The sequence below is a fragment of the Rhea pennata genome, chromosome 11, assembly GCF_028389875.1.
Source record: "Rhea pennata isolate bPtePen1 chromosome 11, bPtePen1.pri, whole genome shotgun sequence".
Classification (NCBI taxonomy): domain Eukaryota; kingdom Metazoa; phylum Chordata; class Aves; order Rheiformes; family Rheidae; genus Rhea; species Rhea pennata.
In genome coordinates this window covers 4,700,731-4,822,882 of record NC_084673.1, presented here as the reverse complement: position 1 = coordinate 4,822,882, position 122,152 = coordinate 4,700,731, and the positions used below count along the sequence as shown (strand labels likewise).

The window sequence follows — 122,152 nt, the reverse complement described above, 5'->3', positions numbered from 1 at the left end:
TCCTACTTGCTGTCCAGATGCTACAGCCCAGATGCTGCAGCCCAGATGTTGCGGCCCAGACAAAGCCGCAGGTCTCCAGGAACAGCAGATATTCCTTCATTCCTGAGCGGAGGGGTCGTGTCGAGCAGGACACAGCCTGAGCCGTACCTGCAGAGGAATGGGCAGCCTTTCCTGGATGCAGCTCATGGTCCTGCAGCCACCCCAGCACCATCCTGCAGCTGCACGGGGAGGAGTGGCTGCTCAGGGCCACATTTTCATTGCCACAGCTGGCCCAGCCCTGGGACAAGGCAGCTGAGAGGTGGGTCAGTCCCCCACGGAGGATGGTGCCCTTGTGAGTGGGTGAGCCTGGCCCGCATCTGCCTCCCCTCACGCTGGGTCTGGTGGCACTCATCTCCTCCACAGAGAAGCCAGGGCTGGCTGAGCAAAGCTCGGGATATCTGGGGCGGGTTCCCTGCTTCCAGAACCAGAGCATCCAACTGGTTTGATGGAAGAGTTATTATTAATTTGCATTATTTTTATGAGGAATTATCAAAAAATTGAAATAGGAGATAGTGCAGCTACTAAATAGAAGGTGAGGTGCAAGCCGGGATCTGCCAGCTGGCCTAGGAGAGGGCTGCGAAAGCCCCGACTGCCTCTCTGGGGCCGCCCAAGGCTCAGGCTGCTCGTGGGTTTCCGTTCGAAGACTGGTCCAGCGGCTCCGACTTGCGCCACACCATTTGTGCTCCCAAATACACCGATCTAAGCACCCAGACTCGCGCTTTAGTCCTTCTTTCCGGCACACTGGCAACTTCTGCACGCGCAGACGAGTTGCGCCTGAGCCTCTGCCGATGCGAACGCTCCGCCTGCCGAGCTTGCGTGTTTTATTTTTGTCTGGAGATGCTCAGCGGACACGTGCGGGCTCACGCCCGCTCGTTACGTTTTCGTTTTCTGTATGCTTCGTCTCCGAATGTCTAGCAGCGTACCGCCAGCTTGCGAACCAGAGCTGGTGCCTTGCGGCGCAGCGGAGCCATGAGCTATGCTTTCCCCGGGGATTTACTTCTGCTCCTCGTTGCGGCTCTCTGCACGGCACGGTGAAAGCCGATCACACTGAAGGCGGGTTGGCTTGCTCTTCTCGCAAGGAAGAACTGCGAGCAGCTCGCTTTGAACCTAATTTTGTCAGCCTCGAAAAGATAATTAGCTACTTGCGAAGATTAAAAAGGCAAATGTAAGATTCGACCGAATCAAAAGGAAAATCGGTAGCTTTTACTAGCATGGTTTTACAGAACACTCTTGTGTTTGAATGCAAGAACAGAAATGGAAAAGATAATACTAAAGTGAACTAATTACTTTGTACATGTTCTCTCAACTGGATCCAGATTCAAGCCAAAACGGCTACACGCTCAAAAGCTTGTGAAAATCAGTTATATTGCTAAAGATACAATAAGACCACGAAGTATTTAGTATCCGAAAGCTATAGTTTTATATATACCATTTGCACAAAGCTAGCTGGTACTAGGGAAAGTTCTCCTGCCTGCTGCTCATCACACGGGGCTGCAGCAGCCGGTGGCCGCTTGCCTGGGCAAAGCCTCTCCGAGGTGGGGTGAGAAGATCCTGGATTTTCCGGGGTTGCAACTCGCAGGTCAAACGCCGTTATTTATCGAGACCTTTACTGGCTGTAAGGCTGCGTTTTGGTCTCCATTGCTCCACAGAACAAATTGCAAAAGTGACTCAAAGTCGTGACTCAAATGACTCCACATGACTCAAAGTCATATGGAATTTTCACTGGAGAAAAATAAAGCGGGTTTTGTCACAGAGACATCTGCCAGGCAGAGAGGGGACCTGAAGCTGCACAGCCTGCGCTGGCCCCGGAGGTCCCGGCTGTGGGTGCAGGAGTTCACGTGCTCCCTCGCTCATGAGCTCTGCCTTAGCTCGGTGCATGTGTTTGCATCCCCCGAGCTTGGGTTTCCAGGGCTTTCCTCAAAATTTGCATCTTTTTCCACCAAAGCACCAGCTGCTCTCTCCAGCAGCTCCTTGACCTGTCTGTAAAACCCCCCATTAAAAGCTGGTGTTTGCTGGGAGGTCCTGTAGAAACCGTACTGCTTAACCACGCTGCCGCGTGTTGGGGTTGCCATAGCAGCCCTCGCTTTGAATTCTCCTGATTGCACGGTTGTCTGCCTCAACCTTAGTATTAGTTTAACCTCAGTTTATATATATATCTGTGCTTTTGATGATAATTACTATTTACTCCTAGGGCCTTGTTCTATTTCTTTTTCTCTTGATGGATTCTGGATCCCAGGAAAAATTAAACCGTCTATTTTGGGCTCTCTCCAGAGCCTCAAACCAGTGAATATTTGCAAGCCTGGCTGGCCAGATGTGGGAGAGCAATCTGGGTGAACCGAGCCTTGGGAGCTTTTATGGTCTTTGGAAAGAGTCCGAAGAACCGCTCGCTGAATCACCTGCCCTGCTTCTGGCGATGAGCTGCACCCTCTGACGGAAGCAGCGACGTGGGCAAAGAGGAGAGAAAGGTGAAGAAAACCAGGCGGCAGTGAAGACGTGTCCAGGATGGGCAGCAGAGAACGGAGCAAGTCCTACTGGAACAGCAGCAGAGGAAATCAGGGGTGTCAGGGACAAATGAGCCAGAGGAAAATCAGCAGAAAACTGCTCAGATGGTTTTTAATGCGTGGGCGAGAGCCTGGAAGGTGAGGTTTTTCTTTTCTTTGAAGCCTGTTGGAAATAACTGAGCTGCCTCATGGGTCTTGGTCCTGCTGCGTACTTTCCTGGTGCCACAGCTCTGCCTTGGCTGCGGGAGCAGAGTCAGAGAGTTGTCCCCGACGCGGTCACCCCGTTCTGCACCACGTGCCGGGCTCACCCCTTTCGTCTCTCCTCCACGATAAGGGTCAAGCAGTGAAAACAAAGCAAGCTGCAGCCTTAGAAATCTGTAGACCACGACTCTCCATGATGGGCGATCATCAAAAACCAAACGTGTGAGCCTGCAACCATGTTGCTGTGCCCTAAAAATGACTTTATCCAGCCCAGCATCTGAGCTCCTAGTGCAGCGATGGACACAGCACAGGACTACATAGTAGAGATGGACTCTATTTTTCAACAGTACATCAGTAGCAATAAATATCATAATTTGTTAGCTCCCCATCTGATACATCTAGTCTGTGTTTCAACTCATGTTATCTTTTCTGCTTTTTCCTTTCCATCCATGTAATCTTTTTTGTCGTCGCGCTCCATTTGAAGGATCAGGCATGGCACAGTAAATTCCTGCAGCTCCATTTGTGTCCCCTTTGGGCTGGATGTATTTCTTTAACTGCAGCCAGCAGAAGCAATTCGTTCACTTAATAGTCTCCAGAAAATATAGCTGAGGGAGATCTCTGAACACGACCACAAGGCTGATAAGGATTAATGGAAGAATATAGGAAAAGGCAATTCCCATGTTTGGGTCAACATCTGCTGTTAATGGCACAGGCACTGGGTAAAGGAATAGCAGGTTCTTACACGGTTTATCACGAGAGGACTGCATTTTGCCTTGCTGCGTGCTCGGACAGCCACAAGACCAGCCTGCCCGTCTCACCAGCAGTGACTTCAGTGCCACCGTCACTGAGCCCTGAAAGGGCACTCTGCGGCCTCTATGTCTTTTCTTAAACAAGGTCAACAATATTTGACAAATTCTTCACTGCTAGCAGCAAATGCATTATTAATGGGAAAAAATCTCTTTTCTTCTGCGGCCGTCGATATTTGCCGTGGAAGCTGATGGAGGCGCCAGTGGACATTCGCGAGAGCAGCTCCAGGAACGCAGCGCTCGCGCTGCTGCCGCTGATCGGACGGGGCCCGGTCCTGCGGCGCCCTGGCGAGGACGAAGCGGCTGCTTCGCTGACACCTGCACGCCCATTCTCACCTCCCATCCTTTCCTGCAACTTCATTTCAATTAAAAAGTAAGAAGAAGCCCGGAAATACTTAGGAAGCGCAGACCCCCAGCTGATTTATTGCACTCACTTTATAGGGGAGCAAAAATCTCTTTGGCAGCTGGCAATAAACTATCTACGGGGATGCGGAAAGCAGCAACGTTAAAGAAGATAAAACTGAAGATGCTCCTTAACGGTGCAGCTCCGTGAGAGAGGCGAGCTGCCGAGCGCTTCGCGTACCGCGGCAAGGCGGCGCCAAGCCGCCGAAGAGCCTCGGCGCCGGGCTCGCGCCCCCGCGAAGGCAGCCTGGCTGCAAAGCAAGGGCCGCCAGGAGACGAGGCTGGAGACGGCCCCGAGGAGCCTCCACACGAGGGGCAGAAGCGCTGGTGCGTTGCTCATCCCGTGGTTTTACGGACCGCGGGATCGAAGAGCCGCACAGCTGGCTCCCCGCGGGGACGGGGCCCGCCGGCCGCTTTCCTGCGCGCCTGGAGCGACCTCCCGGCGAGGGGGATCGTCCTGGTGCTCCTGACCGTGACCGGCGTCACGTAGAAATGGTTTCTCCATCCTGGGGGAATTTTCGAGATTTCAGGTTTGTCTCTCCCTCGTCAGAGAAAAATTCAAAAATGGGGAGAACTGGGAATCTCAGCCACTTCATTTTGAACAGAGCTCCATAAACCACACGGCCTAATAGGTAAAAGAAGCTGCGTTAGGCTCTTTCTTTACATCTTAGTTCTAAATTTACAACTTTTCTTGGCTTTAAATAAAATTCTTATAGTTCCTTATATGCCATATTTTTCCTCTTCTTGGTTTAATTTTAGCCGCGTACAGCTAAATGCTAAATATGCATTACTAAGTAATTGAAATGTCAGAGTGCTAGATTAAACTTCTCTACCGGGATGAAATTAAACAGTTTCTGCTCCCCTCCTGGTTTAGAAGAGCGCAGTGCAAATGTTTTATAACAGCAGCAAAGCCAGAATTACAGGCTAGGCTCCCAATTTGTGTGCGTGACTAACACCAGGCAAAACACAAACAGTTCGGAGGTTTGAGCTTTTAAAGGCTGAAGCCAGGAGACAGCGAGGGAGCTGTAACTTATTGCGGCTCCTGCTGTGGCTCCGAGCGTGGGGCCACGTGCACGCAGCCGGGGAGGACACCCGGGCTCGCGGGGCCCCGCTGGCCCGTGCACGGCCCGGACATCCCAGGGTGCTCGACGTGGTGGCAAAGTCCTTGCTGTTGCTCGCGGAGAAGAGCGGTGCACGCTAAAGCTACGCAGTCACCCTTCCCTCTCTCGCTCTGAGCGCTCGAGGAGCTCGCAGCCGCGGCGGCGGCGCCCCGCCAGCCGCCGGGTCGCACCGCCGGGTCGCAGCTCCGGCGCACGCTCACCGCGCCCGGGAAGAGCAATCGGGCCGGAAGAGCGGGGGCGGCGGCGCTGCGCCCTGCCCTCGGCGCAAAGCCGCGCCGGCTCTCGGGTGAGCCGTCGGGGCCAAACGCAAACCGCCGAAGCCGCAGGCGTGAGCCAGCGGCAGGGAGCAGCGGCCGGGGAAGAGCCTCCTGCGAACCCGCCTGCGCCCTCGCCGGCGCCGGGAAGAGCCCCGCCGCGCCGCGGTCAGTCCCGAGGGAATCGCCCTCTTCGGCTCGCTCGGCCCGGCCGGCTGCGTGTCCAGAGGGGGCGAGGGGCGGCTCGGGGCCACTGCTCGGGGCCCCCGCGGACAGGTCTCGCGGCCGGGAGACTGCGCCCACCGGCAGCGCCGCAGCTCGGAGCTGGGCGGGGGCCGGCGTGGCGGGAGGCAGCGGCTGTTTGCAGCTTGCACCCCGCAGCACCGTTAACCTTGGCAGCGGTTTTGCTCCCCCGGGGCCTTTCCTGCATTGCAGAGCAAAGCAAAACCCTGCAGGAGGCTCGGTACCGCTCTCGCGTGACCTCTCGCTCCTCTCCTCCTTAGCATCGCAGCCACGTCGGCGGCACGCTCGAGAGCAACATTTCCCATTTCCTTCCTCGGCTAAACCTGAAGGAGACAATAAATAACAAGGGGAGTCTATTATAAGCAGATATAAAGTACTCGCATCCGTGGCATGTTGCTAAAGTTATCCAGTAAATTGCTCTCAGAATATTTATTGGAGCGAGAATCATTTGGAGAGGTCCGTACTGCAGAACGGCTCGCTTTTCCTGCCAGACTTCCTCTGCACGAGTGTCCTTCCTCCTGCAGTAATTCCCTCTGGCTGGAGCAGATCTGGAAATGCAACAACATTTGATGCAAAAAGAGAATCAAAAAAAAAAAAAAAAAAGGAGATTTTTTCTGGCTTGTCCTCCCGCTGCCCCCCACCATGGGCACTGCTGTTGCAGCCCGCCAGACCCGCGGCCGAGGGCACCGGGACGGACGATGCCGGCTCCGGATGCGTCCCCAGACGGTGGCGCTGGGGCCCTGCGCGCGGCTGCTTGCAGCAGGCAGGTTTAAGATTGTTTTAAAAAAGTCAGCCAAAAGGTGAAATGTCTGTGTCCTACCTTTTTTTTTTTTTTTTCAGCAGCTGTAAACTGATGCGCTGCCGGAGATTCCCCGGAGGAAGGGCATATCAAAGAGGCAATAAATAAACTGGGTTGTAGCAGAAAAAAGAAAGAAAAGAAAAGAAAAAAGAGAAAGTGGGAGAGCGTGGCTGTAGATTAAAAAGTATGAGAAAAGTGTTTTAACTGGATTAATTCTTACAAATTTAACTCTGCTTTCACGGGTATATGTCGCAGAGTAACTTAGATTAACTCCTGTGAGTTTTGCTCAGCCTCCTGAACGCCGCGGAGTACAGGAAATGTTTTGTGCGATGTCTCAGGACACCGACGCGTTGCGCGAAGCCCGGGCCTCGGCGCCGGCCGGCGGCCGTCGGGAAGGGCTCGGTGCCTTGCTCGCCGGGCTGGCGCACGGCTGCCCTTCGCGCTTGCTGCAGTTCGGCTGCAGCACCGCTGCCGGGGCCGAGCCGGGCAGGGAAATCTGCCGCCGCGGGGGAGCGCGAGCCCGGATAACGTCGCGGCATTGAGCAGCCTTTAACAGCCGTCCGGGCCCTGCTTGCTGGCAGCGATCCTGGCTGGGCTCCGTCTGGAGCAGGACGGATTAGAGGCAACTCACCGTAGCAAAAGCATCTCTGTACGGCACAACCGAGACTGGGGTGCGCAAGGAGACCGTGGAGCCTCCGTCATGGAGCTGATCACATTCGTCCATGGCTCGGGAACACAGGAGAGGATCCTCTTGCCTTGCACGTTTTAACCCTTCATTTGCAGAATGAGCATTGAATTCTACCGAGCTCGTAGGAAGCCTTCTCCTTGCTGGGGCAGAACACAGCTCCCGGGGCAGATACGCTCCATGCGTACGGCACGAGGACACAAAGAAACGTGCTGAAGAACAGAAGAAAACACTTTAAGTGATGCCGCCTGTGTGTTTAAAGCCTGCATGTCTGTAAAGGTATCTATGTGAATGAAGAGTGACGCTCTGGAGCTGCAGACGGATGCACGGACAGTGGCTGGGTGCTGTGGCTGCCTCCCAAGCCCACGGGGGCTCACAAAGCCTCTTCCCGGGGCTCCCAAACCCAGGCCCGCGGCCGCACATGCGCAAGCTGCCGCGCTGCTCAGAAGCCGGAGCCAGCTGGGCACAGAGGCAAATACTGACATTTTGGTGAGAAGGGGGCAGAAACTCCTAAACAGCATCTGGGATAAAACTTTATTTAAGCAGACAGAACCTTTACGCTCCCAAGAGATGCTAAATCTGCCAAAGACCAAATGTCAGCCCGTACCCTTTAAAGAACAAGACAAATGACCACGGGAAAGGACACATTACAATAAGTAAGGCTGAAATCAGCAGCAGCGTTTGAAGCGCTTGGGGGAAACGGAGGACGTGTCTGTGGAGCCCTGTCCCCGCAGCTGCCTGGCGCGCTGCGAGGTGCCGGCGCTGCAGCAGCAGCCACTTCTCCAGCTCATGCTGCTGGGAAGGACCTTGAGCCCCAGGAAAAGATTCCTCCTCTTTCTCCAGGACCCTGCGATGTTGGCAATGAGGTTGCTGCTTGGCACAGAGCAGCTGCACCGATGGGATTTTCCCAGCGCGCGGTGGGAGCTGGGTTGTCCCCTCCCCTCCAGCTCCCACGGTCTGTCTGTGCCGGTGCTGGAGCTGAGCGAGGGCAGGGAAGAGCCCACGAGCTCGTGATGGCAGTGCCAACGTCCTCATGCCCGGTCATAACTGAGCTTCATCTAGCCTTTAAGGGGAATATTCAGCTCTGGCTTATTCTTGCATTTATTATTCACCCAGGATGGAGAGACCCGGGGTGCGGCGGCTGTGGCAGTCTGTCCTGCATCCTGCCACCGAGGATAGGGCCAGATTGAGTCCTGTCGGGGCAGCAATTCCTCTCCAAGGCCTTTGGCCTTAATTTCAGGACTTACCTGATTTAAACTGCTGTAATGTGAGCTCAGTTAACGGTCTGGCAGGCCTGTATGGCAGCACCACAGAATTTCCCACAGATGCATGTTGCAGAGCAGTCGGCTCGGGGATGCAGCAGAAAGCGTCGCTCAGTCTGTGTTTCTACACGTCTAACTCAAGCAGGTGCTGGGAAGAGCAGCTTGTTAGGAAAAGCAATGTTTGCCCTTTTGTTGGATGCATCTGGCCCTCGGCACACTGGAATTTGAAATCCACTGCTACCCCAATCACTTGCATTTGATTTACTCCTCAGACAGTCACAATTTCTTTATTTCTGCCTATTGCAGTTCTTTAGCTCTCAAGAGCATATATTGGCTAAACCTAAGGACTCATCCGATTTTTTATGCTGGTTTATACCACCATGAAGCCAGTCAGGGATGTGAAACTATGGGAAAATCTGCTCTGGGACCCACCAATCTGAAGTACTGCAAGACCGAACAGTGCCCGAACTGTCCCCCCCGTCCCTGGGGACTTCGCAGCGCAGCGAAAGCCGCACTGCTGTGTGCTGAGCATGGACAATCCAGTTACAGCACAAAGTGCCTGATCCAAGGAGATGCCAGGGCTCTGGCTTGGGGACTTGCTGCTGCGCAGATGCAGATAACACCCCGCTCTGGGCTTGCAAGGCGCCTATTGAGGGAAAATGCTAATGTGACTTTTGCTGCTTATTTGCTGTGGGCCAGTGCAAGCAGTAAGAAACCACAAACTGTACCAGGCTGGCAAAGATGAGGCGGTTTTGCAGAGTGTCCATCGCCCTTCTGGAGTCAAGGAGGATGGGAACGAAAGGAGGATGGGGCCAGGACTTTCTGTAGACCAACAAACCCTGTACCAGTATCCTCTACCAAGTGTCCTTCACTGGTGCCAGCTCTCACCGAGCAGAGAGACCCAGGGGACACCAACAGCGTGATGTGGGATTATGCCCCCAGTTGAGACACAGCGCCTGTGCATCACGTCTCTGTTAGAAGGAAAGTTAAAAAGAACGAGTAAATCGGAAAATGCCGAAAGCTTTCCCTTTGGGCCAGCGCCGTGCTGAGCCTGCACCACCACCCTGCCCAGGGAGGTATCGTGGAAGGTCTCAATTCCCAACCTGTCCCAGGGTGCCAGGCCATTCCTCAGCTGTCTGCCCTGCTAAAAGTCTACCTGGGCTCCCTTAACTGGCCGGGTGCTAGTGCAGGGCATCGCCTACCCGCTCGGGCCTCTCGAGAGGTGGTTCGGGGCCTCCTGCCTGCATCCCCCTCGGGGGAGACAGTCCCTGCCTGGGTTCGGGACCGTCCTCCGTGTGACGTGGTGCCGGCTCAGCCAGAGCGGAAACGGGAAGCTCCGACCTGGGGGAGATGGCTCAGAATAAAGTATTTCATTTCTTGGTGGGAAATAAGGACGTCAGCACAACGGAAATGTTCCAGCAGAAAACGTTGATTTAGCAGATAGCATGTTATCTCCTGAGAAAGTTTAACTGGAAAATCCTGAGTTGGCTCCTGTTGGCAGTGTGCAATATCCGTGGCTTCCTGGGGCCCGTGTGGAGTGAAATCACTCCGTCTTCTTGCACAGGTGCGGACCAGGAGCTGTTTTACTCTCCCTGCATTGGGCCTTTAAAGATCAAGCAAAAAAAAACCCAAATCAAAAAAATAACGTTATTGAAAAAAAAAAGTCCCGCCCGCCCGGTAACTTGGCAGCCGCTGCTCTGGGTGGGAATGACTCATCCTTATCTTTGGAGCCGCAGCCCTGCGGATTGCAAATGCCCTGCCGCTGGTCCCTGCAAAGGGAAAACTTCGGGCCATGCTGCTCGGAGGCTGCCGCCATCCCCAAGCCCTGAAACATCCAGGAGCAGCCGGAGGCATTGCTGCAGGGCCCCTGCGAGGCCCTCGGATGCCGGTGCCGGAGCCCTCCCGTCCCCACGGATAATCCTGGCTTTGATAAAATTTTCCCACGCGTGGGAAATCAGCTGCTACGCCAATTCCCCGGGAGGAATTGCGACGGGATCGCTGGCGTAGGCAGGGCGCGACGTAACTCCGCAGGCGGCTTTCCTGCAGCGGACGGGTGTCCGCGCTGCGCTGTCCGCGTTTCGGCCGCGCGCTTGCGAAGCAGCTCTGGGCTGATGGGGGGAAACGGAGCAGCGGAGCTCGGTCCGCATCCCGCCGCCGAAGGCCCGGACGTGCTGCCTGCAGGCACGGGGCGACGCAGCGGGACGCGCGCGAGCGTCAGCTCGTTTTGCCGAGACCGAGATATAACGGGGGCCGGAGCACCGTAGTTTGGTGTCGAACTTGAGCAGCAGTTTCAGAGTGCCAGCTTGTATGAGAAAAGCTTTAATCGTCAAAGAAAACGGAGGGATAAGAATACCGCTGAGTGCACGCAATGCACTGGGCACATCTGGTTACACGAGTCACGATTAACCAGAGGCAGAATTTTTTTGAAGGGGTAGGACCTCTGATGCTCTGTTTGTGAAACTTTAGCACACGGGCTAAGTAGCAGGGGAAACGACTACAAAATCACCTAAATACAAGCAGGCATAAGGAATTACATGAATGCGATAAAATGGGAAGCAGCGATTTATTTCCATCTGAAAGGGAATGGTATCCACAACCGAATTCTGAAAGTTACTGAGTACTTATTTTTGTCAGCCAATTTCTCCTTAGGGAATCACGAAGGGAAAACATCCTGAGACAAGAAAAACAGGATCTCAGCAACCTCCTGAAAAGACAAGCTGTGCTCTTAGAGTCAAAAGGGGTGTTTTAAAAAGCACAAAAAGTACCCGTCAAGTGCTCAGATGTTGCTGGATTTCAATGGGCTTCAATGTTCCCTTTGATCCTTTGGGAATCTCCCCCCCCCCCCCATAGTGAGCAGCTTCACAGCAACCTGGAGGCTTCGAAATGCCTAACGCAGCAAGGCCCAGCAGTGGTTTAAACATATTCTCTTATCTAGGCACAAACTGAAGTCGTTTGCAGAACTGGCACCCTAATGACTCAAATAAAATCATGGTTTTGAATATCCATGTTTCTGGATAATTTATTTAAATCGAGAAGTAGTATTTACAGCTCATAACATCGATGAACTCAACCCAGAGGGCTGGAAGCACCTTACGCCCTTGCTTTAGACTCTTACGCTTTTGCTCTGCACAGCTGGAACAGTGAAGCCTCTCTGCAATTGCAACGGTCCCTGCATTAGCTGCTTGTCACAACAGCATTTCCACGGGGTGGAAAAGCAAATGAACCAGAGAAAAAGGAACAGCTTTGGACTGTCAGGTCTGAAAAAGTTAGTCCTGCGAGGAGCTTGCTTTCTGCCGCCCCAGAACGGACAGTTATTTCCCACGAAAACGCAGAGCTTTCATCTCCACCACGTTTGAGCTGAATAAGCTCTGCGGCATCCCAGTCGGATCCACATGTGCTCTTGTCCTGTGCCCCTCTGGGGGAGCCCAGCACCGCCGGCAGTGCCCGAAGCGGCGCGGCTGGCGTCTCTCGCTCTGCACCTCCCAGCGGTGCCGCACGCGTGGTACTGTCCCGTTCGGGTAGTTTTGTAGTATAAATCACAATTAAGGTAGGGTGAGCAGGTTGACGAGATGCACCTGCACTTGAGGAGGAAGATGAGGGTGTTTGTGATAGCACGTCCTTCCTGGGAGCAGTGGACCTCCGGGCCTGAGACCGGTCCTCCAGGAGGTCCGTGTCTCCTGCCGTCGGGGTGGAGAGCCTCGCTGGGCGAGGAGTGTTTTCATCCTGGATCTGGATGACCACAGCAGGTAATCCAGGCCCGTGTAAGCGTATATCAGGGCTCGGTGTTTGATTCAGTACGCGTAAGTGGTGCACAGAGGGGACACGGTTCAGGAATGCAGATGCTGCTGCTCGAGATGACGGAGAAGGAGACTCCTGACCACAGCTACGTGGTGACTTAGCATCAGCCATATATCCCTGTGCTTCCCTCTGGCACAATCCCGCTTGATCGGTTGTAAGCAAGCGCTGTAAAGGAAAGAGAACAGCTTGTGGCTTCCACCAACATCCTCGGTGTCTTGCTGCCACCAGTTTTCCCAGTGTGCAGAGGCTCTTCCAAGCTATCGGTGCTGGTGTCAGCATGTCTAGCACTGAGTTTGGGACCGATGTCCCCGAAGACAAGCACTCCTGTTCCTTTGAATTAATCTTAAATAAGCTGAATTAAAGAGCATCTAGCTGAGCTCTTGCTGAGAAACAACCCTGCAGGGAAAACAAAATCCAGGCAGAAACGTTAGCGACAGCTTTTGAGCAGCCTGGCCCTGGGGGCTGTGTCTTTGTCCTAATTTTACGCTATCAGTTTTGTGCCTTTCCTCGTACCCAGAGGGGCGTTACTGCAAGATATAGAGTTGTGGCTGAGAACAGAGCAATAGTTTTGTCTCGTCTAAGGATGAGGCGCAGCGGGCGGGTGCGAGGGACGCGCGGGCGCCCTGCCGCTCGGGGTCCCTGGGGCACCGAGCGCACAGGAACCTTCCTGGGGAGCTGCCGGGGGCGACGCGGGCTTTTCTCCTGCTTTGCCTTAGCAGTAATTCTTGTTAAATTCTAGCTTACATAGAAAATCCACCGAGTCCAGTACTTTTGGTCCGGTGGTGTCCCTGAGACCGGCTGGGGAAGACCCACGGGCTGCTGCAAGGGCCTCTTGGAGCAGCAGGTGAAAAAATGCAACGTATCGGCATCGACACAGTGTCTGAGCACGCAATCATCTCCCCGAGCATACATGTAGGTGACTTTATTAAAATAAAGAAAAGCTGCAGCTAAATTAAGGAAGTAATAAACTGAGCCTATCTGCACGCTTCCGCTAAAATGCAAGGAGACACTAGCAGGGAGAGAGCAGCCGGTTTGGTACAGAGGCAGCCAGTTATTGCAGAGGTGCGATGGCACGCACGCGCTGCACTGAAACACTGATTTTAATGGCTTTCTGCTTAGCTGCAGGCTACAATTCAATTAAAATTCGGATGCAGTGGACTAAAGTGCCGTTCCTCAGCACCCCTCGGGAGCTGTGTAATGAAAAGAAAGCAGGAGTTAGGCCGCCCGTCTGCAACGCTGAGCATCAGCAGCGCCACGGGCAAGAGAAGAAATCACTGGAAATACCTCCATGCCTTCCTTTTTCCTGCAAGGGCGGTCGATTCACAGCACTGCGCTGGATTTGGCCCTGGGGAGCCGACTCCGGAGTGCTGCATACAGGCTCTGAGCGGCAGCGGACCGTTAGCCAGACTGTCAAGCACAGACTCCGCAGGGGCATCTTCACAGCCCAGGCACCGCGCGTGTTGAGACACATACTTCTGCATGAAAATGTGAAAACATTTTTTTCCCCCCTTCTTTGCTGTTCTACCTGGATTAGATGTTCCCTGAGGCACTGAAAGTGTTCCTAGAGTGCAGCTATCCAGGATGCCTGGAAGAAAAAGCAATATGTGCCCCGTAAAGCTGCCGCAGTTCCCAGCAGTGCTAGATCCAACCATCAAATAAAAATCATTGCCACCGAGCCCAGGCAGCAAAGCGCTGCCGAAGAGGCAATTTGGGCTCGCTCCCACGCCCTGACCGGCGGCGCGGGGACGAGCTTCTCCCGAGCGCCGGCTCTGTCCTCCTCAGGTGGCTGCAGGCATCTCCAGCAGCTTTCCGAGCATTTTTGGAAAATGCTTTTTATAGGGCATAATGGAAATTGTTTTCCATTACATGTTGGGCCAGCTGAAGCGCGGCCTCCCGGAGCCAGCCAGCCTCTATATTCGTTCTACTTCGGATGTTGCATTTCAGTGTTTTGGGTATGGGGTTGCTTTTCTTCATCGACAGCCTTTCCATGCGACGCACAGCCCATGAGCCGAGCGCGATGCGTGCAGGATGCCCAGCGCGGCCGCCCGGTTTCGTCCCCCCCCCCCCCCCGGCGAAGCAAAATAATAAATATAAATTAAAAAAAATGTATTTTATACCTATATACAAAAATCAAAATGTATTATTTATATAACAATATGTTCATATAATAATGCGTTAATATAATAATATATTAAAAAAGTAAATGGGCCCTGAGCATTTACGTCACTCGGAAGTGAAAGGACAGACTCTGAAGCACGGCACAGCGGGGCTGGTTCAGCCACAGGCGTTCAAAGCTTCTTGTGCTGCCCTGGGAGCTGCCCAGAGCTGCTCAGCGGTCTGTGGGGTAGATAAAACTGTTTTCAGAGTCGAGGGGGACAAGAGCTGAAAATGCGTGTAAACAGCAGAAAACCTTCACGTCAGTGGGTAGTCGCTGCAGCCTGGCACAGGAAAAGGTTCATCCGTCACGCAGCTTTTCAGGGATTTTCTGCTGTGTTTTATCTTCGTTCTTCAAGGACAAGCTATTGATGGATACAGAGCTTGTACAACTTTTGCTCACGCACTGTCTACGTGGCAAAGCATTTTATGGGAGACTGACCAGAAATAGTGACACCACGATATTATGACCTGATGGCTACTGCGTGCTTCACTCAACGAAAATCATGCTAGAAAGCTCGTAACGATGGTAAATGTCTCTGGTCAGAACAGAAATCCTGGGAGAGACCTTGCACAGCCATGAATCTCTTTGGTATCTGGTCTGCAAAGCTGCAAGGAGCTCAGGTTATTTCTCTTCTGATGCGAGTTACGTTGTATTTTTGTTTGCTCATTTTACCTTCCTTGTGCCATACTCCGGCTGCCTGGGTGTCTCTCAAATTCCCCACTGTCCTCTCTGGTCTTCACAATTTTTGTGCAAACAACTGAAATATTCCACTATTGCTCAGCTATTAGACTGAATAAATTTTTTGTTTGCCCTCCTAAGTCAATATTGCTTTGCTGGTCAGAAAGATAAGGGCACGCACCTTTAGCACAGTCACGACTCGTAACAGGATTTGTACCTGCGCAGTCTCTGCAGCAAAACGCCCTGTTATGAGACCGGCCGATTTCATTAGATCGTACCGATACCGCGTGCACACTGCAGCGTCTCAGTGGTACAAGCACATTTTATGACCATTTGTTTTATCTCTGAAGAAATAACGTAGCAAATAAACAGTTCGATATTGCTCCTGCGGTCTAGTCCAGACATACCAGACGTGCCTAAATCAGTTATTTTTTTGTGCCTCCAAGGAGAAGAGCATTGGAATTTAATATGTGCTCTATTGCTTTTGGGATGAGGCGCTGCATTGCATCCTGTGGCAACTTCAAACTTAGTTTTGAAGCATTTGTCGTGGAAATACAAAGCGGACAGCTCGGAATGGGTCCCACAACTAGGTTTAGGAGGAGCACAGTATGTACCAAGCTTTGCTACTGGGTCAGCTCAGCTGATCAATGGAAAACTTCCAAATCACTGGCAGTTACTAAGTTTGCTCCACTTGGAGCCATTGAGCTGTTCTTGCTTGGAGATAGATTTGGTAATGTGTTTCTTGACAGGAATCAATAATTTATTTTATATTCATTGTGATCGTTAACTGGAAGTGAACCAAAAGATTGCTTGGCTATAAGAACCATCGATTGCCCCGGAAAGCACACTTATCCACTGACATCTCGGAGGGCAGGAATATACTGTTACTTGTTTGTACAGCTTTCGTGACGTTCAGCTCTTCCGCCAGGGCATAGCTAGGCTGTGTCGCGTCCAGCTTCAGGCAGGTCTTGCACCTTCCGCATGAGCAGCGCTGCAGAAATCGGCAGAAGAGAGCAAAATCGGGTTCTTAATAGCTCTGATATTAAAGTCGTGTATGCCAGAAGTCTCTGCCTTGGTTCGATGTTGTAGTGCTAAATGATACTTTGATAAATGATAACTTCAGCGTCTTCTGCCGGTGCCCGCTCCTCGCCCACCCTCGCGTGCGGGAGGAGGACGGAGGACAACACTGCGCCGCTTCAGCCTGCCTCGTTCCTGGCAAGAGGAGGGACGCTGAGCTCCGCGTTTCCTCCTCATGATACCTCTGCCACCCGTTTTGTGGTTCAAAAGCAAGATAATTTTCCAGAAGTTTGAGAAAAATGATTTTTATTGTTTGTTAATTCCTCTCATGCTACCAAAGCTGACCTGCAGTCCTATGTGAGGATTAATACCCTTTGCCGGGGGGAGCAAAAGCAAAAGCCCGCAGTGATAAGCTGTCTGGCCTGGAGAATATGCAGTCTACAGAGATGAAAACAGTTTTGTGGAGGCACTAGAAATTTTTCTGCAAAAAATGTTGTAGTTACTGCTCAAACTAGAAGAGTAATGAGGCCTTGCAGAAGACATTGATTAGCCTGGTGTTTTTGTTGACTGTTTGAATTTGCATATGGTAAATGAGAATGTAATTATTTAATGAATCGTAAAGCATCCCCACGCTAGCACATCAAAGCTCACTGCCTTGCAAGTTTTGCTGTACAGACATTTCAGAAAAAAAAGAGCCATTCGTGGGAGTGATATTAAAAGACGTATTGTAGACCATTGTAGAAACATGTATAGTTGAAGCCAAGTACTGTATTTTGCTCTTTTCCTTTGACATCTGTTGGAATCATTGCCTTACACTTACTTCGCTTACTGCCTAACAGTGAAAAAGAAATACATTTGGCTGTTTTTTCTCTAAGATGGTAAAAGCCGGATAAAAAGCAAAACACTGGAAAAGAGAAGATGCAGATACAAAATTGGCTTTAAAAAAATCAGATAACCAAGATTTCAGACTTCCTGCAAATCCTACTCAAACTGTAAATTCCCTCCTTCTCCTGACTATCTCAAAACAAGCACACAAAACTGAGAAATAATGTAGCTAAATAGTACAACTCAAAAATTAAGCAACCCTACTACTCCTCATAAACATGTACCTCGAAGAGAGCAAGCAAGGAAAATTTTTGTGGGAGAAATTGCTGTATAATTTACAGATGAAAGCTGCTATGGAAGAGCCCCTGCACTACGGGACAAGCGGCTGCCCTGAGTCCTGGTGCCGAGTCCTTCAACACGACCCGCGAGGCTCCACAGCGGCCGGGAAAGCTCCGCACTGCCACGGCGCAAAGCCGCTCCTCGGCCGTTGGAGAGATGCTAATATTTCGATAGCGCAAAGGAATCTATTTTAAAAATAGCTACTACTCCCCATCCAAAATTCTGCTCTACCAAGATTAGCTGGAGTTAAAAAAAAAAAAAGATAAACTGTAGAACGCCTTTTGCAGCAAATGAGCAAATCTCAATATTGCATGTTTTGCTTCAGTGAAACCTTCAGAGGTAAGGGAAGACTCCAGGCTGTGACTCGCAGGCTGCAGTCAGTAAGGGCTTGTTCCTTGCTCGTGCTTTTATGCCAGAGGAAGCTTTCCAAACAGTTTGGTCAATGTAAGACGAGGAAGTCCTTACTGCAAATGTAAATGTTGAAATCGGGCGAGAATTTGGAAGGCTGAGTATATAAAACATTTTGAGTACCCACTGTGGTAACTTATATTCTGGGCAGTAAAAGGAAAGATTGACTGTCTGATCCTAACTTTATTAACTTATACAAAGCCTGGATAATACAACAAATAAGATTTACTGGTACTTTTTAAAAACTAACTCATTTAGCAATCCTTACCACTTGTGAGCTAAAAAAAAAAAAATCATTAAAATGTCTATGTTATCTTTCCCTGAGTCCTCCATGTTCTCATACTAGAGTTTTGTAGCGCTGGACAATATGAACATTTAAGTGGCACATTTAGGTCAGATCCTGTCTTTTTAACTGCTATGTTAAATTTTGCAATCACTCCAAATTCCTGAGACACTTAAACCTCAGACTGCGCTGATGTGCTCCCTTTCAGCTGAATGTTATTAAGTGACTCTTCCTGCAGTAATCTCCTCCGATTTTCCCAGCCTCCCTTCCACTTCTTTCATATTTCATTTATCTTTCCAGGCGCTGAAGGTTTTGATCAATTGTGCGCTGAATCTTTTTGCTTTTTTCACACATGATGAATTTTAATGCTCAGTGGCCACGACAATTCCCCCTTCCTGCATATTTTAATAGTTTGACTGCGTCTCTCCAGCGAAATGCTTCATTTACGCTGGAAATGTTTCTCGGAGAATAGCGGTGATGTTCACGCTGGGTCGTTGCACGTCCCGTTACGCTTTTGCCTGGCAGCGACAGGCGGAGCGGCGGAGCAGCGATTCTCTGTTGCCCCAGCAAATGTCCTTCCCCCGGTGCGAGGCTGCGCAGGCAGCAAAGAGAGACGCAACGTTCAAAAGTGGTATGAACAAAAACCACTCAGTAAGCTGGAGTTTTGCACTCGTTTTGCATTTGTGGTTGTGACTGTGGATGGTGAAAATCGGCTTGCACACACAAAGTTTACCTATATTGGGCACCTTCCGCACCAAACTTTAACGTATTTGCAGTTCGCGTGTCCTCCTCTGCGGGTCCCGGAGGAGCTCGCTGCAAGGGCCGGCGAAGGCGCAAACGGCCGCGGCTGGAGTTCCTGGGAAGTGACTGGGAGTCCTGGATGCCTCCGGGAACGAATGCAAAGAGGAGGGCAAAGCGGGAGAGCAGTGGGAGAGCAGCATTTTCCCAACTCTTCTGGAAAAATTGAACCTCCCGCTAGGGATTCTTTGGTTCAGTAACTTTCCCCTGAAATGTCTCATTCACACTGTGAGAAAACAGCAGGAGCAGGACTCGGATGTACTCTGCTCCACAGAAGAGCTTATACGGGGCTCCGCCAGCTTTGGTGAACGTGATTCACTGCCGTCAAACCCCGCTCAGCGGTGGGGGTAATAGTTGCAGAGCGATAGCAGACGACGAAAAGTCAAAGGTTTAAAATGGACTTACCAGGTAATAAGCCCCCACGGTTTACCTGTTGACCAAAACGCATCTCCTTTCCAAGGGATGTTAATCCTGCCCAGCTGCTGTTCTGGCGTGAACGTGCAGATGTGTTTGGCCCAGAACGTCTTCAGGACAGAGGGAGCGTTAAGGGCCTGATCCTGGAAGTAACTGCTTTCCAAACTGTACCCTGCGAAGGCTGCGAGGAGAGAGGCAAGGCAGAAACAGCGCCCACGGGGCGCCGGCTTCGGAGCTCGAAGCGGATCCACGCGCCTGTATCCGCAGCGCTGCGCCTGGGGCGCTTGGGGAACGGGCCGTGGGTCGCAGGGTTCTCGCAGGCGGGGACTGCACGTCCAAACAGCTGCAGAAGTGCTGCTCTACCTGCAGTATTCCTAACTCCAGCTGTGCGGTACTCCCCCCGGGACTGTTCGCAAGCTCAAACAAGTCCGCCAGAAAATATGTGCAGAATCGCGGACAGGGAGCACACCTCGGCATAGGTAATTTAAGCTTAACAGAGCTTAATTCCTCTTTTACCAAAGTTCTGTGTTCACCTGTATAACAAATTCTGCATAAGTTACGGGAAATGTTCGCGATTAATTTCCCGTAGTCCAAGTGATGGGCATGAATTCTTTTTTCTTTTTAGAGAGAATCAAGTAGTAAAGCTTTTAAATGGGAGATAATGCTGCTTAATTGGTATTATTCTCTTTGTATGATCTGCAATACCAACAGAAAATGAGTGTGAGGTGAATATGAACACGCTCCGAACTGGCAGAAAGCTTTGTTCATTCTCTATACTGCTGTTAGGTGCTGAAAAATATACACGGCTACAGCAAATTCTGTCCAGCATAGAGATCAAATGTCAGATTTGGAGGCATAAATACTTAGAATGTCGTTCTGAAAGGAACTACACTTTACGTAGGCTTTAATGGGAAATGCGCGTAGTTACGGATTTGTGGTAAAGTTATGCAAAAAAAGCGTACCTCATAAATTGCTTTACATCAGTGATTTCGTGTACTTGCCTTGAGCCATGTTTTTGCAATGCCCGGTGGAGATTTTAGAGCAAAGTCAAGGCGCTTTCCTTGCAGTAAAATACCTAACAGAGAGCTCAAAGCTTTGCAGAGAAATGGATAGCTGTTTTTAGACAAATTGTATTAACGACAGCATAACACCAGAGCAATCCCAGGGCGCAGATCTTCCGTAAGGCTGCCGTTCACAAGAAGGGTAAATCCTGGGTAGCGACACATAGCTCAGCCCCGCAGAGCTTTGCCCTGTTGGTCTGAAATCTCTTCGGAGCTCCCACGGCAGATCTGGGGGTTTGGTGCTGAGAGGCCCCAGGTACCTCTGAGAAAAGCTGCCCAGTTTTCAGGGTAGAAGCGCTGGAAGATCACGGGAGCGCTAATAGCATGCAATTAGTTTGCTGAGTCCTTAGGAGACACGTGGGTATATTGAAATGGGAAATGAGATGGAAACAGGGCTGTAAAAAAACACCTTCTGCCATGGAAGCGAGCAATAAGAGTCATAAAAGTTTGGTGTGGTTAGAAGTGCGGGATCGGGTTGAAACTTGGACAAAATCCCATGTTACATGTGCTGCAGAGACATTACCCTGCTTTGTGAGTGAAAAGAGCTGAAAGAGCATTATATCTGAAAGGCATGTGTTTTATAGCCACAGTTTAAATAAATAGCAGATTTGATTTCCTTTCGAATGAAAATAAATAAGTAAAAAGGTGAAGAACTAACTATTACCACCAGCCGTCCATAAAATCGTCCGAGTGAGCACATTCCAAGATTGCAATCGTCCCGCCTAGAATCATTTGGGACTATCCAGCATGTCCCTATGTCCACATCTCTTCTCAATGGAGACAGACCCAGAGCTCTGAAAGGTGGATAGAGTTTGGCATCGGCTCACGCAAGAGACCACTTTTGAGGACGGAAGGAGGAAATGCCTCGAAAAGTGCTTTACTCTGCAAATGAGACAGTGAATTTCTTGTCAGCCTGAGGGCAGTGATGAGTTGGCTCCCTGGGCTTGATCTTGCTTCGGTTGGTGTTAATGACGTGAAGGGAACACAGGTGAACCTGAAACTATCCCAAGCAAAAACTGTTGGAATTACTTAACTAGAATCTCTTTCTCTCCAGGATAGATGATAGTCTGCCTTTGACTAGCCACTTCTGAAAATCTCAAGGTGCAAATGGTATCACATGTGCAATGCTATCATATCTGCACACATATTGAATGCTCTGATATGGTTCCACATTTTTGCTTAACCTTTCCTTGACGGTAAAATCTGGCATCTTTCAGGACAAGGCGTTTGCCAAGCCAAAGTCACAGAGCTGCTAGGAGAGGTGGCTGCAGTCTTGCCCGGAAGGCTCCCCATGGCTTTCTAATTAGTTTTGCACCATGTTCTGCCCAGAACTGCATTGCTGAAATTCCTCTGTCCTCATTAGGGCTGAAGGGGTTTAACTAAGGCATCATTTGGCCTGAGATTACCTACAGTCAAAAACTTGCTGAGTGTGGGGGTTCAGTAATTAAGGCGTGTTTACGGGAAACAATGCAGGCAGAACAGCAGAAGAACAACGGTTCCCAAATAAGAGCTGCAGCCACACGGGAGAAGGAAGAGGAACGCGAAGAAACTTTTCTGTTACTGCACTGCGGTGCTACAGGAGCGGGCGACGCAGCTCTGATCGCTCCGGTCCCGAATGGCGTAGCCGAGACACCAGCAGCTGGAAAGGAAAGTTGAACGGGATTGTCTTTCCACTTGGAAATAATGCTGATCTCAGATTAAGCCTACTTTGAATGCTAGCAGATTTTGGATTTTTTTGTACAACTGCCATTCGCATTAATTAAGTTTCACAACTTAACTTGCAGATGCAAACGATTCTCCTTCTAAAAAAATATTTAGACTCTCGGAGCGAATTTAGCGACGCGGAACGGAGCGACGTGCTCTGCGCCGGCTGGTCGACGGGCTCCCCGCTTGCGCGACCCCCTCCTGCTCCCCGCGGCCCCTCGCAAGGGGCTTCAAACAGCCCCACGGCCGCGCTGGGGAGCGGGGGGCGGAGCTAGCAGGCGGACGCCCCACCCCCTTGACCACGCCCCTTCGCGTTGGCCCCGCCCCCATCGCCCCGCCCGGCGCTGTCCCGGCGGCGCCTGCGCGCGCGCGCGGGCGGTGACGTGCGGCGGGAGGCGGGGCCAGGCGGGCGGGCGCGGGGAGCGGGGCCGCGCTCCCGGTGCGCGCGCGGCGCTTCGGGGACGCTGCGGAGCGGGGCCCGCGGCCGGGGCCGGGCGGGCGGCCGCGGCCCGCAGGTGAGAGGGGGCGCGGGGAGACGCTGCCGGCTCTGCCCCCGCCGGGGTCCCGGAGGCACCAGGGGCCTGTGTCCTGCGGGGCCTGTGTGCCCGGGGCGGCCGGCGGCGGCGGCAGCGCTGGGGCGCGGAGCGGCGCCGCGCCGGCGGGTGCGGAGGGGTCGCTCCCCGCGGGGGGGAAGGGGCTGCCCTGAGGGCGAGGGTACGGGAGCGCTGTGTGCCTGCTCCCGAGGGGGGTCGGGGTGCCGGAGCCCGCGGGGAAAGGGGCCCGTTTGGGGGGGGGGGGAGCCCTCTTTGCAGTGGGGTGGGCCCGTTTGGGGGGGGGGGGAGGGAAGAGTGCCCCGTTTGCAAGGTGGGGGGAGGGAAAACTGCCCCGTTTGCAATGGGGGTTGCTGCTTTTGCAGGAAGGGGGCGAGGGAAAAGTGCCCCGTTTGCAATGGGGGTTCGTCCTTTTGCAAGCGGGGGGCGAGGGAAAAGTGGCCCGTTTGCAGTTGGGGGCGGCCAGTTTGCAAGAGGGGGGTGAGGGAAGGGTGCCTCGTTTGCAGGGGGAAAGGTACCGTGTTTGCAAGGGCAGAGGGACAAGGTGAGGGTACCTGGTTTGCAATTGGGGGGTTACCCTGTTTGCAGTGGGGGCTCCTCCGGGTGGGGGTCCTGGGCAGCAGTGAGCGGTGGTGCAGCAGGAGCGGGGAACAAAATCTCTGGGGCAGATCCCTCTGGGAGCACCGCTGGTGGCTTGCCGTGGGGAAGGGACTGGTGTGTGCTGTGTCTCCTAAAAAGTGCTAGTACTTCGGCTCTCCTTTTCCAGGCATTATTCTGTGGTTATTGTAATAATTCTCTTGCCGGACGCTTTCTGCTAATCGTTGTTTATTGTTTCATGGCCTTTAAATAGGCTATTTGAGTTTTGGATGCAGGAAGGAATTTGAGGGATTAGCCTTTAGAAATGAGTGTTATTGTAGGCTGTGATTAACTTGTTAGTTTCTTTACCTTATTCGCGTAAAATTTAGGCCGAGCTCTGTTTTCATTAGGTGCTGTTCAGGACTTCTCATCTCCTTGTGAAAAAGTCTGATGTTAACTTGAAGGCTCTCCAGCTCTGGACGCAGAATGTTTGACTAGACTGCCACAGAGGAGTCTTCCCTGTTCTCTCCTTAGTGAGCTGGAAACAGAGATAATGTTAATGAAGAACCTTCAGGGTGCTCTCCCCACTTCTCTGATTTCACGGTAGAGCCTGTTCTGCAGTGCAATCCCATTTAACACTAGACTACGCTGCAGAGTGTTGATAGTAGGAAGTTTGGGTAGTAACTAGAACTAAATGATACCTTGAATGCTGTTCTTATGATCTCTTTGATTCTGTGTTTTTTTTTTTATTGTGCTTCTAAACATTTTCCCTCACTCTGAAGTTCAGAAAATCACAAGGAGCTGCCAGCACAAATTAACATGCTGTTCTGCTTCAAAGAAGCAAGACTGTTTCTAGTGAGTGTTGGCTTGACACCAGGTATCAAAAATGAATTTAAGTGACTTTGCCCCAGCCAGCTCTCTCTTTTTTTTTTAATAATTTTAAATAGTTTCTGCTACTCTGTAATTCACTCAGCTGAAAGTCATCCGAGGCAATGGTTCAGTTTATAGCAGTAATGGTGACTTGAAGAATTCTGCTGCTTGCGGTCTCACTGACACAACTTTTGGTGATCCCGTGGTGTGAAGTAGGTCAGCAAACTCATCTGGCTAGAAGAAAAGCGAACGTGCGCAGACTTCCTGACCAGTTTGCAGTGCGGTCCCACAAATGATAGGACAGCATGACCCTGGGGAGAAGACTGACTGCTGGGATCATCTAAACCAGCATTGTGAGATGTTGGCTTGCTGCACTACTGGGCTGAATGGGGTGGAGCAAGGAGGGAGCATTTTCAGCTGGTGTCACTGCTGAAGACATTGAGATTGATTGATCAACCCTTCGTTAAACCCTAAGGGAGCTCAGGGGAAGCGAAATGTAGCTACTGAGGAAGGGGCCTTGTGCTGGCACGCGAGCTGGCTAGAAACGCAGGGGGATTGGGCATGCAGAGTAAAAACTTGCTCTTTTTCCCTGGGTACTGGTAACTTTTAAATGTTTTTTTCTTTTGTTTTACAGCAGGCTGAGGAAAATGTATAAAGCATTTAATTCTTGGAGTTTACTTAAAGAAAATGTCAGACTCTTTAGTGTTTCTCCATGTAATATGATCCTTGTATATGGTTCTTTGCCAGTGGGGATCAAGCCCAGGAGGTCTGGATATAATGGCGTAACCTCTGCTGCCTGAACTAAAAGTTCCGCCAGTGTTACCTCAAGGACTGTATATTCTTAGTGTGGTCCAGCTATTTCGAAGGGATAATTAGTCTGCGCTAGAGAGATGTGTTGGTTGAGGCTCCAAGTGAATTTGCAATATGTTCTGCTGGAACTGTTTCTGCTAGTGTTACTATGTCGCCTCCACAAACACCGCAACAGAAGCTGTCAAAACTGCTCCTTTCTTATAGTTGTTTTATTGCTGAAATAGCTGTGATGCTTGGTATGTATGTTTTTTGTTTTTTTTTTTCTTTCTTCTTCCCTTTGCGCTTTTAGGTGGTACTTGTGCTGGCAGAACTTTCTAAGAAATTGCATCAAGGTAAAACTGAACAAGTTGAACAACTGGAAGTGTTTGTTTTGAGAGCTAGTTGTCTCAGGGAAGGTATTCAGTGTTTGACTGTTTCGCTATATCAATAACACAAGACTTTCCTAATGACTCTTAATAGCTTATGAAAGTTGACTTAAATGGCCTTAGGGTAGGTTCTCATGGCCAGGTGCTTTTATCACAAATCTGACAGTGTATATGGGTATCAGTATGAGTGGGAGGAAAAAACTTAACTGGATGGGGTAGCATATGTTCTACTTTCATTCTAAGAGTTCTACTTTAAGGTTTTTGTTTTAATTCACGACCGTACTGCATTATTGAAATACTAGATGGAAATATTTTTACTGTTTTCTTTTAACTATTTGTCATGCAACAAGTTTCCTAAAATTGCCAAACTAGAGCTTTATGAAAAAACTAATCTGGAATAAATACTTAGTATTTTGCTATCCCCACGGAAAGTATTGTTGAAAAACTAGGAAATAAATAAGCAGTATTAAATAATCATCTCAGGGAGAAGAGGCATGCTTTCAGTATGTATTCGGTATTAGAGATCTTTGACTTGCTATTTTCATCTGATTTTTTTTACATATATTTTTCCTTTCCTTACATAAAATTTTCCTTTACATAAAGGAAAACTTGCAATGCACTGTTTTACGTTATGGTAGATGTTTCGGGGTGAAAGCACAGTGGACATTGAAGATAGCGAGTATCCGGCTTAGGAAAGCATTGACAAGTCGACTGGGGCTGTAGGTGCCTTGATGCGAGATACAGGACACTGCAATGTCAGACTTGGTGTTGGTGATAGGAACATTTCAGAAGTGCATTTATTGAAGACAGCTTTTGGATGATGAGGTAGCAGGGGCCTGTTTGGAGGCATGAAGAGCTTGCAAGCTGGGACAGAATTTCAGTTTGATGCCTCTAATTGACTTGCATGTTTCAGAAGACTAATCGGAAGAAAACTCGAAAGCTTTTTTTATGGTCGGTGAAATAGCCTGTTCTGTGGTGAATTTGATATCTTCCCTGCCTACTTTGAGAAGCTATTTTTAAGTGAATCAGGTATATTAAGTTTCTGGACAATGCAGCAACTGCTGATTTGTGGTGTTAATCAATGTTTTTGCTTTAAACACACTGTGAGAAGTGTGTCGCTTTGTTTCCTTTTGTGGAAACAGTACTTTTGTAAATACCAAGGACACTGGTCATGTGATTTCTTGGGGCTTTTGTTTTAAGCTCTTTGTGATTGATGCAGCTGCTGTTGGCACAGTCTGTAGTTGTAAAATCTGAGAGATTTGTTGGGCAGTGCCAATACATTTTCCTTTTTTAAGCTGTTCTGTTTGTTTCTTTTAGTAGGAAATATAAAATGGGAGAATGCTTATGTACAGGTGGAAGTAGATTGTAAACAGAAGTTTTGTTGTCAGAGCATTCTTAAACCTTTTGCTCCGTCCTGAAGCTGCTTAAATCTTGGCGCAGCTGAAGATCTTTCTCTGTTTCTGTATTAGTGTCGATCTTAGCAGGTGTCACGTGCCTACTTGAACTGCCAAATTACAGATTCTGCTGTTCCTTTTTGAGGGACACTGTTTTGAAGGGTGCCTAAACACGTGGTGGTGCACGTGGAAGGATATCAACAGGACAAAGCTGCTCATGTCTTTATATATAGGTGTGGATGGGACCGGAGAGGGAACTGACTGAGCGGTCGAAGTGGTTCAAAGCATGTGTATTAGTGCTGTGCTGGCCCAGTGGTTAAGACTGAGGATGGGAAGATGAGTACCTGTCCCAGCTCTGAGGACTTAGAAGTATTTTAAGAAATATTGCAGTGCATGGTTCATCATGATGTGTTAGTTCCTTTGTGAATTTAAATTCCCATCTTTGTGGATGAGTGAAGGAAGAATTTTGTTCCTTTGTTCTTGGTGAGAAATATAAACCGAGCAGGCTGTTTTTATTCTTCTGTATCGTCCAGAGATTGCAGACCAGGATTTAGTGACCCAACAAATGAGAACCGTGGTATGTTGTAAGCCAGCTTGATTGCACCTCCATCTGGTCAACTGCAGACCATTACAAGGAAGATTAGGTTCCATGTTATAAGAAAAATAAAATACAAGTTTTGAGTTCTGCAAGAGTTAATGGTTAAATGTTAGGGAATAATTCTGTAGATCCTGTAAAACATGGCTATACAGGTGAAATTCAGTCTGGTGCCTTTCTCTTGATTGCTTTCTAGGACCTCTGTGTAAGTGGTCTGTTTTTCTAGTTTCAAGTTGAATGTGCTCCACTTGCATTTCATTTAGCATCGTGGGAACTTTGATTCTTTTGAATAACTGACCTTATCTGATAATGCTAATATGAAGTGTCTAGCAGTATGTTAAGGTGATCTAAAATATCCAGTAATCTTTTTTGCTGTACTTGCCCAAAAATCGAATCTTTAAAATTGGAGCTCTGTTTCTACATTGTTTGTTGATGTAGTGTATTTTCTATGTATTTAAGTAGTTTTATATGAGAAATAAATGCCAAGTTTTCATTTCTTTTGAATTTTGAGAATATTCATACACCTGTTAAGGATTAAAAATTAACTGTATGATTCCCACTTGGAGGGCTAAATCTGATGCTAGAGACTTTGTAGTTTGATGCTACAGCTAATCTGAAACACTTTGGGGTTGCTGGCAGAAAGGGGATGGTCCTGCCTTGTGGCCACTGCAAACTTCTGCAGCTTCCTTTGCAGTGCTAACACTTGTGTGATTGCAGGGCGATTTCTTTCATGCTGCTTATCTCATGGGAAACAAACTCACTCAGTGATGGTTTTTATCAGTTTAAGTTACACCTGGGGCTATACCTTGCTGCTGCTCTCACAAGTAGAGGTGGGAATTGGATGGCTGGAGGTGCCCGGAGAGGAAGCCCAGCAGCTGCTGCTCCTGCCCACGCTGGGGCTGGAGGAATGGAGCGTCAAACTCCACCTTGCAGAGCTCGCCCTTTGCAGCCCTGATGTTTTCAGCTGTCTTTAAAGAGTTGCTCCTGAGATGACTGCTGGCAAGCTTTACACCTGCCTAGGAGCTGAATGACCCATATGAATAGTTTTACTGAAAGCATGAATATGAAATTCCACGCTGAGTTAAGGTGATGGGAAAGCTCGGTATTTTAGCTCAGGGAGGAGCCGAAGCAACGGCCCGCGTCCTGCTCACACGTGCTTTCGGGCCCCTGAAGGAAGCCGAGAGGAAGAAATAGGTGGTTGTTCTGCCTTGTCAGCTTCTGGCTTCGCAGTGCCCAGCTCGTTCAAGTAGGTGCAGTATGTTGTATGATTCTGGGCAAGTTTATTGCTAACCACAGGTTTTGCGTAGAGCGGAGGAAGTAACTAGCATATCTGTTATTTAAAGAAAGCTGTGAGTGGCACTGGAGTCCTGCAGACTTAGAAAGTCCGCAGTATTTTTTTTTTTTCCTTTTTTAAGAAGCTGTTATGAGGAGGGTCAGAATTGTGCAAGGCTTATGTTAGTAGCTCATCTACCCCCCCCCACCCTCCAGATCATCTTTCTGCTCACTACTTGTGAACAACTTTTTAAGTAGTAGCACCTCAATATTACAAAATACGCGTATAGTCATAGGTATCACTGTCACTTACTCATGACTTTCATTGCAGGTTTAAAGGTTTTTAGCAAGAACAGAATTCAACTAAGTCAGTTTTGTTCCCTTGCACATGAGTTAGTAATTGAGCAGTGATGTTATGACTCTTCAAAAATGAAGCTAGACTCTTCTATCCTGTTGTTCGTAAACTTATACAGTGGAAAGAAAAAGGTATTTCTCATATTTCTCTTATGTATAAAATGTGCCCTATGAGGTATATTTTATATAAACTAAAAGCTTGGCAAGCTTCAGCCCTCAAACTATAAATTAGGGCTTAAACACTTGAGCTGCGGAAGAATGGAAGGCTCAGTCTCATCAGATGCAGTTTTGTTGAGCTGCCGGTACGGGAATGGAGAATTGCCGTGCGTTGCTGGCCCTGGGCAGGCATGCAAATCCCACCGGTTTCTCCTGGCTAGTAGTGTTTCTCGCGGAGGACTGATGCTAAGCGCTTAAGCATTCACTGTCTGAAGAAGAACATATCGGGGAAGGACAGAAGCGCTAGTGTGGGCAGTTCAGGTCAGACTTGGTACCAGCTCTTCCTCCTGAGTATGAAACTTGAGTCTTTAATTTCCGGGCCAGCAGTTTTGTTATATAAAGGAGAAGAGTAATGAGATTATTATGATATCAGCTATCTCTGAGTTAGTGGAAAAGTGTTATCTCATCCAATTATCTTAGCAAGGCTGGTGATACCGCTAACTACAAGAGCAAGGAGAGAGTCTGGCCCACATCTCTGCAAGCAGGCTAATCATTTTCAGGAGCAGTTTAGTAGATTTTCTTAATGTAAAGTGGAATAATTGGAGGAATTCTCAGATAGGCTGTAAACAGATCATGATCCAACTCCCCTAGCATCATCTTTTTGCAAGGAGATAGAGGCCTTGAGTTTTTTCCTGCCTTAACTTTGAATTTTCTTCTGTATAATTAATGGCGCAAACTTCTAGAAAGTTTCCTATTTTTGGCGGGTATTAAATTTTAGGGTGTCATACTTACTAACTTCTAATCTTTTCAGAGAAAATCACTCATAGAAAACTATACCATGCAGCTTTTTGTAACGCATGCATCTAACTCATGCTATTCTTTTCCTCTCGATATTTTTTTCCCGTAAAACTGACGGTATCGCTTAAAAGCTGCAGTGGTAGACCCAGATGTCGATGTGATAGTGCTTCACATGTGCAGAGCAAAAGGCAGTTTCTGTTCCTAAATCTTATCTAATGCTTGCTTTAGTCTTTCATCCACCTGTTATTATGGTGTGTGCAGTACAAAACAACTAGCATGGTAGGCAATGTCTTAGTAAACATGTAGACTAACTTAAGCCTGTTATGGTGTCATTTTTTTTGCCTTCAAAACACGTAGCCCTGAGGCCACTTGATGGATTTGCAGGCATCCCTTGCCTTCCCGTAAGGACTTGCGAGCCGTGTTAGCGTTGCTTCCCACGTGGCTGTTCCCCGCAAGCGGAGCTCTGCGTGCCGCGTTGTGTCTTCTCTGAAAGCTCGGTGGAGTTGGACAGGGCTGAACAAACCCTGTAGATGGCTCGTGCCTTCCTCTAAAAGGTCTTTCCTTGGAAGAGGACACACATGCGGAGAGCCCAGTTTCTCTTGCCCTGTTGGCAGGGGTGTGGTGACCATCTCTGGCTATCTTTCCTGGTTTGTGGAAGGAGTAAATGTTCCAGTATGGGAACTATATCTCGCTGGCAGCTGAGGCTATTATGTGAGCTCTTCTGCAGAAGGACGACCGAAATAAGCAGAGGTGGTTTAAACAGGCTAAATAATCGGTCTTTATCAGTTGATCCTGAGTAAATAGGTTAGAAAGTACTTAGTGGCTGCCGGGTTGGTAGCCTGTTGCTGAGAGTGCTGATGAACTCTTGCCCTGCCACGGCTGCTCCTAGAGGAGGAGAGCCAAATCTAGGGTATCGGCTGAGGCTACACTTAACAGGCAGAAATGTGACCTCTCTGCTATAAATGACCCTGCAGTTATGGGTGGAGTGAGAGAATCCCGGTTCATATTCCGTGCGGAGAATGGACATATTTTTTCGGTGAGGCTGTAGCAACTGGTGAAGGAAGAAGTTTAGACACGGCTTGTTGGGATGGAGAGGAGGTGGCTGTAGCGCAAAGCAGTGCTGCCAGGCTGGCGAGCGCTGAGCAGCCAAGAGCCCCCTGCTCCCCGCGTGCATGCGGAACAGTCCATGCGGAGGCTATAAATGCCCCCAGTTAGGAGCTCAGATTGTTTGTTCATTAGTAAAAGTAATGGTAGGAAGGAGTTGGCCTGGAAAATGAGAGAGTGCGAGAGAAGAGGTTGCATGGCAACACTTTACACTCCAGAACGTGGACTCAAGAATAAATAATGATGGAAAAAGAAGTGGGAGGAGGAAAAAATAAGTGGGCTGGAGGGAAAAACACTATCTTTGTGTTCACTTTATCGTTTCAGTCCCATCCCAGATGTGCCTGACAAGGCGGACATTGTTCTCGTTTTTCATTACTGACGGCCTTTCATAAGGACCTCCACTGTAGTGTTGCGTGCGTCGCTGGAGTAGCGTCGATGCAGGTTGTGCAAAATGTTCAGATAGGGGATGGCGGGAAGCCTGCATCTTATACTCAGTTTTAGGGGGCTCCTTGCCATCAGATACTATTTTAGAATCTCAAAACTTCATGATTTTCTTCCCTGAAATGGCTCTTGTACATGATTCATCAGGAAGACTCTTGCATCATCCCTGCCACATCAATTATTAATACTTCTTTAATTCTTGAACACAAGTCTTTGATGGCTGCCCATACACATATGCATGTGCGTATATAAAAGAAAAATAATTTGGTGCCTCTTAAGGAGGAATATCAAGAGGAAGCAAGTTTCTTGAAATAAGACTGCAATAGCCTCTCTAGTCTTCAGATAACTCCATCGTTTTGTTTAAGTTTGGATGCTCTCTAGTGACTAATGCTTCATTTTTTTTAAACCATTTTTTATTAGTTAATGTGGAGCTTCCTGCAGGATTTTGTTGTCAATAGAATTGCTTTATTGTTTTTGCTGGAAGAATGATTACGCTTCAGGTTGGCAAGTGCTTTTATTGGAAAGCTGTTGCTCTATGTTTTCTTTCATTTAACTGTAGAAGCAACCCTTACTGGTGCTATGTGGATACGTGAATACAAGTTGCCAAGTTATGTATGAGTTACGTTGCAGTTTTGCTGTTTTCTGAGAGAAAGCGCAGAGGAAGTGAAAGCTGGCAGCGTTGTTACCAGTGTTTCCTCACTCTGCTTTGGGTTAGAGTGAATTAAAAAAAAAAAAAGGAGTGGGGGGACCACCCTGCTAGTTACTCTTTGTGTTTTTGAGTAACTTCTTCTTTTCCCAATTGGGAATATCTACTCGATATAAATATGAAAAGCAGTGTCTCCTCCCTACTCTCTTCTCCAATCGTTCGTTCTCTGCAGTAAGATAACTTAGAGCAAGGTAAGAAATCTTGCACTGTAGCTTTGGCCTGTGCCAAGCCAGTTGTCACCTGTATTCTTCCTGCAAGCTCTTCCAGGGAGCTTCCAGCTGCGGTGGTAACGGTGGGGTGAATTTATGAAAAGACTGGTTTAGTGCGGTGATGCAAGGTATTACCTCCGTGAAAAGCACTGCACTTCATATGCATTCAATGGTTTATGTAAAATGGTGGCTCTAAGGGAAATACTGTGTCTGAGAGATGTAAAGAGACAGAGATTGATGAGTTTAAAAGCAAAAGTTAACTCTTTCTCCCATGCTATTGTTGAATTGAAGTTGATTTTTATTTGCAGCTATGATCTTGAAGAAATATGTTATAAATACTCAGTATACATGGAAGAGAGCAGGGCAGGACAGATTTGTAGTGAGCTAAATGAACTTTCCCTTCAGGCAAAAAGGTGGGGGGGGAGATCCAATTTTCCACTCACGTTGGAGATAGAGCTCAAAGAGCTGCAGAAAGTAATAGTTAACTTTTCTGGGAATGCTGTACTTCAAAGTTCTTTTAAATAAAAAAATTAGTGAAAAATAATGTGCAAGCATGTGTGACTTCTTTTTTTCTCTCTCTCTCTTCCTGAACCTTGTTCTAGATGTCAAAATTAACCTGGACTACTTTGGAATGGCGAAACATAGCCCTGGGATCCTGCCATGAGCAGTAAGAAAGTTGAGATGCTTTGTGTATGCAGCTAATAATAAAAAAGAAAAAAAGGGTAAGGCCCAGTGAAACTGCTTCTATTCAATTAACATAGCTAGGCAACATATTCAGTAGTTTACTGGATGTACTTGTAGCTTTTCATGTAGTAATGAGGCAGTACAGTAAATCTGTTATATGGAAAAATTGCAAATTTTTGAGTTGATGTAAACTAGAAATCATGAAAAATTTTAATTTGAGAGCTGCAATTTATTAGCAGTTTTAGGGATTCTGCAGAGCTCTCAGCAGAGTGTTGCTTGAAGGTGCTCACAGGTGTTTTTGGAAGAGGAAATGAGAAATACACTTGTTCAGGTGTTTATCTCAGCGAGTGTCAGCTGCTCACGTGCAGAGGGCCGGACTCTCTGGTGTGGGAGATGGTAGTGGGGAACCTGGTAGCTGGCAGGATGCTGGAGGTGGGCAGGCTGTTATGGGGGGGCATTATGATAATAACCGTAATTATACGCTGTCAGAGTATAGCATTCCCTATTAGTCATGCTACTTGCACTGTTCCTGAGGCAACTGCTGCTGGGCAGGTAACTTGGCCAAATCTATCTTTAGTCTGACCTTTTACATCTGACTTCTCTGCGGTGCTTTCCTTACATGAAGCTTAGCATTTAACAGATGTTTTAATAGTTTGTGTATCCATGAAAGCAAGCACCTTAAAAGATGTTTTTGAGTGTTCAGCTTTTAATTCAGATATTTGTGTTACCAGTAGTGTGAAACTTTCAATTTTTATAGTTTTGTGAATAAATGTTTACATATGTGTGTTCTATGTATGCTTTATGTAGTCTTTTCTGGATATTGCAATAGGAATCCTTAAATGGATTCATTGCAAATTATTCTGCCTGTTGTTTTTTTTATTATTATTTTTTTTTTTACCAATGCAAAATAGATGACTTACGAGAGACTGTAGGTGAGTAGTAAAAGTGTAAACTTCAGCTCAGCTTGGTGCTGTTGATGCTATTTGTCAGCCTTCTCTGAGACAGAAATTAGGAGGCTTTTGTGTGGTAATAATATCACACAATCTAATAAATCAGATATAATCAATTGGAAATGAACAACACTTGGAAACTCCTGTATCTAAATGCTTCACAGCGGTTTAAACGCTTAACTTGCAAATGTTGATGAGAAGTATTTCATTTTCTTTTGTAGAGCTCTGACCATATCTCGTTTAAATCTTTCACGGGAGGAATATTTTACATGGGACTTTCAAATATATTAACCAGCTTTTGAAGCATTAGACAAAGTGTTGAATATTTTGAAAAATCTCAAATCTTTCAATGAATAGTCTAATTATTCAAATGGTAGTTGTGGCTCAAAACTATGTAGCCTTTATCAGAAGGCTTTATCAGAGCAACTGAGTAAAGACACAGGAAGCTGTTTAGCTTTTTGTACATGCACAGATTGGGGATACAACACAATACTGTTATAAATTTATTTTCACCTCTTTGATGTTTATTCAACGTTGCTGGAAAAGACATATTTAAGTATAGAATATAGACATAAAGTTAGACATATCTATTGCATTGTAAATAGCTAATTTAGAAATTCCAGTGTGGCTAAAGTCACACTTTGATCATGGATAGGCTGACCAGAGCCCAAGTTGTGCTGCTCTGAGGTCGAGGGTTTGTTCTGTTTAAATTGTCCTTTGTAACCAACTTTACGTTTAGAAGTTGAACCTATGAACTTCACCATTCAGACATTTGTTCGTTGCCCAGGACCTAGTCGTTTCTTGTGGAGTTGTGAACAAATGTACATAGTGACAGTAAATAATTCTTCAAGTGCAGTATAGTTCAGAGGAATTTTAAGGATAAAAGTGGTTCTCAGCACAGTTAGGATGTGGTTTAGCTCGGTTGGTTAGAGCATGGTACTGCTGGTACCAAGGTTGCGAGTTCAATCCCTGTATGGGCTACGCTGAGGGTTGGACTAGATGATCTCCAGAGGTCCCTTCCAACCTTACCGTTCTATGATATCTAGAATGATGTTTTGTATCTACCAGTGGTATTGGGTACGAAGTGTGGGTGGTGGGGCCAGAAGACCTGGGCTGCTGTCGTACTTATGTTCAATGTCCTTGTGCTCAGGAGATTCTTAATATTCATTTCTAGGGCAGGTAGCAGTAGAAATCCAAACCTCATCTCCAGTATTAAACCTGCAGTATTAGAAAAAGTCTATATTGGCATTAATAAGTGAAGTTGCCAGCACATGAAGCAAGTCCATCTTGTTCACCTCTCATGATGTTTGTTTGGCTTATGATAAGCCAGGGAACGGTGTGTGCAGTGCTGCCTTGCCTTATGGCTTAGTGTTTCCAAATGAGTTCAGTTCCGTGTTTCTTTCTTTTTTTTTGTTTTAAGGTATGCTCAAAATAATTGTTAAAAACCAAAAGACTAACGCCTTTAAACTGATCTGTCACCTGGTCTTCCCTTAGCTTAAAATTTTGCCTGTTGACAGCACTCTCGAAATAGCAAGCTTCCTGACAGTGGCTGGTGTTTGCAATCATGCTGACTAACTCTGTCTAAAAGCATTTTTTTCCTAGGCTTTTATTAGCATACATAGGTTTTTCTTTTTCTTTTTTCCTGCAAGGATGTGGTTTAGATGGAGCCTGCAGGTAAAGGACGTGGTTGAATAAAGTAACGACTGGGAATGCTCTGAGTTTAGTGCAGAGTGATTGCAAGGTGGCTTGTTGCCTGGCTGCTTGAACGGTAGCTCGAGGAAATGTGAAGGACTTAATTTCTCGGTGAAGCAGGTGCCCCTGGTACGCTGGTGTGTAATACAGCAGAGGTGTAAGCAGTCCATCCAGTTTAAGAGTTAGCGACTTCATACTTTCAGGACCCTTGAGAGGTAATTAGTAGAAACCTTCCTTTAGTCATAACCACAGTGACAGAAGCCCACGTTGCCAGCTGCCTCCTGACCCCATCTTAGGGCGGGTTTCAGAAGCTCCTGGTCATGGTGAGATGTCACCTGCAGCCACCTCCGTTTCTCTCTTGTGTGGTCCCAGTCTGGGACTGCTGCCAGGGGAGCTGGGCTAAGTACGACTCAGCCTAGCGGGAGAAAAGCTGCTCCCCTGGGGTTGGATTGCTCTACGCTGTATTTGCTGGCACTCCTGATTTGGGGAGCGTGATGTAGTGTGGCACTGCGTGTTCCTGCTGCCCCAGGTACCGTTTAAAATGGCAGATGTTTTACTTAAATGTGATCTATAAGGAATATATTAATGTTCCCAGATTCTTCAGTGAACTATCTTCTCCTGCTGCTTTAGGAGTGAAAAACTATATTAGTAAGAAACTGCTTGTTTTTTGTAAGTACTGTATTACCTAGGATTTTTAAGTTTATCAAAACATGAATCTTGATTTATTTTGAGTTCATGAAATTGAATATTTTTTTAATGAACTTATCTTTCAAGTGCATTAACAAAGGACATTAGTTAATTGCCATGTATGACAGGTAACTAGCATGATAAAATCCCTTTGAATACAACTTCTTCCCTTAACACAACTACGCATTTCTGTTAGGTTAATGTTTTTTCTGCTACCTGCATTAGTGATTATCAGGTGATATTTGATACCTGTTAATACTGCTTCCATATAGTGTAACTCTGATGTGCATTATGAAAAATAGGAAGATGCAGAAACGTGCAGAAAGTTCTCCCTGGAAACTGCAATTAGGCTATTCTATGTACTACTTTATGCTTAAAAAGGCATTTTTTGTCTTGCACTTTTCTCTCTGTTTAGAGAGATTCTCTGTAGCGACTAAAGCCGTGCTATGTTTAAGGGTGTAGTTCAATAATCAGCTGCTGCTGAAAGGGACAGTGCGGCTTTCTTCCCCTGCTCCGTGCACAGTTGCTAAGTGCGTGCCTAGGAACATGTGGCTGACACCAGGTGAGCTGGATCAGCTTGCTCTTCTGGTGGAAAACTGATTTGTCAAGTGGGTTCGTTCTCCCTTGGACAGGAGTTTTTCTGTTGATCTGGGCAGCTGGGTGGTTTGTCAGATCCAGCACAAGGCAGGCAAGTGGTAGTGGCTGTCTGCTGTAGGTCAGGCTAAATCACGGCTTCTTCAGGCTTTGTAATTTCTGAACAAAATTATAAATTCTAATTTCTGCACAAAAAAAAATGTGTCCTAGCATTTTACCAGCACATGCAAATGATTTTTATATATTTTCTGAATACTGCAAGTAGTTTAACTTGCCAGTGAAATGCTAATCCATTTCCCGTGATCTTAACCACACCACTTCTAAACTTTATGCCTAAATTCATACTGGAGGTAATTACAACAAATATATTGGTTATATGGGAAATGAATCATTATTCATAAGCATATGCTTTTGCTTTTGTATGAAAGTGATGGCAAAATGCATGATTCCTGCGTGGGTCTGCAAGGAACACTTAAAAATCCTGCAACAGCAAAAAGAGCAGCAACTACAGCAAAGAACCTAAACCAAAAAGACTTAAACTTTCAGAGCAGCGAAGCATTAGAACCTGCCCCCCCAGGTTCTAACGGGGGGGAGCCAAGTCAGTGCTGGTGGTCAGATATTTCCTTTCTGAGGACATTGTGGGTAGTTGTAAGCAGAGGTGTGAGATTTTCATATTTATGTTGGGCATACAGAATTAATGGTGAGAAAGGAAAAGTTGATGGCAGCTCTGTCATTCAAGTGAAAATTAAAAAAATTTGTTCATTCTCATTTTTTTTTAAACAGCATTTGAACCATCTGAATTTCTTTGGTAGTAAAAACATGTAAATATTCCCCACATACTTACTGGATTCTGTATTTTATTGGAAGAAAATTCTTCACCAGCCAGTTGTAGAACTTACATTAAGTTACCTTGTGCACTCTTGTGTTTAATTCTTTAATTTTCTCCTATGTACAATAAAACAGTAAAGGTAACATTCTTCATGATTTTCTACTGCAAGCCAGCCATGCAGCTCAAGAGAGGCTAAATATCTTTAGTCCCTTCAGAAGTGTGTGTGTTTTCTTTTATTAAAAAAAACCAAAAAACTCAAAAACTTAAGAATAAAAACTCAACTTTTACCTGCCGCGGTAACCGGCTCAGCAGTCTTTCATGAGCAGAATAATGTGAGTAGACAGCTTGTAAGCTTTTTAGCTGAAATCTCATTTCCCAAGGAAACATTCAGGTGAGGGCAGGAGATATGCAGGTATCAGGCATTTCATTTTTAAAGTCATTCCAGTGTTTTTTTTTTGTTTTTGTTTTTTTTTTGTTTTGTTTGAAACTGGTGAGACAGGCTGAGGAAGTTATTACCGTAGTTCAGTGGTGACTTGTGTAAATAGCTTGGTCTACTGCAGTGTTAAACTGTCCCTGGAAGAAGGTGGGGCTGACTTGTCAAGGGTTTATTTCTAGTTTTGTTGGGTGAAATTTATGGTGCTGGGCAATAGCCCGCTTGCCTGTTTCTCTCAAAATAAATTTAACAAATTTGTAACAAAGTAGACTTGGAATAACCTGATTAGGGAAGTTATGCAAAGTGAAAGGATTTAAAAGAAAAAACCTAAAAAACTAAAAAACATTTGTTTGCTGAGAAAAATCGATCTAGTTTTATTCCCAACCTTTGAGCAAGCTGGAGTGAGTGTTCCTGATGATAGTACAGAGAAGCAATCCTATTGAAGACCCTGTCAAACTAACACTGATTTGACCTGGGCAGGGGCCATGTGGACAGGCGATGTGGAACTCTATATAGACACTATACATCTCTAGTGTGCTCTGGTCCATGACCAGGCCAGATTCATTTATTTCTTGAAATGTACTTAATCTCACGGAAACTTTAAGAGTTCTACAAAGTCCAAAGGAATTGTCTTTTGATCATCTCGTACAGTTGTGTAGTGCATTTGCCTCATCAGATGCATCCGTGGAATACCCATAGGACTGTAAATACCCATAGGACAGCTAATGAGAGTGCCATAGCCATTCTAATTGCATTAACCCTGCTGCACGCGAAACGGCGTTTGACAGGTGAGCTTTTCTGAGTACATCTCTAGGAAAGCAGTTCATGCAAATAGGGTGCTTTTTGAATGTGCCAGTCTTATGAAAGATGGATAAAGCATATCCTATTTACTGAGCAGGCTTCTTTAGTAGAGGACAAGCTGAAGTTTATTACGAACGAGATGTCCTGAGATGCTGCAACACGAGTAGTTAAAACTGCTTTACCCTGCCAGCAGCTCAGACATCAGTAGGAAGGGAACAGAAAGTTTAGCTGCTGCTAAAGGATTCTGTTTGATGCTGTCTCAGTTATGGCACTTCTAAAAGTGTTGCAAAGAACACAGTGAATTTATAATTCATGTTTACAAATACTGTGTGTGAATTTTTTTCCACTAACTGTGTCTCATCTGCTTTAACAAGATCAAATTTTAGACAGAATCCTAAATTAGCAGTGCTTGTGGCTTATTCTCTGAAATTAGAATTTAATTTGTAATTCACAGAGTTTTGGTTTGGGCGTGGTGAAGGGAAATAGTGGCAAACAATTTGCAGAAGTTCTTGGTTTTTAATATATAAACTGGCCAAACATTTTGAATTCTATATAAATTTATTGTTTTGTGAACATATGTAGAAATACTCATTTACTGTTGTGTGTTTATTGTTCATTTATGTTTAAAAATGCAAAATATATAAAAGACCAGAGATTTAAGTATGACTTCAGGTGTATTGCATGGCTTATGTTTTGCAATGCTTGCATAGAATGACAGTAGCAAGTTGAAATACTGCTGTATCTTAAGTACGTGTACCTTCAAGTGCAGATGAATATGTGAGTTCACAAACTTGAAGGTAGACTGTAGTCTTTTATTTTTATTAGTGACTAAGATATACTCTTAGACTGAAAACATCAAGCATGGCTATAGCTTTTTGATCAAGTGTTATGAGATCTTAAAAATGGAGCTCATTAAAATTTAGACCTTTTTTCCTCTGTACAAATTAGTGTAATTACTTATCACACAAACAATGTGAGCTGTTTCTCTCCCTCACCCTTAAAAGGTGGCTTTTAAAATAATGAGTCACAGCTCCCATTTCAGTAAATTGTTCATGGAATAGGCAGGCTCAGGAACAACTGGGTTAAACCAAGAGATTATTTGAAAAATCTAGGGCATGTGCTCTCTCTGTTCACTTGATTAGTTTTCATAATTCATCCTTGTTTGCACAGTGGGAAGGAGCAGTAGTCATGTAGTAGAAATAAGAAACATTTCTCTTTTGTTCCTTTATCTCTGTACTTTTACTGTTGAAAGTTAGTGAAATGGGGGGGGAAAGCCATACTGTGCATGAATATTTAGAGAAATCTTGTTTTTCTAAAATACATGGCATTTGAGAGGCAGAATGCTCCTTTTGGATGTCTGTCTGTGATTCTCTGCTTTAATTCTTTTTTTTTGTTTGACTACAGGTGAATGAAGAGCAGAGGAGATATTTCCGCTTATCAGAGATGATGTGGAGAGATACTTTGTGAGTAATGTAAATGTGTGCTCTTTTTTTTCTTTTTTAAGGAAGCTCAGAATGCTTTGTGAGAATTAAGAAAGTGAGAATTTATTCTCTTTTTTTAATTTGGAGTAACTATGTTATTTGCCTAAAATTTTCATTTGGTTCTGGAAAGCCGTGAATGTGGAGCCCTGCATGGAAAGACTAGACAGAGCTGAACTCTGAAATAAAGAGCTGGAGGACAGCAATGGAGTCTGGGTGGCTTCATGAACGATTAACCATGCTGCCTAAATTTTCCACTGTGATCAGCCTACCAAAGGCTTTTGCTATTGACTGTAAACGCTGTTGCAGACATCAGTGGAAACTCTCGTGCTGGGTCCATGGGTCACCTTTAGTACGATTAACTAGGTGCTTACAGAACTGCTTCTATCAAGCCTAGCGGCCACTACCTATTTTACGTGACAGATTTTCTGCCAGTGTAATTAAGCACTTGTTAATACTTCTCCTTGCCTAATTTTAGTTGTTGGAAACATCAGACTTGCAAAGGTGGGAATAGTGGTGGTCTGTAGAAACTGGAAAGTTTCCTGTAAGTTTTCGGCATGTGTCCGTGTGCTGGAACACGATGATATTCTGATGTTATGTGGCTAAACTATGCTTCCAGAAATATGACAGGAAGTGAAGAGCCTCACAGACAGCGTGTAGGTATACCGAAGCACCTAAAGCATTTACTTTTGTATAAACAAAGTCATTTTTTATGATTGCAGTAAGTTGCTGTGATGCCTTATTTGTCCAAGGCACTCCGTGAGTATGCTGCTTTAGTAGTGCTGTAGACTCATCTGACAGCTCTTTCTTCTGAGGTGGTTACGTGCCAGGGTTTCCTCTGTGGACCCTTAGCAGTCGTTTTGCTAAATTTCTTGTAGTATTAGAGAACTGAAGAGCCTGTTAAAATTACTTGAGAATTTTCCATGGCAGTTTTGTGCTTAGTTTTTATTTCTTTGCTTTAAGTATAATAGTACTGTGGTCTTGAATGCTTTCATTTAAGCCATGAGATGAGATAGTCTGGAGGTACTGATTTATTCTAATGGTAGCTATCTAGGAGAATGATACCTTTGTGGACAACTTCATTGCTTTTCTTGGCACCGAAGAGTTGGAGTCTCTGTTAGAAGAGCTGCAGTTACTTGGGGCACCTCCATTTAATTCTTTTTTGTAGTTACAGGAATATTAATGTTACACCATGAGAAGATTTTAATTGATAAATCTCCTTTTATTATAACAAACTAGTAATAGCTTAAACTCTTAGACTAGGATTTGTTTGGGTTCTTACAATGTATTTACTTTTCTTCGTTACCTAGATCTAACAAAAAGGTTTTAAAACTGTTTTTGTACTTCTATTATCATGGAGCCTTTTGCATATTTTCGTAGATAGGATTTTGTAATTTTTAGTTTAGTAACTACTTAAAAAAAAAGTGATTGATAGTTAAGTTTCTCATTCTGGGATGAGATTCAGTGTATGCAAAGAGTGGGTGCAAATTCAGTCAAATCTACCTCAAGACAACATCGGCTTCCAGTTGTCTTTCCCTTGGCTTCTTCCAGGCTCTGCTTGCCAGCTTGGGAAGGCTGGCCAAGGCTGGTTTTTTTCTTTTTCCTTTGTTTTGTTTTTATTACAGTGTCCTGTCTGGGTGCACTCAGTGGATGATGCTGTTTTAAAAACCATCTGTGTTTAAATTCCCCAGGCTTACCAACAGGTATTTCTGCTGTTACTAATGAGAGTGAAGGGATATGGCCAAAGCCTTGACCTGAAACAGAATCTTTTGCTTTGACTTGCTGTTGTGTTCGTGTTGGACAAAGGAGACTTCATTCATAACTCAATCTTTTCTCATTAAAAAAAAAAAAAAAAATCTTTACCCAGCTTTTGATGTAGCTTTATGGAAGATTAAAGGTGAATGAAAGAAGCAGAACTTGTGTGGCAGTCTGCTCTGTAGAGGCCTGGATAAAATCTGTTTGAAGCATTTTAGATGTGCACAGTTTTATTTAATTACCACCTGGATATCACTATACAGAGCTTGGAAAACTTTGCAGTCGACAAATAGATTCACAATTTCTTTTAATAAGACATCTTTGATACCAGATTAATAAAATTACGATTTGATTTGTTTATTAGAAATGTAATTTAGGTATAAATATTTTAAGTATCAGTCTACATGCATTAAATGAAATGTTTTCCTAGTGAAACCACATTCACTGATGCATGTCTTCTTCTTTGAATGTATTTGCAGATGTTGAATGCATTTTACTATGGTAATTTTCAGAACTGGCTCTGTGAAAGAAATATACACAGCAATTGTTTTGGGAGGCAGCTAGAGTTTATTCATGCAGACGTTGCTGTTAAGGACTTTTAGCTCCAGAGCAGTCAGCTTTTCAGTCTTGAACATATGGCTGGGTCAGGTTGTGCTCTGATATTTGAGAAAGAGCGGATAAAGCTTACAGCCAATGACACCCACCATGAACCGTGTTTCTGGATTTGCCTACGTTAAAACTCCTCTGTGTCAGCATTAGTAGCTGCAAGAACAGGTAATATCCAACTAGTTTGATTAATTGTTGCAGGGTTATAATAAGGGTGAGATATAATGGGATATCTTGTGAATGAAGACAGTTTAGTCCTTGTTACAGGGCGGAGGGTTTTTTTCTAGTTCTGCATGATCATAACCTTGGCTTTAACCTCTGTGCTGCAGTATCTCTTTCTGTGAACGGTACTTACCTATTTCTACAAAGTTTGTGGGATGTATAAAGGAAATTGCTGTTGATCTGTTTTCTGTTGTTATTGTGAATATTGCTGTGCAGTTTTGAATGTACAGAATTTCTGATGAAAAGTGGAAAAATGTTTTTCCTTTGAATACTCGAGCAGCAAGCTTTCAAGAGTTTAAAATATATACTGCAACTTCAGTGCAGTAAGTTTCTTTGTTAGTAAAGCACAAGCATACAATAGAAGTTTTTTTAATTTAATAGTATTAATTTCTACGCTCACAAATTAAAAGAAATTATTAGTTCATAAGTATACTTGATAACATTGTGGAAATAAAATACTTTTGACCAAAATGCAAAGCTGCACGTTTCTTCCCTATTCTGATTGTGCTCCGTGAGTGACAGGCTGAATGAGGGTGCCTTGTTCTACTTGACATCTGCCCTTGTCTGGGTAAGTCTAATTTGTACAATAGCAGTAAGTACTTGTGCTGTGCCCTCAGTAATCAGTAGATTAGGGGTGTATGTGACAAGTTGGACACTGAAGGGACATGCTGTATCTAAGCTATTCAGTTTCCTAGTGAATGGACTAATATGCTCTGCTGGCCTTTCCAGATCTTAGCAACAACATCAAGCTTTACGCTCTTAAAATAACTGGTGGGTGGCAGTTGTTTTATTACCATTTTTTTTTTCTGCTAGGGAAGAGAAAGTGATTTCCAAAGGTCATTAGTTCTGTTGTCTTAATGGAGATAATAGAGGCTTTTATCTTTGACTTTTGTCATATTTGTTGGATTGCTTCTGTGTGTTTTTTTTTTTTTTTAATCAAAGTCTAATCAGACTTTGTCAAGGAATCCATTTCATCAGCATGAATGTATTAAATATAAGTGATGATGAATGAGCTTTAACTAGAGGTTACTCCTATTGGCCAAAGACTTTGTGAAGGAGGAAGAGTGCAGGTGAGAAGTGCAAACCCTTCACAGAGCACTGAAGGTATAATGATTTTGTAAGACTTAAACGTTTTAGGAACAATTTTTCTCAAATTAATTATTTTTTTTAGACCAGCTAAAAACCTTGGTAATCATTCATTTTTCTGCAAATATTTGAGATAAAACTCAGTTCAGTGTGCAAATCAAGGCATGAAATATTTAATCAGCTGACTCTAAAATTTGTAACAGTATTTAAAACAATACTTTGGTACATACATCACAATATTGCAAAAATTCTGCTATTTCCTACTACAGTTTCAGTGCTGTGAGTTGAGCCTCCTTGTGCAGTGTCCTGAGCTGGAATCATGGACAGCAGCCTGTAGTGACAGGTTGGTTAGTGGTCTCTGCCTCATTCCTGTAAAAGTGCGATGCTGTGTCTGAACAAGCTCTTTCATCCATGGCAATTTTCAGGTAAAAGTTACATTTGCTGGTGATAAAATGAGGGTATTGAAGAATGGGAGGGAAGAGGGCAACCTGCCACCTGCAAGGCTCGTTAGGTGAACGTAGGCTAGCCAGTTGCCAACCTGCTCATTTTCAACTTACCTGTCCAAAACATTACTTACTAACCAAAACATTAAAAACCATCAGAAAAGGTGGATGTGGAAAGAGGTGCCACTTCCCCTGCAGGATGGAGACACACGTGTGTGTGGTGTCTGTTGAGGTGGTGGAATGAAGCAGTGGAGAAGAGCTGCGACTTTGATCTCAGTGAGGCTGTCGGCTACAAAGCTGGTGACATCTTCAATGCGGGAAGATTAGCTGCTTTGTTTCAGATCATCTTTAGAAAAGAAATGAAGACGGTTCTAATTTTAAACTTCAATTTCAAAAATCTTTGTATAAAATGCCACTCTGTGTTTGTCTTGAACAGTGACTTTGGTATTTCCAGACTTGCTGCTCTTGGAGTTCAAATTATGAAGCCCATGGCTGTCACCCATTGACTTGAGAGTCAAGATCCATAAGGGCACAGATGTCCGTGTAATCGGACAATAAAACAATCCAGTCTTAGCATGATTGCATGATTGTGCTAGAACAAATGCAAATACTATCCTGAGGTTGAAATTGCCAAATAGTTCTGAGATTAAAAGTTTGGTTGTGGTACAAACTGTATAAAGTTCATTCTTTTTCCATAGAACAGCTATGGAGATTTAATTTGCTCTGTCTGCAGCGTCTTAAGGTTGGTGTAGCTCCTCTGAAATAGTTTGTGTTTGGACTTGGTGCAGGCATCCTGGGTCACTGCAGGATGTTTTAAGATGGTGAGAGTAAGGCAGTAGATCTTCTGGAGATTTATAGTATGCACATTGCTGAGGTTTTTCATTGGACACATTGCTTGTGTCCTTCGTGTTAGCTTGTATTTATCACAAGCCAGATGTTCAAGATGCTTTAACAGCGCTCTGTCTGCTGCACATGCTAGCTTTGCAGTAGGATGGTTTACATATAACCAGAATTACTTGTACTGGTTTTAAATATGGTTTTGTATTATGGAGTTCAGCGTAGTGGATCCTGTTCTATTAAACAGTCTCACTTCCTTTTTTAGTATTTGTGGCTTTCCTGAAATTATACTGTTTGTAAATGATATTTCAGGAAGTCTGAACTGATCTAGTATATGCTTAACGCTGAAATTTAATGAATTCTTAAGTGCAATATAAAGTGTGTTAGTTTTTCAGGAACAGAAGATTCTTTAATTTTTAAGCTTTGGGTAATTTCACACCTGTGTTTTTAATAATGGTCTCCTGATTTTGCTACAAGGAGTCAAAACTAAATAGCTTTGGAAAAAATACCTTGATTTTTAAATGTAGCAAGTAACATTTGTTTTAGTGTCTTTTCAGTTAAAGAGAAATCTATGGGAAATACGTTTTTGTTTTTTCGTCATGCCTTATTTAACACTTGCTCATAAGCAACCCTGATACAACATATGCTGCAGTTGCATGCTTGCTTCTGGATCAGAACAACCTGGAGCGAAGTAGCCTGAGCCTTTGTGCTGCTCTCGTGCTAGCAGAGTGCTTAGCAATCAGCTTACACCTCTTGTCTTGTTTAGTTGTGGGGGCTGTCCAGCAGAAGTAAATGTTTCAGCTGTGCACACAGACTTAGAGATGCGAAGTGCTACCTTGATAGTAGGTGCTTACTTGCACTTGTTCTGCTCTATCTGTGGTTTGTCAACCTTCAGCTCCTGCTTCTGACTGCAAAAGCTCACAGGTATTTGTCTTCCTGGAGGAAGAAATCTTGGGTTTAAAATTCAGAAATAAAACTTTAAAAGGATTGTTGAAGAAATTTATGAACTTCTTAAATAGTTTTTTTTTAAAAAAACTTCATCCCAATGAAGTGCAATGAAGTGAAGAATCCCTGATTCTGTGGCAAGCATGGACCTTTTATTCTTTTGAATTTATTCTAGACTTCTGTGTTCCTGCTTTTTGTTTCCTTTAAAAAAAGGCTAACTGAAGGATACAGCTCAGTATCTACTTTGCAAAAACTCTGTTTGGGTAATACATTGCTTGAGTACTCACCTGGCCAGCATTGGCAGTGTGCAAATGTAAAACAAGACATCTTTCAAACTGCTTATAAGCCAAGAGTGCGAAATGAGAGAGCAAGGATCGATGGGGATCTATAGGAAATCAAACCAAGTGACTTAGAAGAAGTAGTTCCAATGTATCAGCCCTCTGACAGATGTCAGGTCGTGCATCGCTGGCTCGGTGCTGGTTGTTCTGAAGGAGAAATCATCGTGGCCTTTTATAAAAGCACCTTCGTCCGTAAGAGGTCACATGAGAGAAACTGTAGAGGTGCTTGTTGGACAGTTTGCCAAAGATTGATCTAATTAAGGGGAATAAATGTAGCAACTGCAGCAAAGCTGAGCCCCGAAGGACCTTGGAAAGCAGCCTTTTGTGCTTGATGTGGCGAGAGACGCAGGAGTGCTGGCTGGATGCATGGAAATACATTAACGTGGCTGAAGTGACGAGCCAGGAGGACGTTCAGCAGAGTTTCAGAGGATAAAGAAATACGGAATTTGTCTGAAACCAAAATAATTTAATTCTCTGCAAGGTGGATTTTTACTCGAGTAGGTAACAAGGGGCAAAACTGTTCTGAAGACATAAAACATTTTTTCCATAATTATTTTTATGTTTGACACTAACTCTTTATGTGCAGGTAACATTCTTTTCCCAGTTGATTTGATGAAATAAACTGGTAAAAATTATTTGCCAATGTAACTGTACTAGTTTAAGGCTTTTGCTAATATGAATGTGTGAAGTGTTTAAAGAAACAGCACACTTATTTCCTATACCTCCACCCCCTTCCCAAATCAAAAAGATGACACAAAACTCTTCTCCCCTCCTCCCCAACAAACCTCCCATCAGACAAAATTACATGTCTTGTGATACAGCCGTGCGGCAAGATGAAAAGCTGAAATGCAGATCTGTCCAAAGACCCAAGGTAATACGTGGGTCTAAAAGAACAAATGAAAAGGCTGTTTTGCATATAAATATTGTTGTATTTACTAAAAGCCTTATGTTATTAATATGTCTGTGGACCTAGTTCAACTCTGAATTTCATTTTTATTTGTAGAAGCTTTGCCAAAGAAAACTACTACTCAAATTCATTGATGTTACAGAGTGTGTTCTTGTCCAGAATGTTTTGTGGTGCAAAAGTGACTTCTGATGCTGATTTTTCTTTGGAAAGTAATTTCCTCAGTGCACAACACAGTTTTTTTAAGAAAATTTTTTAATGCAGAATCAAGAGGTGGAAGCAGTAAATGTTTGAAGTAGCAGCTGCTGTGCTGTATGCGTGTAATATGTTCGAAGTGCTTCGTAGGCAGGGAAAAGTTCTCTCTCTACTGTCAGCCTAAGTGTATTCTGAGTAAATATACCTGGACTGAAAGTCATATCACTTCATTAGATACCCTTATTTTAAGACACTCTAACTGCCTAGTTCTAATTTTGAACTTCTGAGGAAGGATAAGTGCTTCTGAGCTGCTACGTGCCCTGCATTGCATGTTTTGGCTCGAGTCAGATAAGCTATTTTAATTGTTAGTTCATAAGCAATTATTTTTGGCCTTGTTTTCCTACCATTTTGAAACTCTGATTTCTAGTCCTTTGATCTTTATTGGATACAGAAATTAAGCTTAATATTCTTTAATAGCAGGTGAGAGATTTAATAACAACTCAGGTGGTCTTTTTATTGCAGAACAGAGCCTTATATGCAAAAGGCACGTTTTTAAACAAATACTTTAAATCTCAGGGATTTAAAAGGTGCAGAATTCTGTCTGTATCATGATCTATACTTGATACGGTTTTAGTTGTCCAGAAAGTTCTTTTTCTGGTTTATTAAAAAAAAAAAAATCCAAACTCACTTTTTTTTAAAAAATGTCATTTGAAGATCATCTGTACTTGTTTCATTTTTTTGCTTAGTGCAGGATTATAATATCACAAAAAAGGCTAGTTTGGAAAGGCCTTCTGGAGAGAAAAGCAGGGTTTTAGATTAAGTCATCCCAGGCCCTTTCGGGCTGAACGTTGAATATTTCCAGTGAGGGAGTTGCTACCACTCTACCACTTCCCTGAACAACCTATTCCAATGTTTAATTCTTCTCATCGTGCAGAGGTCTTTCGTTCATGTTTTTTTCATTATATCCAGATGGAATTTCATTTGAAGCAACTTGAGCCTGTTGCCTTTTTATCCCATCACTGTGCATCCTTGTGAAGGAACTACGTTCATCGTCTCTATAATGACGTTTCGTATATTGGAAAATTGTGGTTATATCCCCCTGAGCCTTCTCCAGGGTGAACCACGATGAGAAAATAGAGAACAGTTCCATTCTCTCATTTTGTTTGCTATTTGCTTTAAAGATTAGTCCTTATGTTTCAGCTCATACTTACGAAGTTGAGGAGCAGCAAAGCTTTGGTTCTGGCATTGAAACTGAGTACTATAATTATTTTATTTCCTAAATGTTCTCCTTGAGTTCCTAATGCACAAATGATTGCAAGACACACAACGCTAATCAGAAATTAGCATCCTAGATTAGAGCCCATCTTTGCAAGCAAAAGAAGACTAATTGAAGTTTATGGTAGTCAAGGGAATAGCAGAAATACAGGCATCACAGCTGAATGGTAGACAGAAAATTTGTGTAAAGATGGCTTGTAGGCAGTAAGTTTGTAGAAGACTTAGGGGGGGGAAATGTCCTAGAAATGTAATTTATCATGAGATAAAAGCTTTTCATCAAGATTGGTGCTTTTATTGTACTGTCAGTATTTTTCATCCTTTTTAACTTGACTTTTCAGTTGATGGAATTTCTTTCTGAGTCAGTTTTCTTTATGCTGCTGCTCTTGATAGTCTTGACTTAATTTTTTTGTTTAGAAAGCTCGAAAGGTAGTACTGAAATGAACAGCATGCAGATACTGTTGTGCTTCAACAAATTTTAGAGGGCATCTCTGGTCTGCTTCATGGCTTCCTGGGAATTACTTTCTTTTTTTTCCTTTCCTTTCCTTTTTTTTTTTGAAGGCACGTTTTCCTATCAGAACAGCAGATGGACTTCACAAATCTTTAGCAGTTGCTGTCTGCAACTTCATGCGTTTTACCATGCTAAGCATGCTTTAGGACAGCTACTCTTGTCTAAAATTACATATTGCATTTTATCTCCTTTGGTCAACAGGGGAGTTACTAACCTCGACGGCATGGATCATTCTGTGCTCCGAGGGGAGATGTCAGCAGTGCTTCATGACAGGTATGTTGCAAGGGGCTGCATTCATGACGGTGTGTCCATATTCAGGCTTTTTTTTTTTTTTTTTTTTTCCCTAGGATGACAGCATGAAGACTTTTTTTTCCCATTTGGAAAGCAGAAAAAAATCTGGAAAAGCAAAGTAGCAAGTGGCTTGAGAAAGGAAAGGACCTAGTATATGATCCCTAAACTAAATTTGTTTCTTGAACAGTGGAGTATGTAATTTGCAGACAAACCCGGAAAAAAACAAGTCACATTCTTACTAATCCAGGCTTTCTGTGGATTTTTCTGATCTAGTTGATCTAGCTGCCTTTGCATCTGCCTTCGGATATCAAAGGCCAATTTTATAACAAGTAGGCAGTAACACTTAATTATCAAACTTTTCAGAATATGCTAAAAACATTGATTCCTGATATGACTGGGGAGGGATTTCTGTCTTAAAATATACAGAATACAGCTATTTCTGTCTTTCTCATTACACTGTATCTGTCATTTCTGCTATTTATTTTTTAAAACAGATTCAGGGTGAGGGTTGAGATGCTTACCTTATCTTGGAAGGAAACCTAGTAGCCTTATATCCATGTCTTCCTAACTTGAAATGAAGTTCTTAATAAAGGATCAATTATGCCTAAGCATCCGAAACAGTCTTACAGCTTCCTGAAAATCAGGCTACGTTCTTATCTTTCACTATACTTTCTGTTCCTTTTCTGTTAATGGTTGTGTGGTCTGATCTGTTCAGCTTAAGATGTTAGGACTATTGGTTTCATTCTCTCAAAGAAACCAGAAAAATCAATGTTTGTTTCTAGGGCAGTGTCTTTCTATTAAAAATGAGTTGTATTCAATATCTTGATTATTTTTTGTGCTTTTTGTAGTTGAAGTAGGAATTTCAGGTTTAATGAAATGCAAAGTAAAACAAAAGTTTAGGCGTCTTTGCTGAGTTTCTCATGAAGTAGTTGCTTGCGTGAACCATTCTGACATAGGTCCTTCACATTACTTAAGTACTGATACATCTGTGCACTGCAGACTGGATGCTGATTGCACGTTCCTATGTGTAAAATCTTCTTGCACTAAGGACAACTGTTTTGATTTGGTTTTTTGTCCGAGGAAGTGACAGATCTGTTTCTCTGCCCACTATATCAAGTAATAAACCACTGCAGCGTGAATGTGTCTTCAGTAGTGTTGCTAGGAATCTTGTTTTGCTTTGTACATGGTTGAAAATATGAGATGAAATGGCATTTTGACTAATGCTCTTCTGTTAATATTGTTTAAGACTTCTTTGTTGTTCATTTGGATTATTTATTAAGGGAATTTAAAGCTTTTATCTAGGGGAACACATTGAAAGGACTGATCTGAGCATGTTTCTTGAGAATAAATGCTCAATTATTTCTATTCTGAAGCTTGTATTGACGTTAAGCAACCTTATACTGCTTTGAGTTTTCATCTCCTGACAGGGCAATTCTAAGAGTTATAGTTTCACTGACTTGTGTATTATTGTCTCAGTCTAAACAGATAATTTGGGGGACAACAGTGTGAAGTATTGAAGCTATGTTTTGACAGTAGCTAAATCTGTCTTGAAGAATGACCAATCTCATCAGTGTTCTGCTCTCTGCTTCAATGGTTTACTTGGGCTAGGATTAGAAACTAGAGGTTTTTCTGCTTTATTTATTTATTTTTAAACATGCACACAAGTGCCTTTTGTCTTAACGGATACATTTGCGGTGACCTGATTACTTGAGCGTATTCAGTCTCAAGTTTCATTTTTTCATCCTTACGTATGAGTGCTCATGTACTGCTACAATCAGTGAGTATCTGTAGCCTTTTAGCACTATTTGATCAGTCACATTTCTGCTTAAAATAGAGAATGGCTATTTCATAAATGGTGCTGTAAAACCTGAAGAATAAACTATAAAAGCTTTCCATAGAGAGTAATGATGAATAAGTTCTGTCCATCTTCAAGTTTCCAGGTTCTAGTAATCTGAATTATGTTTTTCTCCATCCTATTTCCTTCTAGTTATGCTCTAATGCTTGATTTTATTTACTAGTCATGCCTCTTTTTTCCCTCATAGCAGTGACGTTACTTGTATTTTCTCTCCTTGCAATTAGTTCTGTGCACTTACTTGCTTTGTTCTTAGCAGGTACACCTTAGTGTTTTAGAGCAAGTTTGTTTTCCTTTGAAATGGGAATGCTGGTGTTTTATTTGAAACATTTCAAATATATTCATGTAAGAACTAAATTTAGAAATAAAGAACTGGAAAAAAAAATCCAGTGGATTTTTTGAGGTGATGAAAAGTTTGTGTTTATTGGATATTTGTGTTGTTCACATCCAGTTTCAGTACAGTACATATGTGTTTGTACTTGTTTAGGGGGAAATGATTTCTTAACTTCAGTTGAAGAATTAACCTCTACAGTCAGAAGTTTTCTTCCCCAAAGAACACTGTGAGCTGTCCAAATTAATTTTTTAGCCAAACTGTTCAGGTTTAATAAAGTAAAAACAGCTTCTCTGCTGACTATCTAGGTAAAATTTTCTTTTGTTGATAGAGTATTTAATTAAAAGCATTGATGTTTTGGATAATTTGCTATTGTATAGCTAGAAGTTGCTTGGTGACTAAATTGATAGCATAACATAGGGTGCACTTTTTTACACTTTTGCATGAGGAAGGAAACAGTGGTTCACATAGAAACACCCTCCTCCGTATTCAAAAGCTGTTTTTTTTGTTTTGTTTTTGATTTGAATCAGGTCTGATAGTCTTCAGTCATTTGGGTGGATGTGTTCATTTTAATTGCTCTCTTGATGGCAAGTGATGGGAGGTGGGTGGAGAACAGGCGTAACTGTTTCCTGGCTCCCTTTGGTGTTTGTTCGAATGCATGAGGCTAAAAACAGAAGTTTTTTCCAAAGCAACTTAATGCTCTATGATAAGAAAATGTTTGAGAATCCTAAATCTAGAATAGTTACTCAACAATATGTATGACATTCTCCCTTAGACCTATTTTTTTTTTGCGCATAAGTTGTTTATCCATTGCCACCTTATATTTAAGCTGTGCATATCACATTTGGGTATGGACTGGCATAAATTTTTTAAAATTTGTAAGTTGAAACTTTTAAGTAGCTGATGCTGTTTCAAAAATGAATTGTTTTAATATGCAATTTAAGCTGCTTTTGCTAGCAGGTGATCATCTAAAAGACATCCAAAATAAAAATCATCATCATGAAAGGCAAAATGCTGTCCTTAAGTCCTTCTTGTAGTCTAAGAATGCCATCTGTTGATGCATAAACATGTTTTTTCGTGTTCCTTCCTCCCAGAAAATACTTCTTGGTGCTTTCAACTACAATTAATATCCCAAAACATTAGTCAAGCATAAAAGTTAAATTGTTACTGATTCATAAAGAAGGGGAGTGGTGGTGGAGGAAAAACAACTTTTCTATTGATGTCTGATGTGTTTTGTTTCATTTTGCCTTTTTAAAATTAAAATCACTTCTTTTAACCAGCAAAAAGTTTTTTTTGTGGGTGCTAAATACTTTATTGGTACTTTCGGTATTAAAAAAAAAAAAAAAAACCTTAAGAGCTTCCTTGGAGTTCGCACCTTACTTGAAGAAAAAAAACAACCAAAACCTTCAACCTGAATATCAAAAACCTCCGCCTTGCATTGTGAAAAATACGCTTCTAAAATCTATTTTTTAATGTTAAAATTCATCCATACGTGTATGTTCACATTTGCACCCTGGTAATATTTTTTTGATGACTCCATTGTCTTTGGACCTCTGGGAAGTGTCTGTCATTCAGGTTGCACTTCACTTGGATGCAGTATCATGCATATTTTAAAGAATAATTACACAGTGGTGGAGACTTTGCTGGAAAAACAAGACTCCCAGTCTTGTTGGGGAGACAAGTAGGTTTTTGCATCTTAAAGTAACTGATTTGTTTTAATGAGCTGCAATTCAAACTTTACCAACAGTTAAGCGTACTTTGCAAAAATGAGAAGTGTTAGTTTATTTGCATTAGTGTCATGTGCTGGACAGAGAAAATCAAAACAACTATTTGTTTTTTCATGATATTCAGAGGTATTATAGAATTATCCTGCAGGATCAATGAAGGCTGTTGAGGAAACCAGCTGCGGTGGGTTTTTTGGACAGTGTGTTCTGCTATTGCCTGGTGATTACTGAGTCCATAAATATTTTGAAAGTGAGATGCGCGCTGAAATCCAGATATCAGTATGATATTTGTTTCTGCACGTAATAGTAAATTTAGCAGCTGAAAATAACAGTACACTATTAAAATGCAAAAGTATGTTATCAGCAAGACCTTTCAGATAGTGGTGCTTCTACCACTGTTCTGCCTCATCTTACGTGTATATTTATGGCTGACCTATCTGTGACATTCCTGAAATATGAGTGTTTTGCTAATCTCCTTTCATCTTCCCAGGCTATGTTATCACTTCCAAATCTATCGCTTTGAATATCAAAAGTTTTCAATGTGCAACTGCGCTGTTCCGAATTCTAGACTGCTAGTGTCATTTTTCTGCCTCAGCTCACCTGAAACATAGCTGGTGGCCAGGTCAGTGGAGATGTGCCTGCAGAACATCTGGAAGGAAACTTCTTTTGAAGTAAATATCTTGCATTTCCATGTGTTCTCAATTTAATTCTGTTCTCTCAGAGAGCGTGAAGGTCGTGTATCAACAAGTCAGCGATTTCTCAGTACCCCAGCTGGACGAGGATAGCAAAGCCCTATTTGCGGTTGCTGAAAACGTAGCTCGACGTGACTTGGGTGAGTCAGAGCAATGTGGGAGTAAAGCAGAACACGAGAGCTGAAGCAGAGGAGTTTGCAGGCTTTGTAAAGCTGGTCTCGCCTGGCTACAGCAGCATTGTGGGTGCTGCCTGGGTTCCTCTTTGCTCACACTGAGGCTTTCTCCCCTCTTTCTCCCTCTCCCCTGTATTTAGAAAGTAAATGTGGCTGTGTTCGGTTTTGTTTTCGGGTAACAATTGGAGCTGAGCCTGTGCAGTGCAATATATAATAATCTTCCTAGGATTTTGCTCCCAGGCTTTACCATGGTGTGTTAGCAGGGCTTCACTTCCTGTCACTGTGAACTGGAAATCCTTCTCGTTGCTGCTGGTTAGTGGGATGTGACAAAGACTTTGACTGATGAGGAATAATTGTGGGAGGCACCTTGGTTTGATCTGGAGTTAGACTGGCCATCTCCGCTCTGCGGGGCTTGGGAGTAACGAAGAGTGCTGTTTGAGAACAGGGATGGCCTTGTTTTCCGGACAGTCAAAGTATTTACAGTGCAGAACTTGAGGGCGAAGGGAGGGGAAAGGAAGCTAAATAAACTGAATCACATTACTGAAGTCTGCAGGTATAAAGAATTTATTATGTGCATTTGACAGCTGAGAGGCCAGTCTAGACTCGGTAATTGTCCTGCCGTTTCCAAAGGGGATACGTGTCCTTTGGAGTCTGTGTTCTTTCATCGGATTACATCAGTGACACGAAAGCTTCGTCATACTGTGGCTTCTGCGTTTGCTCTGTCGTGTTGGTGAAAGATAATCATAAAAAGAGTGCTTATCTGCAAATACTGGAATCCAGTTATTTTACGTAGAAGCCCTCAGTGGGATGATTGTGAATCCCATATAACTTCTTAGCTGTTATTGAACATAATTATTTAACAGAAGGAAGTTTTTTCCCTGTAGTATATCAATATTTTGAATTGGGTGCTATTCAGAAATCTCAAAAAGCTCATTCCAGGATTCAGCAGAACTTTTATCACCAAAGAAAGTGATTCTCCTCAGCAGTTGCTTTTTGTGCTGCAGGGTGTTGTTGGTAGTTTCTTTATGTTTCTGCTTCGGTTAGAGAATGAGCCAGGAAAAGGTATGTTTATGCATGTTGTGTGTTGATTTGGAATATGAGCCAGGACACAAGTTTTCAGAAACTTGATCAGAAGCCCTGAAGAAAGAATGGACTTCAGTAATAGTGTTTATGTAAAACTCCCGTGGCCCTGTAACTGTTGCTTCCCCCTGTATAGTTTTCATACTTGCTGGGCAGTTTTTAATTCAGTGTTTGCAAAGACTCTAGCAGCAAATGTTTGTTCTGTCTCTGACCCAACAACTGGCTTTTGCTTTATGTTCAGTATTGACCCTATTGAATAAATACCTGGCTTATTGCCCTTCCTAGCCTGACAGCTGTAACCTGTGCTGTTGGATTTGGAGTAGTGGCTCAGCTGAGACTTCCCGGGTGCCCCAAAATTAATTTTACCTTCCTTTCATGTATCCTGTGTATTTTACTCAAAGACCTCAAAGGTTTAGGCTTTCAAGGGTTTTAGTGTCATGAAAGTACTGAGTTCATTTGAGATTTCCCTTGACTCGGCAGACACCAGCAGTGCTTTCAGCGAGAGGTTTGAAATAAGGAGCAAAGAGGTGCTTTGCTAAACTACAAAATTGCTTCTCTTCAATAGCAGTTATAAACAGCTTGAAATACACAGGCAGGAACAATCCAGGAATGACTGATGTCAGACTCTGACTTTTTTTTTTTTTTTTAATTTTTAGCTTGATTATTGTAACACTTCATTATCTAGGATGACACTGTTACATTTTTTCATACAATACTTTGTTCAGGTGGCTGCCGTAACATGATGTGTGGCCTGAGTTACTGTCTAGGTTCTTCTGAAGGTTTGTTGTGCAACCTTGGTGTTGTATTAGTAATTTCTCTGCTGGTTCTTGAAAAGGATCATAGAATCATGGAATCACAGAATGGGTAAGGTTGGAAGGGACCTCTGGAGATCATCTAGTCCAACCTCCCTGCTCAGCAGGGTCACCTAGAGCATGTTCGACAGGGTCGCATCGAGGCAGGCCTTGAAGATCTCCAGAGAAGGAGACTCCACAACCTCTGTGGACAACCTCTTCCAGTGCTCCGTCACTCTCACAGGGAAGAAATTCCCTCTCACAGTCAGGGGGAACTTCCTGTGGTTCAGTTTCTGCCCATTGCCTCTTGTCCTGTCAAACGGGACAACTGATGCAGGTAAAAAGCTGCTGTTCCAGCATGACTTCTGGTGATGTTTGATTAAAGTAATGTTTTGTGCTTCTCATCATGTGTGTATACCCTTCTGTATATTGTGATCATTCTGCCTTGTGTGGGCAAAACAGTGATTACAGTATCTCCAGAAACCAAAGTGCTGAACTTAAGAAGTAGTGAAAAACCTTAATTGTAAGAACATATTAGAGCAAAGTTTTGCTTAACATAAGCTTTGCTTAGTTTAGAGATTTGGAAAAGGATTATAAAATAAAGCATATACTGTGAAGAGCTGAATATAAATATATGTATCTGACAATATACAAAGGCTTATTGGAAAGTGTGATGAGCAAAAGTGGGTGCTTATAGACATTCTCATATTTCAGTTGTGTCCAGTGTTGATTCTGATACCTGTCCAGAAGTATCTGAGCATGGTTTTGGACTTGCCTAATACCTATACCAACACAGATTCTCTAATTACATTTTAAACTCACGTGAATAAACTTGTCTAGTTTAAACTTACAATGGAAAACTATGGCCAGCAGTAATTGGTTTTCGAGGCAAAGAGTGACTAAAACTGGAGAATTTCTAGATATGTGTTTTGTGAGAAATGGGAGCATCAGAGCAGAAAAACTGTTGGAGTTGGTTATCTGCATGCTTTTATCAATGTGATTTCATACTTCTAAAGATGCTCTACTGCTTCTGTGTGAAAATTTGGATGTGCAACTGTGAAATCTAGAAACAATTTTACATTGAAAGCTTGGTTTCTGCAGAAACTTGGAAACGATTAAAGTTCTTGAAATGGAGTCCTGGCTTAACTTCATTGTGTGCTTAACAGCACAGATCATTTTGCATAGTTCCAGATGCAATGCGCAACAGAGAAATGTGTTTATACCTTGCAGTGCAGTGTATTTGTCCTGCTGTAGTATTAAGAGTGCTTTGGTGGGAGATAAGGTGAAGAAGTTTAATTGCTGGACTTGTACACTAACTCTGCTGGATGTATCTGTTAGTCCAAAACATTTGTGTATTTACATGTTTTATAGGGGATCTGCAATCTGTCTGGCCTCGTACCGAGTCTCTGACTATGACCAAGAGTGAGTGTTTAGGGAAGAGCATGAGAACAGGACAAGCAGGTGATGAGACTTCCACGGTATCATGTCCCAGCCTGTGGCTGCTTATGCTCGGACCTTCCAGACTAGTGATGAATGTTGTTCTGTTTTATAGCTCTGGTGGATTTTTTTTTTTATTACTTTGTACAGCTGCTTCTTTGAACCCTTGTGTATTGTAATAGGAAACTGGTACTGGAGAGCTGATAGCTTAATAGCCAAAGCACATGCTCTGTGAAGAAGCATCTCCTCTGCTGCTTGCCTTTTTTTTTTTTTTCTTCCCAACAAATTTTGGCTAGCCTCATTTGATACTCTGTGTTTATTGTGTTGGTGGCGTGGTGAATAATTACTCCTTGTTCACCTTTGTCATGCTTTTTGTGACATTATGGACCATTGATGTATTTATTCTCTGTTATCTCTTCTGCGTTGTTAAGTCCAGTCAACAAGTTGTTCCTGATACAGAAATATGCTTGCTTATCCTTTTCACCCTTCCCTGCCTTCTGCAAGTCACTTGTACGGCCGCTGAGATGGGGCAAGGAGCAGAAGAGCTCATCCCTCATACCGGGTAATGCCAGGGAACGTGTTCCTTGTGACGGGCGGTGGCCCAGGCTCTTTGGGTACAAGCTGGTACAAGCTAATGTGATACAAATCTTCCAACATGAGGAAAAACCAATCAGCTCCCCCCCACCACAACCTTCCCTCCCCCCAAAAAAACACCTTCAAACACCCTCAGTCACATTTTGCATCTGTGCCCTATTTGAAGTGAATTGTCCATGTATGGTGGGGTTTTTTTCCATTTAAAATGGAAATTGGTGAAAAGAGAGTATTTGTCTTGTAGAGCAATTCTTCTGTATGCCAGAAGGTGGCATAACTGATTTTCCTAAAACTGATTTGAGTGCAAGAAGTACACAGGATACCACTAAGCTTATTTTTAAAAACATTTTGATCTGAGGGAAATCTGATCAGTTTAATGCTTTAAATTTAAAGCAGTTATTTAAAGATGCACACATTCTGTTGGTTTTCAAAATGCGAAAACTAGTGGAATTCATGTTGGTTTTTATGGCTAAAATTTTTGAAGTTGGAAGCAGTTTAATTGGATGACGGGGTGGAAAGAAAGACCTTTCTATCATGTGTATAATGAAATCTTTTCCTGAGCTGTTTTACAGAATCTTTTTTTCCATGAACAAATTGTTTAGACATTTTGCCTTTACTAATCTGCAAAATGAGACCAGCTTCAGCCTGCTTTAAGATCTTCATGTTGGCTGGTTCTGTGCAAAAATAAACCATTATTATGGTATAAATTAAAGCTTTATGCCATAGTAACTCCACCTACATGCAGATTTATAAATGTACGTATATCAGTTTTTTGAAGCATTAAGTAGGTGTGCACAAAAAAGACAAATAAGCACTGAAATGAAAATCTGATACTATTGTGGCAAACTGGAAACTCAATCTCTGTAGAGTTTGGCTATTCATCAAAAGAAGTTGATGTAATAACGGTAATAGGGCATTAGATACCATCTCACCAACACTTTCGTAAGAAGCTGTAGAAGCCTGTTGCTGGAGTAGATACAGGGTGGATAAAAAAAAGTGTATCTGAAAAGGAAGATTTGTTTCCATTTCAAGGCAGGGTGTATTGATAGAGTTGCTGAGGAGAGGGGCTCAAAACTGGGAAAGGAGAGGCTGAGCAGTGGTTGCTCAGGAAGGTCTGAGACACGGACTGGGTCTTTACTTAGGAGGTAGATATGACATTCGGGATTTTCAGCCACTGCATAACCAACAACAAATCTGTCTGCTGTCAGCTTGAAGTAGTTCAGTTGTTGTGCTTGGTTTTTGGGAAGTCTCATGTGGCGTGATGTGTCTATTTGAGCGTTTCCCTTCAAGATGTCCAGGAACCAGCTATCAGTAGTGTAGAAGAAAGCAGTGAAAATGATTGGAGAGCTAAAAACTTTTTAAGATGAAAAAGGAAAACAATTAGGGTTATTTAGTTTGAAGAGGGACAGACTGTAGGAAGAAATAATGCTAAAAATGTTCCCAATATTTCTTGCCCAATTCACTACAGATTTTTAAATTATTTAAAAGCCAAGTGTTCAGTTTCAGAGTGGTGGGATTGGAGTTGACTCCAGAGCTTTAGGTTGAGATCCTTGTGCATGGGTGAAACACAGCATTTTTTTGGGGGGAGGTGGCTATACATATTGATTTTTGCTGTAAAACCTGATTTCACTGAATAGTTAAATGAAGTGGTGTGGGGACAAACAAAACTTGAAGTATTTAAATACGTGAGACTTTTTCTCTTTCCTTCAGCTCCCTCTGGCAGACAAGCAGCTGAATTACAACTGTTTTGAGTCTGAGTTGCTTTAAGCTACGTATCAGAAAAAGGCTTGTCCCAGCTTGGTTATGATAGTTTGGTATACTGTATGTTCAGATCAGAAGAGAATTTCAGCTGCAGAATGCAGATGACTGCAGCTACAGAAGGTGCAGAAGTACAAATATTTCTTGTTTAGTAGTGGCCCACCTCTGTAGAGTCCTTTTGCATGTCATAGCTATGTGATGCCATGTCACCCTAGGAACCTCTGCACCATATTTGTTTAATAATTTCTCTTTCTTTCCTCTCCCCTCTAACGCAGTCTTTCCTGAGCCTGCTGAGCATCACTAGAGTAGCACAGATGAGAGATGTGACCGTTTCGCCTAAAAATCTGTTTGCAGAATTGTTGGGCCCTTTCTTACAGGACTTATCTCCTGTGCCAGCAGGTAGAAGGGGAAAGCTGTCATCTGGCTTTTGTAGCCCTCGACCCACCATGGTGCAGCTCTCCTCCTCAGGCTGTGGCAGAGACTTCAAGGTGTGCTTCGGCAGGACAGTTCATCAGGATGAAACGCTATCGTCTTATGGACGACACCATCTACGAAGGTGTAGAAAACTTTGCCTAGCCTGTGCCGTAGTGCTGGCAAAATGCCTCATCAGTGGGAACAGTATAAACTACTACATGGAAATTTTGGAAAGCACTGAACTTCAGTCTTTCATGTTTTAAAACACTGAAGTTCGTTGTGGCAGTCCTTAGTGAACGTCAATGTGATTTAAAATATTTCTAAAATTTTTATTCCGTGATGGTTTATAATCAGAAGAGTCAAAGCTCTTTGAACACTTAATAATTTTGTGACTCTGAAAGTCAGATTGTCATTCTGCTGTGGGTCTTTCTAAAAACAGCCTTGTGCTAGGACTTTTCTTGCTACATGCAGTTTTCTTCATGCAAAGCAGCATGCCCTGAACTGATCTTAAATTATCAGGATAGTTACTGTTGTCACTATGTAGGGATGTATAACTGCAGACTTGTTCCAGTCTGCTAAGCAAATATCCTAAAACTGTCACTTTAAATCTGCCTTTGGAAGTCAATTCCTGGCTTTCACATTTGTCTACTGTAAAATACTTAACCTTAATCTTTAGAAATTTTGCACAGGAAACAGTTTTCTCTAAGTCTATTATCTAAATAGATACTAGTGGAGAGTGCAGTTTATAATTTTTATGCGGGACTGCTGACATTTGATGAATTAGAAATAGACTGTAATAGTATATTTCAGACAAATTGAACTGCTTATCTGAAGCAGTCTTTTTTGTGATCATTCTTACTTTTTCTTATTTCCTGGAAAAATCTTTTGAATAGGTAGTGTCCAATTCTGCGGAAGCCAAATGTTGCTATTAAAGCTGCTCCCTGCATTTAAGACTGCAGATTGTTCCAGATAGGACTGAGGTGTGAATCTTCCTTGAGCTGCAGACCACACTTTTTCTGTGACTTTGCTCCTGGCTCTCCCCAAGTGGGGGGAGGAAGAAAAAAAAAAAAAACTGAAAACTAAACGCACTTTCAATTTGTCACTGCTGCTGTTGGGAATACAAAAGCAGCAACACAAGTGTGAACTAGGTTGCTCTGTTTTGCTTTCCTTCTGGAAATGGGTGGTGGAGAGGTTATCTCCGGGGTAATTTGTCGAGGAAGGGAGAATCCTGATCAAATATACTGGTGAGGCCCCCCAGGCCTGTGCTGGCTTTCAGGTAGGAGTCTTTGGACTGCACCTACCTTCCTCAAACAGGAGGAGCTGATTTGTGATCGCCTCTGGCTTCTAGGCAAAGAAATTGAAGAGAGGCAGTTTAAAGCCTGGGGTTTTAGTACAATATCCCTTTGTCTCATGTGGCCCATTCAGCTGTTTCAGCTTCAGTACTAATTTTACCAGTTACTTACTGCATTTAGTTGGAATGATCTGAAGGCTTAATCTGTTTTCTAGTGTACAGAACCTATAGCTTTTTTGTACTGGTGAATATGGGAAATGCTAGTATCAGTGATGAATTGGAAACCCAGCTTTTTGCTGCGTAAGTCTTTCCTAGACCCTTACGGGAGAAGACAAGCTGAACTTTAACAATGAGTTGCCAGTTCAATAAAATCTATATCTAATCTATCCCTAAGACTTGCTGATGGTAAATAATTAAATTGATGGAATCTCTTAATATTGTTTCTTCTGTGGCTTCTTAAAGTGTTGCAGCAAGCAGCAGTGAAACAACTATGCAGTGTGTTACAGTAACTTCAAGTCTCTTAGAAGTGTCCCCACTATTTATGGGCCTACAAATTGCATGTCAGGATTTCCGACAAGCCAGACTTGAGCACCAGCATCTTCCTCAAACTTTTCAATCTCTGTGACCCTTGGTCTTGCCTGAGGGGCTTTGGCCTTCAAATAATGCTGTCAGCCCGCCCTCCTTGGAAGTGATGTAGATTGTGGGTTAGCAGATGGGATCCGTCAGTGACAGCATAGTGGGGATTCCTGTGTTCACAAAAAGTTCATCTTTGTCTTTAAAAGAAGTGAATTATTGTTCTTGCTGTGCGTGTCTGTGGTGGCTTAATGCACTTCATTCTTGCCTTTCTTCCCCCTGCCTGCCCTTCTGAGCAGGGGATGCTTTGCGTGCACATGCAGCAGCAAAAACTCGCTCTGATGGGTAAAGACAATAACAAGGCTTAGGGAACGGTAACTAGGAGATTTCATGTAAATAATGCAAAAAACCTTAGAAACTGCTATTTTGAGAATATTTTCAAAATATTTTAATACACACATTAGATTAGTATTGTCATTTGCAATTTGTATTAGTGGGAAATGCTAAAGCTGTTTATGACTGGAGCTCGCTCTGTCTTCCGTTCAGTTATGAAACAGCTTGATACGTTTGCGTCGTGTGAGTCTGATGTGTGAATGTGTTTAGGCGTGCTTTACTAAGTGGAGTTGTGCAGACCACGGATGATGACAGCTGTGGAGAAGATGTTTATAGATTTTTTTTTTTTTTTTTTTTTTGGTAGTTCACAGATTGATCTAAGAAAAGTAACTGTTGTTTTATACCAACCATTTTCCATAGGATCAATGTGGATGCTGTGACTGTGCATTCAGATTTCTGTGTAATTTTATTAAATGTGAGCACGTAATGACCTGGGGAAGAGAAGCACCTCACTTTGAGTCAACCAGCATTAATTCGAAGGCTTTTCTTCTTAACTGTACATTGTCAGTAGAGTACACAGGCTTAACTCAGAAGTTCAAAATGTTCATTAACTTGCTTTGCTTTTAAAGAACTGGTTTTACCTCCTGCCATTTCTGTAGGTGGTAGTTTGCCCAAGCAGATCTGAGGGTTTGATTTTGCCAGTGTAATAACTCGTAGCCTGTAGTTAACAGTGCATCTCAACTCTTGGAAGTAATCTCCTGCTGGAGATCTTACTTCAAGGTTCGAGAGCAAAGCCCTCTTCAGGATGCACAAGGAGAAAATGCAGGGCGTCCACCAGTGGATGAAACTAAAAAGTGCTTTAATGAAATACATAGTTAGGAACATGTTTGACATTTTGGCGCTGTGCATAGTTATAAAATACACCTGAAAGAGTGTGTGGTTATTTGTTAGTGCAAACACTATACAGATTAGTGGTTCTTCTCATTTAAGTGACTTTTTTTTCCCTCCAAGTTTCTAGGAAACTGGCGTTCCATTTACCTTTTTATGTTCACTTGTTTGTAAATATTATCTCTGTGACCTGATAGGAAATAAATTTGTTTACCTTTTAGTGTTGCTGATCAGTTTCAGAAACTTCATAGGCTTTTAAGATATTTTCCTTGCTAATGGGTGATGATTGCAAGGACCAGGGTTGTGGGTTTTTGAGGAGTGTGTAATATATGCAGCTGAGCTCCTCCTTGCGTGGTCGTGGAGAAACTCCTTACTCAATGTGATGACTTTTCAATCAGCAGCTGCTGAAACCTGTTTGGTTTGTTGAGGAATTTATGTTTTGGTTGTATGAAAATCCTGTGAGACCTCAAATCTGTCTTTCTAAGTGGGGTGTTAAGGAGGGAAGGGGAAATGGCTTAGTCAGTTTTATACATTTGTTATGTATATTCTGTATGTTTATATGTAGTCTGAGTGTATATGGTGTGTCTATGCATACAGTGTGCATTGACATGTATGAAGCAGTGTTTTTCTCTGAAATGATGCATGCTAAAATGTTACTGCAGCAAGTTCCTGTTTTATGTAGGAAAAAATGCTGAGTGGGCGGATGGCAAACTGCAGTATTTTTTTGTAAAGCATGTGGTGCATGCCTTGAATGGAAGCCTCACTGCTTCACTTAGTATTTAAAGACTTGGTGGGTTTTTTTTCCCCCTATTTTAGAAATAGCCCTACCTAAATTGCCACAGAGACAGGAACTTGTACTGTTCGTAGGATGTTACCAGCGCGAGGGGCTCACCACAAACCTAGTGCTTTTCTATCGGTGACTATTCCTCATTCTTTCACGAGCAGTCAACTCAATTTAAAGGTATTAATTAGGTTTGAAAATAACTATTTTTAAGCATCTGTTCCATTTATGAAACTGTGTGTGCACCTTGATGTCTGCCGTGCTGCTGCTTCAAAAAGATGCTGCAATATATATCTGGTGTCTGAGGGTTTCCCCCCTACTTGTAATAATTCTTTGAGACAACATAGTAGATAGTAAGAACATAGTAGATAGTAAGTGAAAGCACATGCATTAATTCTGCCTTCAGCTATATTAATGCTTATTTCTTTGTTTAGAAAATCTAATTGAAAGACTTTTTTTTTTAAAGGTAGATCTCCTCGGCTTCTGGAAAAGTTGTAGTTTCGGGAAGAGCGTTGCCAGATGCACGTTGCTGCTTTCCGTGTTTTAATCCTTGGGAAATGTTACAGCGTTGCTGTAAGGAGATCTTTTCAGGCAGGGATTTGCTTTACCTTCGTATGAGTTTTGCTATTAATATTTTCAGGATGAATGGTCGAAGAAATTGTAGTAATTAGCTGGCTGGCGTACAGGGCCGTGCAGGAGACTCCATCTTTTAATTGTTCTCTTCCAGCGATCAGGGTAGACGCGGTTAAATGGATTGAAAAGCCGGCGGTAAAGGCATGAGAAGCGTCGGTGTGGAGAGGAACAGAGCACTGAATAAGGAAGCCAATTAAACACACCGTAAATTTTTTAGGAGGCCTGCAGAGAAGAGTTGCACATCCTTGCTGGCTTTCTTTCAGTTTCTAAGCCTGTGCCTTGAGAATCATCTTTAAGACGCTGCTTTTCAAATGACTCTTGCATTTGGACTCCATGTCTTCAGCAATGTTTTATCAGTTTTTTGGGGGGGCTTCTGTTTCATTTTCTTCTACATTAAAATAAGTAGTAGTATATATCAGTTCAGCACGTTGGTACTTGCAAGTTGCACAAAAAAACAGGAAAATTTCTTCCATGTTTAACTGAGCTTCTGCCTTCAGTTTGGAGCAAGTATTTTATTAGAGCTAATATCATGCAACAAGTCTTTCAAAATGGAAAGATGGCTTAAGATCCACCAATTTTTAGAATGCAGATGTTGAGAGGAATTCTACCTAGTGCTTTCAGCACCACAGAGACTTAGTAAATGAATAAAAGTAGGGAGTTAAAACACTTGTTAAGAGCAGCAAATTTCATAGCCATTGTGATCAGTTGACTGAGCAAACATTTTTGCCTTTTAGATGTTTAGAGATTGAAAATCCAGTGGCATGTCTAGAAGATAACTTACTGTGCTTAATTTTCTATAAGATTCGCGTGGTGTTCCAAGGCTAAGGATAGTATTTTCCTACTAGCATCTTCTTGCGTTGCCACTGTGTTCAAATGCATCTTTCTCCCTGTGACTTGCTCTTTGAAAAATCCTTGAAGGGAAGTTTTACGGGAAATTTAGAGATGATTCAAAAGTTATTTGTTGGAAATACAGGTGACAGAGCACAATATGCTGAAGTTTGTGAGAGAAGAATTCAAGTTTTATAGCACAGTATTTTTTATTTTTATTTATTTCTTTTACAAAAGGCAGCAAAAGCATGCAGGTTGGCAAGCAGTATGTGCAAAGACGTGGTAGGAGCCTGAAGCATTAAATTGCACAAGGGGGGGGGGAAGAGGATGCTGCAAGAAAAAAAAAAAGCATCACAAGGGAAACGGTTCTAACTGCATTTCTTCTGTGAAAAGCAAGGCAAGTTGCAGAAGGAGGGGTTGCGGTGGCCTGCGAGCAGCCCGCTCGCCTGGGTGGCAGCCTGCTCGGCGCAGCTTTGGCGGCGCGAGCGTGGGAGCAAGCACCGCGAAATGCAGCGCTTCCCCTTTCCCGTCTCCGGTATTCGGCGCAGGAGCCGTGGCGGCGAGGCAGGTAGCGAGTAAAACACGATTGTAAGCGAGCTATCAGGGTTAGATGCTTGTAATCCTGAAAATGAGCTTGTATGAGGAAGATACAAAAGATAACCACCTTCAGCAGTGCAGTGGCCCCAGCAGATTATTTCCTGTAATCTGCGCGGTTACTGTGGGTCTTCAAACTCCTGAGTGCTGGAGAAAAGCAGGTTTCCAGTTTGGCGCTGGAAACGCGCGTGTTTGTAGCACTTGCCTGGAAAAGCCGTTTCCTGTGCACGCAGGGCTCTGCCCGTGTCTGCACTGCTGCTGTTGGCCTTTGCCGGCGGTTACGCTGGGCACTAAGGGCAAAGCGCTGAAATGCCGGGTAAGAAACTCCAGTGTACTGGGCAGGCGTAATACCGGCCCGGAGATCACGTGGGTCCTTTCCCCCCTGTTATTAAATGTGTCACTAAACAGTTGTCTTAAAGTCTTCATTAAAAGAACACAATAATATACTGAGATTTTTCTTTGTTCTTTCAAGAGGACTTTATGTAAAGCATATAATATTTTTGGCAATCTTTTCTTTGGGAATGTGCAACCACTTCGTGACTGTCAAGAAGAAGCAGTTGTACTTGGTTTCTTACCTAGGTGCAGATAGGTGATTCATTCCTCACATGGTTCCTTCTTTTGCAAGTCAAAATCATACGGTTATTTTTAGAGTACCTGGCAGTGCTGCTTCCCCCAGCTCCACAGTTTTGATTGACTGCCCGCTCCGGTAGCGTGCTCAGCATCAGGACAAGACCGAGTTGGGTAGTGCTTGGAATTCGTACGCTTTAAAAATGTTAAGCTTGCTGTTGTAAAGCTCTTGCCATTAAGCTCTGGCATAATAAGCATGCTGTTGTGCTACTTTTTAATTGCACTGTAAAGGTTTTGATTAGCTTGGTTGTAAATTAAGTGGAGAAAATAACCAAGGGCAGCAGCAGCGAGAGGAGAGTAGGTGTCCGAGCGCTGATGTTGCCCTTTTTGCTGAATGATCTCACTGGGGTCAGAGTGACAAGTAACTTCCACTTGCTGGGTGTACGTTGGTTGACTTAAATACCAAGTCACTGGCTGGGAGCGCCAGGATTGCTTAATTTTGTGCATTTTTCTTTTCTGTGTAGAAGACAGATCTAGAGGATATTGCAAGAGTTGCTTTCCGAAAAGTAGTGCGTCGATTGTCCTTGGCATCTTCCTTTGATAGTAGCGTTGCTGCAGTTAACGTCTCTAATCAGGTCCTTGGGCTTGGCAGAGCAGGCACAGACAGGCTCTTTAAAACACTTACTAGTTGGTTGCACTGGCCGGGCACCTCACGTGAGGGAGTAGCGGCACAAACTCATTACATTTTAACATGCTTGCTGAAAATGTAGGAACAAAATTGGGTACACTGATTCAAAAATTTGGGATTTTTTTTTCTTTGTGGTTTTAATACTTCCTATCTAGCTTCTCTTTCAACTTAACTTTTAGGCCTTCAATGCACATAAAGCATGAGCGTGTTGGTGTAATATATGAGACTGTGCACTGTAAATTTACCATATGTGCAGGCTGCAAGCTTTCCTGTTAGCCTATAAATGCATACACGCTTTTAGCAAAAGTAAGAATCTTTGTTTATGCTAAACGTGCGTGCTTGCTATTTGCAGGACTAGTGTTTCTTCGTGTTTATACCATGTGAAGGTTTTGTTGCCCTGCACAGCAAATATCTGTGTAATGTTCCTTGAGTAGTTGTTTCTATGAAATTTATTGCCAGTATTAATACAGTGAATACATAATGTAAACTCAGAGTGCTGGGAGAGGGCTTTTCAGCTGCTTGTCAGATAGGTGCATCTGGTTTTGAATTAGTCCTGAGGCAAAATCATCCTGGATTATTTTAGTTCATTACCTAGGGTTATGGTAACAGCTTTAAACCCCCCAAACTACTCTTGGGGAAGCACTTTCAGTAATCATCAGCTGCAGAAACAGCAATAGTTGCCTAGTGATTTCATCCCCAAAATAAACTTGATAATGTGGGTTTCACCTCTATTTGGATAAACCTATCAGAGTGCTAGTAAATGCTGTTAAAAATGCTTAAAAAATATTTATAGAAATTCTGCTCCTGGTTCTGTTCTTTACTGCTCAGCACCGTGTGACAGGGTGTTGGCTTTATTGCAGTAGGGTTAAACTATCCTGATGAAAAACTGTCATGAGACTATTTTGAAATCTGTAGAATAAATGCTGTAAATAGTGTTTTGTTCTACCGATGGAATATGTTAACAGTGCGCTTTTCAGTAAGGCAGTTTGTCAATATATCTGAAGCTCTACCTTTTTTTTTCTTTTTTTTTCTTTTTCTTTTCTTTTTTTTTTTTTTTCCTAGAAACCTAACTGCTAATGCATGATACCTTGTTAAATTCTCCGTTTCGGTTTTAATAGTGTGTCTTCGAAACTGCCCCCTGTGATCAGCCCCAGGAGGTCACGGAGCGGCGCGGAGTGGCAGCGTGGTCCCTGACGGACACCTGCGTGACCGGCTGCTTCAGGCAATTTGGGAGCTGCCGAGGGGAAGGGGGGGGGCTGCTCGGAATTAGATTGTTGATAGCGTCCCTGCGAGGACCGCTATTAACAGCGTGCTGCTCGCCGCTTCTCTGCTGCAGAAGCCAGAGTGATATTTGTGTTCCCATAGCATGTTGTAAAATGCATGAGATTTTGCTCATCCTCCCTGGAAATGAGAATAGGAAAATGAGAGCATCCTGAACGAGAAGCTGTTAGAAGAGCATGCAGAAACCTGCAGCGATTTACGCTTTATTTTATCTTCCTAGCTATGGATTAGAAGGACTGATTTTCTCTTTTTTCCCTTGCAATGGGCTTTTTCCATAATGGCATTCTTGTATTGTTTGGTCAGAGCTTGCACAGGAGGAAAACAGGCTGCTGAATTTAGTCACTGATCTCTATTAGCCGTGGCCTAAGGCTATGCTGAGATTTATATCCCATTTGTATTGTTGCAGCTCAAAAGAAGAATGTTCAGAGGATGACAAGTGTATTCTGAGTAGGTATGTTGCTTCATTTTCCTATGAAACCTTTTTTTTTTTTCCTGCTTCTATTGGTCAGAAATCAGGTTAATAGGAAGAGAATATAGTACAGTGCTGCAGTGTCCCTGCGAAGGTAGAACAATAGCATCAGAAAGAGTTCTTTAAAAATTAGCTGCTTTTACTAAATAAAGCTGCATTGTGCTGGTGTGCACAGTGCAGTCTTTTTTTTTTTTTTTCCCCCGAACGTGTACTGCAGTCAGCGCTTCCCTAACGAGGTGGCACTATTGTTGAGTGAGAACGATAGAATCATCCGACTGCTTTAGGGGACAGCAGGATTTAAAAGGCGATGCCTTGCAGCCCTGTTTTACAGATCGGAAGCATCAGTTTACGGGCATTGGCAGAATCGTTTCCTCGTTCTTAGCAGCAGCCACTGCTGGGTCGGTAGTGTGTGGAATGGAAGTCCGAGTTGGTAGTCTGTTATGGAAACGCTGTTTACTGTTATTGTAGTACCGTGGTGACAACATGCCATTGAAATGGAAAACGAGCTCTCCTGCTATCTGGAAATTCCCAGTTCCTGTGCTTAAAACATCCAGGTCATCGCCACTTTCTCCAGCATACATGTAAGTGAGAGAAATGAGGATAATAAGGTGGGATTTCTTTCGTGAGACTACCCTGTGGCAAAATACCCTGTTGTATATTGAATGACATTGGCACTCAGTATTTTACCTTGTTTTTCTATGTGGACCCTCAGACTTTATCCTGGATGTTTCATGCTGGATGTTGTGTCGAGTCTTTCCCTCTTTGTTGGAACGTAGAGAAATTGTGCAGATTAAGCCTTGCTCATATAAGTATCTTAAATGTTCATTTGCAAACTTCGTGTTGATGTGAATTTGTAGAGCTGATCTTGAACTGACAAGTTGAAGCTTTGAGGCAGGCTTTATTTGCAGTGTATATGCTACCTTTCCCTCCTCCTGCAACTGAGCATGGAATCACCTGCTGTATTGTAGTGCACTTTTGTTTCTCTGAGTTGTTGTATTTAAAAAAATAGAAAACAAACCCTTGTTTTGGTCCAGATCTATTCTTTAAAGTCCTAGCCTTAATACAGATAAGCCTTATTTTAAAAAGTTACAGTAAAAGCTTAGAACATAAATGTAAATCATTAATATCTGAAAAGATATATATATAGCTAATACAGGTTGTCCATATCAAGAAGCTTAATATAAATGAGTATTTTGGTGCATGTGAAATCAGTATGCCTTTGTTCGTCTTGCCAAATCTTGGTAAAGCTTATATTTACCTTTTGGTGCTGTGAGCTTTGTGTTAGCGTATACAGGTGGCTTTTTCTTTCCGAAATAGAAGCAGAAGTAGATTTCTCGGCTTGCATCTGCCTTTGTTTAAGGAAGCAGCTCTATCAAAACGAGGAAGAGTGACTTTAAAAAACACATGTAATATCGTAGATGACTTCTGGAAAATTATTATAAAGGCTACTGCTTTCCGATAGTATTCCAGCATAATAGCTATGATATTTGTGCTTTTAAGCTTATATTGCCTTTTTGTAGATAGGCTTTTGCTTCCTCTGCTGTAGGTACATGCCCTCAGAAATACGCATCGCACGTTTTCCCAGGTTCTGTGTGTATTTTTTAGTGCGTTTAGAGAATTGTGGGGTTAATCGGTAGGGCTGAAACAATGCAAGAGGCAGAGCAGAAGCGTCACTGCTGTTCCCAGTGAGAAAGGCTAGCGTTCAGGAGCTGACCTGGCTGCCTGCGCTCCCATTTTAGTCTTAATTTCCATGAAAGTTCTTCAGGTTTTTCTTTGGAAGCATCAAGCGTGCTTAAGGCTGTTAGAAAATTGGCTATTTCCAATAAATTGCTAATTGCTATGGGTTTATGAAAATACGACTAAATGCAGAAGAAATGTCGTGGAAAAGAGTTGTGGGGATCTGAAAGCTATTTTAGGGAAATACTGACTTGAGTGTTACCTGGTTTTGTTTTGTTTTTTAAACTATAGGATTTATAAAATGCAAGGAATAGATTAGTCTGATATATCTGCTGCTGAAACTGAGCATTTCTTTCATGTATTGCCTTTAAATAGCTAATCTCTCCTCTGTCTGCTCCAGCATTTATTATGGGGATCATATGGCTGATTATCTCAATGTGTTAAAAGTATGTGGGCATGTTTAGTAATCACGCATAACTATATGATGCTGTGCTTATCTGGAGCATGAGAACTTATGTGATCAGCAGTTTTAATAATCTTTTCATAATGATACAATGCATCCCAAGGCTTACAGAGGTGTATTTCTTCACTGATGCCTAAGTCCTGACATTAGCAGGACTTTTAAATGTAACATTAAAATTATTCATACCTCATATTACAAATAATGAGAAACGTTACAGGATGGCACCTATTTGCTTAGATGATACATATGAACGGATAAAAACAGCCTTGTGATTTAAGGAAAATAGGAGATGGATTTCTTTCCATTGCAAAGATTACACTAAATTTGCTAAATGTTTTACGTGATATGCAGAGGCTTTTAACATCAGTATTTGCAAGTTTACTTTTGTTAGTGTTGAGAAAAGACTTATGTTTCAAGCAAGGCTGAAGAGTGACATGTGAAATGGAACATCCAGTGATGTAAAATATATAACCATAAGACTCCTGCATTTACAGATCAATATATCTATACTTAATATTTTTGGATCTAGAATATATAAATGTATCACTGAACCCTTAATCCTTTCAACACTTGGCATCTAAATCTTATTACAAAATAAGTTTATAGTGCAATTTGAAATGTAAACTATATTGGTAGCATTAGGGTGGTTTTAGAGTAATCTTTTGTCTGTGTGAAGTGAAATTGCAAACTTTTCAAGTTTTTCTCGTAAAGTTGACCTTAACTTTAAATACTTCCTTCTACTTACTGTTTATAAGCAACTTCCGTAGGGGTTAAACTGATTGTCAGGTGCCCTTGATTTTATTAGTGGTTGTTTGGTTTGTGTGCCTGATACCTGAACTCTGCCATAGTTTCGCCGCACTGCAAAGCGCAGGCTTGCGGTCATGAGCCTGGTCGGCCTCTTGGATGAGGCAGGCGTCTACGTACAAACTACCGCCATAAAACGGGGAATTGACCTGTAAGCCTTGTAGCTGGATCAGTTTACCTGCAACTGCTGATTTAGAAGTTTGATTAGTTCCAAAGGTGCGGACGAAGGGACGACAAAGAGCTCGTTTAGGAGTCTTCTGCTGGATGAGTTTCGTGCCCAGGTAGCGTGTGAAGGAAAGCACCTGTTCAAGCTGAGCTGAAGAGCTTGTAGGGAAATGGATGGTTCTGTTAGGGGGCAGTCTGCTGTTTTTCACTGCTTCTGGTACTGCTTCCCTGGCAATGGAAAGGGGAAGCAGTGAATAGCTGCTTCTCCGTGGGTGCTGCTGGTCCCCACCAGTTACAGGTACAGTTACAGATCACAGATATTTTCAGAATATCCTTAATTGCAAGAAGTAACTTCCCATTAAGCGGAGGGTGAAACGTCCCTAGCAGGGAAGTGCAGACATCCCCTGACTTCTGGTGGAACCGGTCCGGAACATCTTGAGCTTCTCCACCAGTTGGGTGAGAGATCCGGGGGTGGTGTCTGGGGAAGAGCAGGCAGCGTTATAGTGGGAGTGCTGGCGTGCGAACAGACGTAGGTATAACACAGCCTGACTGTAGCCCTTGCACAGCTTGCAGATGTGTATGGACGTGCACGTCTTTATCAAGTTATTTTGCATTTTCTTTCATAGCACGTATGTTGTTGAAGTTTTGGATATAGATTCCTTGTGTAGAAATGAGTGCAACAGATATTAAGCAAGTGCATACTCTGCTAGTGAAATTATATATTCATATCTGCTGTTGTGTTGACTATTTGAGGCAGACCTAAGTCACTTAATATTAGTGTGGTCAGGTGAGCAGTTCAGCAAGTGAATCAGATGAGAGGATGGAGTGAGTAATAGCGCGCTGGAAACGTGGCGTTCCTTGGAGTTGTAGGTGTGCATCGATGAACTGTACAGAATTTCATTATCTAAACACAGTTTAAAGTGTGTGAGAATGTGTCCTAATTATTGAATGATCACAGACCATGTCATCTAATACATTATGAACAAAAAGCAGAATTCTCTTCTTCCCAGTAGCAGTATGTCCTTAATACTGTTTTCCAGAGTTGTTTATATCTTCCATTAACATGATTGAAGATCTAGCTGTATGTGGAAGCTCTGGAGATTAGAGTACTATCATGCACTCCAAAAAAAAGAATTCAATAATGCAAAAGTAGTGTTTTTGCACTAAATAGAAGGGAGGATAACGAACTTCTCTAGTTCTGATTTCACGTGAGAATGATTTAGCTGTTTTCTGAAAAGCTAAATATTAGGTGTTTTCGATTTGTAATGCAAAATAACTGGTTACAACCTTAGTGCCTTCCAGCTTTTTATGTTGAACAGCATTTTAACACTTTGAATGGAAACTATACTTTGAACAGATTTTCAGAAATAACTGACTAAAGTTAGGAGAAAGAAAGAATGTTGATAGAAATATTACTGTCAGAGTGTTCACAACAAAGTATGTTTATTCTAAGTTTTTAAATTTGTCTGATAGCCAGTGCTGTTCTCTAATGGAAGCCAGTTACTATATAGAAAAGTTGAAGAAATTCTTAATACTCAGGAGTCATCAGTGTTGGTTTTAGCTGCTTATGTAGGTTAAAGCTTCTGTGTCTTCTTGCAAATCTCTAGTTTGCTATACAAAATTGTATACTTAAAAGGGAAAAGATGTTTCTGCAGTAATGAATAATTCATCAGAGACCATTTGTATTGGGCAGTTTTCTTTCTTGAGACCACCCTACATGTCTCAACCATTTTTGTTGGCCATATTTAGAAAATAAACTGTTTTGCTGGGCTTTTGAGCATTTTGACAGACTGTTCCTTACTCACACCAAAGCAAAGACTCACCTGTCTTTGGCAAGATTTCTGTTCTAAGCAAGTGCTTCCTAGATATTTCAGATTTCAGCAAACTGGAAGTAAACATGCAGGTTTCCCAAAATATTTTTAAAAATAATCAGAAAATGCATGCGTGCACCTGATTTGGGGGAGGAGAGGGGGAATGCGAGGGAGTTATTTCCTGAAAACAGAAAGCAACTTTTAGTCCCAGCCTTTTTCTTTACAGACTTCTCATTTGTGCTCGTTAATCTTACTTTTGCTGCTGTTTTAAAATATGAGGTATTTCAGTAGAATATTTGAAGTTAGAGATGTGAAATTTTGTTGTAGTGTTAAATTGGTAAATACAGAAGAGAAACTGGTTGTCATGATGGTTCCCAGTTTCAGTGCCTTTGCTGGTGATGCTGTGGTTCTCAGTCACCTCCCGCTCTTTATGCAAAATGATGTTGCAATATCGACATTATGTTGTGACATGCTAGAGTGTCTTTATTGGACTATCTTGAATATGTTGCTCAGCCCATTTTGCTAGAACATCAGATCTGCCAGTTCATCACTTTTGCCATTATTTTCCTGTTATTGAGGGGAAAACATTGTTGCGCAGTGACTGCTGCCACTTTCTACTTGCCAGCCTTAACTGCGATGCAGTCGTTCCCCTTGAAGTTTGGGGGTAATCATGGATTTTTGTAGTAGGTAGTTGGTGGATATTGGGATTTGAAAATAAATCCCATGTTCTAAATGATAATAGTGGGAATAGCAGTGTAAATGTGTAGAAATGACATTAAAATGGAGATGCACATTCATATTATTGCTGTACTGTTTTGTCTAGAAATGACTTAGAAAATCCTTGCAACACCTAAGTTGCAAAAATGTGTTTTTCATGGCATTGACAAATGGCCCACACTTGTTTTCTGACGTGCTGAGATATAAACCCTTTATGAGCTGAGGGGAAAAATATTTTACAAATTGAAGTAATAAAAAAAGCAGGAGATTGTAATAAAGGAAGGATAAAACAAGCATGATAAATGATAAAGCAAAAGGAATGATGGAACAGACATTGGTAGCAGAGGGAGCACGGGTTAAATAACAAACTAATGTCAGAATATTTTTGTCTTTTTTTTTTTTTTTTGATAACTTTTAAGCTATCAAGACTGTTCTGGGTAGCATATGGACAGAAAACTGTTCGGGGGCAGAGGGGATTTGGAAAGGAGTTCCTAGGTCCGATACAGCAATACAAGGGAACATATGACCACATCTTGTCCATCTGCGGTGGCATGTGTGCATTCAAATACATTAATTTGCTTTCATTCTAAGGAATCATTCTGCCAGTTAAAAAATTTCTATGTACGTATATATATAAACTAAATTTAAAGATGTGTCAAATCTGCATTCACAAGGAGACTACGAATTTTTCTTTTTTTTAAAAAAAATGTTTTATACTGCCTGGGAGGTATTCAACTGCCTAGCTCCAATTATGACTTGTGTTTGAACATGTAAGACTAAATCTAAAGGGCAGAAGATTAGGCTGCACTGACTATGTACATCCTAAAAGTGGAGCTTCTGAGTAATGGTTGTATTTTACTTTTTGGAACTTCAGGGCAATGGAAGTGGTTCTGCTTCTGTGGAAAAGCTACAGAGCATGTGTGCTTGTGCTGCTTTTTCTGTCCTTAATGATAGAAATCATAGCCCAATGACAACTTTGGCAAAGTGTCATTAGAGAACTATTTCTCATTTCCAGTCATTAACCAATTTGAGTCTGCAAATTTGAGCTAGAAATGGCTAAATGGATGTAAACTCTTTGTCAAATAGATAAATGCGGATGTTATATTAAGGCTTGCAGAGAGACTAAATAACTGTTAGGAACAAAAGCTTTATAGCAGTGATGGAGCCAACTTCTGCTTTGTTTCAATGAAAAACAAATTTGATTTTACCAAGGGGCTGTAATTATGCAGCAAACAGTTTGAAGCAACTGATGGAGTTTGATTTGTTTTTAAGCAGGAATTTTTTCTGTGCGCGTGTCCTTGGAAATGACACCTGAACAGTCTGGCTGTGCTGGGTATGAGGGAATGTTGTTGATATTGCTCAGTCCTGTTCTGCAGGCTTTGTGGGACCTAATTTTGCATTGACTTTGGTGCCATCATAACCTTAAAAGGGGTGAAGGGACATGGAGAATATCCTTATTGCTCTCTGCTGGCATTTGGAAGAGTCATCACTTATTTAGTCGCCCAAGTCCTTCTACTAGCCTTTCTCGTTCGTGTGTACATCATGGGCTTGCGTGCTTGGGTAGAGACTTTACACCAAGATTTTGGGTGGCAGTGCAAACAGACTTCACTATAGTCTGGAGGAAAAACATAAATTCAGAACAGATGATTTTTTGCACTGGTCTCCCAAACTCAGTTTCTAGAATAACTTGCCTTGAGCCTGATTAATTCTGTGTCCAAGTCACTGAAGCCCATGTCTGAGCTTGTCCTCGTTCCCTGGAGGCTTCAGCACCTTCAGCGATTGTGGTTACAGGGCTTCTCCTTGAATTCTGATTTAGAGGGACTCAGTATTGGGTTACCAAAAAAAAGCTTAAATATTCTGCCATTATATTCTGATACGTAAACAAATTCAGGTGTAAAAAGTGTGATACTCAAATACAGGCTCTTAAATTTGCACCGCAGTAGCTAATGACAGCGTTAATCCATTGGAGGTAATGATTTATTAACTGTGGGTTGTGGCGACCCTTTTCAAGTAAACAGCACAAAAATGCGGTTTACTTGCTCTTCTGCATGAGAGGAAAAAAGGGGTAAGAAATGCGTATCAGTAATGTGACAAATGCAAAGTATTTCCAGGTAAATGTCACATCTCTGTAGTTCGTCTATTAAAAAGCATCCTTTAAACGGCAGTGAAACAGTGACATGGAGCAGATTGTGTGTGACTAGTGCTCATCAGAGAAGCCTTATGAGTAGGAATTGGAGTGTTTTAAGTACGGCAGGTCATTGAGTAGTGCTTTCCATGCTGCTGTTCTGTCCGTCCTGATTTCAGATGTGCAGCAGCAGCAGCAGCAGCAAAGGGTGCGGGGTATGAACGCGAATGCGCTGTGCTGGCACCCATATGGCCCCGAGTCAGCAGCAGGAGCTCCGGGAGCCTCCTTGCTAAGCGTTTGGGTTGATCTGTTAGTTTTTGTTCCGGCAGCTTGATCTCTTTACCTTTTGTCTCTGTTTTCTTTTCTAGCTGAAGCCTTGCATATATTTGAAAAATGTGAACTTAAAATTCCTGTGCAAACTTCTACTGTATTTTTATAATAAGTAATTGTGAGCAAATGATAGAAGTGGTTACTTTTACTGATACCACAGAAGAATGAAGTTGCAGAAACTCCTATTGAAAAGTAGTAATAAAAAGATCAGAAGTTGTTATGGGGGAGGACAAGAGTAAGAGTAACTCTAGTGGGATAAAGAATTTCCTGAAAAATTGTGGGTAGAAGATGCAGAATGGAAGAAATGTGAAATGCTGTGATTATGCAACTTGTTCATCTGCAGTATAATAATATTTGTCTGTCTTAATAGCAGCATGATGAGATATTCCTTTATACAGCACTGCCATATCAATTAAACTTATTGAGCTCTTAGGTGGTCACGTAATTTATTGGGGAATTCCTAGATTCATTACTCAGAAAGCTGGAACATCTGTTCACAATGGGAAGACAGTAAGATAGTTAATACCTAAATTATTTTTTGGCAGACTATGCATACTAAGAATATATTTTGGCAGACTAAGCATGCAAAATAAAGAATTAATAGATATTCTAATAATAGCTGAAGCTTCCATTGTATTTCAATTGGCCTTTTCATTAATGGTTTCATCAGCAAAACATACACACAGCGGCACGCACTATAGCCCTGTAGTATACCAGATTTTTTTGATAGATCATGAAATAATGAAGATTTATCCTGTGATAAGAACATTATAATATGAAATTGAAATCCAGTTCTTTGTTTGCTGATGAATACTAGAGCACTGGCATGTGCCCAGAATAGTTTCTGAAGATGCAGTTTACCGGTGACCAGAACACTTGCAGTCATGGGTTACTGGATAGTAATTTGACACAGAAAATAAGTTTATAATCCTTTCAGAAGCAAGCCATTGAGCTTCACCAAAATAAGAATGCTCTGTCTGGGCAGTATTGCTTTTGGTAGGCTTTTACTGAGTTATGTAGAAGTCGTGGTTTTAAAATAAACCAGGGAACGTGTGCTCTGGAATATCAGTAGATGTAGACTGATGCTGTCTTTGCCTTCCAGGATGGTGCACTGCACTCTGACCATTGCACACAGATCACTGATTTGCTGATACAAATGAGCAAGTTCACAGTGATGACTTCCACAGTTGCCTTGTTTACATCGCATCAGAGTGAGCTTAATTTCTTACTAAGGAAACATCAGAGAATAACTGTTTTAGCTCATTCCCATCCCTGAGCGCTGGGCAGAATGGCAGGTCTGCACCTGAATATTGCAGTCAAAAGTAGAAGAGTGTTCACAGATCTGTGCTGATCGCAAGTCACTGGCTTTGATCTATTTTAACAGGTTAGTATTGGCCAAATGCTTTAGAAAGCAGTTTGGCTATTGCCTCGGTGAATCAGGTTGTAGTTCAAGCCAGTTCGGAAATATTTGTCCGTGTTGACTGGAAACTTCTGTTGCTTAAGCTCAACCTCAAAGATGATACAAAATTCCGGTTGTAGCTGAGATGAAGGGAACCCTCTGGCAGCCGAGCTGCAGGTGCAGACCGAGTAAGGTTCAAATTCTTGCTCCGACTACAGACTCTCATATCCTGTCCTGGCCGTCGGGTTGCTGCCTGGGCCGAGCCTGGTATTTCTGCTCTCCTTCTGAGATCGGTCCTTGCAGCCTACGTAAATCACTGCAGATACTCCAGAGAGATTGTATACGGAATTGGGAGCGGTGATGGAGAGCAGACCTCCGAATGCTTTTGTCTGGGTATTGTCGAATTTCTTTAGTGTGTTCCAGAAATGCTCAGCTCCCGAATGCTTGTGTGATTACTCGTGCGCCTGTAGGCGCTAGCAATTAAACTCAAGCTCGTTCTGAAGACCCGTTGCGCTGATTTTCACCTTCCAGTCATCTTTTCATTAGCAGAAGCTTCTTGTTCTTGTAGTTTTCTCTCCACGTTTTGTCCTGTGTTGTGATTAGATTTAGAGAATTATGTACCTGACTGACTAGCATTTTAAAAGCCACTGAACTTTATCTCTCTCAAAAAAATGAGGTCAATGTAGAATGATATTACTGAATTGTTCTTATTTAAACCTCATCTTCTCCACAACAGTGGTACTTAGCCATGACACTGCAGTGTGGTTTTCTTCAACCCCAACTCTAAATAAATAAAATAAAATAAAGCACATGACTCCACCCTCCACTATTTTAATAATTTTTGTAGTTCAATGTTTGGCTTACAGTCATCTTTCTAGTTCTAAAATTCTAGCTCTAAAGATAATTGCACAAACTGTCTATAAGAGGCTGTTCAGGTAACTTCTAGTGGATAAGATTAAAAAGGATGTATGTAAAGAGAAGATAAATGAAGAGAATCTAGTTGTACCTACAATTATTATGGAAAACTGCAGGTCAAGTGTATATGTTGAAAGCGGTATTAATATCCATATTTATAGCAACTTTGTGTGATTTATCACTGCATGCTACTGTAGTTGTCTCCACCAACTTTTTTTCACCCTGATTAAAAATGCTACCGCTGCACTTCTTGTTTAATGACTTCTATTGATCAGAACAATAGAATTAATTAGAAAATGAATTAGCTTTCTTCTTGGGTAGTATGCTTAATCGTGATATACTGTACTTACAATAGAGTACAAATCAATATATTTACATTCATTATTATCTAATTAGTTATAGTGCTTGGCAGACCTATGTTAATGAATATAAATAATGCAGTTGCTCGCAGTGCCTGAACGAGGCAGATGTACTCGCTGGGTGCGCGGGGAATTCGCCTGGGTGTAAGCTCGCCCGAGCCTTTCGGCTGGACGTAAGTGGCAGAGCCGTTTCTGAATATTCGCTTTGCAGCCCCCAAAATGGAAGTTGTGCTTTACACAATTTGATATCTCTTTAGAGGGCAGCTTTTAAATGCATCTTGTCATGTGCTATATAGCACTTGTTTTCATTTCTGCCGCTATCAGTGCCACATGTAAGTGCTGTTGCATTTCCGTTGCCTTGCAAAGATGAGTAGCTTCTGCTGCGATGTGGAGATAAATGCTGGAACTGGTACAATGCCGGTGGCAAACTGGGAGTATCTGGGCGCGTTGGGAGTGCTCTTTCCTCCTGTCTGTCCGTCGCAGCGCTGGGGGTCAGCAGATCGGTGCACAGTTTCCAGGTCTTGCTGCTGACTCGCATTGTAACTTTTGCCAAAATAAATTCCTAAATGTCGCATTCCACGCACTGGCAGCGGGTGCTGCTCCTTCCGAAACCATTAAACCAGGTGTGGGTGAAAAATGCAGCGTATATCCAAAGAAAAATGTCAATGGGAGAGGATTTAAAAAAAAAATTGCATGTGAGTTTTATTTAAACTTCCAATAACCTTCCGGAAAATAAAACAACGTCATGATTTCAGAGACAAAAATCCCCAAATGTTGAATGAGATGCAGTTGAAGTATAACAGTTGATGTGATTAGTACAGTGCATCTTTACAGTAACTTTTGTCTCTAATATGGACTAGGTCTCTCTGTTGGCAGGAGGCTGTTAGAAGCATTTGTGTATTACAAGCATTAAAGGCCTCAATGGTTGTTTAAATACAAGGCAAAGGCTAGTATTATAACAACAACATTGGTTGTCTTTAAAATTATTCTCACAGAGTCAAATGCAGCCAAGTTAGCATTTGAGATTAGAACTGCAATGTTCGTATTTCTGCTGGATTTTTATAGCATTCAGGTGTGCATTTTTAATGTCTAATTAGCATGAACAAGCTGTATTATATTCCTGTACATATCTAACAGCAATTGTAGAGGAGAAGCGATGAAAGTGTCTTCTGCAGAGCAGCGTCAAGGCAATCTCGTAGAGAGGCTTGTGAGCAGCTCAGCTTGTGTGCATGAGAGAGATTTTAGGCAACTGCCTGTTATGTATTGCAAATCAGGTAGAGGAGATAATTGCTTGTAGCTACATCTAAGCTCTGTTAAATGCATGGTTTTGTAAGTATCACAAGGGTTTTAAAATATATTGTATTCTCTCTATTGTGTATGCTGTAGTAACGAGGTATCACATGGTAGAGGCCCCTTTAGGACAAAGCTTGGAAAGTTTTAGGCAATTTCTGTTCAGAGATGCGTATAAAATACGCTGTGTGCTCTGTATTGGCAAACACTAGCAGAGATGGTGCCAAATCCACTACCAGGGAAGAGCCAAGTAGTTCACTGCATTTTGCCAGGATGTGCAAGTTGCAAAGCGCATGCTCTTTCCAGCATTTACTGGTCTGCTGCTGGTAGGATGTTAGATGAAAGGCGATAAACATCTGAGTGGAACGTATTTTGGGTAGGTTGCTTCTCCTCGTTTTTCCAGTATTTCAGCATACTTCGTGGTAGCAGCATGGTGTTCGACCGGGTCTGGGTGGAGAAGTGCTTTTGATGGTAGTGGCTGCTGGGTTGTTGGACCTCCTAGAAGGGAACTGTGTAACGGTGAATAAAATACTGCCGCTTCCAAGCGAGGTGTCCGGAAAAGTGGTCTTGTTGCTGCTCCTGTTATTGGAATAAATGCATCACGATCAAGGTCTTTGCCTTCGTTAGCAAAGCATGCTAGAAAGTATGCTAGCTGTTGAGAAGTGGAAATAGCATGTGGCAACCACGGTAAAAAGCCCATTCCAAACTGGCAAGAAATTTGTTAGCTTTTTATTTTTATTTTTTTCCTCTAGTGATTGAAGAGTGCATCGTCTGTTTTCTTCTGAGTTTAAAGAGTCTTGTAAAAGCCCCTTCACGTAACGGCTATCTGATCTGACGTGTTTGGAAGATCTTTCAAGAGCACAAGCAGTCAAATTAATGCTAGTCGAATCTGCAGCTCTTTCCCGCCCACGCTCAGAAGTCTCCCGACGTTATGTTGTGTTTCTTCTTAGAAAGACATGTAAACAAATTTAAAGACTGAATGTCCTTTGAAATCACAGTAGGTTTTTCTTGATGTGATTATGTTCGAACTAACAAAGAGCTAGAGCAAAATGAACAAAAAATCTTCTGGGTCGCGAGCTAGCAACTGCTCTGCTGCTGCGTTACATTGAATGATGCATTTATTGTATGCCAAGGATAGCTTGGAGAACGCTTTTCTGAGTATGATATACTATGCAAAAACTTTATTTAAATCACACTCTGGATTTGTTTTATAAATTGGAAATCGCTCTGTTGTTAAAATGACTGACCTATTGCATCCTACAGTACATCCACATTTAATGTAATTTTTTGGCTGTATGAATATTGGGTTACTACATTACAAGTCAGAGCTATTTAGCTGTACCCTTGTTCCTACAATCTGTTATGTCTGTGTGCATAAAATCTCGTTGTTTCAAACCCATGTAAGCTGTTGAATGGTGAATTTGTTTTGAGTATGTTTTCGTAGCTAACCTTAAATGACCATGGATTTGAACAAGGCACATCAGTGCTATCAGAAAAATTCATAAGTTTCAGAAACTGCTGTAAGTAGTCAACATACCACCTCCCCCGCCCCCCCCCCCCCAAAAAAAAAAAGAGAGAGAGAGAGAAAGGGAAGGGGGAATTTTTTTCACCTGCAAATTTCCATTTTGTCCTTACATAGTGATTCCATCAAATCTTGGGAGGAAGGAGAGGGAAACAAAATTTGAGCACATTCTTGTTGCTTATTTAAAGTAATTTCTGAAACTAGTTTGGAGGCCAATGTTTTACTTGCATGCAAGAATTTGGAGAGCTATTTCCATTTGAGATTTGCGGCACTTGTGTCAAATTGCCATGAATCTTTTTGGAAATGTGGAGTCTTTACTAATAATGAAAATGCACTCATCTGTGAGTTAACAACATATGTTTGCTAATTAATATTGTATATATGCACATCTATAGAGAGCATGCATTATGTTGGTGTGCATGCCAATAGGTAGTATAATAAATCATGGAAATTATGGGAACTAGTTATTAATATTTCTAGAGAGTAGGTTTGTTTATATTTTGCAATAATTACAGGTTAGGGTAGGTAGAATTTTATGCATATCTTTATGTAAATCTACATTACATCTCAAAATTAAAGTGGTAGGTCACTAACAGTGTGGTAGTTTTTTAAGAGCTACCTAAAAATAGCTCTTCCTATCTAGATTGGACAGTAATTATTTGGAATCAAAACCACATGAACTGACTCTTCACACTAATATTAAGTGAAAATTATATGAAGTGTTGCCTGCAATAGTCAAGTACTGAATTTCATATACTAGAAGAGTTCTTCTAGTTATGTGTTTCTAAGTAGTTTAAACTTACTCTGTAAGACTCCACTAGATATATTTTCTATTGTTATTTTCGTACTTGAGCAACCTGATAAAGCCCATAAAAATAAAATTGCTAAACTTTAAAATTACCTTTAATGTTTTAATCTTCTAGCTTTCCATGGCCATCTGGTGTGGTGAGATACTTGATTTTGAATGCTGAATACCTGAAAACATCCCAAATACTCAAAGTACAAATAGAAATGAAGTGTCCAAGTTTCTTAATCTTGGGAGGAAAAAAAAAAAAAGCTAAAAATTAAAATTCGAAGTTAACCTGCTTAGATACTCTAACACTTCCCTTTCTTAGGTTAGATGATGGGCACCAATAAGGATCGGTTGTGTTGCCTGTAGCCTCTATGGTGTTGCCTTTTACCCAAGGAGACTGTGGTTTTAATACACGAAGGCAGTGATTGACAATGAATTTGCTCTTGACGCTTCTGTGTTCTAATCTTCTTAGATCTCTGGTGGAAGAGGAGGATCCTCATATGAAAGTGTCTCTGGGGAGCAGCGATATGGGCGTCTCTGCCCATCTACAGTCTTCGAAGACAGGGACTACGAGGTTTTTCACCAGCAATACTCACAGTTCTGTGGTATTACAGGTAATTGCATACTCTTGTGTCGGTAACGACCGGTACGGAGAATTTGGAAGGCTCTGTAAGAAAAACCTCTGCTCTGCAAACTTTTCAGACGTTTCCTTGTCACAGCACCTGCTTCTGACTGCTGCGCGGCAGCACAGGAGCCTGTTTTGTCTGAAGATAGAAAGATGCTTTTCTTTTCCTGAATTGTATCAATATGTGTTTACTTTATCTTTCTTTTTTTAAGTCATTGTAGTATATTCTATGGAATTACCTGTGAAATGGCCTGTAGTCTGGCAATTAGCCAGGGAAACAGGATAGCTATTTTTAGCTATTAAATTAATGACTTTCACTTTCTTGCAGTTATTGTATATTAAAATTACTGTTACATTGCAGATAGCAGATGACTAATTAGTCAGTCACATATGAGTATCCCTCTTTCTCAAAATACTGTCTCCGCTGTCAATAAACCTAAGTTTTGCCCGTGTGCATTTCTTCTTTAATCTTCAAAAGTTATATATTTAAAACAAAACAAAAAAACCAAACAACAATAGAACTTCTGACCATGTAGCAAAGGTGCTATAGAGCCTACAAAAGAGGAAAAAAAAGGAAATGAAAGGTGGTTGGTTGTGCTCTAAAATATGACAAAGACGTATCCATATATTCAAAACTCTTATCAGCTAATTCCATGAAACTTTATTTTTCCTAGCATTCTTATGTGTTCTATAGATTAGCAGTTCTGCTGTCTGTACTTATACTTAAAAATAAATAAATAAATGGTAAGGTCATCTTACTGTGAATATGTAATTGCATAAAGCATTTGGCATGCTTACAGTTCAACTTACTAATGAGATTTTTTTTTAAGGTTGGGTACTTCTGTAAAGCCTGAGGTATTCTGAAGTCTGTTAGATGAGTTACTAGGTCTATGATGTTCTCTTTCTTTCTATGAAGATTGAGTATAACATCTGTTTTACATCCATGCTTGGTGACTATCCTAACTACCAAAAATAAGCTTGGAGAAATCAAGATGGTTATAGCTCTGACTTTTTAGAAGTCCAGCGGTTCCATATAGCTACTTCTCTTGGAAACAGCCATGAGCCTTCCTGCATCAGGGGCGTTACACATTTGTGTTGTGCAGGAAGCCTGTGCAGAGCACTGAAACTGCTCACTTCCGCCTGCGATACCTTTCTGATCGGAAGGTTGCATTGGCGCGGTGTCTTAAAACCAGCATCCTGGTTCCCTGTTGTACTGTTCGGCCGCAAGCAAACTATGGAATTATGCGGGGCTGCTGTATGGTAGTGCTTTTTTCTAACAGGTAACAACATTATCCTCTCAAACTTTAAGAATCTAAATATAAAAACATTTTATCTTCTCATTTCTGCTGGAGACCTTACACATCATGCAGAACCAGGCTTAAAACTTGGACAGTTTTTGCTACTTTCCTGTGCAGACTTCTTCTGGAGGGCAAGCTTAGGCGTGCATTGAGTACGGTGTAATTCCCTGGAGAATTGCTATCTGTGCAGGAAGAGAAGTGGGGAGAACAAAACCATAAAACACCAGATGCAGGATTGTGCTGTGCTCAATTTGCAGGTTATCAGAATGAGATTCTATCCTCAGTTTTCTAGCAGCAAAGATATTTGCTTTTATTGTAAGGACATAACAGCAAATAAGGCTATTGGGAAGCCCAGCCCAAGTGCTGAGATGTTATTTCTCCCTCATCCTAGTGTTTTCTTCACAATTTGAGCCAAAGGAACTGGAAGTTTGTGTTTGTAAAAACTACAGGGTTGTTCAAGTCCTTGAAATAAGTCACTTTTTTAAGAGCTGAGGATAAGGGATTTGCTTCTCCAAATGCCTCAGTTTGTGAATTGCAAAATATCTGATTCTGTTGTGCATCAGAAATGAGCTGTTCTGGATGAGGTTGAAGGGAAGTCTCCATGTTTCTTTGCAGTCGAAGACTGCTGCTCGTAGTGGAGTCCTGCTTCCCCTGTTTATTGCCGTTGTCTTGCAAGACTGATACCATAATTACAGTCCGTTTCCTTATGGCCTGTAGAGAGAGTCCTGGCTTCAGTGCAACACTGTCATGAGTTATGCTGCTGATTTGACATTGGTGTGAAAGCTTGACAATAAATATCACAAAAGATGCACTAGAACATAATCCTCTATTGGCTTCTGGTATTTATTAGAGCTCATAATTCACCTCTTCATTTGTACTCTGTTCTTTACTGTTGGACAAATTTGGATGGCCTTTCCTACTTACCTTTGTAGTTTTTAAAATACAGCCTTTCTTTAAGGTACTTTAAATTTTTAAATCCTAGGAGCTGATGCCAAGACTTCCTCAACTGTTAAATCTATATAAAGGCGATATTTGCATGTTTGTTAGTACTGGGAAAAAAATGAGGTGATATGCCAGTCTGAAGGAAATTGCTTTATATTTGAGCTTCTGTTCTGCAGTGCATGAAGAAGGCTGGTATTGCACTCATCTGCCACTATCCCCAACCAGGTGAACATCTGGAGGAAGATCTTTCTTTAGCATAGCATTGCAGATGACTTTCTTTTATTGCGGTTAGCACTGTATTTCAATAAAGTAAGTACTTCAGAGAAGGAAGCGGAGCAGATACACTGTTGTAAAAACATATTTTGGAGCTTGTCTTGTTAACTTTGGTAGCAAATAGTATGATCATATAACCAGGTGAGCACTTCCCTTGCAAGCCTCAGCATTTTGCAGCCTCTTAGGTTGCAGAGCACTTGAATGGTATGAAAGAGAAATATATCTAGAATGAATGTGTGTCCAGAATGGGTCGGTCACAAAGCAATGATGTGTGTTCCTACCTAAAATGACTTATGGAGTATAAGCTGTTGAAACAAACTCTTTCTTGAAAAGAAGGTATGTGATGAGTGAGGCTGCTTATTTAGGCACAATATGCTTTGCATTCTTCAGTCATTTATGGAAAACAAATGGTAATTATTCAGTGGAAAACTTAAGTGGAATAATTATTATTAGATATTATGGTATGTAAGCTGACAGCTTATTCCTGTGTGACTTTTTGGAACTATAGTGTGCATGTGAGTAAGTCAATAAATTTCACTTTTCGCTTAAGGGAAACAAGAGACTTCTGCTCGCCCCTCAAATCGAACAGATGCTTCACCTTGTGCTCTTCTTGCAGGGTTTTGACCAGCTGCGAGTGGAAGGTTTGCTGTGTGATGTGACACTAGTTCCTGGCGATGGTGATGAAGTGTTTCCAGTTCACAGAGCAATGATGGCTTCTGCAAGTGATTACTTCAAGGCCATGTTCACAGGTGGTGTTTCTGTTAATGTGTATGGCTATCTCTAAATCACCATCACTTGGACACTCGCGCACATGCTCAGTGTTGAGTGTGAATCAGTCCTAATCAAAATGATCATATAAATTTACCCCCATGTCTTTCCCAGGAGGAATGAAGGAGCAGGATTTAATGTGCATTAAGCTTCATGGTGTGAACAAAATAGGCTTAAAGAAGATCATTGATTTCATTTATACTGCAAAACTTTCCCTTAACATGGACAACCTTCAGGACACTCTGGAAGCTGCCAGCTTTTTGCAGATTTTACCTGTTTTGGACTTCTGTAAAGTGTTTCTTATTTCTGGGGTAAGCTGTTTTGATGCTACTTATGTTTCATGTTCAACATAAGTCTTTTTTTCTTTTTCTTGGCAAAGTTAAGGCCTAAAATTTGTCATTATTCATAATTTCTGTTCACACAGAATAAGATCTACAAGGAAAATTTCAAGGAAATTATGAAATAGTCTTATTCTCTTTTGAGTATTCTGTATGGGGTGGATTGGATGTGAATATTATACCACATTACAATTGTTTTAATTCCTAAGTGAGTTTCAGTGGTGATGGTAGCAATAGTAATTATAGTTCACAGATTCCTTACTTGATTTCTTAGTTCATGCTCTTACACACTCTATCTTCCTGTAAGAAATGCTAGAAGAACAAGCTGTCATTATTGCCTAAGTTAATATACTTCATGTGAACCTTTTAGTTTTGAGGAGTGAAGCGCACAATTGTATTGATCCTTACAGAAACCTTTACATATTCTGCACTGATGAACTCGGTCACGGTCCTTTTAGTATAATACACCTTCTGAAGGGATTACTAATAGGGATGTGACAAAAATGTCAGGTATATGAGAAAAGTACAAGAATTTTAGGTTGATTACCTAGTTATTCTAGGACTAAAAGTAGCCCCAAATGCCCAGTGTAAAATACTTGTTCATGATGAACAAAATAACTTTGTTTTGTAAGCAGAGGATAGCCCACAAGTAGCAACCCTCTGCTCTTCCACTAGTACTGTTTATTTGAAAATGTATGCATATATAGCTTGAATCAGAGTTAGTTTTATGCAGTGGAAAAGTTTGCCTTGCAAACAAGTGTAGTGCAGTTGCAGTGCAATACAGCCTATTTACAGTTTAGAGTTGGCCTGCTAATTTTTATTTATAATTGAGATTAATAACTCGGGTCCCAAACCCACTTAGTCCTCCTTCAGTGCTGGTGTCCTGTCCTGTCCTGAGTTTGTGCTTTGGAGAAGTGCCATGTTCCCTTCAAGCTGAATATCTACGTGGTTTTGCGATTTTGTCTGTATTAATGTACAAGCAAGATCACTTCTTCCTCAACAGCAGGACAGAGATTTTAAAGGTTCAGGTTATGAGGTAACTCAGCTTCTACTTCTGAGTTTTTTCCTGGGTTCATGGCTAGAAAGAGGCATGTAAGCAAAGAAACCAGATGTGAAATATTTTCTTTTTTTCGTTGAGCTGTAGCCTCTTGTTAATAGCACTGTTGAATACTCCACTATTTAATCTTGCTGTATGCTAAACATCAGCTTACATACATGTTTTGTCGGCTTAGGTTGTCTTTCAGAGGTTTTATTTTTCAAACATCCTTTCCTTTTTAAATCTCAGATGTCAGAGGCTTCAGGTTCTCACTGAATGACTGTGCTCCTTCTAGCATTACGTTCAGTGGACTCATTCCATAAATTTTGCATGCTTCAGTTATATTTACTTTATATTGTTAAACAGTGCAATTTCTTAATACGGGTGGGGTTATCTGTATTCTGTCTTGTACACAGAATGTAAGCAATGCCAGTATATACAGCTTCAGTACCTTGCCTGGCTGCTGCTCTGCAGTCCTGTGTAAATATAACTTTGTCATGCCTGCAAGTAAAGGGCGCCTACTCCATGGGGATGCAGAACAGGATTGCTGCAGAGCCGTGCTCTGAAAGGTGTTTTGCTTAGGGGGCCATGCTTTGGCATTTTTTCTTGTATTTCCTTAAGCTTTTCTGATGTTAATTGCTTGTATACCTTACTAAAAATCTATCTTGAGACCTTTAGCAGGGAAACTGGTGGGTTCTCCGTGAATTGTAACATTATTTGGCATTCAGGGTTCTGTACATCGATAAAGACAAATAAGCAGGTTATCTCCTAGTTTCACAGGCTACAGAAATGTGACTTTTTACTAAAGACATGTACCAAGACTTATGCAAACAAGAGGACTTAGAGGTTCAAACAACAGGAATCTGCTCCATAAGGAGTGTGTTAGATGCAACTGGGCTCTCTAATGCTGTCTTGACATATTTTTCATCTTTTTTATCTTGACCTATCTTCTAATTGGCCATGCTCAGAGAGCTGAGATGATGTTTCCTTAATCTTAAATCCTGCACCATCTATATAAGGTTGCCGTAAACGCCAAGGTAGCGTATTTGACACAGTTGCCTTTGGTGGGAGTTGTGTCCTAGTTTTCCGAGGACTCTTCCACTTAGTGTTGACATTATTGTGGTTCAGATAAGTAACGTCATGGTTGATGCCCTTTTTGAAAAGGGCAAACCTTAGAATCGTGAAGACTTTATTCGTTCTCTGAATTTTATTCATACTTGGTTCTTCCACATTTTGATTGGTATTAATGTCTAAGGGGTGTAAATCTATATAAATCTCTACTTCCAAATGTCCTAAAAGACTATTATTTTAAAGGGTTTTTAGAAACACATTAGTATTGTGGGGCTTCCAACATCTTTCCAGATTTGAGAATGCTTGCATAAAGAATGTCTGGTTTTGTTAAATCTCTGCACGTTACAGAATGCATTTAGAGGTTAAAACTGTCAAAAATGCTTTGCTTACATGCCTTTCTTGAAACCAGTGTACATCATTCTTTACATATAGGGATACATAAATTTTTTGAGCAGAACAACAACATTTGTGATGGAGGAAAATAGCCAAAAAGATTAAAATGTAGAAATCTCATTCATTGCATAACTGTAGAGAAGGAACAAAACTGAGTTTGTATATTTAGCCTAATGATATCTCAGCAGTCTTGAATAGAGGATAATTTTTGAATGAATTTACTCTAAAATTTATTTGAACAAGAGGTGGTGAGCGAACTTGAGGGGGTTTTTGGTTTTGCTTTTTTAATTACCGTATCTGAGAGATTATGTCACATTATACAGTTTCACTCTATTCTTGAATTAACATTTCTAATCTAAATGAGTTTTCGGAGCAAGTGTGATGGTTCCCCCCCTGAAATTATTTGATGCAAGAACAGCATCTGAGAGCTGAGGTTAACCTTTCCGAGAGAAATACCTGGTTGTCTTTGAATTGCCTGCTGAGCGCATTACTAAGGCAGTCGTAGAAGTCAGTTCACGTAAAGCATAATGCATCTTATTCCTTTGTGAGAGGATATTGGAAATACTTACAAAGCAAAGTGTAAGTGCAATGTCACAGCTTAATGTATGTAAAAGCAGTGAGACCTTCAAAGTATGATACACGTTTTAGCTGGCTTATAGATGGTTTTGTTGTTATTGTGCATTTACACCCTTTTGGTTAAATAGCCCAAACTTGATAGTTCTGATGAACTTTGCAGACCTGCGCTGCAGCTGAATGGGCTCCTGGCGAAAATGCTGGAAAATCTCCTGAGGTGCTTTCTGTCTTATTTTTAGTATTAATTTTAAATATTTATAGCTTTGCAGAATGCTACAATAGGCTAGGATTGCTCCCATTTTCATACCTAAAGGAGCCGTAATGTAATGAAAATTAATTAAAAAAGGGAAATGTTTTCAAAGAAGAGTGCTAGAGAATGCACAATACTGTTTTGATGAGAGTAATAGCAATGTGTAAAATGCAGAAAGATTAGAAACCTATCCAAATAAATTACAACATTCAGAGGAAAATAACAGTGTAATGGGAAATAGAATACTATACTGTAATTAAACAGAAAATATTCCAAAATACTGAAAATCTCAGTATAGTTGCTTAGATGGATCTTATTGCTTTTATAATTCTGTTTTACATTTCTGTAACAACTGGCAAAACGTCAAAGGTGGTCTTAATATTTGGAAATCTGCCTTGTCACAAGAAGCGATGTGGGAGCAAAGTGGTCTCAATTTTGCAAGCAAATCTTGGGTGGAAGCAGAGGACTGAGTGTTCAGGCTGCTTAAACGATTTACCTTTTTTAACATGTATGGTGAACCTTACTAGCTCTCAGCCCTACTTGGAGAGGGGTGTGAATGTGATTAATTCCTATTTCTGAGCTGGTTGAATTTGTTTTGTTGTTTTTGGGAGCCCACAAAAAACTGAGAACTCAGGGGAGAATAAGCTCTTCGAATTGCAGAAAAGGGATGTGTGCTAAGTGCTTCAATGTGTAAGAGTCTTTGAAATACAAGACATTGTTCTATGATACTGGCTTTGAGGACATAGTAAAAATAACTTGCAGAGAAAGTCAAGTTTTATTCTGGGATTCTCAGATTACTTGCTATTATGTTACTCAGTGTCTGGTTTTATAGGATAATCAGTTAAGGATTTTTTTTGGGGGGGAGGTTGTTTTTTGAAAGTCAACACTTCAGTAACTTGAGTGTCTAAATAGCATTATTGTACCCTGTCCAATTTAAAATGTTTAGGTAGAAGTGACTTACATTTCATTCTATTAAAGGATTATATTTCTCACTCAGAATTTAAGAATCTCTAGATACTTTTTATGACAGTGGAATAATTCTTTGTGGTAAATTTTAGCTTAGTTTGTTGATTGTTATCTCAAAGCACAGTAAAATCGGTAATAACATGTTTGACAAAGAAAGTAACTTTAAGAAAATATTAAATATGGTACCGTAATTTGAGGTTTGTGGTGGAATTGTTACTAAGCCAAACAAAGTGCACAATTTCATGAGCATAATGGGGACTAAATGTAATCATAACACTAAACCCCACCCCAAACCTGAGTACCGTACAATACTGGTAGACTGATTAGGGCAATATAAGGTAATTTTTCCAAGAGGAGTAGAGGTGATTGGAAGCTGCTGATGTGTTTTTTTTTTTTTTTTTTTTTTTTTTTTTTGTCTGTCATGTGTAAAATTAGAGAGTCCATTTCTCCAGTGTAAGGAATATATGCAGGAATATATTCAATCACAAAGATTTACAGTATAACCTAGATGGTTATATATTGCATAGATCTTTTATAACAGAAATCCTGTTAGTCTGCCACATATTAATCACATGGGTTAATCCTGATTGCAGGATTAGTGTGCTTAGAGATGAAAAATAAGATATGGAGCCTCTATCTCTCTGAAGGCATTTCAGGACATGTGAACAAAGACTTCTGATGACCGGATATTTACTCTAGGACAAGTTAGATCATTTTCTTGTGAATAAAAGAATATATATACTATTCTCATACTCATTAGACTTTTAGAATTGCCTAGTATCAGATTCAGGTTATGCAGTAGAAAAATCTTGTGATCTCTGTCATGACCTTCAGGTTTTTGAATGCTGAGGCTACAGTCAGGTAGCAGTCCTCAAACTTTATAATCTTTTTTTAAATAACTATAAGACTTAAGTTTAAATTCTTTTGGCACTGCAAATATAACGAGAATCGTGATAAAATTACAGAAATTGTCGATGTTGAGTGTGGCTGACGAGCTGTTGGCCGAGGTGACTAGAAAGCAAGTATACCTGAAGTTTGGTTTAGCATAAATCTTGGGATTGAATATGAAAGAGTTGCAATTCTCAACAAGAAGCCTCTGAAAATTGGCTTGCCGTGCGTCCGTATCATAGAGCTAGTTGAAGTGGCAGAGCTCATCAAAGTCCCGCTTCAAGTTGTGTCCCATCCTTTCCGTTCCCCTGCCTTCTATCCCGAGTGACCCCAGATAAGAGAATTTAAGGAGCCTGTGATGTGAGAAAGAAAAGAGATTCAGCAAGACCTAAAAGATTTGGTTGTGGGATAAACTGTTTTTAGAAATGCCATCTTCAGTCCTGAGCAGATTGCCTCGTCTCCAGAAAAATGGACAACGAGCAATGAAGCAAGCAATAAGGAAGTACAAAAATATCTTACCTTATATTCAATTAGGATATGATTCATATGGTGAGTGTTTCTGGAGTGATTTTTCCTATAATATCCAGTAGTTTTGATGTGGTGTTATTTTCAGCTGCTACATATTACTGTGTATGCTATGGACATCTTCTGTAAGAACACCAGCATAGTTTATTTAAGATGCACTTTTCTTCATTTGTAAATAATACACTTATGCGAATGAACACTGTAAATAAGCTGCCTGAAACATAGCTTTGTAGAGAGGTAGCTATTTCATTTTCCTTGGCTGTGTTAGGACAGTATGTGTTCAGTACTGTGTTAGAAAAGTCTAATGGCAATTCCTACTTTTGCATCATTCTCTAACCTTGGGCTAATCACCTCTCCTTTGACTATTTTCCACATTTCTAACTTACAACGATGTTTGCGGAGCGTTCAAAGATGAAGTGCTAAATAATTGCTGTGTACCATCATTGTATAACGTGTCTGACATAATTAATATATGCCATCTGCTTGCTACTTGTCTCATTTCTTTCTCTAGAATATGGAATATACTGGGTCTCCCTTTGCAGTCATGAATATGTACATCACATTGAATATTTATTTGCTCATGTGTAAATCACCTTGAGCATTGCAAAATGATGGAAATATTGCTGCTTCTATAGTATTCATTAAAGTCTACGTTATCATTTAGACACCAAATTAAGAAAGTGTTTTGATTCCGCTTTCTATTTACTTAATAGGTTTCTTTAGAAAACTGCGTTGAGGTTGGGCGAATTGCCAACACGTACAATCTCACAGAAGTGGATAAATATGTTAATAATTTCATCCTGAAGAACTTCCCTGCATTATTAAGTACTGGTGAATTTGTGAAACTCCCCTTTGAGCGTCTTGCCTTTGTGCTTTCAAGTAACAGCCTTAAGCACTGCACTGAGCTCGAACTCTTCAAGGCGGCTTGTCGCTGGCTGCGGTATGAGGAGCCTCGGATGGAGTACGCTGCAAAACTCATGAAGAACATCAGATTTCCCTTGATGACCCCCCAGGATCTTATTAACTACGTGCAGACGGTGGACTTCATGAGAACTGACAACACCTGCGTAAACTTGCTTTTGGAAGCCAGCAATTACCAAATGATGCCGTACATGCAACCAGTCATGCAGTCGGAGAGGACTGCCATCCGGTCGGACAGTACGCACTTGGTGACGTTGGGGGGAGTGCTGAGGCAGCAGCTGGTCGTCAGTAAAGAGTTACGGATGTACGACGAAAAGGCCCACGAGTGGAGGTCGCTCGCTCCCATGGATGCACCGAGGTACCAGCACGGCATTGCTGTGATCGGAAACTTTCTCTACGTAGTTGGCGGCCAGAGCAATTACGACACAAAAGGAAAAACCGCGGTTGACACGGTCTTCAGATTCGATCCCCGCTATAACAAGTGGATGCAGGTCGCATCTTTAAATGAGAAGCGCACCTTCTTCCACCTAAGTGCCCTCAAAGGACATTTGTATGCCGTTGGTGGTCGAAATGCAGCGGGTGAGCTAGGTAAGTGCTTCTCCTGCAGTCGGACTCCTTGCCTTTCTTTTTAGGCCTTGAAATGCTCTGCTGCCCTGTGAACGGGTGCAGAGAAAACCAAGAGGCTGAAGCTGTCACACTGCTGCTTTCTAGATGCACTGGAAACACACAGAGGAATTGCTGCGGAGGTTGTTAGAGGTTATTTATATTGCTTGTATTCCGGTCGTATCTTGCGACTACAGAGTTAACTTATTAATATGAATGACTCCTGTCTTGTTGCCTCCTTCTTTCCCTCCTTGCCAGTGATGATTCGTTTTACTTGACCAAAAAAAAAAAAAAAAAAAAAAAAAAATCTCCTAATTTCAAGGAGATGGTTGAAAACAAAGAATAAATACATGGTAACTTTTAAATTAACAAAAGTTTGTAATAGATGGCCCCCATTAATCAGCTTCATTTTCCAAAAGAGGTAGGATTTAGCATTTGCAAATCTGGGAATATACAATCAATTATAAATTTGTCTCAGTGCTCTAAAATTGAAATGCTACAGAAGTTGTACTTGACATATTAGAATGTAGAAATATTATTTAATACAGATGTAAATTTTTTCCTTCATTACTTTTTGCTGCTTTCCTCCCACTGCTCAGCCCTGCCTTGTTGTCAGCTCTCTTTTTGTAGCAGGATCTCTCACTGCTAAGATCTGTTTTTTACAAATGCATTGTGGTATCTTTTAAGTTTACTTAGGAAAACAAAACCTAATTTGTGCTGCAGCATCTGTAATTTTTTTTATTAATGCATCTCAGCCATTCAGATAGTCCACGCTTTGTTTTGTTGTCATATTACAAACTGAAAGAAACATACAGATTGTAAATCTTTTCGTGAAATATCCCAGTTTTGAGTGGTAGAATCAAGCTGAGCGATGATGAAATGAGACATTAAAATGTCTCCATTTTCAGAAAACATTAAACTATTTTGCAATAACTCATTTTCACCATATAGACATTTTCTGATTTAAATCTGGATGGTATCTAGATTAAATGTTTAATTGTCAGAGAGGAAAATTGTTTTTAGTTAAAATGCTGGTTTTCTTATGTGTCACTTAATCTATCTGAACATTCATTCCAAAAGTAAGTATAATGGCCTGTAAAAAACCTAATGCACAAATTAATGTCTGTTGAGAGTTGTCTTAAGAGTATCAAAAAACCTAGTCTTCACTGAGAAGTTTTTAATGATTTGAATTAGTAGCAGATAATCTGCCTGCTGGTTTTGTCCTGTGCGAGCTCAACAGAGCAGGGTTATGGGAATGTTGATGATGAAGTTGCAGCAGTTTTACCAAAATCGGCATGAAATAACGCTTTCCCTAAGCCAGCGCGAGCTGAGCGCGAGGTAGACCTTAAGCACAGTGTTTTTCTTAAATTAGATGAAGCAATGTCATTCTGCTGACCTCGGCTCATCTGCAGCTTTAATTAAAACATAAAATTTATCACCTGTCTAAAATTCTTTGGTAAAGATATCATTAAAATGCTGCGGTGATTTCCACACAGACCTGAAAAATGTCACTGGATCATTCCATGGGAAAAGCACTCTGTAAACGCTAAATATTCTAGCTGCCTGAAGCTTTGATTTGGGGTTTGGTCTCCTTTCCTGTTAATTGTGAGGCGAGTCACTTTTCGTTTTCATGTTTCTTTCATAAATCTTGACAGCTGAAAAATGAAATCCAGCTTAAACATCCCCTTTTCTTCAGATGAGAAACTCCAAGCTTTTATACAAGCGAAGGTCAAATGTATCTTGGACAGATATTAAAGAATTTGCCCTTGGGTTCAAACTAATTTCAATCTCATGTCGTCGTAGAGGAAAAAGTTCTGAAAAACCTGAATTCAACTTTCCGGAAGGTCAGCTCTATATGGAAAAGGGCCAAAGGATTAAAGTTACTAAAATGAATTTCCGTGGTTTTTGTTTATCCTCCTGACAAACTGCAGGAATAAAAATTAAAAATAAAATTTTTTGGGGGGGGGCTTTGAGCCTGCCCAAAACACTTTCCAAATGCTTGGATTTTTTAAAGCATTGTATTGCTTTCTAGCTCAGGAGGATGTACTTCAGCAATAATACACAGCTGCTAAACTTGTGTGAATTTGTGATTTTGTCTATGCAATTTTGCCAAACAGTTCTGGGAGTGGTGGGTTGTGATTAAAACACAAATTAACTGATGCCTTGTTCATCATGCTGCAATAAAGGCAGCAAGAGAAGATTCTTCTGGTTTAGAGCAAGACAGTTGTGTCTAGCTGAACCCTTGTCCACGAAATGGGGAGAAATGTTCCAGGTGCCCTGCATGATGCTTAACTCAATTCAAGCAACTTCTCATTTATGTAAAAACTCTTCTTGTGGCTATGTATAAAGTATAAAATGTTTTTGGGTTAAGATGAAGAAGGTACATCATTCATTTGGGCGGTCTGCTTGCTGGCCAGTTAGTACACCGGGCATCGGAGCAAGGTTTGAACTCGAGGACCCTTGCATAGAAGTTTATTTTGAGATAACTCCTTGCCGTGCTGTGGACAAAGATGTGTTGTTACACAGAGCTCTGTTTAATTGATCAAAGCAAGCTTGGAGTTCTGCAGAGGCAAGCTGTGTTACAGAAATACTGCAATTAAAAAAAAAAAAAAAAAAAAAGATTTTGAAAAATAACACTCACCAGCAGTACAGTTGCTAAGAGCTGCTGTAATAAACCTCAAGACACATTAGAAGCTCCCGACAGAGGAATGGTAAATACCTATATGCTTCTCAAATAGTATCACAGATGGCACTATAAAATGAGTACAGACTGCGTGTCCCCTGGGACTGCCCAAGCTCTGTGTCTTTTGGAGATTGCTTAATTCTGTTAAAATGAGGCATGTCCTCCCCGGATTTATTGGTACACACGGGTCAGGAGTTCCGCTGTTAAAACAGAGATCAAGCTGATGGAATCACTCATGCTTTTGGGAGAGCGAGTCCATCCGTTCTGTAGTCTGTGTGTGTACATACGAGTATATGTAAAGTATATAGGTATACGTAAAAACCATTGGCTACAGTGAGGTAGGGGTTCTTTTCAGTGTTTTTGTGGACTATAGCCATTATAAAGATGCTATATAAGATATCCCTACTTTCTTTTTATTATTTTTTGATTGGACAGATACTTTCACGTAATAGCTCAAATTTTGGATGTTTTTTTGCTTTTCGGTGCAGGGGGGAGGTCTTGTTACAAGAGAGAATATGAATGACCTTGCAAGGAAATAGGGAAAACAACTAGACCTAAGGAACAAACTGGACAGCGGGGTTTGTTTTAGCTCGGCAGCGCGTTAGCTTTGTTTTAGAGCAAGATACGAATGGAGCGGGGTTGTCTGAAACGCCCTCAGATGCTGCTGAAGCCTCCCTGGTGATGTCTGAGGGAATTCTGGGGCCTCACCAGAGAGTGAGCGATCTCAGACTTGCTAGTGGCCTTTCTCAGGTGACTAGTATCTCTCTAAAATGGTGCTAGAAAGGTTTCAGTAGGGTAATGCGTATTAGCTTCTGCGTGTTACGTCTTCCCGTCTTCAAGTGATGCGTTGGGTTGGCTGTGGATTCTCCAGATTCTCTCTCCAAGGCAGCCTGTGGCGCAGGAGGAGAGAACAGTTCTCCAGTATTAAATGTGATGCTTTATGTTCCTTAGCTCAGGATGGAGTGGAAGTACTATGAGAAGGAGGATGCCTTCAGTTATGAAAGCAAATAGGATGGTACCTTTGGTGCATTGTAGCAGTTAACAGCAGGTTAGAAGAGTCTGCCGGCAAGGTAGAACTGGGGCAGCTATAATTACTCGCACATCAAATCTGTTTTCCTTCTGTGCTTGAAGTGTCTGCACATCTTTGTTCTTCTGATTGCTAAATAGAGCAGAGTAGAAATGAGGATTCCTTTTAAGAAAGGAGTATTGGGATGGATGGATACGTTTATACGAGAGAGAGCTCTGATTTAGGTTCTGGGCAGATGCTGGCCGTGAACGCCCAGGACTCCAGCGTGCCTCGGGGCAGTGCACACACCGAAGCTTAGGTGTGCCTTGGGAAGTCAAGTCCTCGAGGTGCCTGTGTCTTTTCTTTGGGCAAAATGCTTTCTCCCACGTTCACTGGCCGTAGTGACCAGTTATGATGGTGTAAATCCTTGATGGGTATGCAAAGCGGGCAGGACACAAAATAAGAAAACTTAACTTTTTTTTAAGAGATGTGGACTTAAAAATTTTTTTTACAGAAGTCATGAAACTTGCTTGAATATCTTTTCATACCTTTGCTTAGCATATTTCTATCTATCTCTCTGTACGTGCCTGTAATATTAAAGGCAGCCCAGGGCTCATTTTCAGTGGCTGAATTTGGAAATTGTAATAAAAAGAAAGCTAGAATGTAGGGAGTGTTTAGTGGTTGCTGTTCTAGAGTAAATTTATTTGGGAACTTGTTCATTTTGGGCAGATTTTCTAAATCTGGGTGTATGTATTCAAGGCATTCTTGCAAAAGTATTTCAGGCTGTATGTTTTTAAAAGTAATTAGAAAAAAGGTAAGTTATTCAGTTTATAAATCAATGAGTACAATTTGCTTCAAAAGAAGCCTTTTGCCCCATACCGCAGACTTTACTTTCTAAGCTAGCACTTCATTGTATTTCTTGCGTTTAAATTTCAGCCCCTGACTGGAGGTGAGCTGAAGAGAAATCCAAGGTGCCTAAGCAATTTGGCAATTTTTGAGTGTAGTATAGCTTTTTTTATTTTTTTATTTTTTTTAGCATTAGGTCATGCTGAACCAGATGTCAAACAATATTCCTGACACTGGGACTAGCTTCTGTTTTGAGCAGGTATCTACTCAATCCTGCTTGCATGGAATTACAAAACATCATCCTGTTCTGCAGCGATAAAGAGATTTTACATGGCATAGCAGGTAAAACATAGTTCAGAAAGTTACTATTTAATGCACTTTTTGCTAAATTTTCTTTGACTGGACATCTTTTGGAGGGAGTCTGAAGTTTTCACATTCTGCGCCATAGCTTTTAACTACTCTTCTAAGGTGCTTCAAAGGATTTTTTTTTTTTTTTTTTAATGAACACAGATTTGAAGTCAAGTCAAAGGTACTTTATAGTCACTGCACAATGTCATGGACCAGAGGTAGTGCAAATTAGTGCATTAGTAATTAGTACTAACTCTACAATCAATTTCTACCCCTTTAGAAGGCCAAGATTTTCCACTTTTGTATCTTTTTTTTCTTGTTCTGTTGACATGAAATACTGGACAGTAAGTCACTGATTCCTGAGAGCAGAGCTCCATTTTTTTAAACTTGACTGAATAAAAGCTTGTTCTAGTGCAAGTAAAATGCAGCTTTCAAAGACTGATTGAAGTTCCTATGCATAGTCCATAAACATCTCTTCAGAGATTAGACCCTGTATAACAAGCATTAGAATCTGATTTGTAATTTTCATAATTTAGCATGAGTTTTAATTTGCCTCTAAGGTAACCCAGTTATTGATAATTGCCTTGTGCTTTGTAAGGTCACTATATTACGGGATGGTTTAGCATCTCTTGCTCTGGCCATATTCTTCTACTCAAATCACCACTCTCCATAACTTGCTTAATCTGTTATTTAAATGTGCTTCTGTGCTTCTTGCACAGCCCTTCTCCTGGGACCTTTGCGTCACTTCCCATGTCCAGGAGAGGAATTCTTCCCAGAATTGCCTTCTGCAAGGACACCTAGGGTCTGGGCTGCTTCTTAACTTAGTGTTTTTAACTTTTCAACTAACCTCTGCAATTTCTGATTTGATAAAGCCCTCGATTGTTTGATAATTTTATCTTGCAAAAAAATTGCACAAATGGAGCTGTGTATCAATACAGGCACCTTTTCTCTCCATTCTAAATTCACTGATAGATCTTGTATTTTTTTCAAAGCTCAGCTTTTGTAAACTATTTGAATTTGTGACTTGTAGGTGCTGTGTATGTTGCTGTACAAGGACTTAAGAGCTAAGGCAATAGAAAATTCTTAGTTAACAGATGCTGTCTCCTTTTGGGGGGCATCATGCCTTTTCAATACATAATACTAAGAAGAGAAAATCTAGCTTATTTTCTGCGTGAGTGGGACACTGCTAAAGATACGGGTCTGAGAAAAAAGTTCTGGTTGCCAGATACCGTGATACTTTTTGCGGCAGGTTTTAGGTGTATTCCTTACCCGTCTCCAGCAGATACTGGAGGGGACTGAACAAGAGAAAGGCGAAAAAGCTGAATGCACCCAACTTTGTCACCTTTTTCTTCTCATGTTCTACCACTGTATCTCTGGCAGGGTACCTGAGCTGGGGCAGGTTAGTTGTCAGGTAGGAGTGGGAAGGAGACAAATGCAAGGTGAGAGTGCAAGAGGGTTTTTTTCTTCTTTTCGTTTCTCTGGGACGAAGCTTGAGGTTTTTCTGCATTGTCTCTAGACATAATACTCGATAATTCCCTTGACACTTTCTCAGCTAAACAATGTTTTCTCATTGATACTTCCTCTGTTTATGAATATATTAATGTCACTGCGACGGTGTTCAAAATGAAATCATTGCTAGATTCAACATTTTTATATTCTCGCTTGTTTGTTTTAAACAGCTACTGTGGAGTGTTACAATCCCAGAATGAATGAATGGAGCTATGTCGCAAAAATGAATGAACCTCACTATGGCCATGCTGGAACGGTGTATGGGGGATTAATGTATATTTCAGGTAAATAATTCGTATGATCAAATCATCTCACTTGAAAAGATTATTTCTCTGTTTCAGTGGGAGACAACAAGAATTAGTCTCCAGTTACAGTAGGCTTGCTGTTGTATAAGCAGTGACTCAAATTCATATGAAGCCAGCCAAATAACATACATACTGCAGAGTCTAAGACAACAGTTTTGGATAATATTATGCGTTTACATATTTAAACAGCAGCTCTGAATTGCAAAGCAGAGTTATGCGCTTTAACTGTCAGAATACATTTTCCTGGCAACAGCACTTGAACACTCATTTAGAGATATCCTTTAAACACATCTATTTTGATGTATTTTGGAAAGCATAGGAAACCATTACTGTAAAGAACAATATCAGCCTTTACTGAGGTAATGTGAAGGCAAAAGTTTTAATGTTAATTACAGTAGACAAATAGTATGCCTAGTTCCACTACTCTTTAACTGTGATATGCTTAGTCCTATCAGCTGCCAAGGTTATAATGCCCTTTGAATTGGAGAGCAGTAGGCTTTCTGAAAATCCACTGTTTTTAAAGAAGTTTCAGTCTCAGTTCGTCAGTGATCTCTGCGAGACCTATTCCAGTGTCACCACTTAGGAGAAAGACTTTGCACCCACATTACTGCATCGTGTTTGGTTTTAAATACCTGCCACTAGGGTTGAACATCCAGCAGCATCAGCAGGTATTGTACTTTCCATGATCATAGCAAAGGTGAAAGGAGAAGGCAGCCTGGCTCTTCTGACAGGGCTCTCAAGGAGGTCCTTCAAGGACTAAGCTGAGAGTGGGAGAGCGGTTAGCTATATGCATAACCGATGGGGAGATCCATTGGAACAGATTGATCATCGAGGTGTTTTTTGGGCTGGGGATTTGTGTGGGTAGAATAGGAATTTGTTTTAAAATTTAACATAAGACGGTTTGTTTATTTTTCTGTACTTAATTCTGTTTAAGTTAGGAACAGCAGAACAGTGATTAGAAGCTGTTTTCTTGCTTTTTTCCTGTTTTACTGCAGGCAACACATATATATCTGCTCTCTGCTGTAGTTGCTCATCTAATTGCTGTATATTTCCTGCAGATTTTTCTTCTCCTCCTCCTGTCCCCTCAGATATCCCCATGGGTATAGACACTTGTTTCTCTAAACATAGGACGAGAGGCTCTTTGTCACTAAGGCATCTGCTCTTTCGCAGGCTGCTGAGCGCTGTCACTGCCACGGCTGTCAAAAAATGTCAGGACTTTGCAGTCCTCTCTTTTTTTTCCCCATGTTTAATTTTTGCTGTCCAAATGAGTTAAGTAGATTCTCCTGCAACTCCTGCAGACACCATGCAGTTGCTCAGTCAGTTAGTCCAAGCGAGAGTGCTTAGTGCTGAGCAGCTGGGCCGCAGCAGCAGGAGGTTGTTCAGTAGCAGCGTGTTCTCTGCGTATTTTATAGCACCTCAAGTACAGCTGCAGTATGGTCTGAAGGAAGCCGTAGTTAATAAGCCTACGGTGTCTGAAATTAGTATGACTGCTTCCTGACCTGCCTAGTGACCTTGCAGAAAGGAGGGACGTTTCATCCACTGATGGGAAATCGCCCTGTGATTTCCCCTGAAGCCCCTCCATCTGCTTTTGCAGGGAGCCACTGAGAAGGTAAACAGCCAGAACCATAAGGGTCTGTTAACATATGAATATTTGAAATCTATGTGTTCTCTCTCTGTCCTCTCCCCCCCCCCCCCCCGCCAATGCAAGTTGATGGAAAAAAGTTTTCTGAAGAAAGTCCTGCTGTGTAGTAGGGCTACCTAGAACAAAATACTACTGTATTAGAATTTGGAAGGGAAGTTTACTCTTAATTTCATGATGGTGAGAAAACTAGGAAGCAAAATGAATGTAAATGAAGAAATAATGATTTGGACAAAATGAAGCATAGGTAGGAATTTCTGTGCTTTTAATCTGCCAGTATCTTCTTATAATAAAGTACTCCTTTCCATATTCAGATTTGAAAGAACAAAGTACATTAACTTACAATAGTCTCACACATCTACTGCATTTTAAAATCATATTTTTAATATGAAGAAGCTTCAAGGCAGATCAAATTAATTCACTAAAATGTCTATTTTTGCTATTTATTATTCACTAGAGGAAGTACTACTTTAACATGTTTTTTCTTTCTTTAGGGGGAATTACCCATGACACTTTCCAAAAGGAACTTATGTGTTTTGACCCTGACACAGACAAATGGACTCAGAAAGCCCCAATGACGACAGTCAGAGGTCTGCATTGCATGTGTACTGTAGGAGACAAGCTTTATGTTATTGGTGGAAATCACTTTAGAGGAACAAGTGATTATGATGATGTTCTAAGCTGTGAATACTACTCCCCAACTCTAGACCAGTGGACTCCAATTGCTGCCATGTTACGTGGGCAAAGCGATGTTGGGGTTGCTGTCTTTGAAAATAAAATCTATGTTGTTGGAGGATATTCGTGGAATAATCGGTGTATGGTGGAAATAGTTCAGAAATACGATCCAGAAAAAGATGAGTGGCATAAAGTGTTTGACCTTCCTGAATCACTTGGTGGCATTCGAGCCTGCACTCTCACTGTTTTCCCGCCGGAGGACAATACAGGGTCACCTTCTAGAGAATCTCCTCTTTCAGCACCTTAGAAACATCCTTTGACTTACGATGTTGTAGTAATACCTTTGCACTGCATCATGGAGTCTATTATTTTTCTTCAGTAGTTTCTGTTAGGCTTAGCCTACAGCAGTTGGTACAATTACTGGAAAAAGACTTTAACATTACTTGTGCTGTTTGTTTGGCCTAGAATGTTTATCAAGTGGTAAAAAAAAAAAAAAAAAAAAATGTACTCACTGGAGCCAAATGTTTAACAAGTGAGAAAAAAGATACTGTCTGTAAAATGTATGAATTAGGGTACGTTTTTAATGTTGTGTATTGGGTGTGAGGTACCTTATAACTTGCATCTGGAAGCCCAATGAGTTGAATTGGAAGAGTTTGTATTGAACACGTTCTTTCACTAAATTTCATAATTGAAATCCTTTTTCCTTTAATTTTTGACTGCAGATTACAAAGGGAGGTAGGCTGCATCAGTGTGAATGAACTCTTACAAATGGTTGCCAGTGGGCCTGAGCTACCTCCCTGTTTTCACAGAGTATTTTTGACATATCTGTTTACCCACCTGACTTAGTGGGTGCTTTCAGAGCATATGGAGTTTCTTAGGCAGACAGGAGAAATAAAAATAATTTTAAACTACTAATACTACAGGAAGTGGACCTTGTAGAGGCTGGGTGTTTTTTTATAACATACTGAGTGTTTTTCCTGAGTCAGTTGAGTTGAAGCTTCAGACAAAAGATTTCAAATGTTTGGGTTTTTTAAATTTGGGGTTTTTCAAGAATTGGCTTCTGCTTGCACGGGAGCACACACTATTAACAAATGGGAATTCAGTGCAGTTGTATATCCTGCTGTATGCCTGTACTGAATATAGGTAGATAAGGGCTAGAAATATTAACCTAAGCCACTGAATTTGACAAAATTGTTCCATCAGATGAAATTTCATCTACCTTTTCTCCTTTGCTGTTGAGATAACTTGCATATTATGTGTCCTCTGTATAGTCTCAGTTAATAAGGTTATTTAGCACAAAGTGCAGCTTCAGCGGGAGAGCTGCTTTTGCTCAGTGAACTTGGACTACCATGTTTTACCTTCTTTTGTTCAATAAAACTTTTAACTGCAGTTACTCAGTCTAAGCTACCTCATTAATGTATTTGGTTTTCTTTCTCTGCCTCACTGTCGCCAGGATACGCATTACATGTATCTGTGGGTAGATTAATTTGCTAGGAAACCAATGCAGAAGTGATCTTGAATGAGTATTTTGACCTAGTTTTAGGAAACTATTTTGGCCAGACTTACCCGCTTTGTTGTTAAGAACTGCAAACAAAAAAACTATCTAATTTTCTCTCTTTTCTTGGAGAACTACTGCTTAAATGTTCAGCAGTGCAAATATACAGAAGTCTTTATTTGCACCAAAATACAGTGCACTGCTAACAATTTGTAGTGCTCATGTAAGGCTATTGCTGTCGTGATTGCTCAGAGTTCTGCATCATATATTGCAAGTGTTTGTGCTCGTGAACATGGTCATGGGGGCATCACCTGGGGAAAACTGTGTCTAAATCAGTTTGCTTAGTTCATCGTGCTACCTATTACCAAGAACAGTGTAAAGCTTTAATACACTCACTGGTGGTATGCTGTTTGCAGCAAGCAGGGACAAAATAGATCGATTGATGCAGCAGTATTGATACAGTGTCATTTTTTGAAATAATGATATTTATTCTTTGTGCAGTTTACCAGTTATGATCACTACCAAAATGTGTATATAAGAGCTTTCAATTTCATAGTTTCAGTTAAAATTGAAAGCAATTCTTCCTCTTAAAAAAAAAAAAAAAAAAAAAAAAAAAAGTCTTAATTCTGTGTGGCTGTGCAAGATACCACGGGTGGGATAGTGGCACCAATGGATGTTCTTGGAGAGTAGCCAGCTCAGATGAACTGTCGTCACCTTAAGTATACTATTAAGTTAAGGAAAGCATGAGATTGGAAAATGTTACTCTGTCATGTAAGTGTCATACAGATTTTTTTCAGTTTAGATACCAACCTTTTAGAAACTACTTGGTTAAGTACCCTAAAATCCATATTTCATTTTACATTTTAATAGTTAACGTGAGACTAGGAAGTAGTTGTGACTCCTTTGGAATATTTGTATATACATCCTGCTACTGGCATGCTGGGAGGGAGGAAGAAATGCTGTGTAAAAGTGGGTATCTGCACTGGTGTTCTCCATTCGGAAGAAGCTTAGAGTGGACTTGAACCATCAGCAGATGGTTATAAGGATGTCAGTCCTGTCTGAATCTTGAATAGCCCCGGAGCTGGCTGCAGTTTAGAGGCTTTACTTCAGTGACACGTTATCTGTTCTACTTAAGGCAGAAGAATTCCTTTTAAACATTGTTTTGTCATCAGTATTGGACACGGCATAGTGGATTAAACGTAGTGCTTCAATAAAATTAATCTTTGAGTTTTTTTCTTATATCTCCCTGTGGATTAAAGCGTTCATAATGACAACAGTTAACGTCTGCTCGCCAGGGCTGAGAAGCAAACATCAAAGATATGCCAAAGACTTCAGACTGTTTTCTTTTGTAATGCAGTGTGAAATGACTTGATGCTCATTACGTCTTTTTTAACCGTAGCATAGCAAACCCCATCGCTCTCTGAACATGGAGTTGTAGCTGTATGTGCAGAAGTAGCAGATATTCAATCTTCAGTAAGGCTGCTTTTATGAAGAGAAAGCCCCTCATGGTATCTCGTGCCAACAGCTTGCAGATGATAATCAGCCTCTTCTTTCCCATAAATCTTAAATACTTTCATTTTGCAGTTGTACCTAAGTGAGAAAAAGCACCTGGATAAAAAGCAGTTAGTTGATACTTGACAGGAATGAGGTGAAGACTACATGAGTGTGCTTGGTGGGAGAGCTGCTGGGGCTGGCTGACTTCTATTGATTAGGGCAGGCCTGTGCTGCAGCATCAACCTGTCTTTTTTTTAGTTCCCTATTAGCAGCAAATGCCGGAAGAGTTCTCTTCTGTGTAAAGCTGGCTGGAAAGCCTGGTTGGTATCCGAACAAAGAAACATCACACACTGAACTACTCAGTACATCCTGGGTGATTTTTTTTCCTCATGCTACATTTGAAGCAGAAAAGAACATTGGGAAAATCCAAGATATTTAATGTTTATTTACTCTGTTGACATCATAGAGCTGATCATCTGCAGAAGTCCAATTTTCCATGGTTCCCTTTCCCTTAGGAAGCTGCAAAAAAGTCTGAGATTTTGGCCCAGTGGAAGGAGTTCATGGGAGGAACCCACTCTGGGGGTGTTTGCAGCCTTGGCGATCTTGGGACGATGGAGCTGTCGACGAAGGGGTGAGAGCTGCAGCAGCAGAAGGCTGCTGCTGGCCTGCAGCTCCAGAGCTCGCTCTGTGGTAAAATGACTATAAATCTTCACCTGATCCCAGGACAAAAATGTAGTAGTAGCTTTCCCTAATAATAATCATCCTCTCCTGTTTCAGAGGGGGAATCTCCACGGAGCAGCCTTGTGGTAACAATCAAGAGAAGTCCAACCAAGAGCTGCGCAGTTCTTCATCGAGATACCAGAAAGCTTGGATTAGGGCTGTTTGCATACAGACAAATACCGTTCTCTCCCAAGGCTCTCAGCCTTCCTGTAGGATGGGCTGATTGGATGTTACTAAGTGGTACGATGCCGCAGCAATAAGGGCAATACGAATATCTGGAAATGTTTCTGGAGTTGGTTTGGGGGAACTACCTGATCTGGAAAGTTTGTAGAGCAGTCCCTTTGCAAAGTTCACTCTTTAGTTGCTAGAATTATTGTTCCTTCTTAATTTACCACTTAGCTAGTAACTACCATGGCTTCGCAGTGATGTCTGACTCTGGTTGCTGGTTTTTCTACTTGGAGCTGACAGTTTTGCTGCTTCCTCTGCTCCTGATTGGAATTGATGAAGCTGATGCTTTTCTAGTGATATGATCCTCATATCAAGGCAGAACATAGCCAGTTGCTGGTGTGTAACTTTTTTTTTGATGAATGTAATCATAATTCAGCTTGTGCGTGCTTGGAAATCAGTTCTGTAAGCACTTTTCTCTTGGTAAGAAGTGCACGCTTGTTGAAGGACTAGTACTTGTCCTAATTCCTACTGGCTAGTACCTTATGCAGCATTTTAGGCTGTGCGTGGCGATAGCTTACCTTGCGAAATGGAGGTTGAGTAAAGATCTCATACGTAGCACTTCATGCTTTCCAAGCTGTGTAAGTGGTTTTTCCTTGCACAACAGATACAGTTTCTCAGATTTTTCTCTTTTGTATGTTAAAGTAAAATATGAAATGGTTGTTCTTTATGAACAGATGTGGTCAGAACATGTCTGTTAAAATGCTTAATGATAAAGAAGGGGTTTTTATTTTTATTTTTTATTCTATGAGTATTGTAGGACCAGTTCAGCTGAGAAAAGGTGATGGTAGTTTTGAAAACAAGCCAGGACATCGGATGACTTTACTGAGTGCTGGCGATTCACACGTGCTTGTTGCCAGTCTTTTACTGTACTTGCTCTCGCGTGTGAATTAGGGGTAGTATCAGCTGCCTCGCAGCACTGTGCTCTGACTTTCACGTACCTGCTTCGGTGTTTGGGGATGCATTCGCTCCCTGCTGAAGGGAACGTCTTTCCTCAGGCAGCAGGCTGCATCTGTTGATGTGTCCTCTGCCAAACTTGCTAATTACCTGCTCTGGGGAAAATACTGTGGGCTTTATCTTCCAGGATGTATTTTACTCCTTGTCTTTGCAGGTAAAATAACTAGCTAGTTATAGCTAGCTAGCAGTATGTTGCTAGATGTTGTTGGGAATTGCAGCATCAGTGATGCACTGGAGTCCTCCAGCGTTACTTCATGAGCAGATGATCTGTAGAAGGTGCAAGCCCAGAGCTGGTCTGGACCTGGGGATTGCCGCCACCGCCTCTGCATGTTCTTCTGAATCTTGGGTGCTGTTTGTCCTCATCTTTGGGAATACTAAGTTTATTGCCGCTGCGTGAGTTTTTCACTTTTTGTCCTCAAAATGAGTAATGTCTGTTTGAAGTTGTTTTTTGAATTTTTTTTTTTCCTAACCTCTGAAGTACGTGGTGGCTCTCGTGGCTCTGGAGCTGGGGGAGAACAACTGTGGCCTTTGACAGCTAATTTTACTTGCCCTTGCTCTGTAGGTAAATGTTCCCAAACCTAGCTAAAACTTGTGTACAGGAAGCAAATCTCTTTAGCTATCTGACCTGAAATGTTATTTACTCTAGAATCTAAAAACCACCAGAATCTCCTCATCCTCCTGCCAAGGAGAAGATTGTGTCCAGCAGCTGCTGAGCGCTCTGGAGCGGGAGGGAACGCAGCAAGTCCTTGCTGTGCACGACGTCTTGCATGGCCGGTGCTTCGTGCCCGCGCGGGGATTGCAGGAGGGAGGGTCGGCATTTCTAGGCTTCAGTAGAGAACAAGTTTCTTTACTCTCATCTGGCAGCCCAGCCTTGCTGGAAAAAACAACTGTAGGAACTCGGTTTAATGAAAGAAAAAAGAAAAGGTCTGTTTTTACTTGTGTTCCCCAGGATCCAGTTATTGTTCCGACATACTTGGCCTCTGCTGTACTAACAACCTGCCTTTGCCTCCCTTGGGGTTCAACCTCACTGGAAAAAAAAAAAAAAAAAGTGCTTGGTTTCTTTTCCATTTGTTTTTCATTGCTTGTAACTTTTTCTAGATGTATGGAAATAATTTTCCTTACATGTTTTGTGCACCAAAATAAACACCACTGCTGATCACCTGACTTCCCTCCCCATGTTTTTTATGCAGTGCCAACCAGTGTATCGTGCCAAATTTATTACAAAGCTGTTAAAATTTTCTCTCAAGTTTTTCACCCTTAGGAAGTCACATAACTTCTGCTAGTGGGCTTAGTCTCATGCACTAAAGGTAGATCTTTTTTTTTTCTTTTTTAAAATAAAGTACATTAGAAAAAATAATTGGTTGCTCCGGAAAACATCTGGATCAGAGCCTATGTTCCTTGCTAATAGGTAGATAGAGCACTGGCCTGTGATGCTTACTTGGTATTTGCCCATAAGGCTCCTTTTTTTTGCCCGTGAAGACTCATTGAGAGCAATGCTGCCTCTCCCGGCTTCAAAGGAACAACCTTGTGCAAATAAAGAACGGCACTAGGGACACGAGAGCTGAGCTTGGATGGAAAATCAAAGTAGCTATGTAATTGCAGTTAAGAAAGAAAAATCAGCGTCTGGGGTTGAGAGCTGTGCCTCTAGAAAGGGGCAGGAGAATTGCTCTCCCAGGGCAGGTTTTGTCATGGATTTGGGTATTAGCAGCGGAATGGCTGCGCTGTGAATAAAGACAATTAAGTAAATCTCCGAGTCTGTCCCCAAAGCAGAGGCAGATTGCCTGTCACCGCGCCGCACTGTTAACATTTGACTGTGCGTGTGTGGGGGTATGTGTGTGGATATCTGTAGGTATCTATATCAGATGTCTCAAATGCTCCTATGTAACAGATGCCTCGCCTGTCTCGTGTAATCCCATAAATGATGCCCTAGGGTCCGTAGGTCGTAGTTCTTTAGCTGCATCTTAAAATTATAGGCCGGATACAGGCTATACCCTTCTTGGTTCTTCTGTCGCTTGTTTGGAGGCAGTTTCTGCATCTAACGGAATTATTGCGTTTAACCGAGCCTGACAAAGACACCGTGAAGCGTCGGGGCTTGGTTCAGCCGTCGGCCCCGCTGGCGCGGCTGCTTTTCCCTGCCTGCAGGGCTCGCGGGAGGGGGTGCTCCTCCGCGGCACGAGGGAGCGTCGAGCGCCAGCGGGGCTGGCGGCTCTGCTGTCAGCAGCCCTGCGATTTGGGGCAATTCCATGATTTACGGTCCTGTCAAATTTATCTCGCTTAACAACCCACAAGGTTTCTACGTGGCCAGCAGCGACGCAGCGCCGGGAGAAGAACAGCCGAGCGCCTCCGCGTCATTGCCAGAGCTGCGGCCCGTTGTCGCGCGTTGCCCGACAGCGGCGCGCGGCCGGGAGGACTCGAGTCCCGTCCCCGCGCCCGCCCCGGGGGGCAGGCACGCTCGCCGGCCCCGAGAGCCGCAGCCCCGCGCGTGCAACCGCCGCTTCCCCAGCTGAGGCTGCAGCCGGCAGCGCGGAGGGAGCGTCGGAGCGCGGGAGCGTGGCGCCAGCTGCGTCTGCCGCTCCGTCCCCCTTCCCGCGGTGCCGTCGGGCACGGGGCGAGCAAGGCGGCTCCTGGGCAGAGAGCAGAGCCCCGAGCGCCCCTTCATCTGGTGACGAGCAAGAAGGGTGGGATTTCGGTTTGGTTTGGTTTTGTCCTCGATTGTTCTTAGCAGTAATTTGAATCTCGGCTCTCCAAAAATGTAGATCAAACTCCAGCTGCAGTCACCGCTTTTGGAGGTCATTGCAAGAGGGTTTCTTGATAAAGAAACTTTCTTAATTTTAGCACTTTTTCAGCCACCGATTTGCAGGGAGATTGGGGTCAGTTTTTGCTGGTGGTGTTTGTTTTGGTTTCTACCTAGTATTTTAAATACTTCGTATATTTTGTGTCCTAATCCCAGTGCCCTGGGGAGTGCAGAGGCTAAAGAAGTTGGGAACATCACTGTGGCCCCCAACGTCACCACGCATGTGTTCTCTGCTTAGTGATGCTGATCGGGGGGCAAAGCTGCTGCTCTGCTTGTTCTCTCCCTCCTTACCTCCTCTCTAGAGAAAATCCATGCTATCTGCAAGCATACATTTTCATTACATCATGCCTTAGATCTGGGTATTTTAAGAAATGTTTCATGTTCTACCTCTCCCTCCTTTTTCCTTCTGTTTTCAGTGCTTGTTCCATCATAGATAACAGATGATGGTTTGTGCCTTGACATTAGTTGTAAAAACACGCAGTACAGTGGCAAATATATGGTGATTTTAGCCATGGTCCTTCGCATTGCCTGCAGGAAGTGTTTACTGCTGCTGGACAAGCTCCCATCGCTGTTTTCCATCATTAAGATGCTACAATCAGACACGGTAGTTTATAGTAAAGACTCGTTTGTAGAAAACGCGCATCCACAGGAGCCACTTCACCAGCAACATCCATCCTATTGGGACCTTTGAAGTCCCTCCAGTGCTTTCATCTCTCCTTTGCCAGGTTTGCATAATAGGAGCACCCTGGTCCACAGACAGCGTAAAAGCAAAAGATATTCTGTAGGCAGGCAAGGAAGACCTACGGTTTACTTTGGTAAAAGTAAAGTAACTGGTAAGTTTTTGGAAGATCTGTCACAATAATCTTACGTTCCCAGCTGAACGGAGCGATGAGCAAGGACGGTTTAAGAGCAGAATTGATGCAACGTTGTGTGTTCATATAAGGTCCCTTTTCCTCCCAGCTCTAGCGAACGACGTGGGACAATCTGCGATGTGTGCGCGGGGGTTCACAGGTGAGATTTCTGCAGCCTGAAAAGCTGTGTCGGTTAATACTCCGCGGTGCTCGGAAGCAGCAGCAGAGCACGCTGCTGGCGGTCCTGCAGCAAAGGGAGGTGCAAGCGCCGTTTGCTGCCGTCTGAGTGGCCACGGAGCTGGTTCAGCAAAACAGCATGATAAAACTAAGCTTAAAATGAGAGTTTTGAGAAAGCTGCCATAGTTTCACAGCACTTTAGCAGAAACACTTCTTACCTTTAGGCCCATTTGCTAGACTTCTAGGGTTTTACTCCTTAAAGAAGGTGTAAAGGCGAGGAAAGCGCTTGGGCTTTGGCATAGCCTTTTGCCGCAGCATCCACGCAGCTCCTGCAGCAGCCCAGCGCTCCTCTCCAGAGCACAGCTCCTGCCGCCTCCGTCTCGTAGAGGGGATCAGCTTCAGCGCTAACCCGCCCCGCGGTTTCGGCTCGCCTTGGCTGGCATTGCCCGCTTCTCATCCAGCCGTGCTGTTTGACTGGGTGATCTCCAAACCAAATGCCTTCTGGGGATATGAGAACTACTTTGGTCACTTCATTTTCTCAATATAAAAGCTAAATGAAGCAGAGAAGGCAAGCGAGCTCTTGCATGCAAAGTGGAGTGGGCTGTTGAACCAGATCCCCAGAGAGACCCTGTGTCAGACAAAATTCATAAGTGATTTTTTTTCTTTCTCCCAAAGCGTGGCAATGCACTGCAGAAAGCATCTTTACATCTGCTTGCTGTGCACTGTCTTTGTTGCTGCAATAAAAATATACCCGTGGCTGAGATTGCTTCTGTCTTCCCAACGCTATTTTGCAAAGTAACTAGCTATTTTCTTTTTTGCCCATAAGTCATTTAAACAAACCGTTCAGCTGCTGGTAAATACGAGGGAGCTGACTTTGAGAGATGCAGAGGGAAGGGTGGACATGGATTTACGCAAGAGGCAAGAGTCTACACCAGTATCCTGACTTCTGTGTGGTCTTAAGAATTTGTAACCGTTTATTTTAACGGTTCTGTCAAACTTATGTTCTTGCAAATCAAGCCTTTGTGTGAAATGGCTACGCAGGGCTCTGCTTCCCGCGAGCTGCAGGATTTCTGCAGAAGGAAGCACTTGCTGCGCAGAACCTCAACCTGCAACTGCCTGTAGTTCGGAGGCCGCTTTCTTGTAGCGGAAAGACACCGCAAAGCTCCAGAACACTCAAGAAACCAGAAGGAGCCAAAGGTGGGATTGGAGCCCTTTGGGGAGCCCGGCTGCTTCCAGGTGCTGCGGTGTCCCACCAGGTCGGTAAGGCTTGCTTTGAGGGCTCCTGAGAGGGGCTGCAAAGGTGATGAAAAGGTGTAATTGTGGGTTGGTATGTTGTCTGAGCACCACGAGCCATATACAGGAATTTATACTTGTGTGAGGTTATTCCCAGCTTTTGTAGGTAGTGGTTAGAGGGGGTTTTCTTGCTGTTTTAGAAAGAAAACTGATCATTTTTACTATTTTTGCTACTCAGAAAGACATAAAGCTATCTTTTAGTTTCTTTGATGTATTTTCCTGCATATATTAGCCTGTGCTGTTGCATTAGATAAGACCAACCATGATTTGCTAATGAGAATTACTGTATTCCCAGAGACAAACCAAGAGCACTTTTAGCAAGAGGACAGACCAGCAAGAAGACCAAGAGGACATGTATTTGCATTAAATGTAGCTATTTAATATACCTACATTTTGCACAGACATTTGTAAAGCCAGCACTCTTTACAAGCAGGATAAGTATGATTTTGAAATTATATTTAATTTTCCACTCTAGACTTTTATGCCATTTAGTGTGTCTAGCCATGCTATTAGTGACTTACGTCATTGAAAGCCTGCTGCGACCTTACAATGCACGAACCTCTACATAGTCTCTCTCCATCCTTCTCTCCAGGCAATCTGTTGTTCAGGAATAAAGGCTAAGCATAAAGAAAAACTAACTTTAGCTGCACCAGTGGAGCAGGGGGGAAGCTTGTTTCTATGTGTAAAAGCAACCGTTGAGACCGACTTTCTCGGTCTACCTGGATAGGTCTGATGGCGTGCGGCACCTGGAGCTCTGAGTCCAACCTGCCTTGGAAAAATGCCCTGGAGCTGCTGCTGTAGAGAACAGCCTGCTTCAAGGCTGGGAGGTCTCTGGGCAAAAGTGGAGATGGGAATGAAAACATTTTGTTTAAAATAATTAAACCCAGAGGTTTAGCAGTTACTGCAAAAGGGGTTAATTCCCAGCTGGAGCTCCCCCTTGCTAAATGTCTCTGACGGCGGGAGAGCCGACGTGCAGAGCTCCCTCTGAACTCTGCTAAATGAACTCCTGATGGCTTCTCTCCTCCTCCGGGATTAAAGCCTGCTTCCCCAAACTGAAGTTGCATTTTTCATGTAACGAGTGCAGCAGCAAAACTCACTTGTGTGGCAGGCAAACCGAGCAGGTGACTCATTGCTCTGGCTCGCAGAAACGCTCCTGGAGGGCCCATTTCAAGCATGGAGTGACGGCAAGCATGCCTGTCTCGAGCAGAAAGACCACCTGGCTCCCAAAGCAGCACACCGGTGCCAAGACATGGGGTCACAGCTGGTCTCCATGAGAGAAAGCTTTGCTCCTCAGTTAGGGATGGTCCCCAGACGGGGGGGTTCTCCAACTCTTATCGCTCATCTGGGTGCAGAATCCCTCTGGCTGAGCCAGGGAGCTTTCGGTGGCTAGTTGACCATGTGCATCTCCCTGATTATCAACTCTAAGCAGAAAACCCGAGCAGAAGGAAGGTTCTGTTTTCAGCAGGATCAGAGGGGTTTGCACTGAGCACCCAGATTCATAGGACTTTGGGAGCTGAAAACCTAGAGGGTGGAAGGGAGAAGGATCTATTGGGAGCAAGAGCCCTGTGTCTGCCCAGAGCCAACAACGACAAGAAAACGGTGCCCACTGCCACATGACTCTGGGAGCAGCACTCCAGTTGCATCCATTGCATGGACAGGCAAAGGGAGCAAAGTCACTAGGAGCATGAGTTTTAAATAATACTAATGTTTTTTTTAAGGTGAACGTTTGCATTATATAATTGATGGTAGATGTCATCATGGTGATGTTTCCTTGTAGCACAACAGCTGAGGCTGGAAAGATTGGGCTGAAGCAGGGAAAAGCAGGATATAATAGAGGTCTAAAATAGCAGAGGAAAACTGAATGCTGTGAGGATATGGGAGCATCAGCAGAAGGGGAAGATGTGCAGAGAGAAAAGGCACCTACGAGCCCAGGGAGTGATGGGTTCCCAGCACATCCTCAGGTGGTCCTTCAGATGGCAGGCCACCAGCTCTGAGGCCGCGTTTTGGGCATCTATGGGCTGTGTTTTGGTGCCTGGGGGGGCAGGTGCTATGCTGCGTTGCAGAACCGCGATGCCCCGGGCGCTGCGGACCGGCTGCACCTTCCCAGCCGGGTTAGGGGGAGCAGAGCAGGGTCCTCTCCTAGCTCTCTGTGATTGCCATGAATCTCGCAAAACGCCCACGTCGTGATGAGATTGTCACATGGAACAGAAAGTGGCATTAAAGAAAATTAATAAATGTCAAAGTCCATGTAGAAAACCGTTCCTCATTACTCGTATGTGGCCTGACACCCCCAGAACTGTAATTTCCAATTTCATCTTCTCTACACGGCCACAGATAGGAATTCATTCAAATAGCAAGGAAGGAATTAAGTGCTAATTTAACAAAGAGAAAGGGCTACAGAGGAATTAGATTAGATGCTTAAATTAAATATAAACCTGTAAAAAGGTTTTCTGAATGTTCCCCGTTCCCAGCATTTCTTCTTGATAATTCTCTGTAGTAATAAAACAAAACATTACCAAATATCTGGAAAAGTACTCCCAAGCAGCAGGACAGGAGTACGCTGATTTTATACTGTGATTTTTATTCTTTTTTTTTTTTTTTTTTGAATAATCCCGCAAATTTCAGTTTGCCTCCTTATTTGCTGTGCAGCGAATTGCACCAGCGTGGCTCAAGGGCGTCGCAGGTGGAACCCGAGCGCTGCCCGTCCGGGGACGCGGGGCACCGCTGTGCCCGTCTCGGCCCTTCCCAGCGTGGCGGAGGTGGCTTCCTGGACCGGTCACAACAGGGATAAAGGCAGAGGCAAATTATCCTTTAAAAATGTCTTCTGGGGCTTTTCTAGGAAAGAAAGAAAAAAGGTTTTTAATTGCTTTTCAATTCCGTGGCAGCCTAAGGTCTTTAATTAGTTTTCACATCGTTCTCTGGTATCGCTACCCTTTTCTGCATTTAGCCCACCATGATTTGGATTTCTTTAAACACATAAAAATATTGCATTTATCTTTACTTAAAAATAAAAAGAAAAGAAAGAGGATGCTGAGTGATTTCATGCTAAATAGCAAGTGAGGCGTCAGATCAGGTGTTTTAGTCTGAAACACTTAGCGGCTATATTTAGGTTGCGTGATGAACACAGTGTTGAAGGCCTGTTAACTTAGAATTATTTTTCTCTTTTCCTTGTATTCTTTAGCTGGTTAAAAGGCTCTAAAATCTTTTGCTCACTCTCCCTGCTTTTAAGGTCTCTAATTACAAATACCCCGTGCCTTTGCTGGCACACCTGAAACCACAGCTGTCTTCCATCCCCGATTTCTCAGCCTTTCCCCGGTCAACCGGGTAGGAGCCGGCGTTTCTCTGCAAGCTCACTCCGATTTTTCAGCTCGCTGGAACCACACGTTACCCCTGTCTGTAAACCAAACCCAGGCCTCCGAAAAGGTAAAGGATTTTTATTTTTATAATCTTTAATCCAACTTTTTCTTTTTTTTTGAGTAAGTGGAGCCCCTGCTCAGGAGAGCGATTGCTCAGCTGTTCCCAGCTCCGTTTCCTCCGTCTCCGGCAGATCTGGGTTTAGACTCAAATCGCTTCAGCAGTCTAGGGAAAATCCAAATGGCGACTTGTTATTTAAGCCCATATTAAGCAAAAAGTTTGCAAAAGCAAACTGCAGAGGATTGTGCTGAAAGAAACCCACAGCAAAGCCCCAAACCCAAAACCGGACTAAAGGGAAGCAGAGCGATTCAGTAGATTTGGAGATTTTTCAGCGTACGGATTGGCTCGGTCATCAACATACGGTTTTACCCCCAAAATCCAAAGGGCTTTTCAGCACTTGTAGGACCTGCGGCACTTGCGTCCAGTGTCCCATTCCCCACTGCCGGGCGCGGGCAGAGGGGACCCTCCGCTCGGAGCATCGCCGGCTTTAACCAAGGTGGTGGTGGGGGAATAACCCAGATGGACGCGCAGACAAATCACGTTAGTTCTGTGGGATTCGTTCCGAAGGGATGAAGCTGGTGGGTAGGTTTCTTTGGATGAAGTTTAGCAAGTCCCACGGGTTGACGTCCACGGGAGTTTTGTTTTCTCTCCCGCGCGGCATTTCGGGACGAGCGGATGCTCTGCAGAAGCCATCGCACGCTGCTGACTCTGCAGCTGCTCCAAAAGAACAGCAACTTCCCCCTAGATATTTATAAAACCTTTTCTTTTTTTTGGCTTTAAAATTCCCATGGAAATATTTCTATTAACTTGAGTTTGTGCACTTGCTGGCAGGATATATTTTGGGTCGCCTTTGCCTCTAACATCGCTGCCTTGGCTCTGGCTCTTGGAGTATCAAGGTAAAAGGACCAAAAACCAAGCACGGTTGTACAGAGCAGTTTTGCACGGATTTGGTGTTACACGTCGCTATGGGAGACGACTATTTCTGCCAACACGAGCCCAGCACGTTTCTTGAACATTACACCTGCTTCCTGGACCAGCATCCATATCAGCCACCAAAACCAGGACTGTTGCCCTCGGTGGCATCCCTCCTCCGATCCCTTTCGCTCTGGCCTGCCTGTAATTCCCACGGAGCTGGTTCCTGCTCTTAATTCCCATCTGCTCCATCTCAGAGCAATAATTCCCATGGGGTGCTTTGCACTGCCTGCAGCCAGCTCAGGATAGGTGAGGACAAGCGTGTTTCCCTGCTCCAACAAGGATCGATGTGGTATGGGTTGGGCAGGATTTCCCGAGGATAAAAACTCGCAGCATTTTATTCTCTTTTCTGCTCATTTTTATCCTGTTGTCGTACAGCTGATTATTATGTTTTGATAAAACAACAGAATTACTGTCCCTCTGTAATTAGATTTGTCACAGATGCCCAGCCTCAAGAATCGACAATTAGAAAATACTCTTTGGAGGAAGATAATTGCCCAATACAATAACATAGACAAAGTGGCAGAGCGATTAGCCGAAAACGCATGGATAAATCAGAAGCTGTCCAGTCTGGGCTTTCTCACAGTGAGCAATAAGAAAGTTAATCAGAGGACACATTCATCACCACCATGCGACCAAATTGTTTTTTATAGGGTTGTGAGATTGAAAAGATTCTCGGAGGCTGATCCGGCCTGGAGCCAAGGGGATATGATTGAAGGCACTCAGGGGCAGGCAGCTGCCTTGTAGCAGCGGGCAGTGATTACTTGGGACAGGAAGGTTAGTCGATACCTGCATACATCTTTTGTTCACACTGCCTCAAATACATCTAATCTCATGCCTGCGTCTTTTCAAGGGTATTTTTCGGTTCTCTGTGCTGCGAGGGAGGAACAGCAGAATTAATACGCTTTAATGGCAGTTTGCATTGCTGCTTGCAGCAGAGGATGGCTGGGCTGGTGGCACGCTCTGCTATTCAGCTGTTACCATCCGTGAAAGAGCATTTTGTCATACCTGGGTGACGAGGCATGGACCAGTACTAGTAAAAAGAAAGCTAACGCAGAGGCCTGGGTTAACTCTGCTGCTCCCCAGATAGAGCTGCCTTGCTATATGCTGCTCTGGTGGATGCTCTGCCAGATCCCCGGGGCTTCCAGACCTCGGAGCGTGTCGCTGCTGTGCACCCAAGAGCTTAAACTGCCCTTCTAGGTGCTACCTACCTCGTGCCCGTTGCCTGCGTTTCCACCCGCAAGATTTCTTCACTCGATGCCTGCGTGTCCGTCTGATCCCCGCTGTCGCCGCCCGAGAAAGCTGAGGAGGTGATCGCTGGCGTCTCTGTCCTTTTTTGCTCCTTGCCAGCTGTCAGAAAGTGGGTTATTATTGTTTTAGGCTTCTGTTTGGAAGTATCAGTTCCGTAACTAAATACGTATGAAATCAGACCGTTTTTTTAAACACTTTGAAGTTTTTACAAGCATGACTTTGAGTAAGAATAATAAGGGAATAGACCAATATTTCCCCTTACTTTGAAGTTACTAAAACCACATCTAATTACAAAGTGATTAAGACCGAGTCACCAGTTGTCTCTCTTCTGAGCATAGTTTTCAAGCAGTATTAATATTGTGTAATACGTCGTATTTCACCAACAGGAGCGCGGGAGCTGCGAGGTTAGACTCTCTGCGCAGTCTGAGCTGCACGATGAGCTCCAAGCTGCCTTGCAGTGAGTGACAGCGTTACATAAAACATCAAAGCCTTTCTGTGTGCGGCATGGGAAAAAAAGACCTATCTGCTTAAAAAAGCAAAATCAATGACAGAAGATGTTGCTTAGTTGTCTGTTTCTACAACTTTTCCTAGCTTTTTTTTTAAATATTCATTTATTTATAAGCTGTAGGATTAATGCCTGAGCTGCTTCAAAATGAGGGCCTGGCACTACTCCAAGGTGAGCAATTGTATTTTTATTTTCATAATGTTCTATTTCAGTTATTAAAAGCTATTGCAGCAGTGATAACGGTTACCCAGAACAACAGATAATTGAATAGGTTTAATGGAGCCTTGATTTTTAAAATACTTGCTCTGAATGACTATGTGCAAAGTTAAATAAATGATGGTTGAGCTAGATTAAACGGGACAGAACTCTAATCTGCCTTACATAATATAAGAGACATTAGTGTAATTCTAAAATACCTCAAGTTAAAGGCTATGAATGTCACAGTGAAGGAGAACGTAGGCACCAGGAGGAAATGCGATGTTCAGTGTCCAGGAGCAGCTCTATGTAGAGCAGGGGCTGGATTTGGAGGTTTAATGCCCGAATGCATCTGTAGGAAGGTACGTGCTGGTGCTGGCTCGGTCGCAGGGGTCGGAAGGGGTTAGCTGCAGAAACATTTCTGCGAGCATCTAGCAAACCCTTGGTAGGTTGAATTCTGCTCTTGTCGAGCAAGTCCCCTCCTGGTGTGTGATCATTGAGGAAACATGCACCGTGATCACCAGGACTGCTATTGCCGCCGGGTTCCCGCAGAAACGCCCGACGTGGGAAGAGGGCAGCAGGGACAAGGTGCCCTTGCCCCACCACCACGTCTAGCAAAGGCTCTCGGTGCCAGTTTGTTGAAAACGATACTAGATTGATGAACCTGCCAGCGTTTCCAAATTACTTTAAACGGACATGTGAAGGTCACTTAGGGATGAAAAAATTGAACAGATGTTAGTTCAGGCTTGCTCCATGTGAACAAGTCCAGTCAAGGGAAAACCCTGCATCAACGACCAGTGCCCTCCTCGAAGGAGGCAAGCACGGCTTAATTTGCAGTGCTGGCTCAAAGCTGCTTGTCTCATGCTATTACTCTCAGCTCGGGGAGCTAGCTTCAATGTTCTAGCTTGGTTGGGAGATACTGTAGAAAAACAGGTACTCTCTTCGCAGCCTATCCTTCCTCACGTCTGACAGCGGGCGAATATTTCATAAACACAAATTAAAGCGGTTTGCCGACTAATATGGGTTTAGAAAGGTGTTCCTGCTATCTTAACAATTCAGAAGAAAATAGTGCCAAAATAATAATGCGTTTGATAACGTGGAACGTAATGTCCCACCTCCTCTCTGCATGGCTGCGGCTAGAGAACAGGAGGTCGACCAGAGTCCTCCTCGGGCAAGCAGGTAACTGTTTGTTTGCTGTGTTCTTCCTCCAGGGAGGAGAAAGGTCTCCCTTCTCCTTTGCAGGTAGTCAGTGTTTTCTGAGCAGGCAGGCAATGTCTCACCTCGGGAAGTTTAACTACTGCAGGAGCCCACAATGAGGTAGACAATTTTTCGAAATGCTCACTAAATGTTTTGTCTTCGTGAGCACGCACATTTTGGGCGAGACTGATCTTAATCAGAAAAAAAAAAAAAAAAAAAAAAAAAAAAGATATCCTGCTTATTCTGCCTCCCCGAACATCTTTTCTACTCAGCAGAGCAGGCATTCTCATTCGTGTGAAGCTGGGGCTGTTTTTTTCTGCCCACCTTGTTAGGGATTCAGTTCAGAGCCATATTGCTTCTGCACTGAGTCATCTAGATCAAGAAAAAGGCTGTTTTCAAGCACCAGACTAGAATGATAAACAAGTCTCATCAGACATTTTTC

General features: G+C 42.6%; 1 protein-coding gene across 2 annotated transcripts; it reads left to right on the top strand.

Moving 5' to 3' along the window:
• Window positions 1-22,251: 22,251 nt before the first annotated feature.
• Window positions 22,252-105,620, top strand: KLHL13 (kelch like family member 13). Of its 2 annotated transcripts, XM_062584541.1 has the most exons (9): window positions 22,252-22,311; window positions 32,600-32,719; window positions 40,072-40,130; window positions 84,162-84,303; window positions 87,444-87,576; window positions 87,710-87,906; window positions 94,349-95,144; window positions 101,722-101,835; window positions 103,990-105,620. In XM_062584541.1, exons 2-9 carry the CDS (start codon window positions 32,690-32,692, stop codon window positions 104,475-104,477), a joined length of 1,959 nt encoding a protein of 652 aa, XP_062440525.1. In that variant the 5' UTR covers window positions 22,252-22,311; window positions 32,600-32,689; the 3' UTR covers window positions 104,478-105,620. The 2 variants fall into 2 exon arrangements, with proteins under 2 accessions (XP_062440525.1, XP_062440526.1); XM_062584542.1 differs by lacking the exon at window positions 32,600-32,719 and having other exon boundaries at window positions 22,261-22,311.
• The last annotated feature ends 16,532 nt before the right edge of the window (window positions 105,621-122,152 follow it).

Excerpts from the sequence above, each read along its gene's own strand:
- KLHL13 (XM_062584541.1), top strand. The coding sequence starts at position 32,690 with ATGCAGCTAATAATAAAAAAGAAAAAAAGG. Across the intron at positions 87,907-94,348 it reads AAGTGTTTCTTATTTCTGGG|GTTTCTTTAGAAAACTGCGT; the intron begins GTAAGCTGTTTT and ends TTTACTTAATAG. Across the intron at positions 95,145-101,721 it reads AAATGCAGCGGGTGAGCTAG|CTACTGTGGAGTGTTACAAT; the intron begins GTAAGTGCTTCT and ends TGTTTTAAACAG.